The 138,192-nt window shown below is 48.5% G+C and overlaps 2 protein-coding genes and 1 long non-coding RNA gene across 5 annotated transcripts; 2 read left to right on the top strand and 1 right to left on the bottom strand.

The window, feature by feature from the left end:
• The first annotated feature begins 16,242 nt into the window (after positions 1-16,242).
• FTCD (formimidoyltransferase cyclodeaminase) lies at positions 16,243-35,605 on the top strand. 2 transcript variants are annotated; one of them, XM_023541008.2, is made up of 14 exons: positions 16,243-16,400; positions 17,364-17,547; positions 18,771-18,899; positions 20,101-20,189; positions 20,358-20,537; positions 21,277-21,414; positions 21,896-22,027; positions 29,422-29,483; positions 30,257-30,386; positions 30,725-30,886; positions 32,716-32,759; positions 32,970-33,108; positions 33,573-33,668; positions 34,995-35,605. In XM_023541008.2, the coding sequence occupies exons 1-14, from the start codon at positions 16,245-16,247 to the stop codon at positions 35,250-35,252; spliced, it is 1,899 nt and encodes a 632-aa protein (XP_023396776.1). In that variant the 5' UTR covers positions 16,243-16,244; the 3' UTR covers positions 35,253-35,605. The 2 variants fall into 2 exon arrangements, with proteins under 2 accessions (XP_023396776.1, XP_003421984.2); XM_003421936.3 differs by having other exon boundaries at positions 34,975-35,157.
• A 25,024-nt stretch (positions 35,606-60,629) lies between these two features.
• On the bottom strand, positions 60,630-95,392 carry COL6A2 (collagen type VI alpha 2 chain). 2 transcript variants are annotated; one of them, XM_064279593.1, is made up of 28 exons: positions 95,284-95,392; positions 84,564-84,705; positions 83,663-84,261; positions 83,410-83,430; positions 81,461-81,526; positions 80,141-80,194; positions 80,001-80,045; positions 79,473-79,499; positions 79,202-79,228; positions 79,066-79,110; positions 78,279-78,332; positions 77,634-77,696; positions 76,952-77,014; positions 76,685-76,774; positions 76,334-76,396; positions 75,814-75,876; positions 75,112-75,174; positions 74,408-74,470; positions 73,927-73,977; positions 73,416-73,451; positions 72,910-72,972; positions 72,241-72,303; positions 72,099-72,134; positions 71,733-71,778; positions 71,266-71,418; positions 69,973-70,428; positions 68,640-68,678; positions 60,630-61,803 (listed from the first exon to the last, which is right to left on the bottom strand). In XM_064279593.1, the coding sequence occupies exons 2-28, from the start codon at positions 84,676-84,678 to the stop codon at positions 61,205-61,207; spliced, it is 3,063 nt and encodes a 1,020-aa protein (XP_064135663.1). In that variant the 5' UTR covers positions 84,679-84,705; positions 95,284-95,392; the 3' UTR covers positions 60,630-61,204. The 2 variants fall into 2 exon arrangements, with proteins under 2 accessions (XP_064135663.1, XP_064135662.1); XM_064279592.1 differs by lacking the exons at positions 60,630-61,803; positions 95,284-95,392 and adding an exon at positions 62,998-64,750.
• A 681-nt stretch (positions 95,393-96,073) lies between these two features.
• On the top strand, positions 96,074-100,886 carry LOC104847107 (uncharacterized). The gene is made up of 3 exons (XR_776082.2): positions 96,074-96,124; positions 96,388-96,730; positions 99,279-100,886. It is a non-coding gene; the product is annotated as an uncharacterized LOC104847107 (long non-coding RNA).
• The last annotated feature ends 37,306 nt before the right edge of the window (positions 100,887-138,192 follow it).

Here is a 138,192-nt window from a genome sequence, read left to right as displayed (position 1 = left end):
CTGGGGTGCCGTTGGTGAGCAGCCTTCACGGTTCCGCGGCCCTTGGAAAATGTCACCTTCGGCCGGATTTTCTCAGTGAAGTAGAGGTGGGGACGGCGCCCCAGCCGCGGGTGGCCCCCCAGCCCCGGCTGCCTGTGCTTGAAACATCTAGCATCTGGTGGAGATATCGGGGAAGCTGGGGCGAGGTGCACGCTTATCGGTGGCTCAGAGCCGGGTTAGTGAGTGGGCACCCTCGGAGGAAAAGCTAGACCATAGAGTCATTCTGCTGTGCAGGTCTGTTAGGTGCAGGCCAGGATGGGGAGGGAGAGGCAAACCTCAGCCCATGGGGACCACAGCATCAGTGGGAGGGGTCAAGCCTGAGGGGCTGTGAAGGGGCCTGGCCCCCACCTGGTGGTCTCCCTGGCAGGGTCGCCCTGAGGGACTATGAAGTCCCTGCAGCAAGAAGGACTACATCCAAGCCAGGGTCCTTGGTGGGGAGGACTAAGCCCCTTACTGCTTTTTCCCATTTGATTAAAGGAGTGGGAGGAAAGTGGAGCAAGACAGCAGGTGGTGGGTCTGAGAGGCCCAAAGGGCGGTTCTGCATCCCTTTGGGGGCCTCAGAAGGCTGGGTCAGGTGTGCAAGGCATTTACCCATCTGCATGGGTAGGTGGAGGGCAGCCTGAGGTAGCTGGGCTGGCTTCCAGTGCTGCCCCAGTCAGAGCTGAAATGGAGGTTGCCTGAATTCAGATTTATATGTAAAACCTATGCATTTATATGGACTTCCTGAGCAGTGCAAACTGTTAATGCTGCTGACCAAAAGGTTGGAGGTTTGAGTCCACCCGGATGTGCTTTGGAAGAAAGGCTTGGTGATCTACTTCCAAAAAACCAGCCATTGAAAATGCTTTGAAGCAGATCCACTCTGACCCACACACGGGAAGTCACGGTAAGCTCCGTCAGCTCCAACGCAACTGGGGAGGTGATTTTATATATACATATACATGGGCACGCTGGTTAAGAGCCTGGCTGCAGCGAAAGGCTTGGCAGTTCCAATTCATCAACTGCTCCTTGGAAACCCTATGGGGCAGTCCTATAGGGTCACTATGAGTTTCAATCGACTCCACAGCAGTGGGTTTGGTTTTTTGGTTTTTATTGGCTCATTAATTCTAACAAATGTATCACATAATGTAAGATGTTAATAAAAACCAAAACCAAACGTGTTGCCGTCGAGTCAGTTCCAACTCATTGCGACCCTACCGGACAGAGTAGAGCTGGCCCATAGGGTTTCCAGGGCTCCAATGAACCAGTACTGGTACGTTAGTATTAACTAAGGTCTGTGCTTTACTCCGATTTCCTCATTTCCCCCCTAATGTCCAGACACCACATTACATGTAATCATCACATGTCTTAGGGTTCTCTGGGCTGTGACAGCTTCTCAGAGTTTTCCAGTTTTTGCTTTAAGTGAAAGTTTACAAATCAAGTCAGTCTCTCACATAAAAACTTATATACGCCTTGCTGCATACTCTCAATTATTCTCCCCCTAATGAGACAGCTCGCTCTCTCCCTCCACTCTCTCTTTTCGTGTCCATTTCACCAGCTTCTAACCCCCTCCACCCTCTCATCTCCCCTCCAGGCAGGAGATGCCAACATAGTCTCAAGTGTCCACCTGATCCAAGAAGCTCAATCCTCACCAGCATCCCTCTCCAACCCACTGTCCAGTCCAATCCATGTCTGAAGAGTTGGGTTTGGGAATGGTGCCTGTCCTGGGGCAATAGAAGTTCTGGGGACCATGACCACCGGGGTCCTTCCAGTCTCCTGCAGACCATTAAGTCTGGTCTTATGAGAATTTGTGGTCTGCATCCCACTGCTCTCCTGCTCCCTCAGGGGTTCCCTGTCAGGGCAGTCATTGGTTGTAGCCAGGCACCATCTAGTTCTTCTGGTCTCAGGCTGATGTAGTCTCTGGTTTATGCGGCCCTTTCTGTCTCTCGGGCTTGTAATTACCTTGTGTCCTCGGTGTTCTTCATTCTCTTTTGATCCAGGTGGGTTGAGACCAATTGGTGCATCTTAAATGGCCGCTTGCTAGAGTTTAAGACCCCAGATGCCACTCTCCAAGGTGAGATGCAAAAAGTTTTCTTAATAATTTTATTATGCCAATTGACTTAGATGTCCCCTGAAGCCGTGGTCCCCATACCCCTGCCCCTGATACACTGGCCTTCCAAGCGTTCAGTTTATTCAGGAAACTTCTATGCTTTTGGTTTAGTCCAGTGTTGCTGATCTCCCCGTATTGTGTGTTGTCTTTCCCTTCACCTAAAGTAGTTCTTATCTACCAACTAATTAGTGAATACTCCTCTCCCACCCTCCCTCCTCTCGTAACCACAAAAGAATGTTTTCTTCTCAGTTTAAACTATTTCTCAAGTTCTTATAATAGTGGTCTTATACAATATTTCTCCTTTTGCAACTGACTAATTTCACTCAGCGTGATGCCTTCCAGGTACCTCCATGTTATGAAATGTTTCACAGATTCCTCACTGTTCGTTAACAATGCGTAGTATTCCATTGTGTGAATATACCATAATTTATTTATCCATTCATCCGTTGATGGACACCTTGGTTGCTTCTATCTTTTTGCTATTGTAAACAGTGCTGCAGTGAACATGGGTGTGCATATATCTGTTCGTGTAAAAACTCTTATTTCTCTAGGATATATTCCAAGGAGTGGGATTGCTGGATTGTATGGTAGTTCTATTTCCAGCTTTTTAAGGAAGCGCCAAATCAATTTCCAAAGTGGTTGTACCATTTGACATTCCCACCAGCAGTGTAGAAATGTTCCAATCTCTCCACAGCCTCTCCAACATTTATTATTTTGTGTGTTTTGGATTAATGCCAGCCTTGTTGGAGTGAGATGAAATCTCATTGTAGTTTTGATCTGCATTTCTCTAATGGCTAATGATCGTGAACATTTCCTCATATATCTGTCAGCCACCTGAATATCTTCCTTTTTTTTTTTGTTATAGAAATGTCTTTATTCCAAAAATAAATGGTTATTAAAATTTAGGAGTTTATGATATATTTACAAATTCTGAGATAAAACACCATATTATTATGTTATTTCTCCCATTATATTTATTTTTTTTCTTTTTGATTATCAGCATCAGAAAACAGAAAGCCACTAGAGAAAAAAATGAAAGGAAATTACCTGGATTAGCAAGTAAAATTTGGTGAAAAAACATGGAATATCAATTTTAAAAAAGCATTAAAGCTAGCTTCTAGATAATGTATCAGAAATCCATCACTTATGGAGTCAGACATAAATTTACTTTCTACATCCAAGTAGAAGAAATTTAAAATAAAATAATAAGAGAAAAATCTGTTGAGTGCATTTCTGCTGATTCAAATATTTGGCCAAGAAATTTCAGTATCGAATAGAACACTCTTGATGGAAATTGTTTAACGGATAAAATACAAATCAAAGAATTAAAATTATGGTAAATTTAATGTGTAGAATTATTTTCAATAATTAAAAAAATTAAGTGTTATATTTCATCATATTCTCAGGTTTTAACACTTCTGAATTTGGGATGTTACTTAAAATGATTTAAAAAAATTTGCCGTATTTTTCTTGGCACTTTATTTCTATGGTGTCTTATGAAATAGAATCAATAGTACATGGTATTACTCTATTATTTCAAAGAAAAGCCCTGACGCGTGCCATACAGAAGAGGTAACAGTTACGTTTACATTTGTTAACTGTTGGGTTCAAACCGCCGACCTTTCTGTTAGCAGCTGAATGCTTAACCACTGTGCCACCAGGTCTCCTTAATATTTTGGGAAGATTTTCTTTACTATATGATACAGCTGGAAAAGGATTGTATACATTTGTAGTGGTTAAAAGCTTGGCTGCTAACCAAAAGGTCACCAGTTCGAATCCACCAGCCGCCCCTTGGAAACCCTGTGGGGCAGTTCCACTCTGTCCCGTAGGGCTTTCTATGAGTCAGAATAGACTGGACAGCAACAGGTTTGGTTTGTCGTTATTATTATTATTATTTTTTAACTAACAAATATGTAATCCTGATGAAGACAATACACTACGATAATGTTACAAAAAAGGGTACAAAATATAATGGCTTGCAACAGAAAATCCTTGGAAAATAGTCTAGGGCTATCTGTTTCTTTATTTTGTGTATTCTTTTTTTTTTTATTTTATTGAGCTTCAAGTGAACGTTTACAAATCAAGTCAGACTGTCACATATAAGTTTATATACACCTTACTCCTTACTCCCACTTGCTCTCCCCCTAATGAGTCAGCCCGCTCCCTCCTTCCAGTCTCTCCTTTCGCGACAATTTTGCCAGCTTCCAACCCTCTCTACCCTCCCACCCCCTCTCCAGACAGGAGATGCCAACACAGCCTCAAGTGTCCACCTGATACAGGTAGCTCACTCTTCATCAGCATCTCTCTCCTACCCACTGTCCAGTCCCTTCCATGTCTGATAAGTTGTCTTCCGGAATGGTTCCTGTCCTGGGCCAACAGAAGGTTTGGGGACCATGACCACCGGGATTCCTCTAGTCTCAGTCAGACCATTAAGTCTGGTCTTTTTGTGAGAATTTGGGGTCTGCATCCCACTGATCTCCTGCTCCCTCAGGGGTTCTCTGTTGTGCTCCCTGTCAGGGCAGTCATTGGTTGTGGCTGGGCACCATCTAGTTCTTCTGGTCTCAGGATGATGTAAGTCTCTGGTTCATGTGGCCCTTTCTGTCTCTTGGGCTCTTAGTTATCGTGTGACCTTGGTGTTCTTCATTCTCCTTTGCTCCAGGTGGGTTGAGACCAATTGATGCATCTTAGATGGCCACTTGTTAGCATTTAAGACCCCAGACGCCACATTTCAAAGTGGGATGCAGAATGTTTTCATAATAGAATTATTTTGCCAATTGACTTAGAAGTCCCCTTAAACCATGTTCCCCAAACCCCTGCCCTTGCTCCACTGACCTTTGAAGCACTCAGCTTATCCCAGAAACTTCTTTGCTTTTGGTCCAGTCCAGTTGAGCTGACCTTCCGTGTATTGAGTATTGTCCTTCCCTTCACCTAAACTAGTTCTTATCTACTAACCAATCAGTAAATAACCCTCTTCCACCCTCCCTCCCTCCCCGCCCCGTAACCACAAAAGTATGTGTTCTTCTCAGTTTATGCTATTTCTCAAGATCTTATAATAGTGGTATGATACAATATTTGTCCTTTTGCCTCTGACTAATTTCGCTCAGCATAATGGCTTCCAGGTTCCTCCATGTTATGAAATGTTTCACAGATTCGTCACTGTTCTTTATTGATGCGTAGTATCCCATTGTGTGAATATACCACAATTTATTTAACCATTCGTCTGTTGATGGACACCTTGGTTGCTTCCAGCTTTTTGCTATTGTAAACAGAGCTGCAATAAACATGGGTGTGCATATATCTGTTCGTGTGAAGGCTCTTATTTCTCTAGGGTATATTCCAAGGAGTGGGATTTCTAAAAAAAAAAAAATTTTTTTTTTTATAGTAGTTCTATTTCTAACTGTTTAAGATAACGCCAGATAGATTTCCAAAGTGGTTGTACCATTTGACATTCCCACCAGCAGTGTATAAGAGTTCCAATCTCTCCGCAGCCTCTCCAACATTTATTATTTTGTGTTTTTTGGATTAATGCCAGCCTTGTTGGAGTGAGATGGAATCTCATTGTAGTTTTAATTTGTATTTCTCTAATGGCTAATGATCGAGAGCATTTTCTCATGTATCTGTTAGCTGCCTGAATATCTTCTTTAGTGAAGTGCGTGTTCATATCCTTTGCCTGCTTCTTGACTGGGTTGTTTGTCTTTTTGTGGTTGAGTTTTGACAGAATCATATAGATTTTAGAGATCAGGTGCTGGTCGGAGATGTCATAGCTGAAAATTCTTTCCCAATCTGTAGGTGGTCTTTTTACTCTTTTGGTGAAGTCTTTAGATGAACATAGGTGTTTGGTTTTTAGGAGCTCCCAGTCATTTGGTTTCTCTTCATCATTTTTGGTAATGTTTTGTATTCTGTTTATGCCTTGTATTAGGGCTCCTAGGGTTGTCCCTATTTTTTCTTCCATGATCTTTATCGTTTTAGTCTTTCTGTTTAGGTCTTTGATCCACTTGGAGTTAGTTTTTGTGCATGGTGTGAGGTATGGGTCCTGTTTCATTTTTTTGCAAATGGATATCCAGTTATGCCAGCACCATTTGTTAAAAAGACTATCTTTTCCCCAATTAACTGACACTGGGCCTTTGTCAAATATCAGGGGCTCATATGTGGATGGATTTATATCTGGGTTCTCAATTCTGTTCCATTGGTCTATGTGCCTGTTATTGTACCAGTACCAGGCTGTTTTGACTACTGTGGCTGTATAATAGGTTCTAAAATCAGGTAGAGTGAGGCCTCCCACTTTCTTCTTCTTTTTCAGTAATGCTTTACTTATCCGAGGCTTCTTTCCCTTCCATATAAAGTTGGTGATTTGTTTCTCCATCACATTAAAAAATGTCATTGGAATTTGGATCGGAAGTGCAGTGTATGTATAGATGGCTTTTGGTAGAATAGACATTTTTACTATGTTAAGTCTTCCTATCCATGACCAAGGTATGTTTTTCCACTTAAGTAGGTCCTTTTTAGTTTCCTGTAGTAGTACTTTGTAGTTTTCTTTGTATAGGTCTTTTACATCTTTGGTAAGATTTATTCCTAAGTATTTGATCTTCTTGGGGGCTACTGTGAATGGTATCGATTTGGTGATTTCCTCTTCGATGTTCTTTTTGTTGATGTAGAGGAATCCAAGTGATTTTTGTATGTTTATCTTATAACCTGAGACTCTGCCAAACTCTTCTATTAGTTTCAGTAGTTTTCTGGAGGATTCCTTAGGGTTTTCTGTGTATAAGATCATGTCATCTGCAAATAGAGATAATTTTACTTCCTCCTTGCCAATTCGGATGCCCTTTATTTCTTTGTCTAGCCTAATTGCTCTGGCTAGGACCTCTAGCACAGTGTTGAAGAAGAGCGGTGATAAAGGGCATCCTTGTCTGGTTCCGGTTCTCAAGGGAAATGCTTTCAGGCTCTCTCCATTTAGAGTGATGTTGGCTGTTGGCTTTGTATAGATGCCCTTTATTATGTTGAGGAATTTTCCTTCAATTCCTATTTTGGTGAGAGTTTTTATCATAAATGGGTGTTGGACTTTGTCAAATGCCTTTTCTGCATCAATTGATAAGATCATGTGGTTTTTGTCTTTTGTTTTCTTTATATGGTGGATTACATTAATGTTTTTTCTAATATTAAACCAACCTTGCATACCTGGTATAAATCCAACTTGGTCATGGTGGATTATTTTTTTGATATGTTGTTGAATTCTATTGGCTAGAATTTTGTTGAGAATTTTTGCATCTATGTTCATGAGGGGTATAGGTCTGTAATTTTCTTTTTTTGTGATGTCTTTACCTGGTTTTGGTATCAGGGATATGGTGGCTTCATAGAATGAATTAGGTAATATTCCGTCATTTTCTATGCTTTGAAATACCTTTAGCAGTAGTGGTGTTAACTCTTCTCTGAAAGTTTGGTAGAACTCTGCAGTAAAGCCATCCGGGCCAGGGCTTTGTTTTGTTGGGAGCTTTTTGATTACCGTTTTAATCTCTTCTTTTGTTATGGGTCTATTTAGTTGTTCTACCTCTGATTGTGTTAGTTTAGGTAGGTAGTGTTTTTCTAGGAATTCATCCATTTCTTCTAGGTTTGCAAATTTGTTAGAGTACAATTTTTCGTAATAATCTGATACGATTCTTTTAATTTCAGTTGTGTCTGTTGTGATGTGGCCCATCTCGTTTCTTATTTGGGTTATATGTTTTCTTTCCTGTATTTCTTTAGTCAGTCTGGCCAATGGTTTATCAATTTTGTTAATTTTTTCAAAGAACCAGCTTTTGGCTTTGTTAATTCTTCCAATTGTTTTTCCGTTCTCTAATTCATTTAGTTCAGCTCTAATTTTTATTATTTGTTTTCTTCTGGTGCCTGATGGATTCTTTTGTTGCTCACTTTCTATTTGTTCAAGTTGTCGGAACAGTTCTCTGATTTTGGCTCTTTCTTCTTTTTGTATGTGTGCATTTATCAATATAAATTGGCCTCTGAGCACTGCTTTTGCTGTGTCCCAGAGGTTTTGATAGGAAGTATTTTCATTCTCGTGCAATTCTATGAATTTCTTTATTCCCTCCTTAATGTCTTCTATAACCCAGTCTTTTGTCAGTAGGGTATTGTTCAGTTTCCAAGTATTTGATTTCTTTTCCCTGATTTTTCTGTTATTGATTTCCACTTTTATGGCCTTGTGGTCTGAGAAGATGCTTTGTAATATTTCGATGTTTTGGGTTCTGCAAAGGTTTGTTTTATGACCTAATATGTGGTCTATTCTAGAGAATGTTCCATGTGCGCTAGAAAAAAAAGTATACTTTGCAGCAGTTGGGTGGAGAGTTCTGTATAAGTCAATGAGGTCAAGTTGGTTGATTGTAGTAATTAGGTCTTCCGTGTCTCTCTTGAGCTTCTTACTGGATGTCCTGTCCTTCTCCGAAAGTGGTGTGTTGAAGTCTCCTACTATAATTGTGGAGGTGTCTATCTCACTTTTTGGTTCTGTTAAAATTTGTTTTATGTATCTTGCAGCCCTGTCATTGGGTGAATAAATATTTAATATTTTATATCTTCCTGATCAATTGTCCCTTTTATCATTATGTAGTGTCCTTCTTTATCCTTTGTGGTGGATTTAACTTTAAAGTCTATTTTGTCAGAAATTAATATTGCTACTCCTGCTCTTTTTTGCTTATTGTTTGCTTGATATAGTTTTTTCCATCCTTTGAGTTTTAGTTTGTGTCTCTAAGTCTAAGGTGTGTCTCTTGTAGGCAGCATATAGATGGATCGTGTTTCTTTATCCAGTCTGTGACTCTCTGTCTCTTTATTGGTGCGTTTAGTCCATTTACTTTCAGTGTACTTATAGATAAGTATGTGTTTAGTGTTGTCATTTTGATGCCTTTTTATGTGTGTTGTTGACAATTTCATTTTTCCACTTACTTTTTTGTGCTGAAACGTTTTTCTATGTAAATTGTGTGTTCCTCATTTTCATAGTATTTGACTTTATGTTTGCTGAGTCGTTACGTTTTTCTTGGTTTTTATTTTGAGTTATGGAGTTGTTATACCTCTTTGTGGTTACCTTAATATTTACCCCTATTTTTCTAAGTAAAAACCTAACTTGTATTGTTGTATATCGCCTTGTATCCCTCTCCATATGGCAGTTCTATGCCACCTGTATTTAGTCCCTCTTTTTGGTTATTGTGATCTTTTACATATTGACTTCAATGATTCCCTGTTTTGAGCATTTTTTTTTTAATTAATCTTAATTTGTTTTTGTGATTTCCCTATTTGAGTTGATATCAGGATGCTCTGTTCTGTGACCTTGTGTTGTGCTGGTATCTGGTATTATTGGTTTTCTGACCAAACAATTTCCTTTAGTATTTCTTGTAGCTTTGGTTTGTTTTTTGCAAATTCTCTAAGCTTGTGTTTATGTGTAAATGTCTTAATTTCGCCTTCATATTTCAGAGAGAGTTTTGCTGGATATATGATTCTTGGCTGGCAGTTTTTCTCCTTCAGGGCTCTGTATATGTCATCCCATTGCCTTCTTGCCTGCATGGTTTCTGCCGAGTAGTCTGAACTTATTCTTATTGATTCTCCTTTGCAGGAGACCTTTCTTTTCTCCCTGGCTGCTTTTAAAATTTTCTCTTTATCTTTGGTTTTGGCAAGTTTGATGATAATATGTCTTGGTGTTTTTCTTTTTGGATCAATCTTAAATGGGGTTCAATGAGCATCTTGGATAGATATCCTTTCGTCTTTCATGATGTCAGGGAAGTTTTCTGTCAGCAGATCTTCAACTATTCTCTCTGTGTTTTCTGTTATCCCTCCCTGTTCTGGGACTGCAATCACACACAAGTTATCCTTCTTGATAGAGTCCCACATGATTCTTAGGGTTTCTTCATTTTTTTAAATTCTTTTATCTGATTTTTTTCAGCTATAATTAACACCAATATACAAAAAAAAAAAAAAATCTTTTTTTTTTTTTTGTATATTGGTGTTAATTCCCTGGTCCTCCAGATTTCCCAGTCTGCATTCTAATTGCTCGAGTCTGCTCCTCTGACTTCCTATTGCATTGTCTAATTCTGCAATTTTATTGTTAATCTTTTGGATTTCTGAATGCTGTCTCTCTATGGATTCTTGCAACTTATTAATTTTTCCACTATGTTCTTGATTAATCTTTTTGAGTTCTTCAACTGGTTTATCAGTGTGTTCCTTGGCTTTTTCTGTAGCTTGCCTTATTTCATTTTGAGGTCATCTCTGATGTCTTGAAGCATTCTGTAAATTAGTTTTTTATATTCTGTATCTGGCAATTCCAGGATTGTATCTTCATTTGGGAAAGATTTTGATTATTTAGTTTGGGGGGTTGTAGAAGCAATCATGGTCTGCTTCTTTATGTAGTTTGATATCGACTGCTGTCTCCGGGCCATCACTAAGATATTGTAGTGATTTATTCTATATTTGTTCACTGTGTCTTGTTTTGTTTTCTTTCAATATACATAGATGGGTTACTAGATTGCGCTGTCTTGATTGTTGTAGCCCTTGACTCACTTATGACCTATTACCAGGTGGTTTGGTCTGTTACCAGATATATATGCCTGAGTCCATTCACTATTCTTGAGTAGAATCTGATTTTGGGCCATCAAGTGTGTGATGCAGACTGTCACCTATCCACCTAGAGAAGTAGTGGTGATAGTTGTGTGCACCAGATTCTAGTAGCAGCTGGGGTTCACACTCCGGGGTGGGGGGCAGGATGCTGACAGGCTTCCCCCAAGTGTCAGTGAGGTAGGTGTGTCTCTATTCCTAAAGCACCTTGGTGGGTCGGCTCTGCAGCTGTACCTTAGGCCTCCAATGCAAGTACCTTTACAGATTGGTAGGTGTCACACTCCTTAGATCCCTAAGGCAGGAGGCTAGGTGGTCTGGGGGGAGCTTCAGCCCTGAGTTCCCTGTTGTGGGTCAGTGAGGGCTCTGTTGAATACGCAGAGATATCAGACCTGGGAAACTTGTCTTTCCAGTAAATCCACTAAAACAATTGCTGTCAGATCACTATCAGAAATGCCTTTACATTATAATAGCCACCTTGTTCCCTGTAGGGATGAAAGCCCAAGACTGTGGATCACATACGCTTGGTTGGAGCTGGTTCTGTGTTTTCAGTCCAATTAGGGAAGGATTTTTGGTCCCTGGGTTTTTCGTGGTTGCTTCTCTCAGGCCAGAAGAATGGGTTAGGAAAAGACCAAAAAAAAAAAAAGGAAAACAAAAACCGCGGAGCAGTTCTCCCTCTGGCTCGGGCAATTCCAATGTTAATGAAGCCGCCTGGGAAGGGGAGAGGAGAGTTCAGATAAACAGGAGAGAGTAGCACCCCGGAATATAGACAAAGTTACTTATCTTGCTTGGGAGGACTGTTTTATCTGAGATTCCCAAGGGGTGTGTCGCCTGTGTGCGCTGGCTGGGTAGAGATTGCCCCCGATGGTCAGGCCCACGTCCCGTGCTTGCGCTGTCTCAGAAGCCATGGTTACGTCCTCTGATCCCAGTCCAAAGCCCAGTGTCAAGGTTCTCCGGCTGGGACGCTGCATTCCTGGCTCCAAAACCAGTTGCTGCCTCCCGGTGACTTCTCCTCCCGCCAGCGGCATGGCTGCACCGCCCACGCAGACCACCTGGGCCCCCTCCTGAGGTCAGTTCAGGGGGGTAGGGCTGCGCCCTGTGTTTGCGCCATCACAGAATGCCGTGCTCAGCTCCCCTTCACCCAGTCCAAAGCCCGGCGCCAAGGTTTCCTGACTGGGACGCTGGCTCCAGGCTCCAAAAACAGTCGCTGCTTCCCTGTAGTTGTTCGTTCTTGGTCTCTGTCACTCAGGTCAACTCTTTAAATCTGTGTTTGTTGGTCAGGGTTAGTAGATTGTTATGTATGTGATCGATTCACTTGCTTTTCTGAGTCTTTGTTGCAAGAGGGATCCGAGGTAGCGTCTACCTAGTCAGCCATCTTGGCCCCGCCTCCTGAATGTCTTCTTTAGTGAAGTGTCTATTCATATCTTTTGCGCATTTTTTTAATTGGGTTATTTGTCTTTTTGTAGTTGAATTTTGCAGTATCATGTAGATTTTAGAGATCAGATGCTGATCGGAAATATCATAGCTAAAAACTTTTTCCCAGTCTGGAGGTAGTCTTTTTACTCTTTTGGTGAAGTCTTTGGATGAGCATAGGTGTTTGATTTTTAGGAGCTCCCAGTTATCTAGTTTTTCTTCTGCATTCTTAGTAATGTTTTCTATACTGTTTATGCCATGTATTAGGGCTCCTAATGTTGTCCCTATTTTTTCTTCCATGATCTTTATCATTTTAGATTTTATATTTAGGTCTTTCATCCATTTTGAGTTAGTTTTTGTGCATGGAGTGAGGTTTGGGTCTTGTTTCATTTTTTTGCAGATGGATATCCAGTTCTGCTAGCACCATTTGTTAAAAAGACTGTCTTTTCCCCATTTAACTGCTTTGGGGCCTTTGTCAAATATCAACTGCTCATATGTGGATGGATTTATGTCTGGATTCTCAATTCTGTTCCATTGGTCTATGTATCTGTTGTTGTACCAGTACCAGGCTGTTTTGACTACCGTGGTAGTATCATAGGTTCTAAAATCAGGTAAAGTAAGGCCTCCCACTTTGTTCTTCTTTTTCAGTAATGCCTTACTTATCTGGGGCCTCTTCCCCTTCCATATGAAGTTGGTGATTTGTTTCTCCATCTCATTAAAGAATGTCGTTGGGATTTGGATTGGAATTGCATTAAATGTATAGATCGCTTTTGGTAGAATAGACATTTTTATAATGTTGAGTCTTCCTATCCATGAGCAAGGTACCTTTTTCTACTTATGTAAGTCTCTTTTGGTTTCTTGCAGAAGTGTACTGTAGTTTTCTTTGTATAAGTCTTTTACATCTCTGGTAAGGTTTATTCCTAAGTATTTTATCTTCTTGGGGGGAGTTTCCCTGTTTTTGATGACCTTGAAGGTTTTTAGGAGTTCCGGCCAGGTATTTTGCAGGATGCTCTTCTACTGGGACTTGTCTAATGTTTTTCTCATAGTACGACTGGCATTACCAGGTTTCATTACATCATATTAAGGGTACCTACCATCCACATGGAAACCTGCTGGTGCAGTGGTTAAGTGCTACAGCTGCTAACCAAAAAGGTCGGCAGTTCGAATCTACCAGCTGCTCCTTGGAAACTCTATGGGGCAGTTCTAGTCTGTCCTATTGGGTCGCAATGAGTTGGGATCGACTCAATGGCAATGGGTTTGGCTTTTTTTTTTTTTTACCATCAACATGATTTATCTCTGTTGATGTTGACCTTGATCACCTGGCTGAGGTAGAGTTTGCCAGGTTTCTCCACTGTAAAGTGACTCAACCTCTCTTCCATACTGTACTTGTTGGAATATTGTACTTGTTGGAAGGAAGTCACTATTCTCAGTCCACACTCAAGACGTGGGGAATTACGCCCTTACTGGGTTTATTTGAGGGCAGATAATCTACATAAATTATTTGGAATCCTTCTGTACTGGAGATTTGTCTCTTCTGTCTGATTTATTTATTCCATCATTTATATCAACATGAACTTAGAGATATTTATTTTATACTTTGGGTTATAATCCAATACTATTTTATTCATTTTGTTGCTCAGATTGTTCCAGCTTTGGCTACTGGGAGCTTTCAGCTGGTTCCTGTGTCCCTTTGACATGCCTCCATCGTTGCTTGCGTGTGTGTGTGTTTGTGTTTTAAAGCACTTCCTTTCTGGAAATACAAGATGCTCCAGTTCCAGAGTCAGTCATTTCTGCATGGAGCCCTGGTTCCAACCCGGGTGCTGGAGGAGATTACTTTTTTCTATAAGCAAGTGGAGTCTCCTTGGGCCTTCTGTTCAAAGGTTATTATAGCATCTACCAGAGTTTTTAACCTGTCTCAAAACTGCTCCTGGGAAATGACCCCTGCCTTTATGGCAGGCCCTGTGTCTTAGTCATCTAGTGCTGCTAAAACAAATACCACAAGTGGAAGGCTTTAACAAGGAGAAGTTTACTCTCTTACAGTCCAGTAGGCTAGAAGTCCGAATTCAGGGCGCCAGCCCCAGGGGAAAGCTTTCTTTCTCTGTCGGCTCTGGAGAAAGGTCCTTGTCGTCAGTCTTCCCTTGATCTGGGAGCATCTCAGTGCAGGAATCTCAGGTCCAGAGGAAGCTCTCTTTCTTGGTGGTGTGAGGTCTCCCATCTCTACTTGCTTCCCTTCCCTTTTTATCTCTTCAGAGATAAAAGGTTGTGCAAGCCACACCCCAGGGAAACTCCCTTTACATTGGATCAGGGATGTGACCTTAGAAAGGGTGTTACAATCCCACCTTAATCCTCTTTAACATAAGATTATAATCACAGAATGGAGGACAACCACACAATACTGGGAATCATGGCCTAACCAAGTTAATACACACGTTTTTGCGGGGGACATAATTCAATCCTTGACACCCTGTCCCTGGCACTTTGTGTTCCATGCCATCCTGAGCCCTGGGCAAGACTGTCTCTTGAGGAAACAACCCAGATCCCTGCCTGTGGCCTGAGCTGGGCGCCCAAGGTTTGAGAGAAGTGACTCATCCTGGCAGGGCCCACAGTCAAGTAAGGCCAGCAAGGGGCCCCACTGTATGCTGGTGTCTGCCTGGAGGCCTTTGGCCACTTCTCTTTGTGGGTGCCAAGATGAAGCTGTTGGGCTTTCTGGGCTGTTCTTCACGTGGGGTGTCTTGTCCCACTGTCCTTGTGGCCTGGATGTGTCTGAGAAGCCCCAGCACTCCAGGACCCCGACTGCCCCTCCCAGGCTGATGCTTGAGTGTGAGGAGAAAGTACAAGCACCAAACACAGATCTCATGGGCTGGGAGACTCATGGCCTCTGCGGGCCGCTGCTGCCTGAGGCCATGGCCCAGGTGGGGGGCTGGAGGTGTTATTATCCCTGTCAGGGGCCTTGGGGCTGGTGGAGGCTGAGGGGGAAAGGCCACAGGTTGCAGAGGACAGAGGGCAGAGAGTGCAGGCTGCCCTTTGCTGAGCACTTGCTGTCAAAGCTGAGACCCCAACTTCCCCCGTGGGACCCAGGGAGGGTTGGCACCACCATTACCATGCCTACCCTCGGGGAGCAGAGGCTCGGAGAGGACCCCCGACCTGCCCAGGCTATGCCTACCCTTGGCTTTTGGTGGTGTCTGTTTGCCCTCGGCGCCTGAGGGTCCCTGGGTATGCCTGACCCTTCTGGGGGCAACCAGGCCCTTCTGGAGGCCACAAACCCTCTCATAGTCAATGGCTCTGTTCCTGTGGGTCATCAACATGAGCAGCTGCAGAAGGGTTGGCTCCCCAGGGCCCACAGGGGCCAGGAGTCTGAGAAGTCTGGGTGTCCTCTGCGTGGGGATGAGGCAGCCTTGGATGATAAACACGGGGGGAAGGCTTCTCCTGGAAGGGAGATGAGGCTGTGAGGACAACAGATGACAGAAGGAATTCAGCCTGCTCTTGGCCAGGGGTGGTGCTGCAGGATCTGGAGGGGGCCTGAGGATTGGAGACAGAGCTGGACTCCAGGACTTGGGGGGCCCAGGTCTCCCATGGCTGCCCCTGTGCTGCCAGGACCAGCTAGACAATCTGTGGGGCTCCTTGTTCAATTTCATGATGGTAACAGCAGGGTGTTACAAAAGTGGGGGACCCCATGGGTTGTGCTGTGCACACCTGTGACCTGGCCCTGTTGCTGCCCAGCTGGAGTTTTTGGGAGCAGCGGTGGGAGAGCTAGGGTCTTCCCCTGTCTGCTGGTCCCTCCAGGAGCACACACAGTACCCACACAGCACACCCATAGCACATGCCACCCACACAGCACACTCACAGCCCATATGGCACCCACCTGGTATACTCGTGGAGCACCCACTACCCACATGGCACACTCAGAGCTCACATCATCTACACAGCACACTCAGTCTCACAGTCACACAGTGACACCCCCCATGCACACTCAGGCACACTCACACACATTCTTACACACAGGCACATCCCCGTGCACACCCACAAACACGTGCTCTCACACTCATACACCCCCATTCACTCTCCGGCCGTCCAAACCAGGCTGACCTCTGAAGCTGTGACTTGGTGGTTAATAAGAAGCCCAGCCATGGGGAGGGGCTGGCCGGGGGATAAAGTTCTGAAGCGGCTGCCGAGGGCCCCTCACTGTCTGCACCATTGGAGAGAATCCCACCGACCCAGGTGCTGGACCATGTCCCAGCTGGTGGAATGTGTCCCCAACTTCTCGGAGGGGAACAGCCAGGAGGTGAGGTGCCCAGCAGGCTGGCAGCAGGCAGGGAGAAAGGAGTATTGGTGGTGTAGGCTAGGGGCTTGTCTTTTCCTGGGACAGGTGCCGAGCCACAGGGGCTATCTCTCTTCAGCCAGAAGAAGTGTGTCCGTGTGCCTAGGGGACTCAGGAGTGACCTGACCCAGGTGTTGGAGTAGTCAGAGGGGGAACCCGGGCCAGGGTGGGGAAAGATGGGGGCCCAGGAGTAGGGGCTGCTGTTATTTGAAAACCAGGCCCCAGAGGACTGACCCCAAAGGACCATTGTGAGGGTCACATGGGGGTCATCCATGTGTGCCTGCAGAGTGCATGCTGTTCTCAAGCATGTTCACTGAGTCCTTCCAGCCCTACGAAGGGGGCGCTACTATTACCCTCACTTTACCAATGATGAAACTTAGGCACAGAGAGTTTAAGCAGATCGCCGATAGCCACACACCAGCATTTGGGTCCCGGGCCGTTGTTTCCAACCACTGGGCAGTCCTGCCATGCTCCCCTAAATTTCTGGGCCCTTCACCCCCCTACCCTGCTCATCGTCTGCCCTGCCGCCATCCACTTCAGGAGGTATATCCATTGAGAGATCATTTGGGGGGGCACAGGAAATGGGACCCTCCGTGACCTTGGGTGACCTTGGGCCAGTTGGTCACCTTCTCAGAGCCCCGGCTGCTCCCATCTGGGCATTGATTATCAATGGGGACCCCCTAGTTCTGCTTCCTGCCTCAGTTTCTCCTTTTCCCCTCCCAGCTGTGATAAGGTCTCCTGGGGTTTGGTGGTCACCATCTTACATACTTTCAGGGGACCACACATTCTTTGGGGGTCCCCAAAAGCCCAGCAGCACCTCGTTAGGCCACTTTCCGGCATGTGGGAGAGGTGTGGTTCGGCCACTCGGAAGCTTCATTTCCCTCTCCGAGTGGGAAACTGAGGCACAGGCCGGCTTCCATCCCACAGGTGATTGAGGCCATCTCGAGAGCCATTGCAGAGACCCCTGGCTGCATGCTGCTGGATGTCGACTCAGGCCCCTCCACCAACCGCACCGTCTACACCTTCGTGGGGCAGCCCACGGATGTGGTTGAGGGCGCCCTCAATGCCGCCCGGGCCGCTGCCCGCCTCATCGACATGAGCAAGCACAAAGGTGGGGGCTGTGGGGTGGGACACAGGGCAAAAGGCAGGGTGGGAGGGATGTAGGGGTGGTTCGTGGAGCGGGCTGCCAGATGGGTTGGGCATGGGGCCTGGCCTGTGTCTAGAAGTGTCCAGGGACCCAGCTTAGTCGTCCCCTGGGGTCCTGTGGGTCAGAAGAATGAGCTTGGGCTTCTCCTTGGAGACCCCAGAGCCACCCCTACCCCCAGCTTCTTGCCAAGTCTCCAGGCTGACAAAGACTGTTCCTCCATGGCCCTGGCAGCCTTGGTTCTCTCCTCCCTTCACTGAGGCCACCAGCCTCCCAGGACAGAGGAGGACAGGGCCTCGGTGACACCGCCCACATCTGCCAGGGGTCCCCAATTGACCATGAGGCCCACCCACTCAGGCTCTGGGCCAGGCCCTCATGTGGGGGTGGGGTGGGGTCAGGGGCAGAAGATATTGCTCCGCCCAGGGAAACCAGCTGACACCAGTTAACCCTCAGATCCAAACACGTCAACACCAGGGCGGGTGGGGACAAAGGTCAGTGGACACAGGGGAGCCAGTCGAAAGGCCAGGGTCTTGGGTGGGGAAGGCACACAGATGATCCCAAGCTGGGGAACGGATAAGAGGCTTATTGAAAACAAAGGAGCCAGTTACCTGACTGGAAGGGCTGGGGGACAATGACTGAGGTGGGGGGAAGAGTGGGAATAATGACTTGGTTCCACTAGAAAGACCCTTCCGAAGCCAAGCATGGATACTCAGCTGCCAGCAGTGGGGTAGGGGCTGGAGTGGCCAGAACCCACCAAGGTCAGCCCTTTCACCTTGGCCAGGGCTCACTGAGGGTTGACTTGTGAAGCCTAGAAAGTTACTTGTGCGACTTTTAGGAGAGGGAGCGAAGGGCATATTGCAAAGAAGCCAAAATATCAGGCCCCATGTCTTCCCTGGGGTCCTACGCAGTCACTCTCATGCTGGCCAGGAAGGATGTCCATGGCCGTCCACTGGCAATGCCTTCGTGTCACTGAAGGCCACCCTGGCAGGAACTGCTGTCCCTTGGGAGTAGCGGGTCAGCATGAGCAGGTGGGATGTGGGTCTGGTGGGCTGGTGAGGAGCAAGGGTCTGAGCAAGCCCAACTGAGCGGGTGGGGAGGTTCATAGTGTGCTCCCCGGCGTCTTGCTGATACCCCTCCAAAATCGGACTTTTGCCCTGGCCCCTGTCCTCAGCACACACCCATCTCTGCAGGGGAGCACCCTCGGATGGGCGCTCTGGATGTCTGCCCCTTCATCCCGGTCAGGGACGTCAACATGGATGAGTGTGTGCTATGTGCCCAGGCCTTCGGCCAGCGGCTGGCAGAGGAACTGGACGTGCCAGGTGAGTGTCCCCAGGAGGGCCCTCAGGGGCTTCAGCTGGCCCTTCTTCATATCAAGTCTGGTCATTTCCTGTCAGCAACTACTTATTGTACTGCTGGGCAACCTCTTCAAAATGGTGGTTATTACAAAACGAAGCCCTGGTGAGCAAGCTGACACCCAGGAACCCTGCTGCTTCTTCACTAATGAAATAAATGCAAATGGAAAGGACAGCAGATGTGTCATGTCCCATCTGGTGGGGCCACAGGGGGCACTTGTGGTCCAGCATTGCCCATGGCATGGAAGACTGCTTAACATCTGGGAGGCAACTGAGCAAGACAAGCAGTGAGCTTAAGAGTCTGTGCCTTCTAATGGAGTGACTGCCGTGGACTGCAGAAGAATGAACAAATCAGTATTAGAAGAAATACAACCAGAATGCTCCTTAGAAGTAAGGATGATGAGACTTTGTCTCGCTCACTTTGGACACGTTATCAGGAAAGGCTGATTGCTAGAAAAGGACATCATGATTGGGAGAGGGTCTACAAGAATGAGGGAAACCCTCAATGAGATGGATTGACACAACAGCCATAACAATTGATTCAAACAGATCAATGATCGTGAAGGCGGCACAGGACTGGGCAACATTTCGTTTTGTGATACGTTAATGTCATCTTGAGTTGAAGACAACTGGATGGTAACCAACCACAATAAAAACCTCACTTTGGGGAATTAACCAACTCAAGAACACGACCCCAAGCAAAAGGACAAATGGGCATAAAGAGAATGTCCAGTAATGGGGCGATGGCCAGATGGATCATGGAGCAGCAGCCTCTGGATGGAGAGCTCAGTGCCAAGGCCATATAAAAAGTTAACAGTGGTGCTGTAGGAGGATGGGTTTGAGGGAGTTTTTTTTTTTTTTTTAATTTGTCGTTATATTGATCGTACAATGAAAACACATCTTTAAAAGAAAATGTGGCCATCCTTCCAGCAATGCTTCCCACACGTCTGACAGTGAGGCTGCACCAGGGCCCCTGTGCAGAGGGAGCCAAGCTGGGCATGGGGCATCAGGAGACCTCACCCCTTGGTAGGGGGGCAGAGGGTGGAGACCTGGGATGGCTCTCCAGGGAGGTGAGAGAGGTGGAAGAGAGCAGCCCTGCCTAGGTTCTTCTCCGGGATCAGGGATGTGGCCTCCTGCTGACCAGGCCTGACCAGCACTTCCCTTGCAGTGTACCTATACGGGGAGGCAGCACGGACGGCCAGTCGCCGGAGCCTGCCAGCCATCCGAGCTGGGGAGTACGAGGCCCTCTCTGAGAAGGTGTGACGTCCCTGTGGCAGGCAGGTCTAGGGGGGTAGCCCTTGGCAGCAGTGTGCTTGGCCCTGCCACTGTCTCCTGTGCAGTGGGTGGGCCTTGCTCCTTCCTCCCCGACCCTGCGGCAGCCCCATCTCGTGGAGGAGGGCTCACTCCAGGTGAACCCCTCCACAGCTCAAGCAGGCTGAATGGGCACCTGACTTTGGCCCCAGCACCTTTGTTCCCAGCTGGGGGGCCACTGCCACTGGAGCCCGGAAGTTCCTCATCGCCTTCAACATCAACCTGCTCAGCACCAAGGAACAGGCGCACCGAATTGCCCTCAACCTGCGGGAGCAAGGCCGCGGGAAGGACCAGGTCGGTTCCCACTGAGCCCTGGAGTGGCCCTGGAAGAACCAGAGGCTGAGGCCAGCCTCAAGGAGCCACTAGGTGTGGATCAGCAGGGCGGTTGGCCGAGGCAGTGAGTCCGGCAGCTCAGCCTCTGGTTGCTGGTGACCAGCCTAGCCCCACCTCAGCGTCCTGACGTGTGGGATAGGGCAGGGCCGGAGCTTTGAGTAGTCTCAGTAAGGCATAACTTGTTTCAAAAGACATTTTATACAGAAGCAAGGCCATCCCTGCTGTTAAAATATTACAGTATTTCCATGCTGATGAGGAAGCAGCTGCCTTGAGTGCCAGGTGCCCTCAGTACTCCCAGATAAGTCCGGGTAATCCTTGGTACTCTTGGTGCTCCCAAGTGTCCCCAGGCACCCCCAGATATCTTCAGGTGCTCTCAGGTATCCCCGCATCATATCTACCACAGCAACCATCCCCTAGTTTGAGCATCTCTCCTGCAGGAAGTCCGGTCAGACACAGATAGATGAACAGACACCTGGTGAAGGAAATGGAGGGCAACTGGAAACCCTCTACCAGCCCCCTCCTTCCTAAGACCCAAGGACTCTCCACATGCAACTCTTGGTTGTTTAAGTGTCTGGGCTGGGCCAGCAGGGGGCGGCGGGGACACAGGCAGAGTGGGGCTTAAAGCCAAGTGCCAGGGGCGTAAGGGCAGGGCAGGGTGAGCCTCCTTAGCCTAGGCTGGGAATGGCTTCTCCTTTGGCAGCGAGGACGTCTAAAAAAGGTTCAGGGCATTGGCTGGTACCTGGATGAGAAGAACCTGGCTCAGGTGTCCACGAACCTCCTGGACTTTGAGATCACGGCGCTGCACACTGTCTATGAGGAGACCTGCAGAGAAGCACAAGTGAGCAGGGCAGGGTGCCCCTGCTGGCTGGGAAGGGTGAGCAGGGTGAGGCACCCCTGCCAGTTCCAGTGGTGCGGGTGAGGAGACTGAGGCAGTGAGAGGTGAGGTGACTTGCTCAAGGTCACATCTGTCATAAGTATGGGCAGGGACATGCACCCATCTGTCCTCCTATGGCCTGTTATCAGACTTGGAGTCCCTACCCCGAACCTTCCAACACAGTGACTGATTAAGCGTCTTGTGATAACAAGGTGTTTCATACCTGAAAAAGAGTAAATGATTGATAGTCCACAGGGCAGGTGCCTCCAGCTGGCTGTGCGGGAGGGGATCCATCCAGGTGAGCAGGGCAGGTGCCTCTAGCTGGCTGGGTTAGGGGTGGAATCCATCCAGGGGAACAGGGCAGGAGCCTTCTACCTGACCCTAGGAGCATCCTCAAGGCTGCGGCACCCCTAGGAGTGGACCTGACTTGCTTGTGCCTTCCTAGGAGCTGAACCTTCCAGTGGTGGGCTCTCAGCTAGTGGGCCTAGTGCCTCTGAAGGCCATCCTGGATGCTGCGACCTTCTACTGCGAGAAGGAGAACCTCTTCATCCTGGAGGAGGAGCACAGAATCAGGCTGGTGGGCGAGGCTTCCAGTGTGAAGGGGGCAGGGAGGGACCAGGAGTGGGCCAGTGGGTCTGACAGGAGAGTTTGAACAAGCTTGATGCTCCCTGGGCTGTGTCTTGGTGCTGGAGTTACCCACACCTGAGCTGGGATCTCGTCCATGGACCAGGCCTCCCTCCAGAAGGAGCTTCATGGGACATTGACACCGTGGCTTCCATGAGCCCAGAGAAGGTTCTGGTGGGGTGGGCTTCTCTCAGCTGCATGGAGAAGGAGACACCACTCTGGAAAGCAGCGGTTGGGTCTGATGCCCCTTCCTGCTCCTGTCTTGGAGGTTCTGTCTCTTTGAACTCTCTTGGTGAGCCCGGGGTGTTTGAAAGTTTTCTTCTGGTTCCTGCCTTAGCTCATTTTCAGAGTTTAGCACCTACCCTGAGTCTTCAGTATGTTTCATTTTTCTGTTTATCCATCCTGAGAAGGAACGATCTGTCCAGGGTGTGTTTGGCTATAAGTACGTGGCTGGATAAATCTTCTTTTATCACTAGATAGCAGCTCAAAGTGGGTGGACAATTCTCAGGAGTACTTTGGCCTTCTCTGGTGTGGCTTCTCTGCACTGGGAGTGGGGAGGTGTCTTTTCTGCACCTCACTTCCTCGCTCTAGGGTACTACAATGGGGGCTGTACTCCAGCTCTGCCCACCACCAGGACCCCCCTCTCCTGCCCAGGGGCAGTGTGGAGAGTCGTATCTCTGGGGGCTAGCAGGCAAGAGTTCCCAATGGTCCCCATTGTCTCCATTTCCCTAAAGCAGAACAGTGTGTCCCAGTGTATGTATATTTCATGGCACACTCTTTGTGCTGGGACCTGTTTACAAATAATGCTGCAATGAAGACCCTCACCCAAGTGTCCTTATCGATTATTGTGGAGTAGCTATGTGTGAATTGCAGCCAGAGGTGTGTGCATCTTATATTTGGAAGGATGTTTCTGCTCCCCACAAATGTTGCCACAATTTATGTCACCCCAGTAGGGGATGGGGAGAAGACCTTGTCTCTACTCTGCGCAATGTACCAGGCACAAAGAAGACTTTATGATTTTTGTCAATAGGCTGAGAGAAAAATTGGATCTCATTTTTATTTACATCAAATGAGATTGATCATCTTTTCTTTGGTGTATTGATGATTACTTCCCGTGAGGCTCCTGGTCACGCTCTCTGATGCTTTGCCCATTGTGTTGTTCATCTTATAAATTAAAGGAAGTAGCCTTATGTCTATTGTGCGTGTTGCAGATATTCTCTGCAGTTCTACTGTGACACACATGGGGTCACCATGAGTTGGAGTTGACTTGACGGCAAATGGTTTGGTTTCTGGTTTCTGTACGAAGTTCTCTTAGATTTTCTTGTTTTCCCACTCAGTCCTTTAGGTTTTCTAGGGACATGAATGTTTTGTCTGCAAATGGACGTATCAGGAAAGACAAATTGCTTGCTAGAAAAGGACATCGTGTTTGGCAAAGTAGAGGGTCAGCAAAAACAAGGGAAACCTTCAATGAGATGACTCTCACAGTGACTTGGTTCCTCATGTGTTTTGTGATTTTTGATTGTGAATGCATGTTCTTTGGAATTTTATATGTTGTAATTGTTGAACATCTGGATTTAAAGTTTGTTTCTCCAAAGACGCTTTGTGTTTCCCTCTGTTAGATGTTTGGGAGCACTACCAACAAGCCACTTTAAACTAAGTTTTTTGCTTGGAATTTTAGAAGTACACACGTAGCGAATTCTGTGTGAATACTAGCCCATATCCCCATCAGGATGGGCTTGTGGTTAGGAATTTCCAGGAAAAAAATTTTTCTCTGCCACACCCACAGGGAAGGCAGACACTGGGAAGTATCCAAACTATTTGCTCTGGTGGGTGGTTTTTTCTAGTACACACTTTGGGATGTTGCCTCTCAGCGGTTTCCAGTCTGACCCCTACTCTTTGAAAGATCAAGGCTTTTCCCACCCATTTGGGGCTGTCAGAGAGAGTCAGGTGCCCCCAGAGCAGACCCAGCTTCAGGGTCATCAGCTTTTCTGAACTCACCTTTCTGGTTATTTCTGGCTTTGAATGATTTTCTTTATTTTTTGCCAGTTTAGCCATGCACTTAAATAAAAAGAAAATACTGTTTATCTTTGCTGGAAATTTGAGCTGGATTCAGAAGAGGACGTGGAACAAGGGATATCACTGCTGATGTCAGATGGATCTTGCCTGAAAGCAGAGAATACCAGAAACATGTTTGCCAGTGTTTCATTGAGTATGCAAAGACATTCGACTATGTGGATCATAACAAATTATGGACAACATTGTGAAGATTGGGAATTCCAGAACACTTAATTGTGCTAATGTAGAAACTGTACATAGACCAAGAGGCAGTTCAAACAGAACAAGGGGATACTGTGTAGTTTAAAATCGGGAAAGGTGTGCTTCAGGGTTGTGTCCTTTCACCATACTTATTCAATCTGCATGCTGAGCAACTAATCTGGGAAGCTGGACTATATGAAGAAGAATGGGGCATCAGGACTGGAGGAAGACTCATTAACAACCTGTGATATGCAGGTAATACAACCTTGTTTGCTGAAAGTGAAGAGGACTTGAAGCACTTACTGATGAAGATCAAAAACCACAGCCTTCAGTATGGATTACTCCTGAACATGAAGAAAACAAAAATCCTCACAACTGGACCAGTAAGTAGTATCATGATAAATGGAGAAAAGATTGAAGTTTTCAAGGATTTCATTTTACTTGGATCCACAATCCACACCCATGGCAGCAGCAGTCAAGAAATCAAACGATGCATTGTGTTGAGCAAATCTGCTGCAAAAGATCTTTTTAAAGTGTTAAAAAGTGAAGATATCACCTTGAGAACTATTATTGATTGAATTATGCCCCCGCTAAAATGTGTGTTAACTTGACTAGGCCATGATTCCCAGTATTGTGTGGCTGTCCACCATTTTGTGATCTGATATGATTATCCTGTGTGTTGTAAATCCCCTGGTCATACAGTGGTTAAGAGCTCGGCTGCTAACTAAAAAGTTAGCTGTTCAAATCCACCAGCTTCTCCTTGGAAACCTTATGGGGGTAGTTCTACTCTGTCCTACAGGGTTACTATGACTCAACAGCAATGGGTTTGGATTGGTTTTATGCTGTTAATGAGGCAGGAATAGAGGTTGTTATGTTAATGAGGCAGGACTCAATTACAGGATTAGGTTGTATCTTGAGTCAATCTCTTTTGAGATATAAAAGAGAGAAGTGAGCAGAGAGGAAAGGGACCTCATTATCATCAACAAGAAGCACCAGGAGTGGAGGATGTCTTTGGACTTGGGGTCCCTGCACTGAGAAGCTCCTAGACCCAGGGGAAGATGGATGACAAGGACTTTTCCCCAGAGCCAACACAGAGAGAAAGCCTTCCCCTGGAGCTGGCACCCTGAATTCAAGCTTCTAGCATTCTAATCTGTGAGAGAATAAATTTCTGTTTGTTAAAGCCATCCTCTTGGGGTTGGTTTGGGTCAGGCGTACATTAGTAAGACAAGGACTAATGTACGCCTGACCCAAACCATGATATTTTCAATCATCTCATAGGCATGCAAAAGCTAGACAGTGAATAAGGAAGACTGAAGAATTGATGCATTTGAATTATGGTGTTGGCAAAGCATACTGAATATGCCATGGACTTCTGGGAGAATGAACAATTCTGTTTTAGAAGAAGCACAGCCAAATTCTCCTTAGAAGGGAGGATGGCAAGATTTTTTCTCATGTACTTTGAACATGTTATCGGGAGGGACCAATCCTTGGAGAAGGACATCCAGCTTGGTAAAGTACAGGGTCAGTGAAAAAGAGGAAGACCCTCAATGAGATGGATTGACACAGTGGCTGCAACAATGGGCTGAAATATAGCAATAATTGTGAGGATGACACAGGACCAGGCTCTGTTTCATTCTGTTGTGCATGGGATGGCTATGAATCGGAACCCACTCAACAGCACCTAACAGCAATAACAGCAGTTTATCTTTCTGGAGTTTTCTGTGCCAGGAGAGCTTTGCCTTACTGCTGAAAGTGGCAGTAGCTTGCTGATTCTACAGTTTAACTCTCAGGAGGTCCTCTTATGTTCCCATTTCCATGTTCTTGGGGAGACCTCACAACCACCCTCTGGGATCCCCTGGTTTGTTTCTCTCAAGCAGCACTAGCCGCTTTCTACTTTTATGTTTGGCTTATAATTGACTTGGACTGTGTTGCTGGCATATAGCACCATAAGGTGTTTTGAATGTTTTCTTTTTTAAAAAAATTTACAATTTGTGCAATCATTATCACTATTTCCAAAAGTCCATTATCACCACAAACAGAAACTCTGTACCCATTAAGCAATAACTCTTCATTACCCCCTGATCTTAACCCTTGGTAATCTCCAATCTACTTTCTTTCTGTATGAGTAATTTGCCTATTCTAGATAGTTTATAGGCACTGGGTTTCTGGGTAGATAGTTCATATAAGTGGAATTATACGATATTTGTTCTTTGGTACCTGACTTATTTGACTTATCATGTTTTCAAAGTTCATCCATGTTGTAGCATTGTCTTAGTCATCTAGTGCTGCTATAACAGAAATAACAGAAGCAGATGGCTTTAATAAACAGAAATTTATTGTCTCACAGTTTGGGAGGCTAGAAGCCCAAATTCGGGGTGCCAGCTCCAGGGGAAGACCTTTTATCTCTGTCGGCTCTGGGGGAACGCCCTTGTTGTCAATCTTCCTCTGGTCTAGCAGCTTCTCAGCACAGGGACCCAGTGTCCGAAGGATGTGCTCCACTCCTGGCTCCTCTTGCTTGGTGGTAATGAGGTCCCTTTCCTTTCTGTTTGATTCTCTCTTTTGTATTTCAAAAGAGATTGACTCAAGATACAACCTAAATCCTGTAGATTGTTTTCTGCCTCATTAACTACCTTTAATCCTACCTCATTAACATCATTGAGGTTAGGATTTACAGTACATAGAATGATTACATCAAATCACATAATGGAATACCACCACACAATACTGGGACTCATGGTCTCGCCAAGTTGACATATATTTTTGGGGGATACAATTCAATCCATAACAAGCATATATCAGAAATTCACGTCTCTTTATGGCTGAATAATATTCCATTGTATGTATAGACCACCCTTTGTCCATTCATCTGTTGATGGACACTTGGGTTTTTCAAATCTTTTGGCTATTGTGAATAATGCTGCAATGAATATCCAAGTATATGTGTATGTTCAAGTCCTTGTTTTCAGTTCTCACAGGAGTGAAATTGCTGTGTCATATGGTAATTCTATGTCTAACATTTTGAGGAACCACCAAACTGTTTTCCGCAGCAGCTGCACTATTTTACATTTCCATCAGCATTTGTATATCTTCTTTGGAGAAATGTCTATTCAAGCCTTTTGCTCATTTTTTATTTGTTTTTTTTTGTTGTTGTTGTTGAGTTGTAGTTCTTTATATAGTCTGAATAATAAACACGTAATCTGAAAATGTTTTCTCTCATTCTATAGATTGTCATTTCAGTCTTTTGATAGTGTCTGTTGATGTGCAAAAGCTTTTAATTTTTATGAAGTTCAATTTAACTGTTTTTTCTTTTATTGGTTGTGCTTTTAGTGTCATATTTAAGAAACAATTGCCAAATACAAGGTCATGAAGATTTACTCCTATGTTTCTGTCTAAGAATTTTTTAATTTTAGCCCTTAAATTTAGGCATTTACACTGTTTTGAGTTAATTTTTATATGTGGTGTGAGGTAGGGATCCAATTCCTTCTTTTGCATGTGAATGTCCAACTTTTCCAGCAACATCTGTTGAAGAGATTGTTCTTGGCACTCTTGTTGAAAATCAGTTGACCATGTGAGTGGGTTTATTTCTGGGCTTTCAGTTTATTCAATTGGTCTGTATGATATGTCTATCCTTACAGGCATATCATATCACATATGATATGTCTATAGCCACTGGCTTTGTACTAAGTACAAAGCTTTGTAGCTTTGTAGTAAGTGTTGAAATTGGAAAACGTGAGTCCTCCAACTTTGTCCTTCTTTTGAAATATTGTTTTGTCTGTGCAAACCCACTAAGGTCCCTTGAAATTCCATATGAATGTTAGAATAGGTTCTTCCATTGGGATTTTGCCTTTGGGGTTTTGACAGGTGTCTTAGTCATCTAGTGCTGCTGTAACAGAAATACCGCAAGTGGATGGCTTTAAAAAAGAGAAATTAATTTTCTCACAGTCTAGTAGATTTGAAGTCCAAATTCAGGGCATCAGCTCCAGGGGAAGGCTTTCTCTGTTGGCTCTGGAGGACGGTCCTTGTCATCAATCTTTCCCTGGACTAGGAGCTTCTCCGCACAGGAACCCCAGGTCCAAAGGACACACTCTGCTCCCAGTGCTTCTTTTTTGGTGGTATGAGGTCCCCCACTCTCTGCTTGCTTCCCTTTCCTTTTATCTCTTGTAAGATAAAAGGTGGTGCAGGCCACACCCCAGGGAAACTCTCTTAACATTAGATCAGGAATGTGACCTGAGCAAGAGAGTTACATCCCACGCTAATCCTCTTTAACCACACAGGCAGAGATTATGATTTATAACACGTAGGAAAATCACAAAGTGGAGGACAACCACACAATACTGGGAATCATGGCCTAACCAAGTTGACATATTTGGGGGGACACAATTCAATCCGTGACAATTGTTGTCTTAATTTCTTTTTCTGATTGTGCATTGCTAGTGTATAGAAATAGACCTGATTTTTGCATGTAGATTTTGTATCTTGCGACTTGACTGAGTTTGTTTATTAGCTTTCGCGGTTTGTGTGTGTGTGTGTGTGTGTGCATTCTTTTAGATTTTCTATATATAAGATCATGTCATCTGTGAATAGAATAGAGATAGTTTTACTTCTTCCTTTCTGACTTGAAAACCTTTTATTTCTCTTTCTTGCCTAATTGCTTGGCTAGAACTTCCAGTACTATGTTCAACAGAAATGGTGAAAGGGACTCCCCTTGGAATGATGATTGGTTTGCGGAGTGATCGTGAGTGGGCACCTCCTCTCTCTGGGCCTCATTTTCTCCATCAGGTAACATGGGGTGGGTGGATTTATCAGGAAGCATACACACGGTGCCTGCTCTGGTCTTGGCATGCTCTCCCAGGTGGGGACCAGTTGGACATGGGAGTCAGTGGTCAACAGGGCTCCTCGTGGGAGCCGAGTGTGTACCAACCATGCCCCCTGCCCTGCTCCCCACAAAAAGGCCAGGCTCAGGGCAGAGACAGCACAGTGAGCTGTGAGGGATCCCCAGCACATTCTGTGGCCCTCCTCACTGTTGGCCTTCCTCACGCAGCGGATGGGCAAGAAGGGTCCTTTCACCCTGTGCTACACCTCTTTTTCTAGGTCGTGAACCGGCTTGGCCTGGACTCCCTGTCTCCCTTTAATCCTAAGGAACGGATTATCGAGTGAGCTCCTTCTCAACCCTACCTGGAGCCAGAGGCGCCTTCCAAGTCCCTGTGGGCATGGTATAGGGGGCAGGGCCCTGTGTGGCTCCAGTGCTTCCAGATCCCTCTGCTTGGTCGCTTATTCATTCAACAAACATCAGAGGGCCTTGTGCTGGGCCTGGGGCTGTGGGCCAGGGTGGGGGAGGGGTGAGACCAAAACAGGGTCCCTGCTTTCTCCTAACAGTAGGCCCCTCTGAGTCTGCCACCTGCTCTGCAAACTGGGGACAATGTCCTTGCTGGTGAGGGCTGTGGTGTGGGCAGCAGGGTGGGACTGGGAGTCAGAAGCCAGGTCCTGACTCCAGCTTTGTCTTCACAGCCTGGTAATCGGGTTGTGACAGTGTCACAGCACCATGGGAACTTTATGCCCAAAACACTTGCTCAGCAGAGGGCTATGGACCTCGGAGGGGGCTGACACTCTTCCTGGTCTCTGTACCTCGGTACAGCCACTCCAGGAACTCATCCCAGTCCTGGAGGGAACTCACTGTCTGTTCGCTGTGTCCTCTCTGGACCCCATGCAGACAGGGCGGCAGAGCAGTCTTGTCCCACTCCTGGATGGGGACACTGGGGATGGGGACGATGGGGCTTGCTGGGTCCACCCATGAGCCAGTGGTTTCTGAAGGGCTCTGCCTCTGACCTGCAGCACTGGGAGCAGCGGGCTCTTGCCCAGGCCCCAACGCCCCAGGGCAACAGCCCCAGAGCTCCCTCCCCTCAGCTGAGCCCTCATCTGCCCACAGGTACCTGGTACCAGATGGCAGGCCCGAGCAGTGCCTGGTAAACAAGTCCCTGGGCACCTTCATCCGCGAGGTGGGAGCCCGCTCGGCAGCCCCGGGAGGCGGCTCAGTGGCAGCGGCTACTGCGGCCATGGTGAGAGCAGGGCCTGGGGCATGTCTGTATCCCAGAGCTCTGAGATCCCCCTGCAGGACATACGGGCTGCGGCACCACTGTCCAAGACCCCACTGTGGGTCACGGGGGTGGAATCCTCAGTCCACCAGGACTCAGTGGCCCCACAGATGGGGGAGAATCACAGCAGGACCCCACTGCGTGTGGGGCGTGGAGGAAAGGATTGTCACAGGTGTAGGAGTAGCGGTGCCTCTGTGCTGGGTCCTCTCCGCTGTCGCTACCTGGGGTCTGGATACCTGGGGTGGACAGAGCACCCAGCATGGGTCCCAGTATCCCAGAGCCCACGGCCCGCCTCTCCCCAGGGTGCGGCACTGGCCTCTATGGTGGGTCTGATGACCTACGGGAGGCGCCAGTTTGAGCACCTGGATGCAGAGATGCGGCGCCTGATCCCACCCTTCCACGCAGCCTTGGCCCAGCTAACCACGCTGGTGGACACCGATGCCCAGGCCTTCACGGGTTACCTGGTGAGTGCCCACGGCCTCCTCCTGCCCGGGTCCTAGAGGCTTTGGAGACCCCAGAGGCGACTGCAAACACTGGCCTATGGGCGTCGGAGCAAGAGGGCTTGTCTGAAGGAAAGAAAGGGCCAGGCCAGGGTCTCAGAGAACAGGTGGGAGTGGACAGGAGGAGTGCAGGCTGGAAAGGCCAGCCAGGGGTGGGAGTGGGAGGTGCTTGAAGAGCAGGTGTCTAGAGACCAGGAGTGCCCAGACAGGAGGGCAATTGTCTAGCTGCTATTTGGGACCAGGGCAATCAGCAAGACCCCTCCCTTCCCTGACTCTGCTCCCTGCCAGTGCAAACCTGAGGCCAGTGGGGCCTGGGGGTTGGCACAAGAATGACTGCACTGCTCACAGGCTACAGCAGTGGCAGGGGTGGGTTGGGAGGGAGCAGCCATGGTGCAGGGCTCCCTCCCACCAGCCGCAGTCAGAGGCCAACCTGGCTGCCCCTGAGATCTCACAGATGGGGGAGGGGGCATCGAGTGCACAGAAGTGCCCACGATCCGGATACCACAGATGCAGGGGGATGGCCAAGAAGGAGCCACCACACAGAAGAACTCAGACCCAAGGAAGTGGAGTAAACAAATCTCACAAGAAGAAAGACAGGGCAATTGATAGTCTCGGGGAGATTCAGGAAGACGTTTTGGCTATGCAACAAAAAAGGAACCAGTGGAGCACTGGGAAGTGAACACTATGAAATAACCCACCTGCGCCAGGCGGGCCAGACCACAGAACATGCACATCGGGAGTGAATTGGCCAGTGGGTCCACAGAGAAGGGGAGCCACGCAGATCTTGGTGTGACAGTGCAGAGAGAAACTACCAGAAACAACAGAGACATAGAGGACAAAGTGGAGAATCCTCACCGTGGGCAGGAGAGCAGTTCTGGAGGGAGACCCCAGAGGAGAAGGGCAGTGATTAGAGACAGCAGGAGAGACATTTTCAGACCTGGAGACAGAGTCCAGCAGCGGAGTAGGTGAGCAGGAAGACCTGCCTCTGCGATGCTGTGAGGTTCCACAGTTCCACAGGTGTGGAGATAGCCTAAAGGCTCTGGGACCAGAGCCAGTTCTGTAAAGTCTGAGAATCGGACAGCACCAAGTTCTTGCCAGTAATGCTGGGTGCTAGGGAAGTGCCCTGACACCCTTGAAGACAGAGGACGACCGTACTGATCTGGAAGCCTCCTCCATCAGCGAGCATTCAGGAGGGGGCAGAGCCAAGACCGGGGCTTGAGAGGTCTCCGCTGACAATACTCCTGGGAGATGCAGAATGGATGCTGAATCCTCAACAGAGGAAAACCGCCTCACTGGGGAAAAGGGGACCTGCAGCAATGAAAGTCTAGTCTAAATAATTCTTAAAGGACACGTGTGTGCGTGGGGACAGGAGTGCTTACAAAGACAGGTATGGTCATGGTGACAGATGTGGTCAAGGGGATAGGCATGGTCAGGAGGACATGTGTGATCACAGGGGAGAGATGTGATCACAGGGGAAAGATGTGATCACAGGGGAAAGATGTGATCACAGGGGAAAGATGTGGTCACAGGGACAGGTGTGCTCACAGGGGACAGGTGTGGTCACAGGGGACAGGTATGGTCTAGGGGACAGGTGTGGTCATAGGGGATAGGTGTGGTCACAGGGGCAGGTGTGGTCATAGGGGACAGGTGTGGTCATAGGGCAAAGGCATGGTCACAGGGGACAGGTTTGGTCACAGGGAACATGTATGGTCTAGGGGACAGGTGTGGTCATGGGAGATAGGCTCCCCTTTACACTCACTCACAGTTTGTGTCTCTGTGGTTATTTCCCGTAGGAAGCAATGAAGCTGCCCAAGAACACACCTGAGGAGAGGGACAGGTGTGACCATAGGGACCCAGGTGTGGGCGGTGGCACAGCCCTGTGGGATCTTTGTGATTAGACACAGGTTCTCCCATGTCTCTACCCTTGTTCTATCTGTTCTTGCTGTCTGGGGACCCTGAGTGCCTCAAGCCCACCCCCACCCTCAGCTTGGGCTCAGGCTCAGTGGGGCTGGAGTGTGGCCCCCATGGCACCGTCCTCTGGTCCCAGGCGTGCGGCCGCCATGCAGGATGGGCTGAAGCAGGCGGTGGCCGTGCCCCTGTCCCTGGCGGAGATGGTGGCCTTGCTGTGGCCGGCACTGCAGGAGCTGGCTCTGTGTGGGAACTTGGCCTGCCGGTCGGACCTGCAGGTACGAGGGCCCAGCCTCTTCTGTCCAGCCCTTAGGTACCAGTGAGGCAGCAGAGGAGGAGAGGTATCAGGGACCATTGATTGGTGACACAGCTCCTGAATTGGGCCCTAACTCCAAGCCAGGCCCTATGTGGAATCTCAGTCACCTCCCCTCCTCCTTACCCACCTTCCCCTCTTATCTCCCTTCCCCCTCCCCTCTCCTCCCTCCAGTCCTCCTCCCTGCCCTCCACCCTCCTCTCCTTCCTGCCCTCTCCTCTCTGCCTCCTCCTCCCCTCCTCCCCTATGCTCTTCCTTCCCCGCCCCCCCATCTCCCAACCCCTTTCCTGTCTCTCCCATCCCTCCTCTCCTCCCTGACTCACCCTGTCCTCCTACCTCACAGCCCCTGCTCCTGGACCCTTCCTTTCTCCCCCTCCTGCCCCCCATCTCACAGTCCCTCTCCCTGACTCCCCCTGGTGTTGGCGGCAGGTGGCGGCCAAAGCATTAGAAACGGGTGTGTTTGGTGCCTACTTCAATGTGCTCACTAACCTGAAGGACATCACCGACAAGGGCTTCAAGGACCAGGTGAGCAGATGGCAGCACCGGCCCATGGCATTGCTAGGTTTGCAGACGTGAGGCCAGAGCTCAGTGCCCAGCAGGGACGTTCTTGTCCACCATGAGGCCAGGATGGGCCCCTCTGGTGTGTCCTATAGAGCCGCTCACTCGGCTGGATCTCCTGTGGTGTCCGCGGGCGTCAGGGGAGGGTGCCATTCCCCTCCCTCAGGGGTTTTCTGTGAGACAGGGTGGCCTGGGTGCCTGGCATCCTTCCCTCCCCATGGGGCCCCCTCTGCTCTTGGGCCTGTCCCGGCTGGGAGGGGCTGGGGAGTGTGGAGTCAGAGCCCCAGTGCCTGTCACCACCCTCCCCAGGCCCCCGATGAGCTGCTGGCCCGGCTGAGCCCAGACACTGGGCACCAGCCAAGCAGGGCTCCAGGCCATCCCAGGAACAGTCGACCACCTGCTGAAATCACTTGACCCTCAGCATTCACGATGTTTTGTGATAATTTTATTATTATTATTGAGGTGAAATTCACATAACATAAAGTACTGTTTTAAAGAGCGCGGTTCGGTGGTTCTCAGCACGTACACGAGGCTGGGCAGCTGTCACTTCTGACTCCTCCCCAGACATACCACCACCCAGAGGAGACCTGTGCTCATCAGCAGCCCCTGACCCCCAGCCCTGGCAGCCCCCATCTGCCGTCTCTCCCTGCAGACTTCGTGTTAGTTTTAAAAGCGAGGTCACAGTTCACTGTTTTTACTAGGATCCCCTGTGAGGGCATCATGACCCTTTAAGGCTGGGGGTCTCCACAGCTCTTAACACCCCACCACCCACTCCAGGCAGACCCAGCGTAGCCCTCTCGAGGGGACTCGCCACCCACCACCCAGGCAGCAAGCTCAAGGATGGCCTCCTAGGAGTCGTCACCATGCTGGGCCTTTGTGCCTGACCCCGGGCAGCTGTGGCTAAAGAAGGAGGCCTGGGAGGGTGGTGGGGAGGCCCAGACTGCCCAGGAGTCCGAAGTTTGGCTTTGCCCCAAATCTCAATACAGAGAGAGTTCCTCACATCTGTGCCAGGAGATCCTCAAGGAGCCAGAGTCCCTGGGTCAGGATGGCTCTGGGTCAGGATGGCCCTGCTCACTTCAGATGGACAGGAAGGGAACATATGGCTAGGGAGGAACACAGGGAGGGGACAGTGTGGGCTGGAGCCAGCAGGGACAGTGGGCAGGTGCAGGGGACTGTCTGTGGGCAGAAGCAGGGTAGGAGATATGCTGTGGCCGAGGCGGGGAGTGGGGCCGAGCTCCACCAGGCAGGGGGTGACCATCCACTGGTTTGGCAGATCCACCAGAGGGTCTCCAGCCTCCTGCAGGATGCCCAGACCCAGGCTGCGCTGGTGCTGGATCGCCTGGAGGCCCGGCAGGAGTGAGGGCCGGAGTGGAGACCCCCAGTAGACTCGTTACTCATCGTGAGGCGAGGGGAGCCATGGGTGGAGTCTGCGGAGGGGCTGCACTGCCTGATACCAGCTCTCAGACCAGCATGGCCGCATTGGGTATGCCCTCCAGTCTCAATAAAGTTGTGACACCCAGTGACCTGCTGTGTGACTGGCTGCTGGGGTAAGGGGCTGGGTTCTGGGGTGGGAGGGGTCATGGATGGGGTCTGTGGTTGAGTGAGCCGTGAGGTCAGGAGTCACAGGAGAGGTGACATGTGGCCAGCCTGAAGGATCCTACACACGCAGGCACACAGTGGACGTGTGGGGATTCAGCCAGGTCAGGCTGCTGCCCACAGCACTGCCGTCTGGTGCCAGGACTGGGGCAGTGTGGCCCCTTGACCAGTGAGAAGCTGTAGGTGGCTTTGGGGCTGTCACCCACCGCAGCCCACAGACAGGGAAGAACAGACTCCCAGGACAAAAAGGAACTTCAGGTGTGGGCACCAATTCTGGGCCAGGAGGCAGTGGCCATGTGGGAGGAGGGGACGGGGGCACTGATGAGGGCGAGGTGGGGGGCAGGAGGTATGGCTGGGCCTTGATCACTCACTCAGCCCCCGCTCTGGGCTGCCACTGTGGGGCCTCAGCCAACAAAGGGAGCTCCATGCCAAGTAGATAATGGCTAATGTGTGGGGTGAGCAGGTGTGGGGAGCCTGGGGACCTTCCTGGAGGACAGGAGAGGCAGTGAAGCAGAGGAAGCAGCCATCAGGGGACCCTGGACTATGTGGCACAGTGTGGGCCCAGGAACCTAGGGGTTGGTGGCTCTGGGGGAGTGGGGCATGGTGCTTGAATGAGGCAACAGCTCTGCCCTGGGGCATGACCTCCTCATACCGGGGCTCAGTGGTCAAAGGTGAGAGAGGTCGTCCTGCCCCCCCACCATGGGCCTCATGATCCCCAATGGCACTCCCCCCAGCCCTGTGTCTGAGCCTAGGCAGGAAGGCGGTGAAGGTGCTTAATGGACCTCTTGGAGGAGCTTCCCTAGATCCACCCTACAGCCTCCTCTTATGTCTCATGCGCACACCCACATGCAGATGGTTGGAAAGGGATGTGGACGTAGCAACCACAAGCACAGGGCTCTTGTTCAGCCCTGATGGTGTAAAGCTCAGGGCTGGGGATAAAAAGAAAATGAGACACAGTCCTGATCATGGAGTGCCATACTCCAGGTGCTCTCAGGTGCTCACAGGTGCTCTCAGGTGCTCACAGGTGCTCTCAGGTGCTCTCAGGTACTCACAGATACTATTAGATGCTCACAGGTGCTCTCAAGTACTCACAGGTACTCTCGGGTGCTCACAGGTGTTCTCAGGTTCTCACAGATACTCTCAGATTATTACAGGTGCTCTCAGGGGCTGTCAGGTGCTCTCAGGTACTCACAGATACTCAGGTGCTCACGGGTGCTCTCAGGTACTCTCAGGTGCTCACAGATACTCTCAGGGGCTATAGATGCTCACAGGTGCTCACAGATACTTTCAAGGTCTCACAGGTGCCCTCAGGTGCTCACGGATACTCTCAGGGGCTCACAGGTGCTCTTAGGTACTCACAGATACTCTCAAGGGTTATAGGTGCTCACAGGGGCTCTCAGGTAGTAAATGGCTGTGTGACTGGGTGCTAAGGGTGATGACAGTGGCAGAGATAGCTCAGGGAAGGGGGGGCCTCACTGCGATGGGTGCCCAGGGAGAGGTGGGTGGGCACCCCAGGAGGAGGGAAGAGAAGGAGGGGGCCCTGAGCCCTGGGTTGAGGGATGGTGGTAACAGGCTTTGAGGGACTCCCAGGTAGACAGCCAAGTGGTTCCAGGCAGGAGAGCAGCTGACTCTTGAGGGCTACCAGCTGGGAGTGAGTGAGGGTGTCAACTTGGCTTCCAGAAGAACACTCTGTAACCAGCCACAGGGTTTTCCACCCTAACCGATTCTTTTAAAAATAGGCCAGGTATTAACGTAGTTCAGAAACCAAAAGGACACAACAAAGTCTCCATAAGAAATCTCACCACCACCATCCTCTGCCCCCCCAGCCCCCTTTTCATGTCCCCTTCAGGAAACCACTTTTTTCCTTTCTTTTGCAGCCAATTGGGGTTTATACAATTACAAATGAATGCAAATTCTTATCCTCCTTTCATTAAACAAAAGGAGAGTATTCTATGCCCTATGCCGTGCTTTGTTCTTACTTAACAAGGCTGCCTGAAGATCTTTTCTCTAGTGTATAGGGAGACTCCATTTCAAAATTTATTTTATTCACTCACCCTTTTCCCCTCCATTTATTTTCTTAGCAATTTTATTGTGAAATATCATGTGTGGACAGAAAGATACTCAACAATAATGAATAACAGCTCAAGGATTTATGGCAAAGCAAACTCCTGGGTTACCACCTACCAGGCACGAACACAATGCAACCAGCCCCTCAGGAACCCCAGATGCCTCCTGACCCCCCACCTGCTACTCTGATTTGATGGTGGCTTTCTCTGTCGTCTCGCACAACCGGGATGACATTATGGTTCTGTCTTCACTGTTTCCTGGTCCTTAAATACACAGGGTCGTGCATTCCATCTGAAGTCCCTGCGTAGTACAAACGGTGAAGCCCTTGGCTGCTAACAGAAAGGTGAAAGGTTCGAGTCCACCCAGAGGTGCCTCAGAAGAAAGATTTGGCTGTCTGCTTCTGAAAAATGATCCATTGAAAGCTCGATCCTGTGTATGTATATGATGAGTGCATAGTACACACGCAGGTGTGGACGTACTGAGTCACAGGGGTGTGTGGCTTCCAGTTTAGTAGTCGAGAACGCTCTGCTCTCTGAAGTGGTTGTACAATGTCTACCCTCACTAGCTGTGTATGAGCTCTGGTGGTTCCACGCCAGCCCGTGATGGTGCATGCATCTTTTTTAATAGCTGCATAGTACCCCAGGGCTTTATGAAGGGGCCCTGGAGATGCCCATTTTTTACTAAGGCCAAGAGTGTTCTGTAAGTAGATCTGTGTGCACATCATTTCACTCGTGGGCAAGTATTTCTATGGGGCAAACCCCAGAGGGGGCCTGAGTCGAAGGGTAAGCGCATCTGTGATTTTGTTAACCACCAGCTGTCAGTTTGCACTTTGCTGTGATGCTGGGAGCTATACCACTGGTATTTCAAATACCAGCAGAGTTACCCATGGCACACAGGATTTCAACGGAGCTTCTAGACTAAGACAGACAAGGAAGAAAGGCACAGTGATCTACTTCCAAAAATTGCCAATAAAAACCTTATGGATCACAATAGAATATTTTCTGATCTGGTGCTGAAAGATGAGTCCCCTAGGTTGGAAGGCATTCAAAATACACAGTGGCCGCAACAATAGGCTCCAGCATACCAACAATCACGAAGATGGAGTAGGGCCAGGCAACGCTTCACTCTGTTGTACACAAGATCGCTGTGAGTCAGAGCTGACTTGATGGTAACTAACAACAATAATTCTAGTAGATGCTACCAAGCTGCCCTCCCTACAGGTTGCAGCACTTTCTCTCCCTCTGTTCCCCTGCACCCCCTACCCCAGCAATGTAGGCGTGTCACCATTTCTCTGCTTCCCTGGAGTAGATTGCATATGGGCCCCCTTTCCGGGCCATGCCCATATCCTTGCCCTTTGCCCTGTAGCTAAGTTCTTACCACTGAAAGTAGCGTGTATTTCCTTATCCCATGGACTTTAGGCTTGGCCATATGACTTGCTTTGATCAGTGGATTATGGTAGAAGTGACAGAGTGCCAATTCCTGGCCTTAAGAGATCACTTGTTTCCACTCAGGAGCCCTGGGTGCCCCCTGGTGTGCAGTGGTTAAGAGCTCAGCTGCTAACCAAAATGCCGGCCGTTTGAATCCACCAGCCACACCTTGGATAGGGTTACCATGAGTCAGAATTGACTTGATGGCGATGGGTGTTTCCACTTGCCCCCGGGGGCTTCTGACCTGCACCATAAGAGCAACTTTCCTCAAGGGGCAGCTGTCTGCAGCCTGGGCCCAGAATGGACCACAGGGAGTGGGACCTCCCCATCAGCTCCACAGATCTACAGCATGAGGCAGGGCTAACATGTTGTAATTGTTTGTTACTTCGAAGTAGCTGACTGATACACTTCCCAACAAAGTGTGTGGTCAAGCTGTCATGGATTGAATTGTGTTCCCCAAAAATATCTGTCAGCTTGGCTAGGTCATGATTTTCAGCATTGTATGATTGCTACCATTTTATCACCTGATGTGATTTCCCTATGTGTTGTAAATCCTATCACTACCATGTAATAAGATGGATTAACAGCAATTATACTGATGAGGCCTACAAGATTAGATAGTGTCTTAAGCCAATATCTTTTGAGATATAAAAGAAAGAAGCGAGCAGAGAAACGTGGGGACCTCATACCACCAAGAAAGCAGTGCCAGGAGCAGAGTGCGTCCTTTGGACCTGAGGTTCCTGGGCTGAGATGCTCCCAGACCAAGGGAAGACTGATGACAAGGACCTTCCTCCAGAACAGACAGAGAGAGAAAGCTTTCCCCTGGAGCCAGCACCCTGAATTCAAACTTCTAGCCTACTGGGCTATGACAGAATAAACCTCTTTGTTAAAGCCATCCACGTGTGGTATTTCTGTTATAGCAGCATTAGATGACTAAGACATCAAGCTCTGGGATTTTTGCTCTGAGTTGAGTAACAGTGTAATTTCAATTTCTTTTGCTATATTGTTACTGCCAATTGCAGATTCGTGCCGCCTGCCGCAAAGCCAATTCTGAGACAGGAGGAGGTAAGCAGCAAGAGGGCTTTATTGAATACCGGTATACAGGAGACAGAGAGGGTTAAATGTCTCCAAATTCTGCCTAAACTAGAGGACTAATTGGAGGGTTTTTACAGGGGGAAGGTCAGGGTTAAGAGGTTTTCAGGAATGTTGGTTTTTCTTTGAGGTAGACATGATGACAAAGTCATCTATTATTTTTTTTTTTTTTTTTTAAATTTTTATTAAGCTTCAAGTGAACATTTACCATTCCAATCAGTCTGTCACATGTAGGTTTACATACATCTTACTCCCTTCTCCCACTTGCTCTCCCCCTATTGAGTCAGTCCTTACAGTCTCTCATTTCGTGCCAATTTTACCTTCTTCCATCTCTCTCTATCTTCCCATCCCCCCTCCAGTCAAGAGTTGCCAACACACTCTCCCGTGTCCACCTGATTTAATTAGCTCGCTCTTCATCAGTATCTCTCTCCCCCCCACTGACCAGTCCTTTTCATGCCTGATGATTTGTCTTCGGGGTTGGTTCCTGTCCTGTGCCATCAGAAGTTCTGGGGAGCATTGTCTCTGGGATTCCTCTAGTCGGAATCATACCATTAGGTGTGGTTTTTTAATGAGAATTTGGGGTCTGTATCCCATTGGTCTCCTGCTCCCTCAGGAGTTGTCTCTTGTGCTCCCTGACAGGGCAGACATCGATTGTGGCCGGGCACCAACTTGTTCTTCTGGTCTCAGGATATTGCAGGTCTCTGGTTCAAGTGGCCCTTTCTGTCTCTTGGGTTCTTAGTTGTCGTGTGACCTTGGTGTTCTTCCTTTGCCTTTGCTCCCGGTGGGTTGAGACCAATTAATGTATTTTAGATGGCTGCTTGTTGGCATTTAGGACCCCAGGTGCCACAATTCAAAGTGGGATGCAGAGTGTTTTCATAATAGAATTGTTTTGCCCATTGATTTAGAAGTCCTCTCAAATCAAGTTCCCCAGACCCCAGCCCCTGCTTCGCTATCCTTTGAAGCTTTCATTTTATCTCGGAAACCTCTTTACTTTTAATCCTGTCCAATTAGGCTGACCTTCCTTGTTTTGAGTGTTGTCTTTCCCTTCACCCAAAGCAGTTCCCATCTACAGATTGATCAATAAAAAGCCCTCTCCCTCCCTCCCTCCCTCCCTCCCCCCTTTGTAACCACAAAAGTATGTGTTCTTTTCCGTTTTTTCTATTCCTCAAGATCTTATAATAGTGGTCTTATACAATATTTGTCCTTTTGCAACTGACTCATTTCGCTCAGCATAATGCCTTCCAGATTCCTCCATGTTATGAAATGTTTCAGAGATTCGTCACTGTTCTTTATGGATGCGTAGTATTCCATTGTGTGAATATACCACAATTTATTTACCCATTCGTCCGTTGATGGACATCTTGGTTGCTTCCAGCTTTTTGCTATTGTAAACAGAGCTGCAATAAACATGGGTGTGCATATATCTGTTTGTGTGAAGGGTCTTGTATTTTTAGGGTATATTCCGAGGAGTGGGATTTCTGGTTTGTATGGTAGTTCTATTTCTAACTGTTTAAGATAACGCCAGATGGATTTCCACAGTGGTTGTACCATTTTACAATCCCACCAGCAGTGTATGAGAGTTCCAGTCTCTCCGCAGCCTCTCCAACATTTATTATTTTGTGATTTTTGAATTAATGCCAGTCTAGTTGGTGTCAGATGGAATCTCATCGTAGTTTTAATTTGCATTTCTCTAATGACTAATGATCGAGAGCATTTTCTCATGTATCTGTTGGCTGCCTGAATATCTTCTTTAGTGAAATGTGTGTTCATATCCTTTGCCCACTTCTTGATTGGGTTGTTTGTCTTTTTGTGGTTGAGTTTTGACAGAATCATGTAGATTTTAGAGATCAGGCGCTGGTCTGAGATGTCATAGCTGAATATTCTTTCCCAGTCTGTAGGTGGTCTTTTTACTCTTTTGGTGAAGTCTTTAGATGAGCATAGGTGTTTGATTTTTAGGAGCTCCCAGTTATCGGGTTTCTCTTCATCATTTTTGGTAATGTTTTGTATTCTGTTTATGCCCTGTATTAGGGCTCCTAGGGTAGATCCTATTTTTTCTTCCAAGATTTTTATCGTTTTAGTCTTTATGTTTAGGTCTTTGATCCACTTGGAGTTAGTTTTTGTGCATGGTGTGAGGTATGGGTCCTGTTTCATTCTTTTGCAAATGGATATCCAGGTATGCCAGCACCATTTGTTAAAAAGACTATTATTTCCCCAATTGACTGACACTGGTCCTTTGTCAAATATCAGCTGCTCATACGTGGATGGATTTATATCTGGATTCTCAATTCTGTTCCATTGGTCTATGTGCCTGTTGTTGTACCAGTACCAGGCTGTTTTGACTACTGTAGCTATATAATAGGTTCTGAAATCAGGTAGGGTGAGGCCTCCCACTTTCTTCTTCTTTTTCAGTAATGTTTTGCTTATCCGGGGATTCTTTCCTTTCCATATGAAATTAGTGATTTGTTTCTCTATTCCCTTAAAGTATGACATTGGTATTTGGATTGGAAGTGCGTTGTATGTATAAATGGCTTTTGGTAGAACAGACATTTTTACTATGTTGAGTCTTCCTATCCATGAGCAGGGTATGTTTTTCCATTTGAGCGTGTCCTTTTGAATTTCTTGTAGCAGAGTTTTATAGTTTTCTTTGTATAGGTCTTTTACTTCCTTGGTAAGATTTATTCCTAAGTATTTTATCTTCTTGGGGGCTACTGTGAATGGTATTGATTTGGTTATTTCCTCTTCGGTGTTCTTTTTGTTGATGTAGAGGAATCCAAGTGATTTTTGTATGTTTATTTTATATCCTGAGACTCTTCCAAACTCTTCTATTAGTTTCAGTAGTTTTCTGGAGGATTTCTTAGGGTTTTCCATGTATACGATCATGTCATCTGCAAATAGTGATAGCTTTACTTCCTCCTTACCAATCTGAATACCCTTTATTTCTTTGTCTAGCCTAATTGCCCTGGCTAGGACTTCCAGCACGATGTTGAATAAGAGCGGTGATAAAGGGCATCCTTGTCTGGTTCCCGTTCTCAAGGGAAATGCTTTCAGGTTCTCTCCATTTAGAGTGATATTGGCCGTTGGCTTTGCATATATGCCCTTTATTATGTTGAGGAATTTTCCTTCAATTCCTATTTTGGTGAGAGTTTTTATCATAAATGGGTGTTGGACTTTGTCAAATGCCTTTTCTGCATCAATTGATAAGATCATGTGGTTTTTGTCTTTTGTTTTATTTATGTGATGGATTACATTAATGGTTTTTCTGATATTAAACCAGCCTTGCATACCTGGTATAAATCCCACTTGATCAGGGTGAATTATTTTTTTGATGTGTTGTTGGATTCTATTGGCTAGAATTTTATTAAGGATTTTTGCATCTATGTTCATGAGGGATATAGGTCTAAAATTTTCTTTTTTGGTAATGTCTTTACCTGGTTTTGGTATCAGGGAGATGGTGGCTTCATAGAATGAGTTGGGTAGTATTCCGTCTTTTTCTATACTTTGAAATACCTTCAATAGTAATGGTGTTAAGTCTTCTCTGAAGGTTTGGTAGAACTCTGCAGTGAAGCCATCTGGGCCAGGACTTTTTTTTGTTGGGAGTTTTTTGATTACCATTTCAATCTCTTTTTTTGTTATGGGTCTATTTAGTTGTTCTACTTCTGTATGTGTTAGTTTAGGTAAGTAGTGTTGTTCCAAGAATTTATCCATTTCTTCTAGGTTTTCAAATTTGTTAGAGTACAATTTTATGTAGTAATCTGATATGATTCTTTTGATTTCATTTGGTTCTGTTGTGATGTGGTCCTTCTCGTTTCTTATTCGGGTTATTTGTTTCCTTTCCTGTTTTTCTTTAGTCAGTCTAGCCAATGGTTTATCAATTTTGTTAATTTTTTCAAAGAACCAGCTTTTGGCTTTGTTAATTCTTTCAATTGTTTTTCTGTTCTCTAATTCATTTAGTTCAGCTCTAATTTTTATTATTTGTTTTCTTCGGGTGCCTGATGGATTCTTTTGTTGCTCACTTTCTATTTGCTCAAGTTGTCGGGACAGTTCTCTGATTTTGTCTCTTTCTTCTTTTTGTATGTGTGCATTTATCGATATAAATTGGCCTCTGAGCACTGCTTTTGCTGTGTCCCAGAGGTTTTGATAGGAAGTATTTTCATTCTCGTTGCTTTCTAAGAATTTCCTTATTCCCTCCTTGATGTCTTCTATAACCCAGTCTTTTTTCAGGAGGGTATTGTTCATTTTCCAAGTATTTGATTTCTTTTCCCTAGTTTTTCTGTTATTGATTTCTAGCTTCATTGCCTTGTGGTCTGAGAAGATGCTTTGTAATATTTCGATGTTTTGGATTCTGCAAAGATTTGTTTTATGCCCTAATATGTGGTCTATTCTAGAGAATGTTCCATGTGCGCTAGAAAAAAAAGTATATTTTGCAGCAGTTGGGTGGAGAGTTCTGTATAAGTCAATGAGGTCAAGTTGGTTGATTGTTGTAAGTAGGTCTTCCGTGTCTCTATTGAGCTTCTTACTGGATGTCCTGTCCTTCTCCGAAAGTGGTGTGTTGAAGTCTCCTACTATATATGTGGAGGTGTCTATCTCACTTTTCAATTCTGTTAAAATTTGATTTATGTATCTTGCAGCCCTGTCATTAGGTGCGTAAATATTTAATATGGTTATGTCTTCCTGATCAATTGTCCCTTTTATCATTATATAGTGTCCTTCTTTATCCTTTGTGGCGGATTTAAGTCTAAAGTCTATTTTGTCAGAAATTAATATTGCTACTCCTCTTCTTTTTTGCTTATTGTTTGCTTGATATACTTTTTTCCATCCTTTGAGTTTTAGTTTGTTTGTGTCTCTAAGTCTAAGGTGTGTCTCTTGTAGGCAGCATATAGATGGATCGTGTTTTTTTATCCAGTCCGTGACTCTCTGTCTCTTTATTGGTGCATTTAGTCCATTTACATTCAGCGTAATTATAGATAAGTAAGTTTTTAGTGCTGTCATTTTGATGCCTTTTTATGTGTGTTGTTGGCCATTTCATTTTTCCACATGCTTTTTTGTGCTGAGACGTTTTTCTTAGTAGCTTGTGAGATCCTCATTTTCATAATGTTTAACTTTGTGTTTATTGAGTCGTTACGTTTTTCTTGGCTTTTTTCTTGAGTTATGGAATTGATATTCCTTTTTGTGGTTACCTTTTTATTTACCCCTATTTTTCTAAGTAAAACCCTAACTTGTATCCTTCTATTTCGCCTTGTATCACTCTCCATCTGGCAGTTCAATGCCTCCTATATTTAGTCCCTCTTTTTGATTATTTTGATCGTTTAGCTATTGATTTCCATGATTTCCTGTTGTGTGTATTATTTTGTTTATTTATTTATTTTTTAGAATTAGTCTTAATTTGTTTGTTTTTGTGCTTTCCCTGTTTGAGTTGCGTTGATATCAGGACGTTCTGTTTTGTGACCTTGTATTGTGCTGGTACCTGATATTATTGGTCATCAGGCCAAACAATCTCCTTTAGCATTTCTTGCAGTCTTGGTTTAGTTTTTGCAAATTCTCTAAACTTGTGTTTATCTGTAAATATCTTAATTTCTCCTTCATATTTCAGAGAGAGTTTTGCTGGATATATGATCCTTGGTTGGCAGTTTTTCTCGTTTAGTGCTCTGTATATGTCGTCCCATTCCCTTCTTGCCTGCATAGTTTCTGCTGAGTAGTCTGAACTTATTCTTATTGATTCTCCCTTGAAGGAAACCTTTCTTTTCTCCCTGGCTGCTTTTAAAATTTTCTGTTTGTCTTTGGTTTTGGCAAGTTTGATGATGATATGTCTTGGTGTTTTTCTTTTTGGATCAATCTTAAATGGGGTTCGATGAGCATCTTGGATAGATATCCTTTCTTCTTTCATGATGTCAGGGAAGTTTTGTGTCAGGAGTTCTTCAACTATTTTCTCTGTGTTTTCTGTCCCCCCTCCCTGTTCTGGGACTCCAATCACTCGCAAGTTATCCTTCTTGATAGAGTCCCACATGATTCTTAGGGTTTCTTCATTTTTTTTAATTCTTTTATCTGATTTTTTTCCAGCTATGTTGGTGTTGTTTCCCTGGTCCTCCAGAAGTCCCAGTCTACATTCTAATTGCTCGAGTCTGCTCCTCTGACTTTCTATTGCGTTGTCAAATTCTGTAATTTTATTGTTAATCTTTTGGATTTCTACATGCTGTCTCTCTATGGATTCTTGCAACTTGTTAATTTTTCCACTATGTTCTTGAATAATCTTTTTGAGTTCTTCAACAGTTTTATCAGTGTGTTCCTTGGCTTTTTCTGCATTTATCCTAATTTCATTCGTGATATCTTTAAGCATTTTGTAAATTAGTTTTTTATATTCTGTATCTGATAATTCCAGGATTGTATCTTCATTTGGGAAAGATTTTGATTCTTTTGTTTGGGGGGTTGGAGAAGCTGTCATGGTCTGTTTCTTTATGTGGTTTGATATGGACTGCTGTCTCCGAGCCATCACTGGGAAACTAGATTTTCCAAGTAGTCAGCTAAAAAAAAATGCAGTCAGATCCCTATCTAAATTCTCTCTCTGGCTCCGGGTATTCGGATGTTAATGGGGTCGCCTGGGGAGGGTGGGGGAGGGATCTGAGAGCTAGGAGTGTAGCACCACAGAATATAGAGCTGAACACCACGTTCACGCTCCGCCCCCGTTTGCCAAAATCCGGGCTGGACGGGTCCCTGGCTAGGACACTGCTTTCCTTGCTCGGAAACCAGTCCCTTCCTCCTGGGGACTTCCTCCGGTGCGCGGCACCGCTCGTGGGCACTGGGTGGGCGTTTCCCACACGAACGGGTGGGCCCGCCCCCAGGGTCTATTCAGGCGATTATAATTAGATCCCGCGGTCACGCCCCGCCTGTGCGCGCGCCCAAATCCCAGCGGGATGACTTCCGGGTTGAGACGCTGCTTTCCCTGTTCGGGAACCAGTCACTTCCTCCCCGGGACTTCTCCTTCCGGAGCGCCACACCTCTCGCGCGAACTGGGTTGGCGTCACCTGCACGGCCAGGTGGGCCCGCCCCCTGGGTCAATTCAGGGCAATAAAAATGGACTCCGTGCTCACACCCCGCTCGTGCGCGCGCCCAAGCCCCAGCAGGACGGAACCCCGTCTGGGACGCTACTTTCTGCGCTTCGGGACCAATCAGTTCCTCCGCACGGCCAGGTGGGCCCGCCCCCTGGGTCAATTCAGGGCGATAAAAATGGACTCCGCGCTCACGCCCCGCCCGCGCGCGCCCAAGCCCCAGCAGGGTGGCACTCTGTCTGGGATGCTACTTTCTGCGCTTTGGGACCAATCAGTTCCTCCGCACGGCCAGGTGGGCCCGCCCCCTGGGTCAATTCAGGGCAATAAAAATGGACTCCGCGCTCACGGCCCGCTCGTGCGCGCGCCCAAGCCCCAGCAGGGCGGCACTTTGTCTGGGATGCTACTTTCTGCGCTTTGGGACCAATCAGTTCCTCCCGGGGACTTCTCCTTCCAGTGTGCCGCACCTCTCGCGCAAACTGGGAGGGCGTCACTCGCACGACCAGGTGTTCCCGCCCTCTGGGTCAATTCAGGATAATAAAAATGGACCCCGCGCTCATGCCCCGCCCGCGCGCGCGCGCGTGCCCAGATCGCAGCGGAATGGCTCCCCGTCTGGGATGCTGCTTTCCCTGTTTTGAGACCAGACACCTCCGGGGATTTCTCCCTCTGGTGTGCCGTGCCACACGCGCGGACTGGGTGCGCGTCCTCCCGCACGAACGCGTGGGCCCCGCCCTGGGGTCACTCCAGGGAAACACAGCTGACCCCCCCCCGCGCGCGCCCCGTCGGCTTCTCGCCTAACTCCCGGCGGACAGCAGGGCACCCCAGCTGGGACGCTGTTCTCCCCCCTCTCAGATCAGTCACTGCCTCCCGGGTGTTTCTCCCTCCGGCTGCGCCCCTACGCCGCCCGCGCCAACCTGCTAGGCTTCCTCCCGGGATGGGTTCGGGGGGGAAGGGGTGGGCCCCCTTTCTGTGCCGTCTGCCCCCCTGGGCTCTGCCCCAGATCGAGCTCCGAAGGTCACCTGCCTGGTGCGTTGGCTCCTAGTTCTGAAAACAGTCGCTGTCTGCCCGTATTTGTTCGTCCTCCGTCTCTAAGTCTGTGCTTGTTGTTCAGAGTTCATAGATTGTTATGTATGTGATCGATTCCCTTGTTTTTCCGAGTCTTTGTTGCAAGAGGGATCCGCGGGAGCGTCCACCTAGTCCGCCATCTTGGCCCCCCCTCCCCAGTCATCTATTATTGAAGTCCTGCAAGTCTCTGCACGTCATCCTGGAGTCCTGCAGGTCCCTTCACGCCATCTTGATTTCTGTCACAAGATGGATCTAACTACCTGTTTAGCTACCTCAGTTTTGTGTGTTTTTTTTCCTTGGAAGAAGAACATAGTTTAATCAACAACTAAAAATTGATTACCTTATTCTTCTTTATAGAAACAAACATGAGACAGATTTCAGAGCTAGTAATTATGTTTCAAAAACTAGAAATTAATCAGTTTATACAGCTGTACTAAAACACTAGAAATATATTTTCTCTATTCTAATACTAAAACACCAAAAGACACATATTTTCTCTACTTCAATCCCCTCTTTTTCTGAAAGTTTCTCAATCTTGGGAAACAGTGCGTTGCTCAGTCTGGCTACTTCCTGCTGGTGAGGGACATGAAGTGGGGAAATGTTTATTTAGGGTGGGTGTTAGAAGTAGGGTTAGCATGAAAAGAAATAGCATTTAAATGAATCAAATGGTGAGCATCCCCTTGGTTGACTGGAGAATTTCTTTGGCCAACTAGGGCAAGTATGTTTCCTGCCTTTAAGGTGGTCGCAGTTCCTTTGACAAAGGTTTTCATAAAACATGAAACACAAATACACACTATTAATATTATGATTCTCTAGATGACGAGGGGGACTAACCAAGAACCAATAGATGGGAATAGATTTGAGATCCAGTCCTGCGGCCCACTGGGCCATGCTATGGGATTTGTCCACTCAGCGACTTTCTGGATTGCTTTTAATCCAATATCCACTTCTTCTGAAGTGTTGATCCAAGTACAACAAGTTTTATTAATTATGGCCCAAACACCCCTTGATTTTGCCAATAAAATGTCTAATGCAATTCTGTCGTCTAAGACCACTTCTGTCAGGGAATTTAAAGAGGCTTGCTGGGCTTTTAGGGCTCTTTCAGTACCTATGGCTAATAAATGGATTGTATCTGAAAGGTTTTTAATAGCCATTTCTATATGGTACATCTCTAGTCCAGGGATTATCATCTTCAGAAACCATTAACTAAAGCCAGCTTCTTCTAACACCAGATTATATCTGTCACTCTGTGTTTCTAATGTAACAGGATCTACAGAGAAAACGTCTTGCTTCTCCCTTGATGGATGTGGAATGCTGGTGGTGGAACTGACTTGGGTGGGAAAGACTAAGATTCCTAAGGTACATTGGCCGACAAAATGGACCCCATTTAAGAACCGGATGGCCCATGTTCAGGGCGAATCAGATGAATTGGGTGACTTGGTATTGGGTATGGTTTACCTCTATACAGGAAAGTATAACCTGGTGGGGCACATAAAAACAATTCTTCATTCGGAACATCTGGAATGCTTGAATTAAAATGTAACAAATAGGGATTAACAAGGGAGTCGTTGCATGAAGAGAGAAGTTGGAAATCTCTGACAACTTGTTGATCTGTTTGTACTCGGGGTACTTGGGACTTTAATTCCCAATTTCCTTTTGCTCTATGGTTATACAGATTACCAAAACACCAACCAAACCCAGTGCTGTTGAGTCGATTCTGACTCATAGCTACCCTATACACATTTAGAGAGAAAAAAACAAGGGATGGAGAAAGGATACTGCACTAATCTTGCCCTTATAGGTGCTCAGGGGCATAGCGTATCAACACACCCTCAGACATAACTTTATCGTAGTTGAAAACCGGGGCAGGCATAGAACTTAGGGGGGCACCAGATCGTGGCAAATGGTGGCACACCTAGCAATTGCTGAGATTCTCTCCCTTAGCCACGGTTTGGGACATGGTAACAAGACCATTAGATGACCAGTCTCAGCCATCTGGGAGGTGAGATGGTTCTTTTTTCTCAATAATAATCACACGGGTCCCCTTTCCCCAGCTGATTTCGACATCCATAGGGTATCCTTTCTTATATTTTACACAGAAATACATCCCCTTATTAGATAGATTGACACTCTGAATAATAATAGAAAAATCAAGATTTTTCTATTGAGGAAAATCTCCAGTCGCTTTCTAAATTATAGACTGCTCCTTTCCTGGGGGTTCCTGAATCTACTTAATAGGACCTATAGGGCTTAAAAAAGAGATAATACAAGGGAGAGTTAGGGCATCTCTTACCTGTAAAGTCAAGGTGCCTCCAGACTGGAGAATTGTAGGAGCCTGGCTTGACTCTTTTCGGGTTGAGGCAGGCCTGATCTGGAACAAAAAGAATAAGGATTAGAGTCATGTTTGAATATTTGCGAATCCGTACCTCAGGTTTTGAACTGGGGTGCTGGTATATAAGGATTCTTCAGTCTTTTTGCTACGTTCTTCTTGAAGAGGTGGGGCCCCTTTTACTCTAGTGTGATGCACCCATGTAGTTACTCTGGCCAGCTTCAGAGAGGAATGAGTAGTTAAAAGGACTTCATATGCCCCAGCCAGGTGGGAGCCAGTTGGTCTTCTGGATGTTGATTTTTCTATACTTTTATTTGGACTTGTAGCCTCCAGAACTGTGAGACAGTCAATTTCTGTTCTTTAAAGCCACTCATGTGTGGTATTTTGTTGTGGCAGCACTAGGGAACTGATAGCTGGGCATCTTTTCATATGACTAAGGATGTATTTGCTTTTCTGTGGTCTTGTCTGTTCATGTGCATTGCCTATTTTTTTTCTATTGGGTTGTTGGTCTTTTTTTTTTTTTAACTCTTTACATAGGAGTCGTTTATAATTAGGGAGATAAGTCCTTTGTTATATGAGTTGTGGTTATTTATTTATAGAGTTTTCTGTTTGTCCGTTGATTTTGCTTAGAGGACTTTCTTGTCATGCAGACATTTTTCTTTTGAAGGTTTATTTATGAACTTGAGTTTAGTAATTGTTTCTTTTTTTGCTTCTGTATTGTGAGCCGTGGTTAGAAATCTTTTTCCCACACCCAGTGCGGTGGACACAGTAACAGCCCCCAAAGACGTCTATGTCCTCATCCCCAAAACCTGTGACTGTGTTGCCTCAGATGACAACGGTGAATTGAGTTTGCAGACAGGATTAAAGTTACTAATCAGCTAACCCTAAAAAGGGGAAATGATCCTGGATTTTCTGGGTGGGCCCAGTATAATCACAAGGGTCCTTAATAGTGGAAGAGTGAGGTGGAAGGGTCCATGTCAGAGTGATGTGATGTGAAGCCTTGACCTGCCATTGCAGGCTTTGAAGGTGGAGGAGGGGCCACGAGCCAAGGAATGTGGCAGCCTATAGAGGCTGGAAAAGGCAAGGAAACATATCCTCTCCCAGAGCCTCTGGGAGGAGCACAGCCCTGCCCACACCTAGACTTTAGCCTGAAGAGGCCCCTTTTGGACTTGTGACCTCCAGACCTGTGAGATAATACATGGTGTTGTTTAAGCCACTAAGTTTGTGCACGTGTACAAGTGCAGGCAAAGCATCCAGAAGGATCCACAGCTATGGCTAACCCCGGGAAAGGGGTCGGTTTTGAGGGATGCAGCATTGCTCTAGGGTTGCTAAGAGTTGTAATCGACTGGACAGCAACAGGTTGGTTTTAGCAGCTGATGGGCCACTTTTATCTTTCACTGTATATACTCCTGTATTGTTTGAATTTATTTCAGCAAACACATATTTGAGTGCTGCTTTTTTTTTATAGTAAGGCACACCTCAAGAGTTTCTCCGCCCACTGCTGAGTAAGCAGGTTGGTGAGGAGGGGGTGCTCAGGACAGAGGTGCTGAAGCCCTGCTCACTGAGGGCCCCTCGCCCTGCGTTTCCTGCTCAGGCCTCTTTGCGAACCTGCAAACCATGCGTTCTAACTATGGTTTGTTCACAGCGCTAGGTCTTTGCGCATGTGCAAACCAAGATCTGGCACATGCACAAACCAAAGAATTGTGTCCTTACCTGAGCCCCGACCAAGCTATTCTCCAGCCCCCAGTTCTACCCAAGCCCCTTTGGAAAGCGAGAAGTCCCACAACGCGAGCTTCCTGTGAAGGGAGGGCTCGCGGTGTAGACTTTCAGGCGCCAATCCCTGTCCCCCGGAACTTGAGGAAATAAAAGATCTCCAATCCCCTCCAGCAGGAAGCGTGTGGCCTTTCGGCCAGTAGGCCCTTCATTGCTCCTTGTCTGTGCAGACAAAAAAATTGCCACTTTGTTTGCCTTCCAGTTGGTGTCCGTCTTATTTCAATCTGCTAATAGGACAGGGCAAGAACCTGAAAGGAATTGGGTTACAGTGTGGGAGTCCCTGGCTACTGAGATCAGGAAATGGGAAAACGATACATGATTTACCAGCTTGAACCTTGCTGTAGGATCTTACCCTAATCAAGGGTACAGTGGATTCTGCTCCAAAAGATCAGGGACCCAGGGGCATGAGCGTTGCTCTTGGGTTCACATAACACGTTCACCCCCACCAGTCCAGGCCTCACAGCTCCTGGCCCAGCAGAGGGGCGGTAGGGCTCAGGGTGTTCTAGGACCAGAACCCAGGGCCTTGGCAACAACTCTATTGGGCTCCAGGAAGTGTCTGGCTGTGTCTCCACCTCGTTTTGCTCCATTCTGGCCACCTCTGGAGACCCTTGCCAACTTGGCAGTGGCAAACTGAGTCTGCCCCCTGTCCTGGTGACTGAAGCTAGCCCAGGGTGTGGGCCTGCAGTGACTGAGCCTAAGGATGGTCTCCTGGGAACAGGTAATATTATCTCCTCAGGGGTGGTGGGGGGAGGGCTCCACAGGTCTGCAGCCCTAGGGTTTTGTGGACCTCTGGGTGGCTGGCAGGACAGGCGGGTGAGCTGTGGGGTCAGGGTGAGCTTGAGTCACTCTCCCACTCCCTCGCCCAGCTGCAGGGCCAGGGACCCTCAAATTTCTCTGGGCTCAGTCTCTGGGGCAGCGTGAGGAGGGGCCTGAAGAGGAGACCAACCACCCCAGGACGAGATCAGAGATGAGTCACACCACTAACCATGTTGTTAAACACTGGGATTTTCCTGGGGATGATGGATGGACTGCACCCTTTTCTGAGGAAGTGACCAAAGGTTGGGTCTCTGCTGTCCCTCCCTGACCTGGGGAAGCTGTGAGGAGCAGGCAGGGGAAGGGGACTCACGTGGCCCCCATGTGTCCCCACGTCCAGGCCCAGAGGAGGCCAGTGCTGTTAACGGGCTTAATTGACTGCGGCTGCCCTCCAACCCACCTTTGCTTCTATCTAGAATTTTCTCTTGGCGGCACCACCACCACATGAGTCAGGGAGCTACAAGTATAAACACAGGAATAGGCAAGGGCGAGCCCCAGGGTTGAGGGTCCTGGAAGCAGAGGTCTAGGGGCAAGAGTTTGGGGAGAGCTGGGTGGAGCTGGGAGATTGGCACCGGACTGAAGGACTGTGGAGAGGAAGGGAAGGGGAAGTGAAGTGTGGCCAGCCGTTCCCTGCTGCCTGGCCCAGAGACCTGGGCAGTCATTGCTTCCGCTTACCTGGGCCAGGTGATAACAATAAAAGAAGTGTCAGTTCAGGCAGCCGCTCAGGGCAGGCCACAGTCAGAAACAAACCCAAAAGCTCAAGTACTTACGTAACAGAGGCTTGTCTTTTTTGCAGGAGACCAGTGCAGTGGGAAGCAGACATGGAGAACAACCACCCAGGTGAGGGGTCCCAGCTTGGTCTGAGGCTGGCCCATGTGGGATGGTGGGACAGACGGTGGACCTGAACTATTTTTCTATAACTTGAAAATCTTCAGAACACTGAAGCCTGCACTGGGTCCTAAGAACCTAAGGACGTGACCATGAGAGCTTTCTCGGCCACAGAATGTATCCACCTTCTGTGTCTCTGGGGCTCTTTGTCCTGGGCTTTCAATGATTGGTCATACGATGGGATGGTGGGCAGGGGACACTCATCTGGGGGTGTTTGAAAAAGAGCTACCAGGCCTGGTTTTTAAAATGCACAGTGGCCACAGACTCAGGGATCTTCTTGGGATACTGTGCAAGTGAGAGTCTGTGAAGGTCCCCGTTTGTTTCTCTCTCAATTCTTCTCTTATCTATTGCTTTTTTTTTTTTTGCTCATGTTTGAAGCAATTATTTGATACATAACCCAAAACCAAACCTGTTGCCATTAAATTGATTCCAACTCTTGGTGACCCTATGTGTTACACAGTAGAACTTCTCCACAGGGTTTTCTTGGCTATAGTCTTTACAGAGGAGCCTGGTGGTGCAGTGGTTAAGAGCTCAGGCTTCTAACCAAAAGGTTGGCCGTTCGAATCCACCAGCTGCTCCTTGGAAAACCTGTGGGGCAGTTCTACTCTGTCCTATAGGTTTGCTGATTCAGAATCGACTCAACGGAAACCGGTTTGGTTTTTGGTTTTGATCTTTACAGAAGCAGATTGCCAGGCCTTGCTTCCATGGCACTCACAGTTGTTATTTTTGTTGGAAATTATATGCTTTGTTAATTAAAAGACCTTATTATTTTATGTTTTCTTCCCTGTGGGTGCACTTTAATTTGCACTTTAATAGCTGTGACTTCTCTCTGCTGCACTTGTTTGCCTTATCTTTCCTCTCTCTTCACTGCCCACTTCCATTGCCCCCGTACTTTGGGGGAACAGCCATTGCCTGACTTCCTTTCTGACCTGCCTGGCCCAGACAACCAAGCCAAGCCAAACCCGTTGCTGCTGAATCAATTCTGACTCATAGCAACCCTATACGACAGAGTAGAACTGCCCCATTGAGTTTCCAAGGAGCAGCTGGTGGATTCAAACCACTGACCTTATGGTTAGCAGCAGAGCTCTTAACTACTGTGTCGCCAGGGCCCTCACCCAGACAACAGGGAGGTTCAACTGTTCATGTTTGTGCGCTATGCCGAGCCTCCCTTCTGTTTGATTTTACCATTTACTTAATGCCTTCTGGTTGTTTCCTTTGCTTCCAGACTTATGCCTACTAATTTTTGCTTTGATTTTAATGTCTCCAGCATATCGCAGGCTACACACTGTGCTTTTAAAGTTCTTGTAGTTGCCGAACCTAGGAAGGTGGGTCCTTGCCAATGATCCGGAAACCGGTCTTTGAGAAAGAGAAAGTAACTTTATTGCAATGCGCAGAGCAAGGAGCCGGGAGGCAGTTCCTCAGATCTGGCTCCCTCAGCTATGGGGAAGCAGGGCTTATCTGTGATTTGGGCAGCAAGATGGCAGCTGAGCAGGCATGCCGGGGAGGGAAAATTCTAGAAGGAATATGTAGGGAAGACATTATAGGAATTATGGTGGCCAGGAAACAGGAGGTGACATGGTTCTTGTTGGACCTCCCACTTTGGAATGGGGTCCAGGTGATGATTTTCCTTCTGATTCATTCCACGTGTTGCTGCATCCTCTGTTGAGGTCAATTACCAGTCACGGCTGGCCCTTCTGTGCATGTGGGGCAGGCCTCTGGCTTGGGCTAGCTTAAGGCAGTCTTTTCTGACTAATGGACATTTATTGGCATTCTTGGGGTCAGGTTACATCGTGACAGAAAACATCCTTTTTTATCCTCCTTTTTGAGACGTGTTGCGTGCATAGGGTCTTTACCTGATAGAGATTGGAGCCGTGTTAAAATACAGCACCACTTCACTCTCTCATCGTGGGAGGGGGTTTGGGGTGGCTGTGTTGCTAGGAGCTGTGCCCTGGTTTGCATTTTCAGCAATGCCAACTTGTCTCTCTCTCGTCTCTTCTTCCTTCCCCTCTGTGATGGAGAGGTTTAGCCACGATATTCCTGGATCAATTCCTCCCAGAAAATGTTCCCATCTACTGCTTAAGTATTAATTGTAATCTGCTCTAATCTTCAGGAGTTTCTAGGTGATACAAACGGTGAACATGCTTGGCTGCTAACTGAAAGACTGGAGGTTCAAATTCACCCCAGGGAAGGCTTGGTGATCTATTTCTGAAAAAATCAGCCATTGAAAACCCTATGGACCCTATGGCAACTGGTTAATAAAAACAACTCCCAGCCCACCCCAGAGCTGGTTCCAGATGGAGGGTCTCCCGGCACGGAGAGGCCCCAGTCCTGGCTTCCTCTTCACACCCCGTTAACCAGCAGTGCGCCCGCACTGGCCCCAGGTGTGCGGGTGGCCCCCTCGCTAAAGACATGCAAAGTGTAGAGAAAATTCCTCCTTGGCTTCCTGTTAGCACAGAACATCTGATGGTGCAAATGGCTAAGGTGCTTGGTTGCTAACTGAAAGGTTGGAGGTTCAAGTCCACCCAGAGGTGCTTCAGAAGAAGGCTTGGCGATCTACTTCTGAAAAATCAGCCACTGAAAACCCTTGCAGCACAGTTCTGCTCTAACACACGTGGGGTTGCCATGAGTCGGAGTCGATGCCAACAGGACTGGGCTCTAATCTCTGGGTTTGCCTTGGTATCTAATGTTTTCCGCACTAAAAGCTTCATGCCCACGCCTTCTGGATCCTGTGGCTTTCTGTTCTACCCTCTGGAGCCCTCATCTTCCCATGTCAGCTGAGAATGTAAGGCGGTTTCCCGACCTCCTCTTCTCTTCACTGTTGGGGAGCTGCTCCCCTGAGACCTCACGGCACCACCAGGCTCCCTGGGCTGCTGGTTCTTATTTATCAAGTGAGACAAGACTTGCCCAGATCCAGAACTGACTGGAGGAGGGCTCTGGGAGTCCCTGGCAGGAGGTGGACTCCCTCCTGGCCCCTGCCTTGGGCTTGTTCCTGGGGGCACTGAGACCTTGTCTTCTCCCCTCCCACCTGCCTGGTGGAGACTCTGACAAGTAGAGAACCTGGAGCCCTGGGCTCACCTTGTCCAGCTGCTTTGCCTGAGGGACCACACCTGCCCTGAGGTAAAGCCCCTTGCGTGTGTCCCTCCTCCTCCCAGCCTTTGCTGTGTTTCCAGCTTCCTGACTGGTGTGACTTTTAGGAGGGATTCCTCTAGAAGGAAGTCACACTGCAATGCAGAAGGCCGGTGTGACCTCTGGGAGCAGAAGGAGGTGGAGCAATGCACCTTATTATTCCATGGCATACCTGGGGGGGGCAGGGGGCAACAGGCAACGCTCCCTTCATGGGCCTGGGGGGCCTTCCCCAGCCTGGCATTGGCTGGCGGGGGAGGTCTCCTCTCTTGGCTCACAGGCATTCAGAGGGCTGGGAACAGGCTCAGGCTGCTATCAGATGCTACATGAGTGTCTTCAAGCATATTTGATTATTAACAAGGCTGATTATTATTAAAATAATTCAATTTGCATTTAATTTTTTGAGCTCCATCTGTTCATGTCCCTGTTCATTTCCTCAGAGATATTTTTTCCTTTTTTTTTTTACTGATCTGTGGGAGCTTTTCCTGGTACAAAGAGGAGCTTTGCTGCCACGTAATGCTGTAAATGTTTCCCCAGCTTGTTTTCAATTCTGTTTATGATGCTATGTTTTTGAAGCCCTGGTGGCACAGTGGTTAAGAGCTCAGGCTGCTAACCAAAAGGTTGGCCATCCGAATCCACCAGCCACTCCGGAATCCCTATGGGGCAGTTCTCTCTGTCCTATAAGGTCACCATGAGTCAGAATCAACTTGAGGGCAAAGGGTTTTATGGTCAAATTTATTGTGTCTGCTTATTATCCACATGGAAGGGGAAGAACAAGTAACTGCAGTTTTTGTGTTTTCTTTTTTCTGTATGAATGCCATCCCACATCATCCAAATCTGCCCCCCAGCACTGTGTCGTGGAATGGAGACTGTCCCCCTGGACCTGGCCCCTCTCCACACCCAGACCCCTGACAGCCCACGTCCAACACCAGTCCCCTAAGAGACCCCCTGCCAAGGCACCTGGTCCTTGATTGTGGACAGCACAGCCTCCCCTCCTAGGACCACAGCAGGCCCAACACTGCCCACGTGGGTCTGGCCACTTCGGCCAGCAGGTGGGTCATGGGGCATGGGGCCCCGGAGAAGGAAGATGAGCCTCTAAGATGGTGGTGGGGGAGGAGGGGCGCACAGGGGAGACAAGGGCCTCCATTTTGGGTCTGCCTCCATGAGACAGTGAAATTGAACTGGATTTCCCTTTGCAGATATAAAATAGTTAACATAAGGTCATATCTGAGTGGCGTCCTATAAACGAGAAGAGACCCAGAGACTGACAGGGGAAGACAGCCATGTGAAGACAGAGGCAGAGATTGGAGTGATGCTGCCACAAGCCAAGGAATGCCTGGGCCACCAGGACTGGGAGAGGCAAGGAAGGATCCTCCCCTAGAGCCTTCAGAGGGAGCGCAGCCCTCCTGAAACCCTGAATCCGGATTCCCAGTCTCCAGAACTCTGAGGCAATAAATGTCTCTTGCTTAAAGCCACCCAGTATGTACTACTTGGTCACACAGACCCAGGACACTCATGCAGGGCCTTTTGGATTCAAGGAAAATAACAAAGGTTTGGTGGAAGCCATCAGCCCTGCTGCCAACACAACTCTCTTGGGAGAGCCTGAGACGCGTGTTTGGTTGTGGGCATTTTTATGGAGATGACTGATGCGATGGCTGAGAAGGGGTTAGGACAAGAGGAGAGGGTCATGTCACCACCAGCATGGGGGAAGACAACGGCAGAAGTGTGAGGAGGCAGGAATCTTTTTTCACAGGGCTGGATACCATCAGGCACTTAGCTGTGTCAGGGACAGAAGCTGCGTGAAGGGTTAACGCAAGGACTGAGCTCCTCAGTTCGACTGTGATTCTGGGCCTGGACCCTCAACCTCTTCCCTTCTGGGCAGCTTGGATCTGCCCATCCAATGCAGGGGACCAAGAAGTGTGGTGGATGCCTTCAGGCCCAAGGGGAGGGGCATGTTCCTTAGCGTCTACCCTGCGCACTGTGTGACTTGGAGGCTGGGTGCACCTGGCCCAGGTGAGGGACTCCCCCAGCCTTGTGTACACTTGGCAGGCTCTGGAGGTCTGTTGGGTTCCCAGGGGGACTCCAGGAATCTCACTCACTTGGGCAATGCCTGTTAGTCATGCCTCGGGCTGAAGGTGCTCCACTTACCAGGGTGTGGTTTCTGGCCACTGGGGATCCCATCTGCCCCAACCTTGTGTGACCTTCAGCTCCAGGTGAACCTGACTGGTTCACCTGGACTGAAACCAAGCCTATTGCTGGGCATCATCACTTCAGATCCTGCTGTTCTCAGGGGACGAGAAACTAGTCTGGGCATGGGTGAATGTGCGGGCTTGCAGCTACAGCTGGCCAAGAGCCAAGAGGGTGTATCCTGGGGTGGAGTACAATCATGTATGAACCACCACTTGATCTTGACTTAAACAGTATCACAGTAGAAAGGTGACTGTTACAGATTGAATTGTGCCCCCCAAAAACGTGTGTCAACTTGGCTAGGCCATGATTCCCAGTATTGTGTGGTTGTCCATTGTGTGATCTAATGTAATTATCCTATTTTTTTTTTTATTGTAAACCCTAACCTCTATGATGTCAATGAGGCAGGATTAGAAGCAGTTATGTTAATAAGGCAGGACTCAACCTACAGGGTTAGGCTGTATCTTGAGATATAAGAGAGAGAAGCAAGCAGAGAGAAGAGGGACCTCATTACCATCAAGCCAGAAGAGCCAGGAGCTGAGCACATTCTTTGGGTTCAGGGTCCCTGCACTGAGAAACTCTTAGACTGGGGAAGATTGATGACAAAGACCTTCCCCCAGAGAGAAAAAGCCTTACCCTGGAACTGGTGCCCTGAATTTGAACTTCTAGCCTCCTAAACTGTGTGAGAATAAATTTCTGTTTTTAAAGCCATCCACTTGTGTTATTTCTGCTATAGCAGCACTAGATAACTAAGACAGTGACCTTGTTTGGAAATAAAGCTTTTTCTTTTATTATGTTAATGAGACCACATCAGAGTAGGTTGGGTCCCAAACCTAATCACTTCTGAGTGGTGTCTTACAGAAAGAGCTGCGTAGACACTGACATACACACACAGGGAAGACAGACGTCATGTGTCTACACATCTACAAGCCCAGGAACGCCAAGAATTGCAGGTAGCTACTAACAGCTGAAAGAAACAAAGAAGGATCCTCCCTTAGAGCTGACACCCTGAGTCTGGACTCCCGGCCTCTAGAACTGTGAGAAAAAAAAAAATTCTGTTCTTCAAAGTCACTCATTTCTGGGATTTTTTTTTGTAAAGGCAGCACCAGGTTACTAAGACACCATCGCCCATCTCTAATCTCTCATCTCTCTCAGCCCCTTCTTTCTCTCCACACACACACTAACTATGCTCACACAGATCATTAAACTTAAAGACATTGCAGCACTCTGGAGACAGAAGGAGAGATCTTACAGTGGAGTTCTCAGCCCTAGAAATGACTAGAAGGGGAGGCTTTGGGGCTGAGAAGTCCAGACTTGGATATGCAGCAGAGGCAGTACCTACTCCTGTAAGACGGCTGTGAAGGCTCAGCCTAGGGGAAAGAGAGTCCCAGGCGAGTTCTGGGGATGTGGGGTCACAATCAATCCTAGGGGCTGAAGACCTATGATGGGCCAAGACATGTGAACTGGATGGGTGTCCCCTGGTGGAGGGGCCGTGAGTGGGAAAGAGAAAGGCAGGGGTACGGGGAGGTGGGCGGTTCACAAGCCTTTATTGGGGTGAAAGGCGGGTGCGTGCATCAACAGGTGGTGAGGGTCTTGCCACAGACTGACAGCAGGCAGGTGAGGATGCCCCCAGGCCAGATGAGGAGCTGGTGCAGTGTGGGAGTGGAGGACAGATGGACTCAGGAGGCAGTGTCCTGCCTGGCCCTGCCGTGCAGCGGGGAGGGCGAGGGGGCACTAGACCAGCAGGTGGGGGCTGTCGTGAGGGGTGAAGACACTGGAGGGCTGTGCCTGAGGAGGCTGGTTGGGGGCCGAGGCAGTGAAGAGGCATTGAGGGAAGGGAGTGGGCAGAATGGGGGTAGGGGAAGTCACCGGGGGACCCCAGGGTTAGGGCGAGGATCTGGGAGTGGAATCTCGGGGTGCAGGGGCATCCTCCCCCGTGCATGGAGGAAGCCGCGCCTGGAGATGGCCCGGAGCCCTTCTCCGCACAGACCTTTAGCACCATAGACAGGGTGTCGGAGGCCCATAGAGGCGTGGTTGCCGTGTGGGCATACGTCCACTGGGCGGGGCCTCGGCGGGGGCGCGCGGTCCCAGGCGGGGGCGAGGCTAACAGATCCAGCGGATGAACCTGTCGAAGAAGCCGGGCTGCACCAGGCTGTCATAGTCCTTCTCGCGGAAGATGGCAGACGTGTCGCCCAGGCTGATTTTGGAGAGCACGTCCATGTCCACGTCGCTGCCCACGGCCACCACTGTGGGCACCACGTTCTGCTTGCGCATGGAGTGCAGCGACTCTTCGAGGCTCTCATTACCGGTGACGCCGTCGGTGAGGAAGACAAAGGACAGCTCAGCGTGGCGCCGCGCCCCGCCCTGCGCCCCGCGAACCACCGTGTTGATGGCGTGGACGATGCCGCTGCCCACGTGCGAGAAGGAGTTGAGGTAGCGCGCGTCCTCCAGCGCCTGGTGGATGACGGTCAGGTTGGCGGTCAGCGGGAAGGCCAGCTGCTGCTCACGGGGGCCGCCGTACTGCAGCAGCGCCACGCGGGCGTTGAGCGGGTCGTCGTCCCGGCGCGCCAGCGTCAGTCGCCTTGACACCTCCTCCACGAAGCGCCGGGCCTTGAGGAAGTTCTGCTCGCCCAGCCGCTCAGAGCCATCCAGCAGGAAAACGACGTCCACAGGCCGCTGCGTGCACTGGGCCACGTACAGCTCTGGAGGAGGGGGAGACGCGCAGTGGGGCCGGGTGGGCGGGCAGGGGAGACAGAGCCCTGAGTCTGCCCAGGTTTGTGAGGGAGAGCCAGAGCCCAGGACCCCAGGAAACACCCCACTCTGAAAAAACCAGTAACCAGGATGATGCCCTGCTCTGTCCAAGACCTGGCACCCTGGACCCTCAGGTGATGCCTCACTGTGACTATGACCAGACATCTAAAGCCCCCAGGTGACACGTGCTCTGGCCAAGACCTGGCACCCAGAATTGCTAGGTGACATCCCGCTTTGGCTGAGACCCAATACATAAGACTCTCAGGTGACTCCCTGGTCTGAGACCTGGCACCCAGGACCCCCAGGTGACATCCTGCTATGGCTGAGACTCAACACATAAGACCCTCAGGTGACTCCCTGCTCTGTCCAAGACCTAGCACCCCAGGACCCTCAAGTGATGCCTCACTGTGACTATGACGAGACATCTAAGACCCCCAGGTGACTCGTGCTCTAGCCAAGACCTGGCACCCGGAACCCCCTGCTGACATCCCACTATGGTTGAGACTCAATACATAAGACACTTAGGTGACTCCCTGGTCTGAGACCTGGCACCCAGGACCTCCAGGTAACATCTGCTCTGACCAAGACCCACCTAGGATGCCCAGGTGATTCCCTGCTCTGACCACACCCTGCACCCCTTCTATGTGCACCCCCTCTTGAAGCCCATGACAGACTGCTGGGACTTCTGGGGAAACCTCCACCCAAAGTCAACTGCCAGCCCAGGCCCCACCACAGTTCTTGAGAACCCATTACCGTCTCCCCTCATTCATCCTCCAATTAGGACATGTTCCCAAACCTGAGAGCTGAGACCCTGTTGAGCCCAAGGGTCTCAGTTCCTACCCTCTAGGCACCATCTCTGCCTTGACCCAGGACCCACCACGTCCATTGAGGCCCTGGCTTGATCCCTGGCTCTGAGCTCTTGAAGGAGGCAGTGCCCACCTGCACAGGTGTTGCCTCCACCTGCACAGGTGTTGGCCAACTTTCAACCTCAGAGCAGGCCTGTTGAGCCACCTGTACTTGACCTCAGTGAATTCACCCAAGTCTGTGATTTTCTGCTTTTATGGAGTATCTAACCTCTGCTCACTACAGAGTCAGAGGACGCACCCCGGAAGCACCCTCCCCGGCCGGCACAGGCAGAGGAGCGCTTGCTGTAGACAGGACTCTTTAATGAGCTTATTGACAACAGGAACTTATTCTGGCGGCCACGCCAACCAAGGGCAACTTTCCAAGCATGTGGCTGAGACTGGCTTAAGACTGGCTTAGGATGCCACACCTCCTAGTGAGTTCTCTGTGCACTGCTGGACTTCCAAGTTCCATCACAATAATAAACATTTCCTCATGGTCACTGCAGACACCCAGTCATGGAGCGAGGGCCGGGCCTGTGGGGCATTTCCCCAGTAGGTTGACATTACACAGGGCGGGGGGTGGGGGGAGGGTATGGGAGGTGCTGGTGGGGACCCAGAGAGGCTGTGCTTAAAGCTACCCTCTGCTCTCTTTCCCATCTCTTTCTCCTGCCTCTAACCCTACATTGGGGTCCTCACTCACACTCTAGCCCAGCCCACCTTGTGCAGGGGGAGGGGGACATCCTGCCCCAGAAGTCATGCTTAATCTGGCTTCTGGTGGGAGGAAAGGGACCACAGGGATGGGGTGTGCCACGTCTGAGTCTCGCTCAAGGGGAGGATGCCTTGTCCCTCTGGGTGGCTCCTCATGGAACCCGCAGGTGGGAGGGAGGACAAGGAGGAACCCTACACCTCTGGGGACAGGCCACACACACCAACAGAGCCTCTGGAGACCCAGATGCCAGGGTGTGAGGACACAGTCTGGGTCATCAGGTCCCCATGAAGATGAACCGCTGTACAGCTGGCCTCGAAAATGCCTGGCCCTGAGGTGACTCCTCACACGTGCCCTGGGGACTGTCCCTGTGTGTAAACAGCACGTGGAATCAAGGCCAATGCAACAGCCAGGTCATCTTGAGGCTCGGCCAGAGCCTGGGTAGGTACACTCCCAAGCACTCTGGACTGTGTTCCTCTTTTGCCTGCAGCCTCCAAGCATGTGAAGCAGCTTACTAGGCTGGGGGGTTGTGGTCAGCTAAAGAATAAAAAAAAAAAAAAAAAAAAAAAGAATAGTCCCCCGCAAAAAGGCACGTCTTAATTCCTGGGACCTGTGAATGGAACCTTACATGGAAAAAAGGACTTTGCAGATGTGATTACATTAAGGCTCTTGAGATGGGAAATTATCTTGGTTTATCGGGGTGGGCCCTAAATGCAATGACAAGTGTCCCCATAAGAAGGTGCAAAGGGAGAACACAGAGAGGCAGAACACATCACAAGATGCAGAGATAGGAATGAGGCAACCACAAGCCAAGGGACGCCTGAGGCCACTAGAAGCTGGAAGAGACAAGGACAGATCTGCCCCAGAGCCTCCAGAGGGAACAAGGCCCTGCCCACACCCTGAATTTGGACTGGCGGCCTGCAGATTGTGAGAGAATGTTTCTGTTGTCCCAGCTACCCAGTGTGTGGTAATGGGTCAGAGCTGCTGCAGGATACTAATTTGGGTTGGGGTCAGTCTGGCCATCTGTGCACATGGGTGGGCAGCCCTGGCTTCAGCAGAGTGCCAGCGCAGTCTCAGGGTCCCCCACGATGTCCCTGTGCACCAGCTTAAAGGTGTCAATGAACAGCTCCATCCAGTCCTGCCGCTCGACCCCTGTGGCAAACTTGGCCCGCTCGGCAGTGTAGACCAGTACGGCCACCAGCCTGGAATAGGCAGCAGGGTCGTGCGTGGACTCCGTGTCGTTTAGCAACTGTCGGATCAGGGGGATGGTCCGGGGGAAGGTGGTGTCGGGCCCCTCTTCCGTGCGGAGGAAGGTGACCTGGGGTGCCCCGCTAGGATGAGGTCCATCTGCAAGGGAGCGTCCAGAGAAGGGTTTAAGGGCACAGGGTGTGTGAGCGGCCACTGGCCGCCCTCCTCGGGCTGACAGCCCAGGGCACCTCTGGGAGAGACAAGTTTGGACCAAAGCAGAGAACGGTGATTGGGCTGGGCTGGATGAGGAGGGGTACACAGGCCCCTAGTGGCCCGGGGGGACGTGGGGCCAAAGCCAGTCGGAGAGTCTGGGGAGATGGCAGCCAGGCGACAGGGCCCAGGGGCCCAGGAGCAGAAGCGCCGTCGGAAGACACCTCACCCGTGGTGGCTCCAACAGAATTAGGCCAGCCTGGGGTGGGCTTGAGCCCGCGTGTGGCCGGGGTTCTGGGTGTGTGGCCACATTTGGCCTGGAGGCCAGGGCTGTGCCAGCCCCACACACACCGAGGACGCCATTTGCAAAAGCATGCTCTAAAGCTCCCGAGTTGCCATGTTTGATTTGTTCTGAGAACTTCCAACGGCTTTAGAGAAGGAGCTCTGTAAAGCTTAGTAGGAGGGAATTTAAGGAGGCAGAGAAGCGCAGGGTCTTTAAAGGGGCCGCTCCTTTTAGCTGGGAGAAGGGGAACCTATCGAGGCTTCCACAGAAGCAGTGGACCGAGTCCCAGTGATCCCTCACCTGCTCCCTGCCTGCCTGCGCCACACCCTCAGCATCAGCCAGCCGCCACCTTCCCTAGGCCTGGGGGAAAATGCTCGTCCCAGGTCACCTTCCTCGGGAGTCTGAGCCACTGCTTGACCTCGGCTGCAGGGCCTGTTTTCTCCCTTTTGAGGGTCCCTTGAAGTACACACCACATTCAGACCTTGGTTGGGCCAGTCAGGGAATCCCACCCCAGGAGGGAGGGCCCAGGGCACCCTGGGGCCCACAGCAGCTCCTTGCTCTGCCCATCCAATGAAGGGCCCCAGGCAGCTGCCATGCCCACCCACTCACGGTCCAACCCCAGGCTTCTGTGTACAGACCTCAGCCCCTGTGTCTGTGGTGGACACAGCAGCAACTGTGCTGGGGCTGTCTGTTTGCCATTTCCAGTTTTGGGGGCTCTAACTAACACTCCGGGCACTATACACTGTGTCCCCAGCTAACTCTCAGCAGGGTGCTGAGACTCCAGGTGGGGCTCCCACCACCTTCCAGCTGACCCCTACACCTTGCCAATGCTGCCAATGCCATAACCTGGCCACAAAATACAGCCTTGGGAAACTCCTCTGCCTCCCCCAAGTCCAGCATGTTTCTTGTCCTCAGGACACCTCAGAGCCTTTAAATATGCTCAGGGCACCCAGCATATTCCACATGAGGAAGCTGCTTCATGGGCCGCCTGGACCACACAGAACACACGTGCACTGAGAAGCCCTGCCTGCAAGATGCTGACTTTCATTAAGATATGCAGAGCACATGTGGCCTCACACCCAGACACAGACACAGACACAGACCTGGCCTCAGACCCGGATGAAGCCATGGACGTATCCAGCCTCACACCCAGACGCAGAGAAATGCAGACTCTGATACGGATATGGCCTCAGACAGGGATGCAGACATGGCCTCACACCCAGACGCAGACAGAGAAATGCAGACTCGGATACGGATATGGCCTCAGACAGGGATGCAGACATGGCCTCACACCCAGACGCAGACACAGAAGCAGACCCGGATGTGGACACAGCCTCACAGCCAGACGCAGACACAGAGATGCAGACGTGGCCTCAGACCCGGATGCAGACATGGTCTTACACCCAGCCTCAGACATGGCCTCAATCAAAGCCTTAGATACAGATGCAGACACGGTCTTACACCTGGACACAGACACAGACCCAGTCACAGCCTCAGACACAGACCCAGACCTGGACATGGCTCAGACATGGACACAGACATGGTCGCAGACACAGATGCCGACACGTGTTGGAGACATGGACACAGACACGGGCACAGACATGGATGCTAACACGTGTTGGAGACATGGACACAGACATGATCACAGACACAGATGCTGACAGGTGTTGGAGACAGACACGGGCACACAGATGCTGACACGTGTTGGAGACGGTCGCAGACACAGATGCTGACAGGTGTTAGAGACACACAGACATAGGCACATAGATGCTAACACATGTTGGAGACATGGACACAGACGTGGGCACAGGCAGAAGCTGACACGTGCTGGAGACATGGACACAGACATGGTCACAGACATAGATGCTGACACATGGAGACATGGGCACAAACATGGGCGCAGACATAGAAGCTGACACGTGTTGGAGACATGGACACAGACATGGTCGCAGACATAGATGCGGACACATGTTGGAGACATGGACACAGACACGGGCACAGACATGGATGCTGACACATGCTGGAGATGTTGACGCAGACATGGATGCAGACGCAGATGACGAAGGCACAGACACGGACACGGACCCTCCACCTCCCCAGAGGTCCCATTCTAATAGCTGGCTCCAGTGACAAGCCAGGCTCGACCCCCCTCCCAGCAAGAAGGTCAAAATGATGTCCCAAGGGTCCAGGATGGTGGGGCAGGGCTTGCAAAGGGGTGGCTTAGCTCCCAATGCCCCCAGGGCCCCTCCTTTGGGCTCCACTGCCCCACAGTCACTATGCAGTTGTCACCATGGGAGCTACAGGTCTGATGACCAGCCAGAGTGTGAACGATGCCTGATTCCTTCCCAGATGCCTGGGCACCTACGGAGGCCTTCTGCTGAACAGCCACCTGAACCTCCTACCAGTCACCCTGACGTCTAAACAGCACCCAGCCCCTCACGTGCCCCCAACCCCTCACCAGGCCCCCAATCCCTCGCTAGGCCCCCCATCACCTCACCAGGCCCTCACAATACCTCACCAGGCTCCTGACTCATCACCAGCCCCCTGACACCTTACTAGGCCCCCATCACATCCGCCCCCCAATCCATCACCAACTGCCTGACACCTCGCTAGCCCATCACCTCACCAGGCTTTGACTCATTACCTTGCCAGCCCTCTTTCTCCTCAACAGGCCCCCACAATACCTCACCAGTCCCCTGATACTTCACATGCCCCCATCTTCTCACCAGGCCCCATGACACTTCACCAACCCCACAACATGTCACTGGCCCCTCATATACCTATCCAGCCCACCAACACCCCACTAGCCCCCTCACTCCTTTCCAGGCTGTGCACCCCAGTTCTCCAGCCTCACAGTCACTTCTGCCCCAAATATTCTAAATCCAGGGACACGGCTCCCTTGATCCAGCACCTGCCCCAGGGGAGGGCAAGCAGTAGTAGCCATGCACAGCAGCGGCGGGGCGGATGGTTAGGAGGCAGCACTCAGGCCCTACACCTGTGGAGTTACTGTGGGTCTGCCTCCTGGACAGCCATAAATCAGACCTTTGATTCACTGAATCCATGCTTCCTCCTCTAATGGCCCCAGCACACTGCCCAGCTTGGGGAGCCAAAGAGGTGTCAAACCACAGCCAGTCCCCCTACTGCTGGCCCATCTGTGGGCACTGGGCAAGACGCACCATGCCTATGCGGGACTGCCAGGTGCTAGCCTCCAGTGGATAAGAGCCAAGGGCAGCCCCAGGGCTTCCCAGCCCCTATGTGCTGGGTGAGTAAGGGCAGCCCCCCAGCCCACGGGCACCAGGTCACAGGGGCTCCTGGGCACCATCCCCATGTCCTGGAGTCTTCCCCTAGTTCCCTCCTCTCTATGCTCAGGGCCAAGGGTGTACTCTGCGTTCTGGGGGAGAAACCACCCATGTGGGCTGAGATGCCAATCTCAGGCACTCCTCACGAAGGAGAAGCACTGCCCCTGGGTCTCACAAGGCCCCCTCCGCCCCCACCCCAGGCCTCTTGGCTGCATCCGTGCTGTCTGAGGGGGGTTGAGGTGGCTCCCTGTGTTACCTGTTTGGCAAGGAAGGTCAGGGCAGACAATCTGGGGATCTGCAAGAGAGGAAAACAGGCCGGGGGTCTGGTCAGTCTCCACTGGTCCTACATGGTGCTGACCCATAGCCCAGAGGGCAGAGGGAATGGACATAGCCAACACCCTGACCTCGGCCTCCCAGCCTCGAGAACTATGAGATGACACATGTCTGTTCTTGGTGGTATCTGTTACAGCAGCACGAGGGCACTCAGACACTGGGCTCTGGGTGAGGCTGGAGTCTGTCCCCATCTGTGACTGCCCAAGCCCTCTCCCTGCCTGGGCCCTTCCCTTGCTTCACATACATCAGAGTGGGGCCTCAGCCAGTGCATGGAGGGGCCCCCAGGGCTTGTATGGCCAATGACAGGAGGCCTGGCCGCCTATGATGGATTGAATTGTGTTCCCCCAAAATATGTGTTGAATTTCCAGCCCCGTACCTGTGGGTATAATCCTGTTTGGAAATCAGATTTTTCTTTTGTTATGTTCTGGGGTCATACCAGAGTTGGGCGTATCCTAAACCTGGTCAACCAAATCACTTCTGAGTTATGAAAAGACCAGAACAGACACAGACACACGGGAGAGGAAGAGGAAGCAGGATGACAGAGACACACAGAAGGGGAAGAGGAAGTGGGGTGATAGAGACACATAGAAGGGGAAGAGGAAGGGGGATGACAGAGACACACAGAAGGGGAAGAGGAAGGGGGATGACAGAGACACACAGAAGGGGAAGGGGAAGCAGGATGATAGAGACACAGAAACGGAAGAGGAAGCGGGATGATAGAAATACACAAAGGGAAGACGAAGCGGGATGACAGAGACACAGAAAGGGAAGAGGAAGCGGGATGATAGAGACACACAGAAGGGGAAGACCAAGAGGGATGATAGAGACACACAGAAGGGGAAGAGGAAGCAGGATGACAGAGACACACAAAAGGGGAAGAGGAAGCAGGATGACAGAGACACACAGAAGAGGAAGAGGAAGCAGGATGACAGAGACACACAGAAGGGGAAGAGGAAGCGGGATGACAGAGACACAGAGAAGGGGAAGGGGATGCAGGATGGGAGAGACACACAGAAGGGGAACAGAAAGGATGACAGAGACAAATGCAGCTATGAGGATTGCTGGCAGCTATTTGAAGCTGAAACAAACAAGAGCCTTCCCTTTGAACTGATGCCCTGAATTTGGGATTCTAGCGTCCTCAACTGTGAGAAAATAAATTCCTGCCCTTCAAAGCCACCACCCGTGGTATATTTTGTTACAGCAGCACTAAGAGACTACAACATGGTCTCCTCCTCCCAGCGCCCCCGGCCCCTCACCCGGGCACAGGATGTCCTCCATGTCATCGATGAACTTCTCGGCCACCAGGTCGGAGAAAAGCGTCATGTTGCGCACCTGCTGGGGCTTGTTGCAGGCAATGGAGTTGAGGTTCTCACTCTCGTGTTGCTCGTGGAACATGTCACCGATGCCAATGGCTGTGACTGTGACAGCGTCGTCATTGCACAGCGCCCGCAGGTTTAGGTCATCATCCCGTGGGTCGTGACGCCCGTCCGTGATGACCACCGCGAACACGCGGGTCTTCTGCCGCCGGCTCTCCTTGATGAGCTGGTTGTAGGCGAACTTGAGGGCTGAGGGTGTCCAGGTGCCACCGGCAATCCACTCGAGGTTCTTGACAGCCTCCTTGAAGCTGGACAGTGAGTTGATGCGCTCGTCATCTAGCTGGATGGCCTCGAATGTGCCTTCATGGCTGTACTGCACCACGCCCACACGAGTACCTACAAGGGCGGGTGGTGTGACTTGTCAGTGCTGAAGACGCCTCAGCCCCACACCACGCGGCTCCTGAAGATGCCCGAGACCCGCTGGCCCTAAAGGCAGCTATTTCCAGGAAGCCCAGCAAAGCTCAAGACCAGTGGTGTCACTGGGGTTGGTGTCACCCAGTGTGATAACTCATAGTGTCACCCCCGCATGGGCCTCCTCCCATACCAGACCGTACAGAATCCTTAATAATGTTTTTTGTACTAACGTTACTTGTAAATTGTAACTCCTGTGTATCACTCCTTCTTTTCTTTTAATTACTACTTCGTTCTCAAAAAAGTTATTGACATATCAATAGTCACAAAACCAGAGACTTTAAATACACCGCCAGCAATGAAAACAGTGTGTGCTTGTGGCGCGTGCAGACGACACCACATGATTTGACGTATCACTGTAACTGAGTAATAGTGACAGCTCTGACTGGAGCACGTTAACAGGTTCGAGAAGTAAATTATCATAGAGTTTTAGCCTTGAAGGTATACCGATACATGTAAGGGGGCTTGCAAAGAATGTTTTCGTTGTTAAAACTAACGATATTTTTATAGACGGTCATTTTGGTATCACTCTCTCTGACAATGTCACCTGGTGTGATCCACACCCCCACACACCCCTAGTGATGCCACTGCTCCAGGTCCGTTTGTTAGGTGGCCCTATTTGAGCTTCTGTTGCTCCGTCTTCCTGTTACCTGATCTCCTTGCATCCTGCCCAGTCTTTCCATCTATGAAGGGGTCTTCCTACACGCCACAGCCCGGGACCTCCCGCCCACCGCCCCGCCCCTGCAGTGGGCAGCCTCTGACCTGTCTCTGACTTGGGGTCCTTGGCAATAGCGCCCAGCCGGTTGACCACGTTGATGACGAAGTTCTTCTCCAGAGTGAAGTTGGTGTAGCCGATACTCTCAGAGCTATCGATGACAAACACCACGTCCAGGGCACCACAGCGCTTCTCACAGTCTGCAGGTAGGGTGGGTGGGGTCAGTGGGGTCAGGGGTGTCCCGCACCCACACAGAGCTCAGCCTCGGAAGACACTGGGTGCCCGTGTTCACCCCAGGGGACAGGAGCTCACCCACCCCCAGGGGTACAAAGACAGTGCATGGTGGGCAAAAGAGGTGGGGACTTGGGACAGAGGGCCTGCCCTCCGTGAGAACGCTGGTTCCTCCACGTCCCCGTCCTGGGAGTCACTGGTAGGTGGGCAGGCTCTGAGCCTGGACTCTCCAGTCATCCCCAGTGGGACAGACTTCCGGGGGCTAGGGCGGGTGGGGACTCACCACAGCACCCACACGTCTCCCTCACGTAGGTCATGACGTCACACTCCTGCAACATGGAGCAGAGGTCAGCCAAGAGGTCAGCCAAAGGGCCATGCCTCCTGTGTCCCAGGTCTGGGAGAGCACAGTGCATGGAGGGGGGCTTCCCAGGGATGGTGGAAGCCCAGGAAGGTATTTCTGTATGAGGAGTCCACGGGCTTTTGGGTGGAGAGAAGAGGTTCACAAGCAGAGCATGTGGGAGGGAGGCTAGCAATGCCCCTGCACCTGCTGACCTTACCCCTGCACCCTGCACCCAGCTTTCTGGTTTTTAGAAAGGAGAAAGAAGCTCTCAAAGAAGCATGCTGATTTCATTCTGGATGGAACACCTACCGTGAGACCAGGGTCTCCGGGGGGGCCAGGCTCACCCTGGAGGAAGAAGGAGAGAGCTGTGAGGCCCAATCGTGGCCCCAGGGCTACCCGCCCTCCGCATACCTGCCTGGAGTGCTGCCCTCCCACCAGTGGACAGACCTACCTCAGGTCCTGGGACTCCTCTTGGCCCCCGAGGGCCCGGCTCACCAGGGGGACCAGGGTCTGCCTGAAAAGGGAAAGGGCAAGTGGGCCTCAGCAGATACCTTGGCTGGGCCCTTGAGCACTGCAGGAGCGTGTGATCCCCACCCACAGCCCCTGCCTGGGTGGGCCTGGAAGGTGAGAGGAAGAGGTAAGTCTGTGTTGTTCTCCTGCTCTGTGCCTGGCACCATGCTCAGCCACTGAGGGGCAGAGAGACCAACAGAGCTCACAGACTAGCTCGGAAAGATAGCAGCTGAAACAACTCACTCTGAACCCAGGGCAATTCTGATTATCTAACCACTTGCCCGTCCATCTGTCCGTCAATATATCCACCCACACGTCTACCCACCCCTTCATCCACCCATTGACCCACCCATACACCATCTACTCACCCATTCACAAACTCACCCACACCACTCGTCCACTGACATCCACCTACCCATCCATTCTCGCCCCCACCCACCAACCCACAGACCCACCGGCCCATCCCTCCCTCCCCCCATCCATCCCTCCCTCCCCCCATCCATCCCTCCCTCCCCCCATCCATCCCTCCATCCATCCATTCAAGCACCCATCTGGCCCCTCCCCAAGTTTCACGTCCAGCCTGGCCAGGGCCAGTGCCCAGGATACTCACAGGTTCGCCCTTCTCTCCTTTCCTCCCAGGGGCTCCTTTCAGGCCAAAGTCTCCTCTGCCTCCCTGGGACACAGGACAAAAACGTCACTCATGGAGAGACCCTCAAATCCCCCGAAGCCTTTTTTGAGTCTCCTGGGAAAACTGTGGTCTCGGCAGTGTGGGGTTTATTAAATGGCAACATTTTGTAGCATTTAGGCAAGCTCCAGCTATTGTTTGAGAGGTGACAACAGCCCCTTGCCAGCTGCACACACTCAAAGTCAAACAAGGGGGCCTCATGGGCTTCAGCGCTGGGAGGCAGGAGGCAGCTGGCCTCCTCTTCCAGCTTGTTTGCCTGGGGCCTCTCTCCAGTGGAGGAGGGCTTTGCCCCATGCAGGGACCCATGGGAAAGACCTCTCAGCCCCTTACGACACGTACGGAGTCCTGGCCACAGAGGACAGGATGGACGGACTCCCCTTGGTGGAAGGCCAGGGAGGACAGGTAGGTAGGCTGGGGCTCCCTGTACCTACCTCGGGGCCAGGCGGGCCGGGCTCCCCTTTTTCTCCCTGTGAAGCAAACACGAGTCAGGGTAACTCAGCTCCAGAACCCAGAGAGCTGCAGCTACTGTGTCTGCGTCTGACCGAGGCAGGGACTGACTGCCGGCGGCCTGGAGGTTTTCTGCAGAGCCCCGTCCCGTCCCTAACAGTGTGGTCTCATTGACAAAAACCCCACAAGCCTCAGGGCTAACGCCACGCCACCACAAAACACGCTGACACGTGCTATTCTCGGGGCGTAGGGTTATGCTTGAGATGACCTGTCACTAACGTCATGGTAGCTCGCTGGCTCCTGGTGCTGTCTGCCTTTGGACCTGATTACACACCCTTGACCTCTTTCTGCCCTTTCCCTGTCCTGGGACGGCAGGCGTAGGGGAGCCTGGCACAGAGAAGCCAGGGAGCAGCTAGGCTCCTCAACAAGAATCTTCAGGTCACTCACAACAACCCCCACATCCCCCCAGGGCTCCTGGCCCATGCCAGGACTTACAGGCGCTCCTCGGGGTCCTGGGTAACTGAATCCGGGCCGGCCGGGGTCTCCCTGGAGAATGGGGAAGGCCGTTCAGGGACAGCAGGTTCAAAAGGAATTGGAGATTGAGTCAGACTGTGTGGCCTGGGGACCAAGGGGCCCTGGGCGTGAGTGAGCAAACAGCGCCATGTGGGGTTCTGGGTGTGAGCAGAGGGTCACAGATGGGGTTCACTGTACCTCTTGGTTACTAATGGGGTTGGTGTGCCAAGAGGTAGGATCCAGGGGCAGAGAAGCCACGATAAGAACTCAGTCCCTCAGGCCTCCCTGGCTGGTCTATCACCCCACGACCCTGCCTTGGGGAAGATGTGACCCCCACTTAGGGTTGATACAAAAGGGGGTCAGCCTTGGCCTCGCTGAGGATCCGAAGTTCAGGGCCTGAACCCCAAGGCTGGACCTCGGCTGCCTTCCCTCTAGGCTGGGGTGGGGAGAAGGAGCTGCATACCTTGGGGCCAGGTGATCCTGGCTCTCCACGGGGCCCAGCGTCACCAGGGTCTCCCCGAGATCCCTGGAGACAGGAGAGAAAGTGAGGTGTGAGTACCATCAGGGACTGGTGCTTGTACAGGTGTGCACTGACATTTGTGACACACACAGACACACAGACACACACACGGGGCCAGCGCTGACCACTGAGAAACACCGCCCTGTGGGGTCAGCGGGTATCTTGAGGGTCACCGCCTGGCTCCTTCTCTTCCATGTACCCTGTCTAGGCATCCAGGCCTACCTGTCTCATTCCCCCTGCCCCATCTGCCCACCAGGGGTAGGCTGAGCAGGAGTGGGGTGGGGTGTCAGGTTGGTGAGGGCATGGGGAAAGCCCTGGGCCCTGCTCAGGATTGGGACCTTCAGGGCCAGCTTCCTCCTTTAACTACAGAGGGTGCTGGGGGGCCTGGGAGGGGCGTGTGAGGTCCATGAAGAGGGGCTGGTCTGGCTTCCAGGGTTCCTAGCTCCTCTTTCTGTTGCCCTAGTGCGGTCATGGGGCCAGTGACCTGCAGCCACCTGTCCTGCCCGGAGAGGAGGATGCAGGTGGCACAACAGGGTGTGGGAGGGAGGGCAGTGAAGTGAAGGGCAGAGAGGTGGGCCCGTGGGTGGGTCGGGGCACAGGGCCAGCCCCAGAGGCCATGAGGGCCCTCCCAGGAGGCCTGGGCTAACCTGCTTCCCTGGCTCCCCGAGAGCCCCCTGAGGGCCTCTGGGTCCCGGCAGGCCGCGGTCCCCCTGGAAAAAAAGGAAACGAGCTTGCAATCATCTCCTCTGACCAGGGGCCCTCAGAGACCCTGTTTTTACCACAGAAGTTGGCCACACAACCAGCAGGGGCTTGGGAGGGGGTCTGGGATGGGGTCTGGGGAGGGGTCTGGGATGGGGTCTGGGGAGGGGTCTGGGGTGGGGCTTGGAGAGGGGCCTGCGCAGGGCTTGGGAGGGGTCTGGGGTAGGGCTTGGGGAGGGGCCTGGGTGGGGCTTGGGGAGGGGCCTGGTGGGGCTTGGGAAGGAGTCTAGGCAGGGCTTGGAGAGAAGTCTAGGTGTGACTTGGGGAGGAGTCTGGGTGGGGCATAGAGCCTCAGGGGCCCCTCCTGCCCTCCTTCGAGGGTCTCACCTCAGCCCTTCGCCCTGCTGAGGGGTGGCATGGTAGGGAAGGGGAGAGCAAGTCCCAGGTGCACCCTCTCCAGCAGGGAATTGGGCTTTTGAGCTGTTGGTCACATTCAGGCCATGGCCACTGCCCCATTCTGAGCGGCAGGTCGGGGGAATGGGGCAGTGGAGGGGGTGTGCGGGGATGGGAGGGTGGGTTGCCAGTTCTGTAGAGGGCTGCTCTGCGGGCCTCTGCCTCCTCCATCCCCCATCCCCAGCGCCCCCAATCACCTTGGCTCCTTTGTTGCCAACCTCTCCAGCCAGGCCCCGGGGCCCCTCAGGGCCAGGGTCCCCCTGTGAAAAGAGGCTCAGTGTGGGGTCTCAGCAGGGACTCAGGGTCCCACTGGAGAGCCAGGGTGTGGCCCGGAGGCAGGACCAGGGGCGGGGCCATGTAACTCCTTGCAGACAGAGGAAGGCTCTGTACACTGTAACATTCGAACCTCAGTGTGTGGGTGTCTGCAGGGCGCTGTGGTAGGGCAGTGTGCAGCATGAACACGTGTGCATGGTGTTCATGGTATGGGCCTTGTGCAGGCTTTTCAAGGGAGCATGGGATGTGGGCCGGCCTGTCAAACTCCTACCTTCCCAGACCCGTGGGGAGTACCCTCCCTGCATGGGGAGGTCCTGGAGTTACTTTTGTCTTCTGTGGTGGAGAGATCTAGATCCCACATGTCTGGGCCATGGGGGTGGAGATGGCCCTGGTCAGCACCCAGTGCAGCCCTGATCCAGGGGTCTGCTGCCGTGGCCCACTCACCTTCTCCCCCTGGGGGCCATCATTCCCAGGGCTGCCCTTGGCTCCGGGGTCTCCTCTGCGTCCCTGTGGAAAGAACAGGTGTCAATGGGAGAAGGGCTGCCACCAAAAGCCCTCGGGACCCCTAGACTCAGAGGTTTCTCTATGACAGCTCTGACTCATGCCTGCAGCAACGGGGGATGCTGAGGCACACATGCAGAGGAGCAGGAGAAAGTCAGGCTTTGAGAGGCCCAGAACTGGGTGAGCAGTGAGGGCCTGCAGGAAAGGCCAGGGCACTGCCACCCTGGCCACTGGGACCAGTCTGGAGCCCCCCTCCTGCCATGTTCACCAGGGCAGGGCCTGGTGGGAACTCACAGGCTCGCCTTTGGGTCCTCGGGGCCCCGGCCCGCCCTTGGCTCCTTTCACGCCGGGACTCCCTGGGGCACCATTGTTGCCTTGATATCCCTGAGGAGAGAGAAGGACAGTTCAGCCACGGCCTCCTGGGTGCTGCTTGCCCCAGTTTGTGGTTTGTGGGAGCTCCCCACACTCCCCTGCCCAGGCTTGTGGAGCCCCACCCCACCAGCCTTGGTCACAGTGGCTGGAGCTCTGGCTCCACCTGTAGACAGGGCAGGAGGGACTTGCCTTGCTGCCTTTGGCCCCACTTTCTCCTGGGGGTCCTCTGCGTCCTGGGCGGCCGGCGTCCCCCTGGAAGAATTTGGAGAAATCAGCCCAGCACCCCTCAGCAGTGCAAGAAGCAGGGGGATGCAGGGCAGGGCTGGGACTTGGGCCTCCCCGATGGCCACAGAGCACCTAGGATGGCCAGGGCTGCCCATGCAGTGTCACCCTCAACCACTAGTGGGGTCAGCATCCCCATCCCTGCATCCTGGGAGAGTTAGTCAGACGTGGCTGCTGTGCAGGGGCTTGAAGCTTGGGGGGAGGAGTGTGCAGTTTGGGGTTGAGGTTTTCTCCTGCTGAGGTCCCTGGCTTCGGGGAAACGTGAATGCCTTCTGTTTCTCCTGAGTGTCCCTGGGCAGCCAGGGAAAAGTGACACCTTAGGTGGCCTAAGTGGGCAGCAGTCCCCACAGGTGCCTGAGAGTCTTCCTGCAGGCAGTCCCTGAAAGGCTTGGGTGGCAGAAGGGTGGCCGGTGGTTATGGTCAGTGCCTCTAAGCAGGGCCACTGTCCCCGTAAGTGGGACGGGAGCCAGTGAAGCTCTGGGCAGGGGGACCCACAGCCCCCAGAGACAGGCTTCTCGGTGGGCGTCTCAGCCTGCTGTGTCCCACAGGCCCTGGAGTGGTGGGCCACCCTCACAGCGCAGACACGCACCTTGGCACCTTGGTCTCCTTGCTCCCCAGGACTGCCTGCATCCCCTGGGTAGCCATCAGGGCCCTGCAAAGAGGGAGTGAGAAGTGAGCCCAGGCTCCTGCTGAGTGGCTAGGTCTGGAGATGAGCTGTGGTTCTCTGGGTAAGTAGAGGGTCAGCTGAGGGTGCAGCAGGGTTGACAAGCACCCCATGCCAGGCCTCAGGGGCATCCCTGCCCCACCTTCCCTATGCAGCCAGGCCCTGTCTCGGAAAAACTCCCTCAGGGAGCAGCAGAAGTTCATGGGGCTCAGAGATGAAATCCATGTTGAAAGGGTGTTTGCTCTAGAGAAGGGTGCCAACAGCCCAGAACCATCCACCCCTGCCTGAGCAGAGCAGCTGGGCCAGCCATGTGGAGAGTCCAGGAGCCTCGCTGCAGGTGTGAACCCCACCCCACTCCTGGCAGACGCTGGCTAGGCAATAGCTAGCTGGCCAGGTAAGGTGCTGGGTCCGTGTAGGAAAAGCCCAAGCATGGATGACTCCCGGCTCCCTCAGTGCAGCTCACCTGGGCTGGCAGGCAGCACCCCACTGGTGGCCTGGCATCTCCTGGGTCACTAGCCCGCACTGAGCCCCTAGGGTTTAAGGCCGCCCAGAACACAGAGCCGTGCTTACCCGGTTCCCAGGGTCACCCTTGCAGCCAGGAGGCCCGATGCGCCCCAGTTTGCCCTGGAAGGAGAAGAGAGAGCAGAAGATGGATGCGTCAGGGTGACCGTCGCGACCCTTGTATGCTGGTGACGGCAGTGCAAACTCAAGCCCGGTGGCCGTCGTGCTCTCTTCATGAGCAGCCAAAGCCCTGTGAACCTGCCTTTTGAGGTCTGAGCTGTCATGGTAGTGAGTACGGGAGGGGCAGGCCCAGGATGCTGCCCGGAGACAGGAGCCCGAAGTGCCCCCTCCCCTGCCACGTATGTGTGCACGTGTGCAGGTGTGTCTGAGTGTGTACGTGAACTGTCAGGTCCCCTCCTCGTGTCTGTGTGTGAACGGCAAGCCCCCGATGTATGTATGTGCGTGTGCGTGTGTGTGTGAACTGCCTGGTCTAGGCCAGATCCCAGCGTTCTGCAGGGCTGGCTGGGACGTTCCTGGGGGATCTAGGCCTTGGTTTTCAGGAGCCAGGGCCCACTCCACCTTTGTCATGTTCTGATTTTTCCAGCACCCACGGGGGTCCCTAGTTCAGCAGCCCCAGGGTGCCCAGCTGCAAGCTGTGGGCAGTGGCAAGCAGGGACCAAAAGCTGGCCCCTGGGAAGGACGGACAGCTTGGGGAGGCTCCTGAGTGTGGGACAGGCAGAACTCGTGAGCCCTTTTTCAGTGGTGTGATGGTATGTCTGTCCTACAATAGTGGAAACTCTTGACGCCCCACAGCCCAGCCCCCAGTGCCTGGGATGGAGTGCATGGCTTACTCTACCTTCTGTCCGTCAGTCCCGTTCTTGCCGGCAAGGCCGGAGGACCCCTGGGTGGGAGAAGGAAGGACTCCATTAGCTCCGATGGGTATTTCCTTAAGCAGCAGAAAGGTGAGGGTCCACCTGGCCCAGCCCGCTTACCTTCCGACCATCAGCTCCAAATTCGCCCTGTGCAGAAGGAAAGTGAAGCCATTAGCTGGCATCTTTGGTCCTAGACACTGTTACTGCTGTCTGTGGGGCTCGAGGCCAGGCCAAATGTGAGGCGCGAAGAGCCCCCAGGGCAAAACGACCCCCAGCAAAAGGCCTAGCCCTGTTCCTCCAGGACTTGCAGTGGTGTTACAGGGGTGAGTTTGAGGCTGAGGTTCCATCTGTGTCCTGATTAGGGTCAGGGTGTTCTGAATCAGAATCTCACCTTCTCTCCTTTGAAGCCAGGAACACCCTGAACAGGAAGAAAGAAAAGAGCGTTAGACTGAGGCTTGCTGGTGAGAGACCAGACAGAGCAGAAATCCAGGAAAGGGAGGGCCCAGGGGCCCACACCAGCAGGCCAAAGGGAGAGAGAGTGGGCGGGGTTGGGTGGCTGGAAGATGCTGGAAGGTTCTATACAAGCCTTGGAGGGTGATGGTGAGTGACAGCCCTGGGGTCAGGGTCATCAGCCTTGGGTAGAGATGAATGTGGGGTCAGGCCGGACACCAGTTTTGGATGGCATTCATCATAGTGCTTAAATTCCTTGGTGACTAGAGGCAGGGGGGTGGGCTGTGCCAAGACATCTATGACTTAAAAAAACTGGTGCTCTTTGTGAGGGCTGCCCCCAGTCAGCAGTGGATCCTTTGAGTCTCAAGCCAAGCCCTCTTGTGTCAGCTGTCCCCTCATCCCCTTCACCCTGGACCCCAGACTCCCTTGGTTTGTCTCTAGTCCCCAAGTGGGGCTGACCACAACTTGCCTTAGGTCCTGGGAATCCAATGGGGCCTTCAATGCCTGGATCTCCCTGTGGAAGAAGAACAAAGAGCCATGGCAATCGGCCCAGCCCTGGGGTGCTGAGGCCAGGAGGAGGCGGGGGAGTCAATGAGGGGGGAAACTTACCTGTCGCCCCTTCTGTCCAGGCTCTCCTGGCTCACCCATGTTGCCCTTGGCACCCTATAAACAGACAACAAGAAAAGTGGTAAGGGATGTCCACTATGGTCACTATCATCCTCGCTGCCTCTCTGAATCTAACTGCAGCCATCACCATGACAGCTTCCAATGACTGTCCAATGACTTTCAAACACCCCTACCCATAAGACACTAGAGTCACTGCACTGCTGTGGATGGCCAAAGCTGCGCATTGGTGGCACATTCATTCCTAGGGCTGTGGTGGTGGCTGGACACTACCACTCAGGCCTGGAAGAAACCAGAATAAGGAAGTGGAAAGAGTTTGGCTCGTGGCCTGGAGATCTATCATCCTGATGGAAAGTGCATCTTGATACCTGCTGGTCTGGACAATGTCCACTTGAGATCAGAAAAAGAAGGAACCGTGAAGCCACTTGGTAATAACTCTTCTATTTGCAACATTGTTTTAAAGTCCTTGTCTCATTTTGGAAGTTGCTTTGCCCACCTCTGTTTTTCTTGATAGTTTTTGACAGACATGGATTGTTGAAGTTTCTGATATTCTGGTGGTGAATTTTGGAAGGATTTCTTTTATATACTGCTGTTGTCCGGAGAACGCAGGACCATTCAAACCAGATTCTTAAACTTAATTACCTAATGCACAACAAAGGTGGGTGCGTGATGCCAACTAACAACCATAGTTATTAACAGTAATGCCGCTTCTGCTTTAGTTACTCATCTGAGCATACCTGTTTATTTTCCAAGAGTATTTCAATGGCATATCTTGACAATTAAAAAAAATTACTTTCTGAGTATGTCCTTTAAAAAGAAGTGGACAAACCCAGAATTTTAGCTCTTTCAGAGTCAGAAAAATTGGGACTCATATACCAAAAAACCAAACCCACTGCCATCAAGTGTATTCTGACTCCTAGTGACCCTATAGGACAGGGTAGAACTGCCCCACAGGGTTTCCAAAGAGTGGCTGGTGGGTTTGAACTGCTGACATTTTGGTTAGCAGCCATCCTCTTAACCACTGTGCCACCAGGTGTAAAACCAACAAAACCAAACCCAGTGCCGTCGAGTCGATTCCGACTCATAGCGACCCTACAGGACAGAGTAGAACTGCCCCAGAGAGTTTCCGAAGAGCGCCTGGCGGATTTGCACTGCCGACCCTTTGGTTAGCAGCCATAGCACTTAACCACTACGCCACCAGGGTGTCCCCACCAGGTATAGCTGGCTTTAAATGCTGAGCTCAATGGCCAGCTGAGGGGCTTCCCTTCCCGACAGCGTAGACCCTCTGCAGTCTGGGCATCTTACCTTCTGTCCCCGGTAGCCCTTGGGGCCAGGCGGCCCAGCGATCTCCAGGCAGCTCACCTTGTAACACTGGAATAAGAGCACAAAAGCAGGTAAGTCCAGTGGTCACGACAATTCCCTGTGAGGTAGAGACAAGACTGGGGACAAGCGTGGCCTGGTGTTTCAAGGACCCATTGGCTCCTAAGACTCCAGGGCAGCAATACCCTGTCTGGTGTGTGTGCCAGTGTGGAGGGGGAATCCCTGAGCTGCAGGTCAGGGGCAGGAAAGGGGGGTCAGGTCATGGGGGTCAGGGGCAGGGAAGGTCAGGTCATGGGTGTCAGGGGCAGGGAAGGGGGGTCAGGTCCTGGGGGTCAGGGGCATGAAAGGTCAGGTCATGGGGGCCAAGCACAGGGAAGGGGAGTCAGGTCATGGGGGTGAGGGGCAGGGAAAGACAGGTCAGGGGCAGGGAAAGCCAGGTCAGGGGCAGGGAAGGAAGGTCAGGTCACAGCGGGTCAGGGGCAGGGAAGGGGGGCAAGTCATGGGGGCCAGGGGCAGGGAAGGGAGGTCAGGTCATGGGGGTCGGGGTGGGGGTGTCTGGTCATGGGGGTCAGAGGCAGGGAAGAAAGGTCATCATGTGGGTCAGGGCACGGAATGGGGTAAGAATCATAAAGAAGTAAGAGCTCCAGAAAGAGCTCAGCCTCCACAGACTAACCTGGGGTACTGAGGCCCCAGTGACACAGAAAGGGGCTTCCCCAGCCTAAGAGGGCACCGGTAACCCCTGTTCCCAACTCTGCCCTAAAACCTGTGCTCCTTGTTCCTAGACTTCTGATGGGCATGGCTGGCAGCGGATGTGGAGACTGACCCCAGAGATAGGTGGGAGTGAGGACCCTCCACTGGTGCCAGTGACCCACAACACCCCCTCCCACTTCCACGTGCCCCACCATAGGAGGAGGTCCCTCTCAGGCCAGGTAGGGAGCTGTACTGTATGGTCTGAGTGTAGAAGGCCTGGCATGGCTGCATACCTGTGTCCTAACCGTCACCTCTGTGGGCTAAACAGTGAGTTATAAACCACATGGCCCAAGACTGTACCCCACCAGGAAGCAAGGCCAGCTTCCAATGGCCCGGGAGCTATGCTCATCTGCCAGCCAAAATGCTGGCTCCCAGAGGGCAAAGGAAAGGCTGTGAGGTCTCAGGCTGGCCTCATGGGAGAGCGTGGAGAGGGAGCTTTCCCCACAGAGGGTGGCCCTAGGCACAACTGGTGGTGTGGTAAAGGAAGTGCTAGGAGGAGAAAAAAAAAAAAAATTTTTTTTTTTTTCCACCCACAAAGGCCAGCACAGAGGGCCTGGCTCTCAGCTACAGGGGTCGAGGTCTGAACAAGGGTTCTGTTTCAGGTTTGGAAAACCTTGGCCAAATTTCGATTGATAACAACAACTGAGAGTAATGAGGGTTAAAGAACTATTGAGCGTACACCGGGCAGGTTTACAGAGAAGTACTGAACCTGTGTTTGTGAACAGGTGTGCTAAAACGGGGCGTAAGCCTCAGGTGCCTGCCGCCTTCCCGGTGCTGTGAACCAAGTGTGAGAGTGGGAACGGAGGCTTGCAGGGATGTGGGGGGAACATCATGGTGCTGGTACCCTCTGGGGAGCAGGGACCACCCTGGACACACAGTGCTCCAAGGCAGCCGTGTGATCCCCTTGACCGTGGCTTAGCTGGCCAGCCTGGAGGCTAGACCTTAAGCGCCTTTACTTACCAAGCTTGTGGTGACCCCTAACCTGACCTTCAGGGTCTAAACCAGCCTGGCTGTGGCTAGAGCCTCTCGCCCCAACACGGAACACACTTCTGGCTCCTGCTCCTCTTGTTTGACTGGCCCATCCACCCCAGCGCCCCCCGAAGGTGGGAATGCAGTGTGATCTTCAGTCAGCCACATCCTAGAGGGCAGAGCCAGGAAACAGAGAGCCAGGATGTGCCACTCACCTCACCGTAAGCTTCATGTTTCTGGAAAAGACAGAGAGAGCCTGGTCAGACACAGACTGAGACCCAGCCCAGCTCTGCTGCATCTGGTGGGGCCCTGGACACGGGTGGACAGGGCCCTGAGCTCACCTCCTCCGGTCTCCTCCCTTACACGGGGTAAACTGAAGCCTGGAGTGGGCAGACCACCCCCCACTATAGCTAGTTGGTAGACAGTGGCCTGGGTGCGGCCTCCAGTCCCAAGGCTGTGGCAGCTCACCATGACCTTGATGATGCGGTTGATGGTATCCTCATTGATGTCAGTGGTGCCAGGCCTCATGGTGGCATAGTTGTTGCGGTACAGCTCGTGTGGTGAGCTGGCAATGTCCCGCAGACCCTGCTCATTCAGGTTGGGGTTAGGGGCCACAGCGAAGAGCCGGATGCCCTCCTCTCGAGCCCGCTCAGCCTGCATCTTGATTCCCCCACAGGGGCTGCCGGTGACGTGGCCGTCGGTGATGACCACAGCGAAGTTGACCACGCCCTTGGTGCCGTGCTGCCGCACCTGCTGCGTCATGTTGGCCAGTGCGCAGTCAGTGAAGGTACCACGGCGGAAGGAGCGGATGCCCTGCAGCGCCTTGGTGAAGGAGCCGCGGTCACTGCCTGGCGGGCTGAACACCTCCACCTGGTCAGAGAAGTGCAGGCCACCGTAGCGCCAGCTCAGGGCCACCTGGTCAAGGTAGAAGGCATCCTGCAGCTGGCTGATGAGCTCTGGCACGAACTGCTGCATGTGGTAGAGCAGGCTGTCAGTGGGCGACTGCATGGTGATGCTCTCCGAGGTGTCCAGCACGAAGTACACGTTGATGGGGCAGTCGGTCTTCTCTGTGTGTGTGGGAGCAGGGCGGGGGGGACAAGATGTGGTCATTGCTTCGCAGGGAGGCCTGTGGTGTAAGCCCACACTGTTCGTGGCTGGTCCGCCCCCGCCCCCCGTGGCTCACATTGCTCACTGCTGCCTGGCTCCATGCACGTGGGTGTTCCCAAGCTTTGCATCCCTCCCCCAACTTCCCCACACCTGGCCCCTGAATGCCACTTCTATGCCCAGAGCCCCTGGGCTCCCTGACTTTGTGTGCACGGTGCTGCACCCACCTCACCCACACGAACCCTCATGTCCCACAGGGCAGTACCTGGGCAGTTATTGTTTCTATCGGAGACAATGGGAAACGTGATCCCCTGCTGCTGGGCGTGGAGTATCCCCACAAGCCCCCAGAGCAGGAGCACACAGCAGGTGCCTTGGAACATCCTGGCAGCACCTGTCCACCTGATGCCCTGCAGCAAGGAGGAAAGGTTGCTGCAGACAGCACTTCCACCACACACATCCCCGTGCCCCGCCGGCCCTCAAGCCCCACTCCACCCATGATGGAGGTCAGCAGGATGGGCCTTTCTCCCCCAGTGGTGGAGGCCAGCAGGATGGGGCTGGCTCCTCACTTCACAGGGAAGTGGGAGACAGATGGTGTCTGCTCCTGGCTCACACTGCTACCAGCACCTGGGCTGAGAAGACCGTGGTACTCTCTCCACCCTGAGCCTGCACACCCCTTGCCCCGTCTGTGGTCCACAAACAGTACACACATGAGTGCAAGCTGTGGGCTCATCTGGGTGGGATTCTGAATGCTCATGGCTCATCCCTGTCCTGCAGAGCAAGGGTGCCACAGGTAGACAGTGTGTTCATGTGGAAATGAACCTCAGTGACCCTCGTCAAAGGTGACCACAGGGCAGAAGGGTCAGCCAAGGGCAACTGAGAGGAGAGGTATCAGGGGACAAGAATGGAGAGACCCAGGGCTGGGGCGGGTACTGGTGTGACTGTCTGACTGCCTCAGCACTGGCCGCGCTGGGGAGGGGGGAAACAGTGGCGGTGGGTTGAGGGAGGAGGTTGAAGGGGGAGATTGTGAGCAGAGAGGCAGATGCACCTGGGGGGAGGGGGCTGAAGCCTCAGGCTCAGGCAGTGGGTGCAGCTGCCTCTTTGCTGGGGAACATTGGGGTAGCTGCCTGGGGTGTGGGAGACCCTTCCTGAGAGCCAGCCCAGTCCACATTACACCACACACACCACACTCCCATCACACACTTGCAAACATGCACACACACACCCACCACATCCCCCTGCACACACACCACACTCCCATCACACACTTGCAAACATGCACACACACACCCACCACATCCCCTGCACACACACCACACCATGTACACACACCACACCATGTACACACACCCCGCATTTCCTCCCAAAGTCCATCAAGATGGCCAAAGGCTTCCCAAAATGAGACACAAGTGCTGGGGCCAGGAACTGGGGGTGAGGAGCTTCCCAGGAGAAATCCCTGAAGAACTTTCTGTACTTCTGTAGCGTCTCATGTTGATGTGATGACCCAGGCTGGACCCGCCCGGCCCAGGGCTGAGTAGAGGTCTCTGGGGCAAGTCACAGAGCCCAGCAGAGCGACACAGACCCTCAGGGCTGCACTAGGGGTGAAGGTGGGTGGGGACAAATCTCAGCACTAATGCATAAGTATACAGCTGCCTGCAGCTCTCTCCTCCCATCACAGCAGATCAAAGCACCTCCCCAGAACCCCTCTCCTCTCCTTTTGAGAAACTTGATGGGGCAGGGATGCATGTGACCTGGGAAAGAAGTCCCCTCAACTCCAACCCCTGGGAAAATTGCTGGGATCAGAGAAAGTGCTTTCAGATTCCAGCTTTGTGATTATATTAGTGGAAAAAGAAAATGGAGCCAGTGGACACCAGACTGGATACTAAAGAAAGTGAAATCAGTTAATTAGATGCTAAGTTTGAGAAATTATCCCGAATTCAGAGGGAGCAGATAAAATAACGGAGATGATACACAAAGATTAGTGAAGTAGAAAATAACCCGTTGCTGTTGAATTGATTCCAACTCACAGGACAGAGTAGAACTGCTGATCTTTTTCTTAGGAGCCATAGCTCTTAGCCACTGCACCACCAGGGCTCCAAGGTAGAGAATAGACGAAAAAAAACAAACCTGTTGTCGTCAACTCAATTCTGACTCATAGAGGCCCTACATGACAGAGTACAGCTACCCCCATAGGGTTTCCGAGGAGTGGCTGGTGGATTCAAACTGCCAACCTTTTCGTTAGCAGCTGAGCTTTAAACCACTGCACCACCAGGACTCTGCAAATAGAGAGTAAAAAAAAAAAAAGTATATAATGGATATTCAAGAGGAGAAAGCAGCACAGTCTTAGGGAAGGCAATAATTAAAGAAATAACAGAAGAGTAATACCTTGAGCTGATGATCAAAGGCATATCAACTACCAGGAAAGTTGAATTAATTAAGAGGCCCACATACCAAAATATACTGGTGGAAAATCTGAATTTCAAACGTAATAGAAAATTCTAAAAATATCCACACAGGGGAAAAACGCAACAGCAACAACAAAATACAGGAAACACATAAAGAAAAAAAAAATCATTTGGCAGTGTGGTAGGCAGACTCCAAGGTGGCCCTCAATTATTCTTTCTTCCTGAAATTCATGCCCTTACGCAGTCCTCTTACACACTGAATCATCGCTGGCCTCTATGGGCAATACAATATTGTGGAAGTGATGGGTGACCTCCAAGGCTAGGTCATAAAAGACACAGGCTTTTGCCTGGCTGTTTCTTGGACTGATTGCTAAGTGGGGAGCCAGCTGCCATAGCATGAAGACACTCAAGCAGCCTTTGGAGAAGCCCACATGGCGAGGAACTGAGGCCTCCAGCCAACAGCCACATGGGTGTGCCATCTTGGAAGTGGATCCTATAGCCTCAGTCAAATGCCTATGGCATTAGCCAATATTTTGACTGCATCTCATGAGAGACCCTGAGCCAAAACCACTGAGCCAAGCCGCTCCTGAATTCCTGACCCACAGAAACTGAGATAGTAAAGCTTATTATTTACACCACTAAATTTTGAGGTAATTTGCTTCACAGCAATAGATTGCTAGTGAAACAGTAATCTGTTGTCATTGAGTTGATTCTGACTCATGGTGACCCCATGTGTTGCAGAGTACAATTGTGCTCCATAGAGTTTTCAAGGCTATGGCCTTCTGGAAGCAGATCATTGGCCCTTTCTTCTGAGGAACATCTGAGTGATCTAAACCACCAATCTTTTGGTTAGTAGTAGAGCACTTAATGATTTGTGCCACTCAGGGACTCCAGATAACCAGAAAAAACATCACGTTTTTCTCCACAATATTAAATGCTGAAAGACAATGACTACAGAGTTTTGAGAGGAAAAAACAAACATAACTTATCTTTCATGGACAAGGATAACAAAGACAGTCTCAGATGTAAATGGGCTCAGATCTATGCCACTCACATATCATTCCTGAAAAAATTCAAGGAATTTCTGAAGCCAACAGAGATGAGAATAACAATCAATTAAAAAAGGAAAGAAACTTGAGAATTATAGTATGTCATGGATTGAACTGTGTCCCCCCAAAATATCTGTCCACTTAACTGCGCCATGAGTACCAGTATCGTGTGACTGTCCACCATTTTATGTGATTTCCCTATGTGCTGTAAATCTATCACTATGATGAAATGAGATGGATTAGTGGCAGTTACATTGATGAGATATACAAGATTAGATAATGTCTTAAGCCAATCTCCTTGAGATATAAAAGAGAGATGTGAGCAGAGAGACATGGGGACCTCGTACCAACAGGAAAGCAGCACCAGGAGCAGAGTGCACCCTTTGGACCTGAGGTTGCTGTGCTGAGATGCTCCCAGACCAAGGGAAGACTGATGACAAGGACCTTCCTCCAGAGCGGGCAGAGAGAGAAAGCCTTCCCCTGGAGCCAGCACCCTGAATTCAGACTTCTAGCCTACTGGACTGTGAGAGAATAAACGTCTCTTTATTAAAGCCATTCACTTGTATTTCTGTTATACCAACACTAGGTGACTAAGACATAGTAAAATATAGAAAATGAAGGGAAAAAGAGCCATGAACTATAAAAATAAATCCTAGAAATATCACATAGGTCAGTTGTGACAATAAGTGTGAATGGTTTATATTCTCCTATAAAAGGCAAACATTCCTAAATTGGCTTAAAAATGAAACTCATCTTAATGAGGTTTATGAGAGTCATACTTTAAACAGAATGTCACAGATAGTACAAAGAAAATGGGGGAGGGAGGGGTGATGGCAAATGAAAGGAAAAAAGAAAGGAGCAATACTGTATGGACCAGTTTGAATTTAAGGCAGAAGGACAAATGATGGGAAAAAAGAAAAGATAAAGACCACAGTCTATTTAAAAACCTTTATGTATTGAATTTCATCACATAAAATTATCTAAAGCAAAATCTGTGAAAATCCAAAGAAAAACTGAGAAACTGCAATCATGGTAAAAGATTTTAACACATCTTTTTTAGTTATTGACAGATCACATAAAAATATGGAGAAGCTGAATAATATGTTTTGTACAACTCTGAAACTTACAGGTAGGGATACATATTTCCTAAACATAAAGGATTTGAATAATGTCCATAAAACACACACACGTGTATATTATATATGTCTATGTCTTGGAAACCTGGAGATAGGGAACATGCATTCTTTAAAAAATTTTGTAAAGTTCAAGCCTAGACTAAGCTACAAGGAAGTTTCAATAAATTAAAAAAGAAAAAGAAAATTGTACAGGTCAAATTTCCTGAGCCACAATGCAAAACTAGTCATTAATAAGACAGGAAAAAAAACCAAAAAATCAAAGTACCTGGAAGTTTAAAAATTCTCTTGTGAAAACTATGCAGGATTTAATAAGAATGTTATACATAAAAACAAATATCAGAAGGCCAAAGCTATACTCAGAGGCAAATATATAGCCTAAGTACTTTTTGTTACTAAATAAGAAATTAATGTGAACAACAGGGGTGGGGACTAACAAAATGAATACCAGGAAACCAAAAAAGATAAAGTAATAAAATAAACCTACAAAATTTATTAAAAAGTACCCCAAATCAAATAATAAATACATCTAAGGGCTGGCTCTTTGAAATGAGGCCAATAAAACAGAAAAATGTTTAGCAAGATAAAAAATAATATGAAATACAGATATAGAAATACACAAATTTAGGAATTAATAAAACAAGATAATGATAGATGAGGAAGGTATCCTCTTAAAAGCATAGAAAGTGCAGCACTACGCTAATAATGTGAAAGACCATTTTCTCGGAAAGGTCTCAAGAAGAGGTGGGGGAACTGACTGGATTCTCTTCCTCATAAGGAATGAAAACACTGGAAGGAAATGCATCCCCGAAAGGGTCTGGCCCAGATGGTTTCTGGGTGAAGGAAAAAACATTTCTCTGTTATTTAATCTGTTTCAGAACATTACAAGTAAAAACCAGAAACAACAATAAAAACAACTTCCTTTTAATTCATTTTGAAATATGGCATTACTCTGAGATCAAAACCTGATAAAGGCAATCCCTAAAAGAAATTCTACACATAAGTCTGTTTTGAATATAGTTGCAAAAATTCTAAATAACATTAGAAAATCAAATCCAGTAGCATATTAAGAAATACCATAAAAAACCCAGAACTAAAATGAAGTTAGTTAAAAATACAATGCTGCAGCACTCGCAACTATGTTAATGTAAGTCACATTAACGTAAAAAGAGAAAATCATGTAAACTTTTTAATAGATCCCTAAAACACGTATTTCTGATTAAAAAGGATGATGACAAGAAACTCACAAGAAACAAGGAGTAGGATTAACATTGTAAAAAATATAAATTTCAGCTCAACAGCCAGCATCATATCCTACAGGAAAAACTAAAATAGTGGTTCTTTGTGAGTCATGGACCTCTTTAAGAATCTGGACAATTTTGCTTGACATAAATGTACACAGAAATAATTCTTACTAATTCAAGGAGTCCACCCACCAACCTAACCCAGGGTTAAACACTCCTGTACCAGAGGAATGCCCATTAGAGTTAAAAAAAAAAAAAAAAAAAAAGACAAAGAATGCTTATCTCACTTTATTACTCACTGTTGGGTTGGAAGCCAATGCAATAAGACAGTAAAAAGTAAAAGAAAAAAGTATAAATCTTGGAAAGGAAGAAATAAAACTGTGCTTACCACAGATGGAATTGTATACCTAAAAAAAACACGAGAAAATTTGTTAAACAAAGCTGAGACAGAGAGAGTGTGCGAAAAGAGAGCGAAAGAGAGAGGTTGGATTCAGTGAGCCAGTTAGAAGAAAAATTTACAAAAATCGAATTGATTTTGTACTAGATCAGCAACAACCAATTAAAAATGTTACAGGAAAAAAAAGATACTACTCACACTAGCAAGAAAAGCAACATAAATCCAAGGAGTAAACTTAGTAAGAATGTGCAGGTCTTATTAAAAAAACTAGAAATCTTCCTGATGAACACACTGGAGCAACAAACCTGGTTTTGGATGGGAAACACAGTTTTTAAGAATGGAAATTATTTCTAATGAATCTACAGTTAAATGCAATTTTGATTAAAAGCTCCAAGAAATTCATTTGCTTTTTTTGCTGGTGAAATTTGATGAAATGAATGTAAGATTCACCTGGAAGAATCAGCAAGCGTATCTGAGAAAGAAAGCATGAGAGGGAATTTTCTCTGTCAAGTGCAAATGATACAACAAAATTACAGTCTCAAGCAATTTTGGTTTGGGTCCTGGAACAGACAACAGACCACACAACAACGGGCACAAGAACATACAAGAATTGAGGAAACGTGATGGTGGCCTTTCTGAGTAGTGGACAAGGGCTTACCATGTAACTAGAAATAAAGGTAGACCCTTCCCTCACATGTCGTACCCAGGAGAATTAAGTATCTGAGTTCCTAAAATGAACCAAAAACTCTCTGAAGAGACAGAAGGGACAAAATGACAATGAAAGATCTTCTGTCATTATTCTTCGCCAGACACTGTTCCTGCATCCATTCATTGAACACTCATAACTGCCCTTGGATGTAGGTACCATTATCACCCTCATTCTATAGACGAGGAAACTGAGGCCCAGTGTATGTAACTTGCCCAAGGGTGTCAGCTAGCAATAGCAGAGTGTGGTTGAGCCCAGGTTGTGTAGCTCTGAGCCTGCACTCCGCATGGCTGTAGTTAGCTGCCGTGAAGTTGGCTCTGACTTACCTGTTTCATGTATAAGAGAACAAAACGTTGCCTGGTCCTGTGCCATCTTCTCGATCACTGGTATGTTTGAGCCCATTGTTGTGGCTGTTTTGTCACTGAGGACCTCCCAATTTTCACTGACCCTCTACCAAACATGGTGTCATTTTCTAGCGAATGTCTAGATGACTCAGCGACCCTACAGGACAGAGTAGAACCACTCCATAGGTTTCCAATGAGCGCCTGGTGGATTCGAACTGCCGACCTTTTGCTTAGCAGCCGAGCTCTTAACCACTGTGTCACCAAGGTTTCCTCTAGATGACTAGACTCCCACAATGAACACCAGTACGACAGAAACAACACGAGCAGTGAAAACACAACAAGAGCTAGGTCAAAGTCTTCCCAAAGCATGACCAAGAATTTGCGTGGGTCAGGCTTGAAAACCTCCTACCAATCAGTAAAAAATGAGCACCCCATTAAAACCTGGGTGAAATCACAAGTAGACAAGTCACAATAAGACTACGGAGGGTGGGTCATCATAAAATATGGGTGCTGCTCTAAAACCCAAACGATAAACCGACAAGTTACTCTATTTCATCTATGAAATTGGCAAAACAAGAAAATCAAGACACTTTGGTCCATTTTGGAAACAAGCTCAAGTTCTTTGCCCTCTGGGAAGTGCTGGGTGGGCGGGTGAACTGACATCACTTTTCAGGCTGATGTCTGACAACATGCTTGAAAGCCTTAATGCTTTTAGACCTCTTAACCCAGAAATAGGGGTGGATTAACCAGTAAGCGCGGCACCCACAGGCTTCATTGTGTTTACTTACTAATCTGTAGCACACAATTTCACATGGGTTTCACAACATTTTTGATGTGAAAAACAGGTGAAACAGTGCGCCTTGTTGTTGTTGTTGTTAGGTGCCGTGAGTCGGTTCCGACTCCTAGCGACCCTATGCACAACAGAACGAAACACTGCCAGGTCCCAAGCCATCCTCACAATCATTGTTATGCTTGAGCTCATTGTTGCAGCCACTGTGTCAATCCACCTCGCTGAGGGTCTTCCTCTTTTCCGCTGACCCTGCACTCTGCCAAGCATGATATCCTTCTTCAGGGACTGATCCCTCCTGACAACATGTGCAAAGTATGTGAGACACAGTCTCGCCATCCTTGCTTCTGTGTGCTACAGATTAGTAAATAAGCACAATTCAGCTGTGTGTGCCTTGCTTCTTGGGTAATCCATCCCTGCCCAGAAGCTGCTCTCCTAGGAACAGGCTCCCCCTGCCCCCCACATCCGCTCATTACATGGTGTACAACCTGCTTCCGAGAGGATAATCCAGGGGTCTGGGTGGAGCATCAGTGTGTTTAGAGTGTAGAGGTGAAATCGGATGTAAAACTACTGGTCAATAAAACGGCCAAGTCCCGACTCAAGCCCTGAGGGCAGGCACTACCAGGTCCCTTCCTTTTCAGTGAGCAGCAGCCCATCACCCTGCTTTTTGTCTGGGGGGGCCTCACGCCAGGACACCTCCTTGGCTTTGCATAAAATGCAATGGAACCATGGAGGCGGTGACTCATTAAAATGAGGCTATGCTTCAAAGGAAAGAACCAACTATCTGTGTTTTCCATAAAATGATCATGAGCAGTATTTCCCACCATATGAAGCATTTCGTGGCTGTGAAAACGGCACGTGCACCTGGAGACTCCCAGCAGCCTTGTTAGGTAAGAAGGGTGGGCTTGTTAAGCCTGACTTCATTCTTTGGATGAGAACTGAAGGCCCCACCATTGAGCAGGGCCAGCAGCGAGCCTCTGGCTCAGCGCAGTGGCCCCCCACCAGGCGCTTGGTCTATTTTCCGTCTAAGCGCAGCGTTTGAGGCCAGCCCCGCTGCCAGTGACTCCCCATGGGCCCCCAGGTACCTTAGGTGGGCCCCTCCACTACAGAGCTGCCCAGTGCTCGCCGACGCCACCTCTTCCCCGCACTGCCCCGTGCAAGAGCCAGCAGGCCCCTGACTCCCACGTTTCCTGTTTTGTGCCGTACAGGGCTCTGGGCATGCTTCCTGTGCCAGAGGTCACCAAGTGGTAGGTGTTGCCTTCTCGGTGCTTGCAGTGCAGACGCCCCCAACAATTGCCCCTCCTCCGCTCCACGACATGCACGGGGACAGCATCAGAGCTGCCTGATCCCGGCCCCCCCAACAGTAGGCGCATTCCACAGAGAGGATGCACCTGGGGTCCCCTGGGTCCCCCGTGCCCAGTCCAAGTTGCACGACCTGACTGGGTGTCTTCAGGCCTGCCTTTCACTGACCCCGAAGACAAGTCTTTCCCTCCGAGATACAAATGCTCTGCTCACTGTCTTTGTGAAGCCGAATGACATAAACCCCAAAACTTTTTTAATTAAAAAAAATTAAATGTAAGATGGTTTTTTGCCCCACCAGAGCTATTACTGTAAGAAAAAACAACCACCACCACCAACAGAGAAAGCTGTGAACCTCCTGTTTGTGTATCACCCTAAAAGCAATTGATCCTTTACTTGCTGACGGTCGCTGGGGCGGGGTGGGTGGGTGCCCACTTCCTCCCAGCACAGGGCCACTATGCTCCCCAGGTGAGCACTTGGCACTGATCCTGCACACCTGAGGGCTCCAGGCCCCCCCTGCTACCTTGTGTTGTGGTGCTGTTACTACTATCAGTAGAGACAGTCTCTATGATTGGGGCCCCCACATACAAACTGTGGGTGCTGGGCCTCTGGGGCTCTGCTACTGCCCCCTGAGGAGTCCAAGGTTGGCTAGATTCTCTTGTTCAGCCCCTCACTCAGACCCACTCTACAGGTTGGGGCCTGCCCAGTGTTTTGGGTCCAGCCTTGGAGAAATAGTGGGAGGGTGGGCTCTTTTCTATTCCCCAGGTGACCCCACCCCATCCCTCAGGGCATGGGCCCTGCCCTCCCTCTATTGTTCGCAGAGTGCCAGGGAGGCCAGTCCTCCAGGAGCTCATTGCAGCCCCACCACTTCTTCCAGAAGGAGGAAGAGACACCCTTCTCCGGCGCCCTGGGGACCAGGGCCTGATTACAAGTCCAAGTGGAGTGGGGGTGACTTAGGCTCCCCAACACTCATAAGATATCCCACAGGTCAGAAACGAAATCAAACGCCCAGAACTGGCCTTGGGTGTGACTACAAATGCTGAGCCCAGCTGGGGACATTTGGCGGCTGGAGAGGCGGCTGGACCTCCCTGGGCTGTCCCAGCAGACAGCCAGGGGACTGTGGAGGCTTAGCACTGCACTCAGGAACAGAGAGGAAGACCCCTAGACCAGCACCGGACCGGCTCTGTCCCAGAAGAGGCCAAGTGGGGTGGGCTGGCAGCACCCCACTGATAACTCGGAGCACTGGATGCCACTGCCGGGGCAGGTCAGGGGACAGCAGCAAGCACAAACGGCGCGGATACGGGGGAGCTCCGGGTGAGGGCAAAGTGGTTGAAATGTTGGGTAGCAAAAGCGAGTGTGGCCGGCCAAGCTCCTGGGGTCGTTATCAGAGGAGAGAGCAAGGTCCTGGCTGTGGCCGGGCCTTTATCTGGATACCCGCTCCGGGCGTGCCCCCGCTCCCCTGGCCGCTTTTGTGTCCGAGACCCGAGATTCTAGTCAAAGCGGCCGCGCACACCCGGGCTCCCGGGAGCCGTGAGAACAGGTCCTCGACGGCAGCGAGCCCTGCCCTTCTCCCAAGCCCCGTTCTGTCCCCGCGCCCAGGGCACCGGGCGCAGCGGGGGCTTACCTGGCCCGAACGCGGCGGCCCGACGCCCTCGAAGGACGCGTCCAGAGGAGGGTCCGGGTCCTGCGCGCCCGAGACTCGGCGCCTAGTCGGCCGGTGGGAGAGGACCGCGGAGTGGGCTGGAGGGAGGGGACCGCGGGCGGGGCCGCCCACTTTATAACCCCCTCCCGCCGCTGCGGGCGCGCCCCGACCGCGCTACCACCGGGGGGCGCTGCGGCCCCGCGGATGGGCCGGTCGGGGGGCGGCGGGACCCGCTGGCGGGAGGGGGCCAGCTGGGGAGAACAAGAGGGAACCGGAGGGGCTGTGGGTGGACGGCACGAGGCTGGGGGCCGAGCCAGGCGCCCTGCTGGGGAGACCGGGGGAGCAGGGAGACCCGGCAGCGGTGTGGGGGAGGGGCCCGCAGGGGGGCTAGGCCGGAGGGCGGGGGAGGGCTGGCCGTGCGGGGACCCCGAGGGCTAGGGAGACGCGGCGGGCGATGGGCGACGGGAGGCGGGGGGAGACCGCAGGGAAGGGAGCTGGGCGGCCCCGTGGAGACGCGGGCGGGGGCGGGGGCTGCCACCTCGCTGCGAAATAGTCCGGGGCGAAGTCGAAGTCTCCTCCTCTCCCCCCGCCGCCGATCCGCACATTCCTCCAGCCACGTCCCCCCTCGCCCGATACCCACGTCGGCCGCGCCCCGAGCTGGCTGCTGCCGGGACTTCCCGCCCAGCGGGCGCTGCCTGCACCCGCCCCCCAGCCCCATTTGCCCTGCGACCTGGTCCTGTCTACTTTTGGGTGGGGCGCTGGAGCGTTGGGGGCAGCACCGTTCACCGAGGGCCGAGGAGGGGTCCCCAGGAGTCGCCTCTCGGTAGGAGCTGCTTCTGGGCGGCGCCGTGGGGTCCTCCTCGCCCGGCCAGAGCGCGGTGATAGCCCCCTAACTCGGGTGAGGTAGGAAACCCTGGTGGGACAGTGGTTAAGTGTTCCGCTGCTAACCAAAAGGCCGGCAGTTCAAATCCACTAGGTGCTCCTTGGAAACCCTATGGAGCAGTTCTACTCTGTCCTATATGGTCGCTTTGAGTAGAAATCGACTCAGCCGCAATGAGTTTGGTGTTTTTTTTTTTTTTTTTCCAGGTGAGGCAAAGAGGCTGAGGGAGTCCGGTACTGGGCTCCACGAAAGGCTGCCACCTTCCAGCCTGGTCTCCCGCCTTTCTTCTCGTCAGGGACACGCAATTCCGTGGCCCCGCCGGGTCAGAATGTGTGTCCGCGCGCTGGGCTCCTGCGCGGTGCTCCGTGGCACCCCCCACCAAGCTGTGGGCTCCCTGTACCGTGGGCTCTCCACACTCTGATCCCTCTTGCTGTGGACTTTGATGCCATGTTCCTTCTCCAACCACGCCGGGGCACCCAGCTCTCGGTGCTCCTGCAGAAACCGGATGTGACCTGGTGTGTGAGATGGCCACGCTCAGTGGTGAACGAGGTAGCTGGGAAGGACTGAGGGTGGCCAGGACAGTCCGAGCCTCGAGTACCATCAGGAGGTGGCCCAGGGCCAGATAATGATGGCCAGGTGTACCCCAGAGCACCACTGGAGACTTGGTTCTGGGCCCTGGAGCCTCTGTGAGGCCCCACTCCTAGGAGAGGGAGAGGAGGGATCCCAGGCAGGGCTGTGGCTGGTGGGGCTGTGGTCCCGATCCCCACTCCCCACCCTGGAGCAGCAGCCCAACATGCCCAGTGAGTGTAGGCAGGGTTGGGGGTCCTTGGGCTCTGGGACAGACCATATTCAGGTCATCCTGGAGGCTCCAGCCTCAGAAGTTCATTTTTTGCCAATCTTTGGTTTAGTCATGTCTCCCTAAGAGGAGACAGACTTAGGGCTTCTTAGGTGGCCTCCCTGCATCCATACCCTCTAGCCACAGGGCCTCCCTACCCCTGAAGCCTGACCATCTCTTTCCAGTCTCTGTATCTGTTTCTCATGTCCTGAGTCCTATCTCCTGGCCTGGTGGTAAGGTCCTGAGGGCAGGGGTCCAGTGGAGGTGTCTGTCTGCCCCGGGATCACGCAGCAGCAGTCTCTGCTTGAGCAATGGAGGAACAGCTCAGGCAAAGGGAGGCACATGCTACCAAGGCAGCTGCTTGACGGGGCAGTCAGCACTGTCCCCGAAACGCCCTGCTTCGCTACCCGCTGTCATTCCCACCAGCTCCCAGCTCCCAGAGCCCTGCCTTCTGGGCTAGGCCACCATGTAGCCCCTCCATCAGTTCGCATTCCACCTCCACTGCCCACCTTGCCCCAGGGCAGCAATAGTCACTCGCCTTTCCTTCTCACAGTGGCCTTTCATGCCTGGCACCATGTGGAGGGTGCCTGGTGCCATGAGACTTTAACAAAGGTGTGTGAGTGTGGTATGTGAGAGTGTGTACAACAGTGTCTGAATGTATGTATGTGAGTGTGCATATGTGAGCGAGTGTGGTGTATGTCTGTGTATAAGCGTGTGTGAGTGCATATGTGAGCGTGAGTGTGGTGTATGGGTATACATATCTGTGTATGTGTGGACAGTGTGTATGTGCATTTGAGTGTGTGAATGTGGTGTGTCTGTGCATAAACGTGTGGCAGTGTGGCAGCTAGGTGGGTAAATGAAAGGCTCAGGTCTCCTGCTTTGGAGTGCAGTTGACTGAAGGTCCCAGCTGCTGCTCTCTGGATCCACTGAACATTCTCACTGAGGCTGCACTTCCTGCTTCCTGCCTAGGCTGCGCCCAGGGGTATATATGCAGGCCCAGTCCCACAAGCTGTGGGATCCTTTAAGGGATCTTTTGGCTCCAGGCCTCCCCATTGCCTGGACAGAGCTGTCTAAGAACTGCTTTGCAGGCTGAGACTCTTCCCATCTCACAGGGTCAGACATGTATCACTGTCTGAGTCCCACATTGTCCTCAGCCATCTCGCCTGTATCTGTCGAGGCATTGCCCTGATAAATCTCTACTTCTGTCTAACCCCATCTTGGCATTTGCTTCTCAGAGGACCTCAATTAACAAGTGGTGCAGGAGGGGTCTGAGAAATAGGTGTGAACAGGGGACTTGGGACCACCAGAAGGCAAAGAAGATGCTGTCCCAGCTGGTATGTGGGACACAGATAAGTCCTTGGCACAAGGTCCTGCAGGCTCAGTGTTAAAGATTTCACTGATGGTGACCTGGGGAGAGGTCCAGTGAAGGGAACGTCCTAAGGTGTGGTGATTCGGTCATTAGAAGGCTACGACAGAACAGTGGGGCTGGCTGGTTGCTGCTGAGTTGCGTTGATGTCCCTGCAGAGGGATATGAGAGACTGAGGCAGTTAACCAGCAGTGAAAGACCTATTTGGTGGTACAAAGAGACCCTGTCTCCTGCAGTGGAAGAGCTGATATGGCTGAGTAGCAACAAAGATATGACAGCTCCACTCAGCTTCAGATACATTGAAATGTCTGATATGTGAAGGTCGGGGCCCTGGTTGGGAAAAGCTGTGACCCCGAAACATGGAATGGGGCATCAGTCAGCAGACATCCCAGCGGTCCTTTCCCTGGTCCCTCAGCATATAGTTGTAATTGACTCACTCGGCTGTTGCAGTAAGGTTTACCTTCGCTTCCTGTCCCGTAGGTCAAGAGGTATCACATTGGGGAAGGCCAAGGGGAAACCTCTGGAACTGCCCACACACCAATCAAGATAGTAAATCACAAATGGTATCACATCCTGGGCGGGTGGCACCACCATTAAAGACCTAAAGGATGCAGGGATGGTGGGGCCACATGGCCCCATTTAATTCACTGGCCTGGCCCCTGCAGAAATCAGTGGGTCCTGAGGATGACTTCAGGCCACTCAGGCTTAGCCAGGTAGTAGCCCTGCTGTGCTGGAGGTGGTCTCATTAATAGACCAGATTAATAAGATCATCAGTTGGTGCTCGTACTCTTTTCCATTCCAATCAGAAACAGTTCGCTTTCACATGGAAGGGATAACAATACACATTTACAGTTTAGCCTCAGGGCCATAACTTCCCCTTTGTCATTATTTTGAAGAGATCTGGACCACCTGGACATCCCACAGACCGTGACACTGATGCATGACAGTGACAGCATTGTGCTGATTGGGCAGGACGAGCAAGAGGAAGCCAGTGTGCTGGAGACCTTGGCATGATATGTGCATCCCAGACGGTGGGAGATAAACCCTATGAAGTCTTTGGGACATGAGCTTCAGTGGAGTTTTAGGAGTCTAGTGGTTAGGGGCAGGCTGGGACATCTCTGAAGCAAAAGGCACATTTCTACATCTCGTACCCCCTGCAACAAAGAAGGAAACCTGGTACCTGGCTGGCTTTTTTGGGTTCTGAAGGCACTATATTTCACTCTTAGGAGTAGTTCTCTGACCCATGTCCCAGGCGACATGAAGGCAGCTAGCTTCGAGGGGCCCAAGCCAGGAAATGTCTGCAGCAGATTCAGGCAGTGGTGCCAGCAGCCCTGACCCATAGGCCACGTGATTGGCACTCTGTGGGCTTGGAGGTGCCAGTGGTGGGAGCAGATGCCTTACGGAGTCTCTGAGCTGGCCCCTGGGGCCTGAAGCAAGGCTGGGCTATTTGCTCCGAAACAAAGAACACACACCTTTAGGGAAAGGCTTCATGCCTCCTGAGTAGGAGGAGCAGCCCACCTCTGCACTTGGTGGGGACACAGGATCTGGCTTTGGGTTGGTCCCACCAGGGGAGCTGGGCACTCTGGGGCCTTGCTGGGATGCTGCTGTTCCTGCTCCCTCCCCTTGTGAAGGGGTCCCACCATAAAGGCTGTCAGCACGCGGCCCCGTTTTGTTGTGCTTGTTTCCCTCTTCAGGTAGCTATGACAGCATCTATTTTGCAACAGCGACACACCGCCCAAGGAGCATGCTGCACACCAGACATGGCACGTGTAGCTCCTGGAGACCCTTGTGCTACCACGTGAGGAGGCATAACCCTATCCTCATATGCAGGAGAAACTGAGGCCCGATCGCTGAAGTAACTTTCCCGAGACTTCACAGTTCGCTGGCTTGGCTTGTCATCTGTTATGGGTTAAATTATGTCCTCCCAAAATGTGTGTCAACTTGGCTAGGCCGTGATTCCCAGTATTGTGTGATTGTCCACCGTTTTGTCATCTGATGCGATTTCCCGTGTGCTGTGAATGTTACCTCTGTGATGTTAATGAGGTGAGATTAGTGGCAGTTACGTTAATGAGACAGGACTCAATCTACAAGATTAGATTGTGTCTCGAGTCAATCTTTTTTGAAATATAAAAGAGAGAAGTGAGCTAGAGACATGGGGACCTAATACTACCAAGAAACAGGAGCCAGGAGATTGGCGTGTCCTTTTGACCTGGGATATCTGCTCTGAGAAGCTCCTTGAACAGGGGAAGGTTGAAGACTAGGACCTTCCTCCAGGGCTGACAGAAAGAGAAAGCCTTCCCTGGAGCTGGTGCCCTGTATTCAGACTACTAGCCTCCTAAAAAACTGTGAGAAATACATTTCTCTTTGTTAAAGCAATCCACTTGTGTTATTTCTGTTATAGCAGCACTGGATGACTAAGACAGCCTCTCCATTGTGTTGTAATGCTCTGAGGGCAAGGACCTGCCCTGACCCCTTGGTATCTACAGGGCAGCCCCTGGCACAGAGAGAGCCCTGACAGGAGACTGCGAAACCAATAAACGTGGAGCCTCCAAAGTCAGGCTCTGCAGGGCCCAGCACTCTGTAGAGATTTACGGGGGGCTTGAGACCTTGAGAATTCCCCTCTGGATTCAATTCCAACTCATCCCACCCAGCACCCTGTTCCTGACTGTGGGGTTGAGCAGGGATTTGTGTGGGGGGAGGCCTGTGAGATGTCAACTGACCTCAAACCATATCATCGAAGTCCCAGACACCCCACTTTTCTGTGATAACCCAACAAGGGTCTCTGCCTTTGACTCTGTTGAAACAACTTCTGAAGGGACCCATCTTTTTGGGTGTAAGAAGTTTTCCCTTGTACGTGTCCTTGCTTTGCTCTCCTTGACTTGCTGAAGGGCAGGCCTTGTTCTGGGGACTCAGCAGGGGACTCAGGTTCACCTCAATCCTTATCACAGCCTTTTGACATCCACATTTTCAGACCGAAGGTTAAGGGTGGCTCATTGTCCCTTCTCAGAGCTCCTGACGCTACTGTCACTAGAGTGCCTGCACTGGCCTCTTTTAGTACTGCCCGTTGTTCTTGAAAAGTCCAGGACTGCTCATGGAGACTGGGGCGTGGAAGGGATAGGGAGGGGCACCTAGGAAGATCCTCTCTTATCAGATGTCATAGGATTCTGAGAGTGTCCTTGAGGGCTTTGATCTACTGATTGAGGATGGGAGCACTCTCCCAGGCACTCTGTCCAAAGGGCTCAGCCAGGGCTGGCTCCCTGATCCCCACAGTGCTCGTGCAGTACAAACCGAGATCACATGCCTGGGTCTTTTTAGCTGCTTGCCATTTTCCATCCCGTTGTGGGGACTGGTGCACAGATAGCAACACATAACCTTGGACACTTAAAAAACTAATTGATGACAGAGGCTAGACCCATGCATACCATCAGAGGAAGAACTTTCTATATTTGGGCTGCAAGTGCACCCTGGCTCCCAGCCTCAGTGGAGAATTAAGTAATGCGTTTCCTTTTCTGCCCACATATTCTCAGAAAGAGGAGCCTTAATTGGTTCAGTGTGGAGAAGCCCTCCACAGCTTTCTCATGCTCAGGAAGTCATGTGGGATCGTTCTGGGTGGCTGGGGCATTGCTCTCGGACTTGTGGCTGTAGAAATGCAGAGGATGTTTAGAAAGACCACCTTAACATTCAGATTTTCTCTTGCTCACTAGTGGATTGGACGGACAGAAGTAACGGTCTCTTCTCCTTCCCCGCCCCAAGTAGTTCTCGCCTTTCTCCAGGGACAACTCAGAAAAACATTAAAACATTGCAAAACCAGCCATTAGCAGGCAAGTACACATGAGTCAGTTATGTGTCACCGTGTGTGTGTATCAGAGGAGCGGGAGAAGCCGAGGGTTTTTCCTCTCTCTCTCTTTTTTTTTTTAAAAGCCAAAGCTACATCATTATTCTCAACAATCTTACCAGGTTCTTGGGTTGACCAGAAAGACAATTTTAGTCTTTTAATTTTATAGCAACACTAGTGTGAGAACTTGGCAGGGGCAACTCTTTATATATATTTCCAGCAAAAACCAAGTACAGAAGCAGGGTGCTCGGTGGAGGGGCCTGGGTTGGGTGAGGGCACCAGGTGACAGGAATGTTGGGGTTGGGAGTTTGGCAAACGCTAGCGGTTGAGAGCTGTCCCCTCCATGGAACAGTGCGGTGATCGCCAGTGGGCGTGGGGCATATCCAGCCTGGATGGCACTCCTACTGGGTCTGTACTTCCCTGCACATTCGACCTTGGACATGCAGTCACCTCTCAGCAGGTGAAACCAGCCTGATGGTAGCAACACCCCCAATATGCCACCACAGAGCTCCTCCTCGCGCACCTGATCTAAGCAGATCTTCCCATCCCTGGGAGGCAGCCAGGAAGGACACCCCTTGTCACATTGTCACAGACAGGGATCAAGGCTCACAGAGGAGTCCAAAAAAAAAAAAAAAAAAAAAAAAACCCGTTGCCCTTGAGTCGATTCCAACTCATAGTGACACTACAGGACAGAGTAGAACTACCCCCACAGGGTTTCCAAGGAGCACCTGGTGGATTTGAACTGCCGACCCTTTGGTTAGCAGCTGAACTCAACCACTGCACGACCAGGGTTTTCCAGAGAAGTCCAGGCAACGGTAAAATGTGGTGCTGGGGAGGAGAATTCCAGTCTTTTAACTTCTGGCCCAGTGTTGGTTTTTCCCCTTCCATGAATTCTGAGAATTTCTAAACGAAATGAAATTCGATTACAAAATATTTCAAAATATTTATGCTTCATTAAGAGCTCTCCCATCACCAGCTCTGCTGTACTAAGTTGAAACTCATGCATCTTAGTTCTTCACTGGCATAGGAAGGACACACCGATGGCACTCCATTGGCTGGCTGGGCTTGTTTGGGCTGAGAACCACGCACACCACAGGGCTTCTCATTGGGGGTCCACACGAAAGGACTTCTGGGTCACCAAGCCCCCAAAGTCTGAGCAAAACTTTGTCTACACGCATTTTTCAGGGAAGACAGCCCACAGCTTTAACTGAATTCTCAAAGGTATATGTAACCTCAAAGGTATTGCACATTTTGAAAGAAATGGAACACAATGAAATACATATTGAACAAAGCCATCCTTCTGTGATGGCTTAGGAGGTATCTCAAGGGCTTGAGGTGCTCCAAAGGTATGGTCATCATCACCATTACTACCACCACCACCAATACCACCATCACCCCCTACTATTAACACTACCACCATCACCATCACCATGTTCACCCTACCTCCCATCACCATCATCACACCCATCATCCCCATTCCCAACCCCATCATCACCATAATATAACTAAGCTATCACCACTGCCAATACCACCATCACCGTCCGCTACTAACACTACACTATTATCCTATCATCGCCATCCTATCATCACCCCTATCATCACCATCACCTCCATCCTCACCATCACAACAGAACCACCACTCTTCCACCACCACTACCATCACTGTCATAACCACACTATCTATACAACCACCCTCCCCACCCCATCATTGTCACTACTATTACCACCATCATCACAACCACTGCCATTGCCATCACCACACCCCTGCTAGACCCTCAGCCACTGTCCTCTAGGAAATGACTTTCCCTTGCTCTTCTCCTGTTCGCCCACCCCTCTGGCAATGGGCAGTCTCCTCCCACCCCATGCTGCCTTCCTGGTTCTGGCCCTTCTTCTGTCCCTCCTCAAATCCCCCAAAGCACTCTGCTAACTGTGGGTGAAGACAAGGCCTGGCACCCAGACGACAGCTTTGTGGAAGCACATTCATCCCTTCAACCACCTCCAGCCCCTCTGGTCTCTATAGGCAGAGGGAACTTGCAGAGAGCTATCTTTCTCTGCATATGGACACACACAAACACGCGCTCACTCCTCTACCTTGAAGGCAAAAGGACGGCAGCTGGTTCCCTCCCCTTATTTAAGTAGCAGTTGTATCTTTCCTGCTCTGAGAGCTAAAACAATTAAGTTTTATCATGAGTTGCTTAGAGGAAGCACATAGAGTTGCTCAAAGTCATCCCTGTAATACCTGCACTCTCCTTACTTCCATTGACAAACTTTCCTTTGACAAACAAAGGGCAGGCTTTGTGGGTGGTTGGGTCCTCCTATCTCAGGGCAAGAAGGGAAGTGTGCCCACCTGCATGACTGTCATCTTTGTCGGTTGTCAGCTTAGAGTTACTTTTCTCTGCTTTGTAAATTTTACTAATGGTTGACATTGAATTTAAAAAATATTATTTATTTATTTTTGAGCAGATAATACACACTCATTGTGCAAAATTCAAAGGGCACAACAGGGTATGGGGTAAAATACCAGGCCCCCCTCCCACTCTTTCCTGCAAAGCTTGGCTGGAGGAGAGTCACTTCCAAGCTCACTCATGTGTTTGGGTCAGGTCCTATTGGCCAAGACATCAATTTCTCACTGCAGTTTCCCACACGTGGCATTCAGCTTACTTCTCCCAGAATGGGGCCTGTCAGGAAGTTGAGCTGAGCTGGAGAGAGTTAAGGTGAGCTGCCAGGTCAGAGAGGACAATTAAGACAAGGAGGCAAAATGAAAGTCACAGTTAAGCCTTTAATCACTCCCTGAGATAGTATAAGCAAGAGAAACCTGGAGAAGGTACAGATGGCCGCCCTCCGTTCCACATTTCCCCAGGGTCAAGTGGATCAGCACAGATGTGGGGAACATCTCACAGCCAAGTGAGGCCTGAACAAAAGGCTTCTGCTGCTGGGGGTCAGGGGAGGGTAGTGAGAGGGGGAACGGTTGGAGTGGAGAAGTACCAAGTCCTGGGAAAAGGTGACTTCAGGATTCTTCCCCCTCTTCCCTGATGAAGAGGTCTCAGCAGATGTACCTGAGTTACTTCTGAATCATGATGACCTTATTTATGACAGAAAGAAATGTTGCCTGGTCCTGTGCCATTGTAATGAGCGTTGGTATGTTTGAGTCCAGTGTTGCAGCTATTGTGTTAAAACATCTCATTGAGGATTTCCCTCATTTTCACTGGCCCTCTACTTTACCAAACATAATGTCTAGCGATTGATTTTTCTTGATGTTGTGAGCAAGTCAAAGTCTCGCCATTCCCGCTTCTAAGGAACATTCTGCTTGTATTTCTTCAAAGATTGATTTGTTCATTTTTCTGGCAGTCTGCAGTATATTGAATATTCTTTGCCAACCCCACAGTTTGAACGCATCAATTCTTCTGTTTTCCTTTCTCATTATCCAAATTTCTCATGCATAGGAGTGATTGAAAAGACCATGGCTTAGATCAGACACATCTTAGTCATTGGCTTAGTTATCTGGTGCTTCTATAGCAGAAACACCACAAGTGGATGGCTTAACAAAGAGAAATTTATTCTCTCACAGTCTAGGAGGCTAGAAGTCCAAATTTAGGGCACCAGCACCAGGGCAAGGCTCTTTTTCTCTGTCAGCTCTGGGGGAAGGTCCTTGTCATCCATCTTCCTTTGGTGTAGGAGCTTCTCCATGCAGGAATCCCAGGTTCAAAGCAAGAGCTCTGCTCCTGGTGCTGCTTTCTTGGTGGTATGACATCGCTATGTCTCTCTGCTCGCATCTCTCTTGTGTCTCAAAAGAGATTGGCTTAAAATAAAATCTAATCTTATAGTTTGAGTCATGCCTCATTAATATAATTGTCACCAATCCTTTTTTATTAACACCATAGAGATAGGATTTACAACACATAGGAAAATCACCTTGAATGACAAAATGGTGGACAATCACATAATACTGGGAATCATGACCTAGAAAAATTGATACAAATATTTTTGGGGGACACAATTCAATCCATTAACAGTCATCAAGGTGTCATCTTTGCTTTTTAAAACTTTCAAGAGGTCTTTTGCAGCAAATTTGCCCAAAGGTAATTTGAGCAATTTATAAAAAATGTAGTTTGGGGAGGCGGAGCCAAGATGGCAGAATAGACAGCTGCTTCTGTCAAGCCCTCTTTACAACAAAGACCTGAAAAAAAAAGTGAAATGAGTACATTTGTGACAAGCTGGGAGGCCTGAGCATCAAAGGCAAGCTTAGACAACGAACTAAGGGGCAGGGGGAGGAAGAGGCTGTTCAGAAGTGGAGAGGACTTGCCAGACCTGAATCACGGGGAGCCCTCAGGCACCATTCTGGGAGCAGCGGCTGTGGCGAAGGCAGGCTGGTCCTAGCATTCGGCCGCAGTTTCCTCAGGGAGAAGCAGCTAGCCACACAGCCCACTCACACCTCCGGAACCTAAGGAGAAGGGCGTGCTCTCCGCAAAAGCTAAGTACTTGCGTATATTTTACTGCCCACCCCCACACCCCCAAGCCGGCTTCAGCGGCTGAATCCCTGGGCCTGAGATAGACCCTGGTGAGCACCTAGAGCCATCCTCCTGGCCTTGGGGAAGGAAAAAATTTGCAATTGGAGGGAAAAGATAATTTGCTAGCTTCATTAACCAGGGGAGCTCAGGACAGAAGCGGCTCCTATCCAGGCATAAACTGTCTGTGGACCTTGAGCACCTTTCCCTTCTGCATGGACCTGTGTGGGCCTATTTGGGGAGAATAGGCCTTTGTTGGCAAACTCCAACCATTTCAGCTGTGTGGTGGAGAGGTGGGTGTTTGACGTTTGACATTGCTTTGCCTATTAAATAAAGTTCTCACCTACCCACATCAGGGACCTAAGGACTGGTAGCTCCGCTCAGGTCACCCAGTCACCCACAGCAGGGGTCCAAAGATGACTGATACCTCCCAGTCCTTACAACCAAAAACTTTGGGTGCCCGTGGACCCTCTGCAGAACCCACCCACCAGCACACTCTAGGGAACAGAGATGCATTTTCCTCAGAGACACTTGGGGGTCGGTTCTCAGCCCCCTGCCTTGTTCAGAGCATGACCCCCTGCTGCAATCAGATACTGGTATATATGCCAATCACCCCTGCCCCTCTAAGACTGTAGGACAGAGCCTGTACCACGCACTTGATGATCAGCTACCTGGAAACCTGAGCTGAATTCATACAAGAAAAGTGAATGGACTCCTAGACTGATATACCTGATAGCAGCTCTAGCCAGCTGGGGACAGGATACCAGAGCTCCAAAGGTGAAAATAATCAAGCTAGCTCATTCAAGCAACCCATGGGGGTATACCAAAAGGAAATAAAGCAAGCAGCTACGACACAGTAAGCAAGCATAAACTAATACAATAACTTACAGATGGCTCGGAGGCAACAGTCAATATCAAGTCACATAAAGAAACAGACCATGATCACCTCAACAGGCTCTCAAAGCAAAGAATCCAGGGATCTTCTAGATGAAAGTGCATTCCTGGAATTATCAGAACCAGAATACAAAAGTTTAATATACAGAACCATTCAAGACATCAGGAAGGAAATGAGACAACACACAGAACAAGCCAACAAACACACAGATAAAGCAATTGAAGAAATCAGAAAGATTATCCAGGAACATAATGAAAAGTTTAATAAGCTGGAAAAATCCACAGGCAGACAGCAATCAGAAATTCAGAAGATTAACAATAAAATCACAGAATTGGATAACTCAATAGAAAGTCAGAGGAGCAGAATTGAGCAAGCAGAAGCTAGAATTTCTGAACTCGAAGATAAATCACTTGGCACTAATATATTTGAAGAAAAACCAGATAAAAGAATTAAAGAAAAATGAAGAAACCTTAAGAATCATGTGGGAATCTATCAAGAGAAATAACCTACGAGTGATTGGAGAACCAGAACAGGGAGGGATAACAGAAAATACAGAGAAAATTGTTGAAGATTTGTTGGTAGAAAACTTCCCTTATATTGTGAAAGATGAGAAGATATCTATCCAAGATGCTCATCGAACTCCACATAAGGTAGATCTTAAAAGAAATTCACCAAGACATATTATGATCAAGCTTGCCAAAACCAAAGATAAAGAGAGAATTATAAGAGCAGCGAGGGATAAATGAAAAGTCACCTACAAAGGAGAACCAATAAGAACAAGCTCGGACTACTTGGCAGAAATCATGCAGGCAAGGAGGCGATGGGATGACATATTTAAAAAATTGAAGGAAGAAAATTGCCTGCCAGGAATCATATATCCAGCAAAACTGTCTCTTAAATATGAAGGTGAAATTAAGACATTTCCAGATAAACACAAGTTTAGGGAATTTATAAAAACCAAACCAAAACTACAAGAAATACTAAAGGGAGTTCTTTTGTTAGAAAATCAATAATATCAGGTATCAACCCAAGACTAGAACAGTGGGCAGAGCAACCAGAAGTCAACCCAGACAGGGAAATCCAAAAAAAAAAAAAAACAAAGCAAGATTATTAAAAAAAAAAAAAAAGCCCAAAACAGAGTAACAGTGATGTTATTATATAAAAGAAGAAAACATTAAAATAATAAAGAGGAACTAAAAAAAGTTGTTTTTTTTTTTTTAAGAAAGGTAATCATACACCTTCCATATGGAGAGGAAGATACAGCGTTACAAAGAAATAAAAGGTACCCACAAAGGAGACAAACTATTGTACTCATCAAAATAAAATACAAGGGAAAAATACACTTAGCAGAAACAAAATCAACAACAACAAATATGAGAGAAGGACAATATATAAAGAAAATCTACTCAGCACATAAAATCAAGTGGGAAAAAGAAGCTGTCAACACACAAAAAAAGACATCAAAATGATAGCACTAAATTCATACCTATCCATAATTACCCTGAATGTAAATGGACTAAATGCAAGAATAAAGAGACACAGAGTGGCAGAATGGATTAAAAAACAAGATCCATCTATATGCTGCCTACAAGAGACACACCTTAGAGACACAAGAAAACTAAAACTCAAAGGATGGAAAAAAATATATCAAGCAAACAACAATCAAAAAAGAGCAGGAGTGGCAATATTAAATTCTGACAAAATAGACTTTACAGTTAAATCCATCAGAAAGGATAAGGAAGGACACTATATAATGATTAAAGGGACAATACACCAAGAAGATATAACCATATTAAATATTTATGCACCCAATGACAGGGCTGCAAGATACCTCAAACTATCAGCTTTGAAAAGTGAGATAGACAGCTCCACAATAATACTAGGAGACTTCAACACACCAGTTTCGGTGAAGGACAGGACATCCAGAAAGAAGCTCAATAAAGACACGGAAGATCTACATCCCACAATCAACTTGACCTCGTAGACATATACAGAACCCTCCACCCAACAGCAACCAAGTATACTTTCTTTTCTAGTGCGCATGGAACATTCTCTAGAATAGACCGCATATTAGGTCATAAAGCAAGCCTTAGCAGAATCCAAAACATTGAAATATTACAAAGCATCTTCTCTGACCATGAGGCCATAAAAGTGGAAATCAATAACAGGAAAAGCAGGGAAAAGAAATCAAACACTTGGAAACTGAACAATACCCTGCTCAAAAAAGACTGGATTATAGAAGACATTAAGTATGGAATAAAGAAATTCAGAGAATCCAATGAGAATGAAAACACTTCCTATCAGAACCTTTGATACTCAGCAAAAGCAGTGCTCAGAAGCCAATTTATATCAATAAATGTACACATCCAAAAAGAAGAAAGGGCCCAAATCAAAGAATTATCCCTACAACTTGAACAAATAGAAAGGGAGCAACCAAAGAAACCCATAGGCACCAGAAGAAAACAAATAATAAAAATCAGAGCTGAACTAAATGAAATAGAAAACAGAAAAACAATTGAAAGAATTAACAAGACCAAAAGCTGGTTTTTTGAAAAACTCAACAAAACTGATAAACTGCTGGCCAAACTGACAAAAGAAAAACAGGAGAGGAAGCAAATAACCCGAATAAGAAATGAGAGGGGTGATATTACAACAGACCCAACTGAAATTAAAAGAATCATATCAGATTACTATGAAAAGCTATACTCAATCAAATTTGAAAACCTAGGAGAAATGGATGAATTCCTAGAAAAACACTACCTACCTAAACTACCACAAACAGAGGTAGAACAACTAAATAGACCCATAACAAAAGAAGAGATTGAAAAGGTAATCAAAAAACTCCCAACAAAAAAAAAGCCCTGGTCCGGATGGCTTTACTTCAGAGTTCTACCAAACTTTCAGAGAAGATTTAACACCACTACTACTAAAGGTATTTCAGAGCATAGAAAAGGACAGAATACTACCAAACTCATTCTATGAAGCCACCATATCCCTGATACCAAAAGCAGGTAAAGACACCACAAGAAAAGAAAATTACAGACCTATATCCCTCATGAATGTAGATGCAAAAATCCTCGACAAAATTCTAGCCAATACAATTCAACAATATATCAAAAAAATAATTCACCATGACCAAGTGGGATTCATACCAGGTATGCAGGGATGGTTCAACATTAGAAAAACAACGTAATCTACCAGATAAATAAAGCAAAAGACAAGAATCACATGATCTTATCAATTGATGCAGAAAAGGCATTTGACAAAGTTCAGCACCGATTCATGATAAAAACTCTCAGCAAAATAGGAATAGAAGGAAAGTTCCTCAACATAATAATGGGCATTTATACAAAGCCAACAGCCAACATCACCCTAAATGGAGAGAGCCTGAAAACATTCCCACTGAGATCGGGAAGCAGACAAGGATGCCCTTTATCACCACTCTTATTCAACATTGTGCTGGAAGTCCTAGCCAGAGCAATTAGGCTAAATAAAGAAATAAAGGGCATCCAGATTGGCAAGGAAGAAGTCAAAGTATCTCTATTTCCAGATGACATGATCTTATACACAGAAAACCCTAAGGAATCCTCCAGGAAACTACTGAAACTAATAGAAGAGTTCAGCAGAGTATCGGGATACAAGATAAACATACAAAAATCAGTTGGATTCCTCTACACCAACAAAAAGAACATGGAAGAGGAAATCACCAAATCAATGCCATTTATAGTAGCCCCCAAGAAGATAAAATACTTAGGAATAAATCTTACCAGAGATGTAAAAGACTTATACAAAGAAAACTACAGTACACTTCTGCAAGAAACCAAAGAGACTTATATAAGTGGAAGAACATACCTTGCTCGTGGATAGGAATACCTAACATTATAAAAATGTCTATTGTACCAAAAACGATTTATACATTTAATGCAATTCCGATCCAAGTCCCAACGACATTCTTTAATGAGATGGAGAAACAAATCACCAACTTCATATGGAAGGGAAAGAGGCCCCAGATAAATAAGGCATTACTGAAAAAGAAGAACAAAGTGGGAGGCCTTACTTTACCTGATTTTAGAACCTATTATACCGCCACAGTAGTCAAAACAGCCTGGTACTGGTACAACAACAGATACATTGACCAATGGAACAGAGTTGAGAATCCAGATATAAATCCATCCACATATGAGCAGTTGATATTTGACAAAGGCCCCAAAACAGTTAAATGGGGAAAAAGACAGTCTTTTTAACAAATGGTGCTGGCATAACTGGATATCCATCTGCAAAAAAATGAAACAGGACCCATACCTCACTCCATGCACAAAAACTAACTCAAAATGGATCAAAGACCTAAATATAAAATCTAAAACGATAAAGATCATGGAAGAAAAAATAGGGACAACATTAGGAGCCCTATTACATGCCATAAACAGTATAAAAACATTATAAAGAATGTAGAAGAAAAACTAGGTAACTGGGAGCTCCTAAAAATCAAACACCTATGCTCATCCAAAGACTTCACCAAAAGAGTAAAAAGACTACCTACAGACTGGGAAAGAGTTTTTAGCTGTGACATTTCTGATCAGCGCCCGATCTCTAAAATCTACATGATACTGCAAAAACTCAACTGCAAAAAGACAAATAACCCTATTAAAAAATGGGCAAAAGATATGAATAGACACTTCACTAAAGAAGACATTCAGGTAGCTAACAGATATATGAGGAAATGTTCAAGATCATTAGCCATTAGAGAAATGCAGATTAAAACTACAATGAGATTTCATCTCACTCGAACAAGGCTGGCATTAACTCAAAAAATACAAAATAATAAATGTTGGAGGGGCTGTGAAGAGATTGGAACACTTATACACTGCTGGTGGGAACGTCAAATGGTACAACCACTTTGGAAATCGATTTGGCGCTTCCTTAAAAAGCTAGAAATAGAACTATCATACGATCCAGCAATCCCACTCCTTGGAATATTAAAAAAAAAAAAAAAATTTTTTTTTTAATCCTAGAAAAATAAGAGCCTTTACACGAACGGATTTTTGCACGCCCATGTTTATTACAGCACTGTTTACAATAGCAAAAAGATGGAAGCAACCAAGGTCCCCATCCACGGATGAATGGATAAATAAATTATGGTTTATTCACACAATGGAATACTACACATCGATAAAGAACAGAGAGGAGTCTGTGAAACATTTCATAACATGGAGGAACCTGGAAGGCATTATGCTGGGTGAAATTAGTCAGTTGCAAAAGGACAAATATTGTATAAGACCACTATTATAAGAACTTGAGAAATAGTTTAAACTGAGAAGAAAATATTCTTTTGTGGTTAGGAGGGGGGGAGGGAGGGGGGATGGGAGAGGAGCATTCACTAATTAGATAGTAGATAAGAACTACTGTAGGTGAAGGGAAAGACAGGACACAATACAGGGGAGGTCAGTACAACTGGACTAAACCAAAAGCTAAGAAGTTCCCTGAATAAACTGAATGCTTGGAAGGCCAGTGTAGCAGGGGCAGGGGCCTTGGGACCATGGTTTCAGGGGACATCTAAGTCAATTGGCATAATAAAATCTGTTAAGAAAACATTCTACACTCCACTTTGGAGAGTGGCGTCTGGGGTCTTAAAAAATAGCAAGCAGCCATCCAAGATGCATCAATCAGTCTCAACTCCCCGGGATCAAAGGAAAATGAAGAACACCAAGGACACAAGGCGATTATGAGCTCAAGAGACAGAAGGGGCCACATAAGCCAGTGAGTACATCATCCTGAGCCCAGAAGAACTAGATGGTGCCCGGCTACAACGGATGACTGCCCTGACAGGGAACACAACAGAGAACCCCTGAGGGAGCAGAAGAGCAGTTGGATAAAAAAGGATGCAGACCCCAAATTCTCATAAAAAGACCAGACTTAATGGTCTGACTGAGACTGGAAGGACCCCAGTGGTCATGGCCCCCAGACCTCCTGTTGCCCCAGGACAGGGACCATTCCCGAAGCCAACTCTTCAGACATGGATTGGACTGGAACATGGGCTGGAGAGGAATGCTGGTGAGGAGTGAGCTTCTTGGATCAGGTGGACACTTGAGACTATGTTGGCATCTCCTACCTGGAGGGGAGATAAGAGGGTGGAGGGGATTAGAAGCTGGCAAAATGGACATGAAAAGAGAGAGTGGAGGGAGAGAGCGGGCTGTCTAACTAGGGGGAGAGTAATTGGGAATGTGTAGCAAGGTATGTATGGGTTTTTGTGTGAGAGATTGACTTGATTTGTAAACTTGCACTTAAAGCACAATAAAAATTATTAAAAAAATGCAGTTTGGGCAAAAACTTGATTTCTTCACTGCTGCTTGTATGGACATTGGTTGTTGATCCAAGTAGAATGAAATTCTTGACAACTTCAATTTCTTCACCATTTATCACAATGTTGTTTATTGTTTCAATTGTGAGAATTTTTGTTTTCTTCACACTCAGGTGTAATCCATACTGAAGGCTGTGGTAGCATAACTTTGTCAACAAGTGCTTCAAGCAAGTCATGTGCATTTTTGGCAAGCAAGGCTGTGTCATTTGCAAATCACAGGCTTTTAATGAGTCTTCTTCCAATCCTGATGCTGCCTTCTTCTTTATATTGTCCAGATCCTCAGATTATTTGTTCAGTATACATATTGAATAAGTAGGGTGAAAAGATACAACCCAGCTGCACACCTTTTCCAATTTTGAGCCATGAAGTATCTTCTTGTTCTGTTTGAACAGCTGCCTCTTGATCCATGTACAGGTTCCACATGAGCACAAGGGTTCTGGAATTTCCATTCTTTGCAGTATTATCCATAATTTGGTATGATTCCCATAGTCAGATGCCTTTGCTTAGTCAATGAAACACAGGTAAACATCTTTCTGATATTCCCCAATTTTGCACTACCATAATCCCCCTTTTTATTTTGTCTACTGTGGGTCTGTTGGCAAGAAATTTTCTCAGTGTTTACTTGTCTCAAAAAATTTGTATTTTACCTTAAGTTTTGAAGGATACTCCTCCAGGTAAGAATTCTGTTTTAGCAGTTATTTTCCTTTGACACTCTAAAGAAGTCATTCCACTATCTTCTGTCTTACAGAATTTTTGTGGAAAAATCTAGGTGTTGTTCCTTTGAAGATAATGTGTCTTTTTTAAACAGCTGTATTGAGGTATATTTTACATATAATAAAATCTCCTCTATTCAAATGTGCAATTCGATAATTTTTGGTAAATTTACTGAGTGGTGCAACAACCACTGTAAGTCAGTTTTAGAACATTTTCATCACCACAATAGATCCCTCATGCTCATTTACAATTAATCCTCTTTCCCATCCTTAACCAAAAACCAAAACTGTTGCTGTCAAGTCAATTCCGACTCCAAGTGACCCTATAGGACAGAGAAGAACTGCCCTATAGAGTTTCCAAGAAGCACCTGGTAGATTTTAACTGCTGACCTTTTGGTTAGCAGCCATAGCTCTTATAGGGTTTCCTTTCCATCCTTAGTTTCTATAGATTTGGCTTTCTTGACATTTCATACACATGGAATGATCGATATGTGGTCTCTGACGTTTTTCATTGAACATGATGTTAAGTAGGCACAGTTGATTTTCTTGAATATGTACTTTTCAGATTGTTGTTAGTTTTTGGTTAATATCCAGAATTCTGATAAAGTTGATTTTGATAAATTTGACAGTATTTTGTTGGTTTTAGGAAAAGTGAATTCATGGAGGTTCTTACTCCACCATTCCAAACATTATAATTTATTTTTGTGTATTGATTTTGTTACTCTGCTAAGTTCAGCTCTTGGTTCTAGCAGTTTTTTTTTTTTTTCCAGATTCCATAGAATTTTCTAAGTACACAATTATGCCATCAGTGAATAAAGAGTTTTATTTATTTTATCCAATCTGGATACCTTTTATTTCTGTTTTCACTTGTATGCACTAGTTAAACCTCTAGCACAATGTCAAATAGAAGTGGTGAGAGTGAACATCCTTACCATGTTGCTGAATTTTTGGGCAAAGCCTTCTGTCTTTCATGTGAAGTATGATGTTAGCTATAGAGTATTTTTGTTGTTGTTGGAGATGTTCTTGGTAGTGATGATGTTCATTACCGGGTTGGGAAAGTTACATTCTATTCCCTGTTTGCTGAGAGTATTTTCATAAACCAAAACCAAAGAACCTGTTGCCCTCAAGTCAATTCCTACTGATAGAGACACTGTAGACTCTAGAAGACAAAGTAGAGCTGCCCCATACGGTTTCCAAGGCGTGGCTGATGGATTTGAGTTGCTGACTTTTTGGTTAGCAGTGGAGCTCTTAACCACTGTGCTAGCAGGGCCCAATTTTCATATAGGGTGTTACATTTTATCAAACATATTGTCTGCATTTATTCAGGTGATCACCTTTGTTCTGATAATATGGTGAATTACATTGTTTGATTTAAAATTAAAAAAAAAGTAAATTCTATTTTTGGGATAAACCCACTTGGTCATGGTGTATTATCCTTTTTACATATTGGGTTCAATTTGCTAATACTTTGTTAAGAATTTTTGTGTCTATGTTCATGTGTCTGTGAGTTTGAATCGACTTGATGGCAATGGGTTTGGTTTTCTGGTTTGGTTCATGAGGGTTATTGGTCTGTGTTTTTCATTTCTTTTAATGTCGTTCCCTGGTTTTGGTGCCAGGGTAATGGTGGCCTTACAAAATGACTTGTGAAATAGTTCCTTGTCCTCTAGATTCTGAGAGTTTTTACAGGATTGGTGTTACTTCTTTACTGAATATTTGATAGAATTCTCTAGTGAAGCCCTCTCAGATAGTTAATTCAATTTCTTTAATTAATATACAACTAATTCTTCTTGAATCGCTGAGGTAATTTGTGTATTTCAAGGAAATTGTCTATTTCCTTTAAGTTGTCTCAATTTATTGGCAAAAAGTTGGTCATCATATTTCTTTATTTTCCTTTTAACATCTGTAGGCTCTATAGTGATGACTCATCTTTCATTCCTGATATTAATCATTTTTGTCATCCCTCTTTTTAAAAAAAAATCAGTGCAGCTAAATTTTATCAAAGTCTTGACCTTTTCAAAGAGTTAATTTTTGGTTTTGTTGATTTTCCCCATTGTTTGTTTTCCATTTCAATAATTTTCTCTTATCATTTTATTATCAATTGTTCTTAGGTCAGCTACAGCCTCAGTGCTCATGTTCTACTCTGGATTGTTCTTCCTCTTCTTTTTGGTACACATCAACTCTTCATGTACACATTTAAAACGATGTTTTAAAAATTTTAACCAGCATTTCAAGCTTTCTTCCCTCCCACCCCCCACACACAGTTCAGGTAAAATGAGTTTTCAGAATATCTAGTCTGTCCATTTATTCAAAATGGAATTCTCAAAGTTTGAACTATGAAGAGGCAAACATCACCTCTTGTGGTCTGTAACTAAATAAAAAAGTTCAGAGGACACAACTGTCTCTATAGTAGACTCAGAGTCCCACGCATTTTAAAAAATATGTTTGTGCCTAAGATTAAGTGCAAAATAGGTGACGCATGCTTTATGTCAGAAGTTGCAAAAATTTTAATATCTTTTTATTATCAAGAGAATATTGAGAAATGCCTGTAATTTTTATAGAGAGTCACTCTTTTTCTGTCATAGGTGGTGTCAGCATTTGTAATTAAGAAGCCTAGTCCTGGGCACGGCTGAACAGATCACATGGAGACCACACCTCAAGGGGACACCTTGGCAGGGTGGCTCCTGGGTGCTTGGGCTTTTAGTCTGACTGAGTGATCAGTCCCTGCAGGGTTGTCAAGCAGTGAAAGTGGCATGGTTGGAGTATCTTGGCTGGCCAGCGGGTCCTGACTTGCTTGTGTGGCCATTTCTACATTTGGTATGATGACTGAGTTTGGAGGGTGCAGTTCCGTTCAGGCCAGTCTGTCTGGGGTGACCAGGGCCTCTTACCAAACTCTTACCAACCTCAGCCCACAGAGTAGGTTCATTTTCTTTTGATGCAACCATTTTCTAGCCAGAAGAAATTCTGGCTGTTCTGTGACAACAGTTGTCAAGATGGTTGGGGCTAATGTACATAAGTGATTAGTCACAATGAGCATGACTAGAGCCACATTTGTTCCCTAGTGAAGCTGGACAGGCCTGAGAGCCACCCTCCATCAGAAGGGATATTCACAGCACTGTGCCACGGGCTGTTCCATGTAAAGTACTTTGCCCAGGGTTGGGAAAACATATGTTCACATGTGTGAGAACCTGTCATCTCCTGACTTCTGTCTGCCTGACTTGGTGTCTTGTCCCCATCTGTCTCCTGGGCTCACCTCTGGACCTGATGTCTGGCCCTGCCCCCATGGTCTGGCCATTTGCTCTTCACTGTGAGACCTGTAAACCTGCCTTGGTTCCCTGCCTCTGCCACTGGGTTGGTGCTTGATCTGGTAGGCAGCTCCTTCATGGTGCCCACTTGTCCTTCCACCCCCAGCGTGGCTGTGATTTACTCTCTCCCTGGGACAGCAGGAGGGCTCAGACACAGGCTGCTGGGAATACAGGAGCCCATGGTATCCACAAGAAATCTTGGGGCTGGGGAGAGGCAGAGGTGACTCAATCATAACCACAGGTCAAGGTGAAGGGCAGAGCCTGGCCATACACTGTATATCTAGGGATAGGAAAGTCAGGGAAATCCTGGCATCATTTCTATCTTGGAGGGGAGTGGCACCACAGAGCTTGGGGCAGGGGCACCGTGTTGTCTTCTGGAGCTGGGGTGTGAGGTCTGAGACCACTGGCGTGAGTTTAGACTCAATGACTAGACACCTAGTCTCAAAGCCAGCCTGTTGCTGCTAAAATACTTTCTACCTAATAACCAGCCAAGGTAAGAGGGGAGATGGGGTGGGGAGTGGGGGGCCAACTAGAGGGAAGGAGGTGACACCAGGCATCGTGGAGCAGCCCACGGCTTCTGCAGCCAAGGAGTGCAAATGAACCATTCCCTGAGGAAATTAGGAATGCATCTGGAAGGGACCCCAGGAGCCATCTGGAGAGGGACACCCATTTCTCAGTTCCCAAGGGGTTGGGATGTGTCTCTCCCCCCAACAGTTGAAGGACTTTTCTCTCTCCACCCCTGTTTATTCCATTTCCCGGAGCAAGCTTAGTCTCTGCTCCCACAAGTTTCTCTAAAATCAGAGAGGGTCAGGGTGTCCTGTGCTTCCTTGGGCACTGACTCATGGCCCTCCTTTGGTTTGTGGTCACTCACTCTGCCCACTCCCTTCTCCTTGGGGCTGAGACATGGAGACTCTTACCAACTTCAGCCCACAGAGAAGGCTCATTTCCGTTTGATGGGACCATTTTCTGGCAAGAAGAAAATTCTAAATTGTCTGACAAATCAAGCCCTAAACAGAAGCAGCTTGTCTGAGGTCAGCAGAGTGAGATCGAGAACCAGCAGTGGTATCAGTGGGTCACTGCAAATCTGCAGTGTAAAGCACAAGTCCCACCAAGGAGACTGGCACTACTCTGCTTCCCTGGGCTGGTGCAGGAGGGGTGTGTGGGCTGCAGCAGATCTTGAATTGGCTGCTGCGGCAGGCCACTGGAAGGAATCTGAGAGATGAAAGAAAGTTTGAGAGTCCTGGATCCAAGCTCAGGGCAGCTGCGGGTGTGTGATTTTCCTGAGTTGGTTTGATTGAAATGCCATAAGAACCCTATCCATTTCTCCTCAGGGTCAAAGACCCCAGGCTGCCTCCCATCCACTGTGGTCCTCTCAGCCCTGTGCTTGGGCCTTCCAAGCTGGCTTTCAGTCCAGAACCTTCTATAAGAGATGTTCAGTGTGGCTGTGCCAGCTGTCCCCCATGGTGAGTGCAGGGCCATGTGGACACAGTGGGGTAAGGTCAGCAGTGTGTTATCTGTGCTCCAGCACTCAACCCTTCGCTCCTACCACAAAATTACTAACTCCCTCCTGTGTGTGGATGTGGCTGTCACACTCACAGGTTAATGTCCTCAAGCTGAGATGACACTTCCAAGGATAGGACCAAGCTCCAGGCAAGAATGCTGACGTTCCTAGTGGAAGCTGGGGACAGGTCAGGCTTCTTCCTGGAGGAGTCAACCTGGGGCCGGGACAGAGGATGCACGAATTACCTGCGAGAGGGGAAGGCACCTAGGAAGGCTCAGGAGGGACAGTCGCATCTTCAAAGCCTCACTCATGGCTGGAGGGGGCAGAGCCTGCACGCCTGGGAATGTCCAGGAGTGTGTCTGGGGTGAGATGTAGCTGCGGTAACACAGGCCAAGGCAGAGGGGCCAGGCTTGAAGAGCTCAGGGGCATTGAAAATTTGGGGGTGGGTTAGCCCATCCGATCTGCTGTGGCTGTGCCACGGAGGAAGCAGAGGGATGGAGGGAGCAAAAGTGACATGGGGCAGACCCAGCTGGGAGAGGAGGATGGTGGGAGGGAGGATGAGGACAGACAAGGAGACCCTCAGGGAGAGAGGACAGGACTGGCTGTGGGGAGGAGGAGGGGCCAAAGATTATGCCCAGGGTTCTGGCTTGAGGATCTGGGCGGACAGTATGCTTAGGGGGACCACGGATCCAGCACTGTGGGGAGCCATGTGGGGGTGTGAGTAGCCCTGATGGGGCTCCGAGGGTATTTGCTAAAGCTGGCCACCACCATCCACCACGAATGCTTGGGAGTGTTCCTCCCTCCTCCCGCCACATGGCGCCAGGGCCCTGCTGACCGCAGCCAGCTGCAGTTTCCATGGCCGCCTGGTCACTGGTGCAGGCACTCCCTGGTTCAGGCTAGAATACAGGTGAGGCTTTAAGCCAGCTGTGGCCAGGAAGCCTTTCCAGTGAGGGGGCACCAGGATCTCCTTGGCAGCAGAGGGGACAGGGTGACTGGCCAGCCCCACCCAGCCACAGTGGACCCAAGGTGGGATTCCCTTCCCTGGCTCTGGGCCCACCTCTCAGGTCTTGGGGTGGGTGGTTCAGAGATCTTCTGTGGGGCCTGTCCGTCCTGCTCCTGGGCCAGCTAACTTGGTCGTGGCCGGATTCTTGTAAATGACCAGCTTTCCAGAGTGTGGGCAGTGAGCAGTATTCTTCAGTGAAGGAAAATATTCCAAAGGTGGTCCGGTCCAGGTAAATGTGTCACCACAAATTCATCAGGAAGGAATGTGGGCTGTTTGTGTGTAACCACGGTAATGGTCGAATGCCAATTTCTGTAGAATAGGACTGTGTCTAAATTAATTTCTTGGTGGTGATGAGAGAAAAAAAAACGGCTGAAGCCTGTGCCTGTTAATTCATTCCCTTGTTGTGGACACATCTCTTTGTTTCAGGAGGTCTTGGGGATTATGTGGTATTGTGCTGGTCTTGCCGGCCCCACCTCAGTGTCTAAGGAAGCCTGTCCATCAAATGCTTTTTTCAGACTCTAGCTCCCTCCTGTCCAGGCAGGATTCGATGATCCCCCTGCGCCCTTTTCTCTGTGCTATGCCCCAATTTTGTGAAATTTGCAGGTGGAAATAAGGTTGCTGATCAGCTGACCTTAAGTAAGGAGGTTACCTGGTGGACCTGGCCTAATCACATGAGTCGTCTAAAAGCAGAGCTTTCTCTAGCTAGTGGCAGAAGAGGGAGTCTGAGAGATTCAGAGCGTGAAGGATTTTGACATGAGGAGGTGAGGGAGGAGGCCAAGTGGAAGGAGCTGGGAGTAGCCTCTAGTAGCTAAATGGAACCTGGGCTAATAGCCAGCAAGATAGCCTCCATTTTACAGCTGCCAGAAGTGGAATCTGACCAAGGACCTGAGGGAGCCTGGAGGGTTGGAGCCCAGTTTGCGGTGGACTCCCGATTCTGTGCTCGCCCAGATTTTTTTTTTTAATTGTACTTTAGATGAAGGTTTACAGAACAAACTAGCTTCTCATTAAACAGTTAGTACACATATTGATTTATGGCATTAGTTAACCACCCCATGACATGTCAATGCTCTCCCTTCTCAACCTTGGGTTCCCTATTACCAGCTTTCCTGCCCCCTCCTGCCTTTTAGTCCTTGCCCCTGGGCTGGTGTGCCTTTTAGTCTAGTTTTATCTTATTGGCCTTTCTAATCTTTGGATGAAGGGTGAGCCTCAGGAGTGACTTCATTACTGAGCTAAACAGTGTCTTATTCCTGGGATTTCTCCAGCCTCTGTCAGGCTAGTAAGTCTGGTCTTTTTTTGTGAGTTAGAATTTTGTTGTACATTTTTCTCCAGCTCTGTCCAGGACCCTGTATTGTGATTCTTGTCAGAGCAGTTGGTGGTGGTAGCTGGGCACCATCTAGTTGTACTGGACTCAGTCTGGTAGAAGCCATGGTAGTTGTGGTCCATTAGTCCTTTAGACTATCTTTCCCTTGTATCTTTAGTTTTCTTTGTTTCTTCCTTGCTCCTGAAGGGGTGAGACCAGTGGAGTATCTTAGATGGGCTGCTTACAGACTTTTGAGACCTCAGACGCTACTCGTCAAAGTAGAATGCAGAACATTTTCTTTATAAACTGTGTTTTACCAATTGAGCTAGATGTTCCCTGAGACCATGGTCTCCACAGCCCTCAGCCCAGCAATTCTGTTCCTCTGTGGCTCACCGAGATTTTTGACCCCCAGAACTGTGAGCTCATCAGTAGATGTTGTTTTAAGCAAGTTTGTGGTAATTTGTTACACAGCAAGGAAACTGGTACACTAGAGGCTTCCCTTCTTGCCTTAGGCTCTGTTATGGGTTAAATGCTGTCCCCCAAAAAGGTGAGTGGAAGTTCTAACTCCTGTAACTGTGAACATGACCTTGTTTGGAAAGAGGGTCTTTGAAGATGTCATCAGTCAACACAAAGTCACACTAGAGTAAACTAAACCAAAACTGTTGCTGTCAAGTTGATTCTGACTCATACTGACCCTATAGGACAGAGTAGAACTGTTCCATAAGGTTTCCAAGGAGCGGCTGGTGGATTCGGACTGCTTACCTTTTGGTTAGCAACCCAGCTCTTAACCACTGTACCACCAGGGTTGCCATACTGGATGAGCCTAATCCAACATGACTGGTGTCCTTATAAAGGAGAAGAGACACAGGCAGACACAGAGGGAAGATGGCCGTGTGAAGATGGAAGCAGAGATTGGACTGATGCAGCTGCAAGCCAAGGAACACCTGGAGCCACCAGAAGCTGGAAGAGACAAAGACGAATCCTCCCCTAGAGCCTTTGGAGGGAGCATGGCCTTACCAACACCTTGATTTCAAACATCTGGACTCCAAAACTGTGAGAGGATAAATTTCTGTACTTACAAGCCACCCAGTGCATGGTACTTTGTATGGCAGCCCCAGGACACTCATTCAGGCCCCTGTGGTCACGTTCTCTTTGACAGGCCAGCAGCCCCACCATCAGTGCCCCCTGCAGCCTGCCCTGCACTTTTGTTGTCCTTTTACAGCCTTCCTGGGCAGAGCTTCAAGACCTCCACAGTTCTCATGGGGCCGGCTCTGTGGATGTGTCCGTACCAACTGGTTTCTGGATCCTGGAAGCAGTTTGTGACGACTCCTCTGGACATCTGGTGGTGGTTTCTAGAGTTGGGAAGCCAGAGGTCACTTGGGTGTGGCAAGACAACATATCTGGAGCATTTTCCAGGGAAGGAGGATGAAGATAGGACAGGCTGACAGGAGGCGAAGCCACGCGGCCTGATGGTGCAGACACCAGGGTGAGCAGTGGGACCTCCTTCATTGGCACACACTCATAGAGCACACCCACGGCCCCCAGGGTAGGAGCCGATCCTGGAACTTGAGGCTGCTTTTCAACTGAGCTACGGAGTGCCCAATGGATGGAAGGGGGTCAGACCCGCTCATGGTTTATGACTGTCTGCTCCCGCTGCATTCTCCCAAAGCAGAGCCCGGGCCCAAGGGCCCATGGCTGGAGCAGTAGGGATGAAGGGCTGTAGCCTGGCTCTGGCCCTGACTGATCACTGTAGCTCCTGGACTGTGTCCTGGGAGAGGGACGTGAAGGCTTGATGGGGATGTGCTGGGTGTGCTGGGTAAACAAGAAGAATGAGAAGTCAGGGTGGTGGCACTCCAGAGTCAGGATGAGTGTGCACACCTGGGGCTTCCAGAATACTCCAGGACAGGACAGGTGAGGTCAGCTGTGTGCACACCACATGTAGGCCAGGCCACGCTTGGAACACAGGAAGCAAGCCCTGTAAAAACACCTCTGAGGGAGATTCGAGTAGTCTGTGTGTGCGTGTGTGAGGGGGGTGGCCTCCTGAGTCACGTGCCGGTCTGTTTGAATTATCACACTTTGTTGGGCCAGTGGGCACAGGCTCCAGGGTGTGCAGTTGCGGGGGAGTCTGGAGTCCGAGAACCACTTGTGCTCAGTCTTGGGGACTCATTTTGGCTTCCTGCTAGGACCCTGTGCCCACTTTTGATAAGTGAGAAAATCAGTTTTGGGCGAGAGCAACCTGATTTGCGAGAAAGTTGGACAGCAGCCACTGGGGATTTGGACCCCGCATCTGGGGCTACCTCACTTGCCTCCATGGGTCTGCAGATGAGCTGACGATCAGTGGGCCGGGCCCCTTTGCAAGGCATGGCTGTGGGCATCTTATGGGTTCCCACTGTGGCAGATTTCAGCTGTACAGAATGTGGTGTCCTTGATTTCCTAGAACTCAGCCTGGGAGCTAGGTCAGGTCTGCCCTGTGGGGATTGCTATTTAACTTTGGTTGCTGGGAATTTCTGGCCCCATCTCCAGAGAGATCTTAGGAGGCTTTGTAGTCTACTGAGGCACTGGGAGGAGCCAGGAGATGTCCGTTGCCCAGCCTGGTCCTGGGGCTTCAATCCTAAGGCCCCAGCAGTTGCCTTTGATGAGGTCCCTCAAGGACAAGGGCTGCCTTTTCTGCTCTTCATCCGTGTTGGGTGCCGGAAACTCTGAGCTGCGGGTCCCATTGCCCATGCAGGAAAGATGGCCAGGGTCCTCGGATGCCCATGGTTTGCCCTGTCTTTGTTTGGCTGAGGCAGATGTGGGGTGGCCTTGCCCACCTTGAAGCTTCTACTCCTCAGCTCTTGACACTTCCCCAACTGAAGCCACCTTTCCCAGGCTTGACAATCCCAAGAGGAGCTAACAACATAGAAAAACCATCAGTGGCTATTTCAGCCCCGGTTGCCTTCCTGCATGGGTTGGGCAAGGGGTCTGTGGTGAGGCTTCCCTTCTTGGTGAAGATGAAGGTACAGGAAGCTCTCACTTGTCTATGTCAAGAAGTTTGGAAGACAGTTACCTGGCTAATTGACTGGAACAGATCCATATTTGTGCTCATTCCAAAGAAAGGCAATCAAATACAATGTGGAGATTATTGAGCAATAATCTTTAATGTCTCATGCTAGCAAAATTTTGCTGAAGATAATTCAAAAGGGACTGCAGCTGTATATTGACAGGGAACTTCCAGAAGTTGAAGCTGGATTCAGAAGAGAATGTAGAACAGGGGTATCACTGATTATGTCGGATGGATCTTGGCTGAAAGCAAAGAATACCAGAAAGATGCTTACCTGTGTTTTGTCAACTATGCAAAGGCATTCGACTGTGTAGATCACAATAAATTAAGGTTAACATCACAAAGAATGGGAGTTTCAGAACACTTAATTGTGCTCGTGTGGAATATGTACATGGATCAAGAGGCAGTGGTTCCAATAGGGCAAGGAGATACTGCAAGGTTTAAAATTGGAAAAAGTATGCTGCAGGGTTGTATCCTTTAACTTTATTTATTCAATCTGCATGCTGAACAAATAATCTGAAAAGGTGAACTATGTGAAGTATGCAGCATCAGGATTGAAGGAAGACTCAGCAACAACCTGTGATTGCAGATGACACAATCTTGCTTGCTGAAAATGAAGATGACTTGAAACACATACTGATGAAGGTCAAAGACTACCACCTTCAGTATGGATTACACTTGAACGTGAAGAAAATGGAAATCCTCACAACTGGACCAATCATGATAAATGGAGAAGAATTGAAGTTGTCAAGGATTTCATGCTACTTAGATCAAAAATCAACACCCATGGAAGCAGCAGTCAAGAAATCAAGTGACGTAGTGCATTGGGCAAATTTGCTGCAAAGGCCTCTTTAAAGTTCCAAAAAGTAAAGGTGCCACTTTGATGACTAAGGTGTGCCTGACCCAAACCATTATCTTTTCAGCTATCTCATATGCATGTGAAACCTGGGCAATGAAAAAAAAGAAGACAGAAGAAGAAATGATGCTTTCGAACTTTGGTGTGGGTGAAGAATATTGAATATACCATGGTCTGTCAGAGAATAAACAAATCAATCTTAAAAGAAATACAACTGGAATCCTCCTTAGAAGCGAGGATGGTGAGACCATGTTTACTTTGGAGCCATCATCAGGAAAAATCAATCACTAGAAAAGGACATCATGTTTGGTAAAGTAGAGGGTTAGGAAAACGGTCGGTAAGACGGTCTGACAAAAGAGTCTCAACAGTGGGCTCAGACATATGAAGGACCATGGAAATGGCACAGGACGAGGTAACAACGGTCGCCATGAGTGGGAGCCAATTTGACAGCAACTAATGGCAAAAAGGTTGTATATCTAACTATAGGTCAATACCATGCTCTCTTGATTTCTGTAACTTTTCAGCGAATTTTGAAGTCAGGTTGTTAAGTCCTCCTAACTGTGTTATTTTTCAAGGTTGTTTTGGCTGTTCTAGGTTCTTTGCATTTCCATATAAATGTTAGAAACAGCTTTTTGATTTTTCAAAAAGAATTCTAGAATTCTGATTGAAATTTCTTTGAATTTGTATATCACTTTGGAGAAAATTTAATTTTAACAACTATTGAAGGCAGCATGAACATGGCTTATCCCTTTATTTATTTAGTTTTTTTTTTTTTTAATTTTTCTGAGCAGGGTTTTGTAGTTTTTAAGAGTACAGCTCTCAAGCTGATTTTGTTGAATTTATCCCTAAGCATTTCTTTTTTTTGTTGCTTTAATTATTGTAATACATTTTAAAAACTATAGTTTCTGGTTGTTGCCAGAATATAGAAATACAATTAAAAAATTGTTGCGTATTGATCTTTTATTCTGTGACTTGCTAAATTCATCTGTTAGTTTTAGTAGATTCCTGGAGGTTTTTTAGGTATGTGGTCGTGTTGTCTGCGCATACAGTTTTACTTCTTTCTTTCTGAACTCTGTCTTGTATTTATTTTTCTTGCTTTATTACAATGGCTAGACCTTCTAATACAATGTTGAATACAAGTGAGAGTGTTCGTTCTTTCCTGTTCCTTATCTTAAGAGGAAAGCATTTAGTTTTTCACATTAAATTAACATTAGCTGTAAGATTTTTGTAGAGATCCTATACTAAGTTGAGGAAGTTCCCTACTATTTCCTGGTTTCTGAGTTTTTATTTCAAATAGCTGTTAAATTTTGACAAATGTTTTTTCTGCTTCTGTTGAGATGATCAAGTTGTTCTTTCTAAAATTATTCTATTAATATGGCAAATACATTGCTTGACTTTTTTGAAGGTTAAGTCTAGCATTTCTGGAATTAGTCCTACTTGATCATGATGTATTATTACTTTTATATATTGCTAAATTTGGTTGTGTTAAGGACATTTTCACTCATGTTCATGAGAGATATTGGTCTGTAGTGTTCTTTCCTTGTAATGCCTTTGACTGTTTTTGATATTAGGGGAATATTCATGTTGTAAAATGATTTGGAGATTTTTTCCTATTTTCTGAAAGTTTGTGAAAGGTTGGTTTTACTGTTTCCTTAACTATTTGACAGAATTTACTAGGGTAGACATCTGGACCTGAAGCTTCCTTTGAGGAAGATTTTTTATAATCATATTAATTTCTTTATAGAGAAACATTCAGATATTCTTTTTTTTTTTTTTAATTCAGTTTGGTAATTTCTGTCTTTCAAGGATTTTTTTGTCTAGGTTGTCAATTTTGGGGGAATAAAAGTCATAATATTTTTTATTATTCTATAATATCTGTAAAGTCTGTAGTGGTGGATCTTTTATACCTAATATTGGTAATTTGTGGCTTTCATTTTTTAATCTTGATCAATGTATCTAGATGTTATCAATTTTATTGATATTTTCAATGAGCCAGCTTTGGTTTCATTGATTTTCTCTATTTTTTTTTTTTTTTTGGTCTGTTTTCTATTTCATTGAATACCCCCCTCTCTTTCTACTTACTTTTGGTTTTTCTTTTTATAGTTACTTAAAATAGAAGTTTAGTTCCTCAATTTTAGACCTTTCTGCTTTTCTGATTTAAGTGTATAAAGCTATATATTTTCCTCAAAATACTGCTTTAGCTATACCACCTATTTTGATATATTGTGCTTCCATTTTCATTTAGTACAAAATATTTTCTAGGTTTTTTTTTTTTTTATTTTAATGTTTGATTTAAGTATTGCTTAGAAGTGTATTGTTTAATTTCTGAATATTTGGGGGGGTTCCAGATATCTTTTTGTTATTGACTTCTAGATTAATTCCACCGTGATCAGAGAATATACTTGGTATGAATCACGGCTTTTAAGTTTATTGAGACTTGTTTTGTAGCCCAGCATGTGATCTCTGTTGGTGAATGTTTCTTTTGCACTTGAAAAGTAGGTTTATTCTGCTGTTGTTGAGTGTAGTTTTCTATAAATAGCAATTAGTTCAAGTTAATTGATAGTGCTGATTAAGTCCTTTATATCCATACTGAATTTTTGTCTGTAAGCTCTACCAATTACTGTGAGACGAGTGTTGAAATTTCCACTATAATTGTGGATTTGTCTATTTCTCTTTTTAGGTCCGTCAGTTTTTAATTCATGTATTTTGAAACCTTTCTGTTAGGTGCATATCTATTTCAGATTGTGTCTTCTTGATAAACTGACACCATAATCATGATGTAACACTTTATTCCTCATAGTATTGCTTGTCCCGAGTCTAATTTGTCTGGTATTGATATAGAAGCTCCAGATTCCTTATGATTAATATTTGCATGGCATATGTTTTTTCATCCCATTATTTTTACCTGTGTCATTATATTTAAGGTGCATTTCTCTAAATATTGTTCTGTTTTGGATTTTTATGCACTCTGATAATCTCTTTCTTTTAATAAAGTTGTTTAGATCATTTCTTATTTCTTTTAGGCAATTTAAGGAAAAAAAAAAACACTTCCGTCTCTTGGTATTTTCCAACACGAGCTTATTGTCTTTTATATACTCTCACACTTAATTTTAATCATGTTTATAATCCATGGAAAATGCTGTTTTATTTAATAGTTGCAAAGCACTTACCCTTATGTTTTCTCAATTGAGCCTCACAGCAACATTTTGTTGAGTTAGGGGAACTGTTGTTCTTATCTTATAGATGAGGACAGTAACGCTTAAAATATACTTTCACAAAATTCTATACAGAACAAATGGCAGAGCTGCGGTCAGAACCTAGTATTTCTCACTCTGATCCTAGGACTTTCCTAACTACATTTGCATTTCTCTGGGTAGCTAGAGCAGTTATGAGTTCAGGGGTGAAGACACTGAGGTTTGGGATTTTAGGGACTTGTGCAGAGTTCTATGAAGCACTTATGGATGAAGGTCAAAGACTATAGCCTTCAGTATGCATTACACCTGACCTGAAAAAAACAAAAATCCTCACAGCAATAAACATCATGATAAATGAGGAAGAAATTGAAGTTGTCAAGGATTTTATTCCACTTGGATCAGCAATCAATGTCCAAGGGAGCAGCAGTCAAAAAATCAAACAATGCATTGCAGTGCACAAATTTGCTGCAAAAGACCTCTTTAAAGTTCTAAAAAGCAAAGATGTCACTGTGATGACTAAGGTGCACCTGGCCCAAGTCATGCAGGTCCCTGGGTGGCACAAATGGTTTGCAGTCAACTACTAACCTAAATCTTGACAATGTGAACCCACCCAGTGGTGCCACGGAAAAAAGGGCTGGTTACCTGCTTCTGTAAAGATTACAGCCAAGAAAATCCTATGGAGTAGCTCTACTCTGTAGCACATGGGGTCACCATGAGTCAGAATTGACTCCACAACAATGATTTTGTTCTATTTTCGAGCCAAGCTGTGGTCTTTCACCTCATATGCATGTGAAAGCTGGACAATGAAAAGGGAAGACAGAAGAATTGATACATTTGAACCATGGTGTTGGTGAAGAATACTGAATATACTGTGGACTGTCAGAAGAACGAACAAATCAGCCTTAGAAGAAATACAATCAGAATGCTCCTTAGACACAAGGATGGTGAGACTTCAGTTTGCTTAAAAGACCAACTGCTAGAAAAAGGCATAATGTTTGGTAAATTAGAAGGTCAGCAAAAATGAAGGAAACCTTCCATGAGATGGATTGACACCATAGCCAAAACAATGGACTCAAACATAGCAACAATCACGAAGATGGCACAGGACCATGCAGTATTTTGTTCTGTTATCCATAAGGTTGCTGAGTCAGAGCTGACTTGTGAGCACCTAACAACAACAACAAACAGAATTCCTCGGTCTGACCAGCACCCCAGAGCTCTTGCCTCTCACTAGCTTTTACTACCCCACCTGAAAGCACTGATCTCTTGACTCTTTGGGTCTTTACTACCACACTTACCTTGAGCCACAGTGGAGTACTGGTCCTTGGCTGCTTACTAAAAGTTCGGCAGTTCAAATCCACCAGCTGCTCCTTAGAAACCCTATAGGGCAGTTCTACCTTGTCCTATAGGGTAGCTGTGAGTCGGAATTGATTCGGAAGCAATGAGTTTTTAATTTTTTTTTTTTAATCCTAGGTACCAGGCCCTCAGGGCCCATTGTTAATGTGAGACCGTGGAGAGGTATGTCGTCCCATCCAGAGAAAAGTTTCATACATGCTCAGTGCCTTAGTCCCCAAGAGGAATTCACAGTGAGAGTGAAGGATTTCAGGTTGTCCAGGCATGGACCGATCATGTGAAACTTGCTTCCAAAAATGGAGGGCTCGAGAGACCAAAGAAAAAGGCAGGCAACCCCAGGGTGGCAGCAAAGGAGTTTATTAGGGAGACTTACATAAGATGTGAGTCCTGGGAGGTCACAGGACAAAGCAGATCTACATACTCTGCACTGGAAGGGGAGAGGTTTTATAGTGGTAGTGGACAAAAGTGGCTGCATGTCAGGGACTTACATAAGGGTGACTTAGCAAACTGTAGTGGACTAATAGACTGCATAAGGGTGCTCATGTTCAGCCTCTCAAAGCTAGTTTCCCCTTCAGCCCACCCCTCAAAACTGGCTCCTATAATCTGGCATGTTCCCCATCTTGTGCCAAAGTACAAGAGACTCTGCTCCCTCCCTGCCAGAAGTAGATGTAGAAGTGGGGTTGGCCAGGTGTCATATGGTGCCTGCGCAAGGGCAAGAGACAGAGAAAGTTACTCTGTGCCCAGAACAGGGTGAAGACTTCTCCGATAAGGAGAAGCAACTGGGAGAGAGAAGGAGACCCACTTCCCAGTCTCCTCATCAGAGAATGTTCTGGGCTCAAGGTCTTTACTTAGTCTGGATGCGAGGTGTAAAGCCCAGACCATTCTCCCACCACAACTGTGCATCAGGGCAGGACAAGGCATTTGACATTGTTGAATTTTTGTTGAATCACAGAACACATTATGAGATCCAGTCTGTTGCATAGCCCTGCCACCTTCTTGCAACAAAACTTACCACCCTTTAAGAAAATGACAGTTCATCCAGTTTTGAAAGAGCATAACTTTCCACCAACATTTGTATTTAAAAGAGAAGGACCAATCCAACCTAAGGAAACATGACCACAAGCGATTCACTGGAATGATGTTTGGAGATTTTGTTTTCAAAGGAGTCGGCAATTATCAAGCAAGGCTTCTGGATGTCATGAAAACTCATGTGAGTGGCCAAGAGAAACCCAGGGCTTTTAAGGAACCCTAACTAACTCTTCTGGGTGTTATTCAGTAAGGTCGTTGAATTAATCTTTGGCATATTTATCCAATTTAATCCAGCATTTTTGATGGTTGAACCTATATTCCTATCTATCATCCACCTCCCTACATTTAGTTGGCTAGCAAGACTTGTAAATTTGCTAACCATCCACTTGTTCATTTATTTATTATACACTATACAGATTATAATTGAGCAGCTCTGGGCCAGACCCTGTGTTGGGCTCTGGAGACATATCAGTGAACAAGATGGACATGATCCCTCCTCTCTAGGGTCTCCTATAACTGCCTTAACTTTTTTGTTTCCACTGTCCCTCCTAGGGATGCCATGCTGTATTAACCATCTCCACTGCTCCCTGTGGGCCAAACCCACTTGGCTGCTGCCACTGTGGCCCTGGCAGCCAGTAAGATAATTGCAGCCTCCTAACTTCTGGTGGTTAAGTACTGCTACATGTTCCCTATTATTTTGGGGCTCCATCATTCTATGGGTATGAACAAGCCCAGCTCTATGGATATGAACAAGACCACCTCTCCTACCATCAATCCTGGCCTATGTGGGGAGCAACTGCTGAACTTCTTAGTGATGCTGTACCCCTCTCACCAGCAGTGGAAGATAATCCTCTGATCTATTTTTCTGGGTAAATTTGTTTTTCACAGGAGTACAGGTTAACAGTTCTGAACCTACTTTATATGTATACTGTTGTTGCTGTCTTCGAGTCAGCCCCCACTGTGTGTTACAGAGTAGAACTACTCCATAGGGTTTTCTTGGCTGTAATCTTTATGGAACAGATCACTAGGACCTTTTTTCTGAGGAGCCATCGGGTGGGCTCAAACTGCCAACCTTAGGTTGACAGCTGATAGCAAACCACTTGTGCCCCCCAACTCCTTATATATATATGAACCCGTTGCTGTTTAGTTGATTCTGACTCATAGTGACTGTATAGGATGGAGTAAAACTGCCCTATAGGGTTTCCAAGGAGCGGCTGGTGGATTCGAACTGCCAGCCTTTTGGTTAGCAGCCACAGCTCTTAACCACTGCTCCACCAGAGCTCTTTATAAGTAAATGAATGGTAGATAGGTGCACTAGGTTTGTCACTGTTGGAGAGGGAACATAAACATGAAAGGAAATCTAGAAAGAACCTGAGGCACTGGTTTAGAGTTCGAGACAATATGAGCTCATGTTTAACTTAACACAGATACAGATGGATAGATAGGAAGAAAGTGACCTAGAGCCATCTACTTGCATGCCTGCAGGCTGAGGATTATTGGACACAGGAATCTGAGATGACACTGACGTTCAGAGACCTAAATGTTATCATGGCCTCCTATTAGAATGTAGGCTTATAGGGGCCAGGTAATAAATAGACTTCAGTGCAGGGATCTCACAATGCATTCACTGGGTCTATAGACCCATGCAGTTGTCATTTCCTCAGTATTTCAGTGTATAATTGCAATTGATATACTTGGCAGCTGGGGTGAACTTCTACAATGGGTTCTTGACCTGTGGGGTAAGAAATATAATAGTGAGAAAAGCCAAGCAGAAACTTCTGAAACTGCTTCCCACCCCACCCAAGATAGTAAGTCACAAATAATATTGCATCCCAGAGAGAGCGGCAGAGGTTAGTGCCATCATCTGAGACCGAAACTACACAGGGTCTCTATCATATTTACATTTAAATTCTCCCCTTCAGTGACTGCGTGGATCCTGGAGAATGCCTACAATCTGCCACAAGCTCGAACAAGTAGTGATTCAAATGCAGCCTTGGCATCACTGTTGCTGTTGTTGTTAGGTGCTGTTGAGTCGGTTTTGACTCACAGCAACCCTACGTACAACAGAACGAAACACTTCTTTATTCATGGTCCAGCTTTCGCATGCATATGAAGTGATTGAAAATATCATGGCTTGGATCAGGCATACTTTAGTTCTCAGAGTAACATCTTTGCTTTTAAACACTTTAAAGAGGTCTTTTGCAGCAGATTTGCCCAATGCAATGTGTCATTTTATTTTTTGAGTGCTGCTTCCATGGGTGTTGATTGTGGGTCCAAGTAAAATGACATCCTTGACAACTTCAATCTTTTCTCTGTTTATTATGATGTTTCTTATTGGTCCAGTTGCGAGGATTTTTGTTTTCTTTATGTTGAAGGGTACTCTATACTGAAGGCTGTAGTCTTTGATCTTCATCAGTAAGTGCTTCAAGTCCTCTTTGCTTTCATCAAGCAAGGTCATGTCATCTGCATATCGCAGGCTGTTAATGAATCTTTTTCCAGTCCTGAATCTGTGTACTTCATATAGTCCGACTTCTCAGGTTATCTACTAAGCATACAGATTGAATTAAGTATGGTGAAAAGATACAAGCCTGACACACACCTTTTCTGATTTTAAACTCAGTATACCCTTTTCCTGTTAGAACGACTGCCTCTTGGTCTATGTACAGGTTCCAGTATTGCTGCTAGAGCAGATTAATAAGACCTCAGTACGTGGTATGTGGCCATTGATTTCATAAATGTATTTTTTTCTATTTCAATTAGAAAGACTCTCAGACACAGTTAAAAATCATATGGAATAGACTAAAATATTCACTTGCAGTTTTGCCTCAGGGTTAGGTTAACTATTCTGTCCTTTGTCACAATATAGTCCATAAATATCTGGACTGCCTGGCATTACACAGAACATCATACTGATCAATAACATTGATGAGATTATGCAGATCGTGCAAGAAGGATTCTGGATCAGATTCATTCATCCATAGCAGAGGATTACATGCCTTTTGAGAAACAGCTCCTGGAATGTTACAGGGCCTTGATAGAGACGGATGCTTGGCCAGGAGACAACAAATGACCATGCATCTGAAACTTTTCATGATAAGGTGAGATCTGTTGGCTCCACCATGTTATAAATTCAGATAGGTCCAGCAGCAGTTTTTCAAAATATGGAAATGGTTTATTCAGGATTAGTCTCAAAGATGTCCAGAGTACATAAGTAACACACATGAGCAGGTAGCCCAGATACCCATGCCACCCAAAGCAATCATACCAATGCCTCTTCTCCAGCTCATGCCTATGGCCTTATAGAGGCTCTGTATGACCAGATGAAGGAGCTTGGTTTATAGATGGGGTCAGTTGCTTACGGGAGCAAGCTGAAACTGGATGGCAGCTGCATTCCAGCCACATTCAAAGTTAACTTTGAAGACAATGGGGAAGGAAAATTTGCCCAATGGGCAGTGCTTCAAGCAGTGCACCTGATCATTGACTTCGTGTGGCAGGAGAAATGGCTGGAGATGAGAATATATGCAGATTCCTGGGCAGTGGGAAGTAGCTAGGCTGTCTGGCCAGGAACCTAGAATGAAAAAACTAGAAGATTAGAGATGAGGTGTTCTGGGGTAGAGGCATGTGAATGGGTATTTTGTAGTGGGCACGAAGTGTGAAGATTTTTGTACCATTCCTTAACACCCACCAGAAAACATTCACCACAGAAAAGGTCCAGAACAACCAAGTAAAGAAAATGACTTGGCCATTAGACATTAGTCAGTCTTCTTTATCAGTTAGCCCAGAATCAGCATGATGGGCACTTGAATGGAGTGGCCACAGTGGTAGAGATCGAGGCTAGGCATGGGTTCAACATAATGGACATCCACATCCAAGGTGGAGCCAACTACCTCTGAATGACCAAATTCTCAGATATCAGAGAACAGCACTGAACCCCCATTATGGCACTTTTCCTCAAGGGGACCAACTACATTAGGCCGCTCCATCCTGGAAAAGACTACATGTCATATATTCCAGGTATGGTTTTACTTTTCCTGCTCATAGAGCCTCTGCCAGCACCACTCTTCAGGGGCTTACAGAATGCCTGGCATCCCACAAGCATAGCATTCAATTGGGGGCCCACTTCATAGCAAAGGAGTTTGGGAGGGGGATTCATGATCACGGGATTCACTAGTCATGTTACATACTACACCGCCCAGGGTAGCAAGGCTCAGAGAATGCTAGAGCAGCATTTTAAGGAAGATTTGAAGCATTATCCTTTGGATTGTAGTATTGGCATTAAACCAGAGAATTTTTTATGGTTCTGTGTCTCCAATAGGAAACATATATAGGCCTAGGAACTAAAGAATGGAAGCAAAAGTAACCTCACTTACCTTCACTCTCAGTGGCCCACTGGGGGATTTCGCATTTCTTGTCTCATCCCTGCAACTCTGGGTTTTGAAAGGTTAGAGGTCCTGGTCTCCAAAATGGGCATGCTCTTTCAAGCAGATACAGCAAGGATCCCTCTGAACTATATAACTTATGGCTTCCACCAGGGAACTTTGAATTCCTTATGCCCAGGGACCAGTAGCAAGAAGAGGATTCACCATCTTGGCAGGCGAATTGACTGTGATCAACAGCAGGAGGTAGAACTGCTTTTATACCATGAGGACTGAGAGGGATATGTGTGGAACACAGTGATCCACTCAAGTGCCCCTTGGCACTCCCTTTCCCTACTGTAACTGTGAGTGGACCCTGACCCGAGAAGAGTTTCCTTGCCAAGGGCTCAGACTCCTTAAGAATGAAGGTTCAAGACCTGCAGAGGTGATGGCTGAGGGTGAGCAGAATTCAGAATGGAGAGTGGAGGAGAGAGAGAATGAGTTCGACCAACTTTAATGATAGGGGACATAGCTTGTTCCACTCACCTCCCTGGAAGAGGGACACTTGGAGATCGTGGAGAAATTGCTCCCTGAACCTGTGTTGAGAAGTAGATCTTTGCAGTGCAAGGAGTGAATGTGGAGGTCATGAAAATGCACCTCCCAGATTCCCAGTGCAGGGAACATAATTGATTGACAGCCTGAGAAAACATCTTTCTTAGATTCTTCACCGCATGTACACCAGGGCCACACTTTGCAGGGACACACCCACCCAATGACTCAGCACAGCAGGGATACTAATGTAGGTCCATTTTAATGACACACAGGACTCTGTTAATGGGTGAATTTGCTCTGGAATTCTCCATGTGGAACTGTGCTTTAGTCCAGATTTCCTACTCTGTCTTCCTTTCTCCCCTACCCCCTTCCCAGGGGTCAGATCAGCATTATGCCTGCCTCTTCTGGCTTCTTTCCCCTTTATCTTTCACAGACATTTCCCCTAATACATCTCTTGCATGTCTAATCCTATCTTGGCATCTGTTTCTTGCAAACCTGAATTAACATCTTGGCATCTGTTTCTTACAAACTTGAATTAACACATCTTGTCTCTCTTGCTCTCTCTCTCTTTTGGAATGGTAGAATTTATTAAGACCAGTGATTTTTCTTTATTCAGTGCTTTTGAAGGAGGTCTCTGGACAAGTAGATTATCACTTTTGATCAAGCTGGAATTGAAATGAAATTGAAGTATTCCTTTGTAGCCAGTTAAAGGAGAAAGATTTACCCTGAGTTTATGTGTCCACTTTAGGACCCAGCATCCAGTGAGGAATACCACAGGAGCAGGAGCTGCAGACAGTGCTGGAAGGGAGCTATAGCACTGTGCCAGCTAGGGCTTCTAGCCCAGGAAAAAATCCTGGGGTTTCCATGACTGCTTATGTGATCCAAATGCCACCATCTCTCGGTAAAGCCAAGAGCGTCTGGGTGGCGTGTACGTTCCCAGACTTCTTCAGGTCTGCCCTCCCCTCTGACACTGGTCCTGGGCATGGTTCACTCACAGGAGGAGAGCCACAGATGGCCTTCAGCCAGTCCTGACTGGCTTATCACTTACAGAAAGGCTGTAAAGTTACCAGCTGGCAGCCCAATTTCTCCCCTTGTTTCCAGTCTGAAAATATTTTTTAAGGGGGTGAGGAATTTTTAACCCAGATATGTTTTTAAAGGGATCCTAGAAGGGAGAGTTACAAATCACTTCAAATTATTATTTTGCCTGAAATCCTTTCTCCAAACTTTGTTATAAATTTGTAAAATTACAATGTACTTACCTTTGTATATACTCTCATTGAGTATATGGTAGGTGCTCGAGAAAAAACGAGAAGGCTGTGTCTAAAAAACAATAATAGGATAAATTGGGAGTCTTTTGCTATCATCCAGTCCAACAGAGGCCGAAAGTGGCTGAACAAGTGCCAAAGGTGATACAAAGACAGGTGTGGCTGGGAACAATGACTGTACTAACTGAGAATATCAGGACACTTGGGGATTTTCATAATTGGTTTAATTATTTTACCTTTGGGTGAGGCTAAAGTAATATACATATTAAATTGTTTTGCTGAGAGGCCAAAGCAACATTCTTACCCTTTAAAATACTGCAGAGGTGGAGAAAATCTCCAAACAGATCTGTGATAACACTTAAAACCCTACATTGCATTTAGTACCCATGTATTTGTTTGCTTTACTAGTTAAGGAGCTCACAGAGCTCTGAGGGTCAACACCTTGTCTCATTCATCCTTGCATTTCCACCACCACCTCAGTACTGAACAATGCCTTGTTCATAGTAGTTGTGAAAAACCATTTGTTGAATTAATGAGTTAAAAAAAGAAAATTTCATTGATTTGGTGGTGTGTGTTAGAAAAAGTTGCTGTATTGTTAGAGTACACATTTGGGATTCCAAATGGGGTAGAAATATGAACTTCCTTGTTTAGGACAAAAATAGAACAAGTCAGCAAAAACAACTGGAGAAGCAGCTAACTCCTGGAGCCTGCAGCCTGTATATGCAGCAGCCTTATCTTCCTGGGGATTGGCCAT

Source organism: Loxodonta africana, chromosome 2 (genome assembly GCF_030014295.1).
Source record: "Loxodonta africana isolate mLoxAfr1 chromosome 2, mLoxAfr1.hap2, whole genome shotgun sequence".
NCBI lineage: Eukaryota > Metazoa > Chordata > Mammalia > Proboscidea > Elephantidae > Loxodonta > Loxodonta africana.
Note: the sequence above shows the minus strand (reverse complement) of the source record. Positions and strands in the feature narration are given on the sequence as shown.

What these genes read in the sequence shown, in the direction of transcription:
- FTCD (XM_023541008.2), top strand. Translation starts at nt 16,245, where the DNA reads ATGGGGAGGGGCTGGCCGGGGGATAAAGTTCTGAAGCGGCTGCCGAGG. An exon ending in CGACATGAGCAAGCACAAAG is followed by an intron (nt 17,548 to 18,770) that starts GTGGGGGCTGTG and finishes CCATCTCTGCAG; the next exon opens with GGGAGCACCCTCGGATGGGC. An exon ending in CAGCGGCTACTGCGGCCATG is followed by an intron (nt 30,387 to 30,724) that starts GTGAGAGCAGGG and finishes GCCTCTCCCCAG; the next exon opens with GGTGCGGCACTGGCCTCTAT.
- COL6A2 (XM_064279593.1), bottom strand. Translation starts at nt 84,678, where the DNA reads ATGTTCCAAGGCACCTGCTGTGTGCTCCTGCTCTGGGGGCTTGTGGGG. An exon ending in ATGGCCCCCAGGGGGAGAAG is followed by an intron (nt 75,877 to 76,333) that starts GTGAGTGGGCCA and finishes CTCTTTTCACAG; the next exon opens with GGGGACCCTGGCCCTGAGGG. An exon ending in GGAGACGTGTGGGTGCTGTG is followed by an intron (nt 71,419 to 71,732) that starts GTGAGTCCCCAC and finishes CCCTACCTGCAG; the next exon opens with ACTGTGAGAAGCGCTGTGGT.